Source organism: Ylistrum balloti, unplaced genomic scaffold (assembly GCF_031769215.1).
Source record: "Ylistrum balloti isolate Yb309-2 unplaced genomic scaffold, AGI_CSIRO_Ybal_v1 Utg371046, whole genome shotgun sequence".
Taxonomy (NCBI): domain Eukaryota; kingdom Metazoa; phylum Mollusca; class Bivalvia; order Pectinida; family Pectinidae; genus Ylistrum; species Ylistrum balloti.
This window is the reverse complement of record NW_026782579.1, coordinates 1-144,179: the sequence shown is the minus strand read 5'-3', so window position 1 is coordinate 144,179 and position 144,179 is coordinate 1. Positions and strand designations below refer to the sequence as shown.

The following is a 144,179-nucleotide window of genomic DNA, read 5'->3' as shown; positions in this document are numbered from 1 at the left end:
CATCCTGGTTTGAAGAGGCCTTGAGAAATTTGAGAAAAAAAAAAATATTTATATATTTGTCTTGGATAGCAAATGTGAACAAGTGAATTGATGTGTTCTCAGGACGTCGAAAATAATAGGTTTCGTAAATTATTATAAATATGACGGTTGAAATCAATTAACGTTCGCTTCGACACTCAAAAGATTGGAAACTGGGCGTACCTATCGAACAAAACCCCGTAAAAACCTTTACTTGGTGCTTGTTGTCAGACATTGTCGGAACAAATTTAGTATTCAATACTTCAACCGGCACGTTAGTCCGCGCTGTATACGTCGTCAGGTGGTATTGGAGAGAGAATCTAATTGTGTCCTTATTGGAAAGCTGTCAAAATATGAAGGTAAATACTTCATGTCGGCCAGTCATAAATTACACGGACCGTGGATCCCCAAAACAAGTCCTTGAATTTATGAAAGAGACTCCGCGGTGTTCAATACCGGTTTTGTTTGCCTGTATTCAATTAATACATAGCGGGCAAAAAAGATGCAATGTCGTTAGTCATGACAAACACATATTAGATTCAAATTAATGAAGATTTTCTCCGACCTGGTACCTGCTTATTATAGGGTACAGAGTGATAATGATTTAGTATATTCAAACTATATGGCTGATCTAACGTTTGATAACTACCACACATACTTCTTCTCTATCATTTTCATCAGAATCACCCGCTTTGTGTACACAATTATCCACCATTTTTATATGCATCACTCCATTGAAATTCATATTAATGTATTATCCTTTCTTTGATATACAACAAATGTAGGGAAACCAAGTATGAATCTACGAGGTTAGCTAAATTTCTATAGCTCATAAATTGTAGTTTCCATATTCCATAATTCATGGTCTTTCATAGGTCATAATGAGCGAAAGACATTTGATGAATTATTCCTTACCAAACAAAGCGTTTCAATGACGCTGAATTAAAAACAAACGTTAATGTGACAAGGCCTATCAATTTGATATGTTATAAATAGGTTTCTTTTCAAAAGTAAATGATGCATTTGTTTTCATCTTTTGATATTTTCTCCATTTTTGAGGACAAACGAGGTCAACAAACGAGGTCATGATTATAGTCATACATGAAGTGTTCTAATTCAGAGGAGACCCCATAAACTTAATACAATATACAATGTTACAGTAATCGAAAACACCATACTTATATTGTAAATGTGATATTTCTTGTAGTAGTCGAGGGTTTCAAATGGATCTCGAGATATTTCTAAATTTCTTCTTATCAAATACCATTTATTTATCTAAATTTTATTTTATGTCAAAGTAAAAAAAGTCTAATAGAAGGAACCATTTTAAGACATGCGGTAATCAAATATCTTTTTCATTAAGTCTCTATTGCAACGGAAATGAGTAATGAATGAAATATTTACAGATAGATAAATATCATAACGTGACAAAATAGACAGCAAAGAGAAAAAAAAAACAAAAAACTATTGTAGACAAAAACCACGAGAATGGTAACAAAGAAAGGAAAAGGACAGTGGGACCTACAGAACAATAGTTCCCCGGCAGCTGAAAAGGAAGAAATGTTATCGGCAGTAACCTCCCCCCCACCCCTCCACTGAAACACACGTTTGTGGAATACTTAAGGTTTCACAAAACGTAAAGAAGGAGTGAAAGTGTCAGCGAAGCAGAAATTAAACTAAGTCCTTTATAATGTATGCCAATCTTCAGGAATAATTTGAATTTAAGGATCAAGATTGAAGTCGAGGTATGACATGAGATGGGATGGCTGACTGCCTTCCGGATGTCAGATTTGGGTTGTATCATTAGTAAGCGGTGGTGGTTTGGGACGGTTACCATGGTGCGCTCGTGAGCTGATGGAAGAATGTCCTATAGAAAGTTATCCTAGTAAAGTTTTGTGACAGTTCTCACGAACAATGCTTGTAAACAAAGGTCTATGGTCGGAAATGAGAAATTCTGAATTCTACATGACCTGTTGAAAGTAATTCATTGTAAAGTTTATTCGAAAATGATTTGACAAGGGAATTAACCGGAAGCTTTTATATTTTAAAACCAATCTTTTTTTTTGTTTTATCTTTCTTTGTTGGAATTTTTTCAGCTTCTGTAGCATAATTAGTTCTAGACAAAATTTTCTCTGAAATAAAAACAACAAAATGATATTAAGTTTATTTGTTTTATTTCATCAGTTTTATAAAAATTCTACCATTTTAAAATCCTGTAACGTTTTGAAATTCAGGACATGTCTGATTCATTAGGACAAGTCTTTTGTTTCCCGTAGATGTAGTTACAGACAAAGGCTGTGACCTACTTTCCGTCGATCAACAGATACAACCCCAGTCACATTCTACAATGTTCTGACACGGACAATTTTAAAAACACCAATATCGATTTAAGACTAAGGTAAATAAAAGCGTCATCACGACATGCATTTTCGATCATTTCTATCGATTAACATTGACAAATCCTAGTACTGTCAGATATATACGTGTAAGTCACAACTCTCCTGTCAATAATTCCGGGGTCTGCACAGCATGTACACAACAAAGGCTCAGAGGAATGTATTAAGACTCGTTGGAACAGTCTTGGAAACAGGAACAGAAAATATTCACATATTAAATTTTTAATCGTTTTATCGAACAGATCTTGAAGAAATGAAATAAATGTCGAAGGCTCTAGTGCTTGAAAATGTGTTTGTTTTTCTTGTTTGTTTTTATTTATTTTATTTACTTATTCATTATTGTAATGTTTTATTTGAAATGTCATTTTAATTCTGTAGATGTTGACTGGTACCTTGCTGCTGTGTTATATAAGTATTACATAGACCATATAGATATGTTGGTATTTATGTTCATTTTATTTCTGTAGTCTAAATACATTTACAAACTTAATGAAATCGAATACATTCATCAAAACGTACTCTAAAAATGGACTTTTCCCCAACTTAAACCAAAACTGGAAGCAACGATAAATTTGTTTAGTGAAGTAATCAAATAAACAGCCTGTACATGAAATTCGCAAGTGGTTAGAAATGAGAATTTAACACTTACTGTTTGAAGTGAAATATAAATATTTTCCGCTTTCAAATTGGGAAATAATTTTTAATCTTATATCATATATTTTTTTTCAATACAAAGTAATTTATTATGAATTGACATTGACATGTTTCAATTAACGTTTGTTTTGTGGGTATTCAGTATTTCTAGCAATTCCTATTAACGTTTGTTTTGTGGGTATTCAGTATTTCTAGCAATTCCTATTAACGTTTGTTTTGTGGGTATTCAGTATTTCTAGCAATTCCTATTAACGTTTGTTTTGTGGGTATTCAGTATTTCTAGCAATTCATATTAACGTTTGTTTTGTGGGTATTCAGTATTTCTAGCAATTCCTATTAACGTTTGTTTTGTGGGTATTCAATATTTCTAGCAATCCCTATGAAGCTGATACATAAATTAATTAAAGTTGTAGACAATGATGTAGTAGTTAATGATTTAAACATATTTCATTATCAGTATCAGATAAACGGTGACAAGTTCTAGCTACTTATGGACTCTTCTCCATTAATTAAATTATAAATGATTAACATACTGCACGTGACACATATTTATACCATAAATATGAAGATAAGTAATTCGTAGACGTAAAATTGTAAGTTTAAATCATTTTGTCAAAAGGAGGAAAAGATCAGATGATATGATAGAAAGAAAAGAAGAGAAAATGAGATAATATAGATTCTATAACAATTCAGTGCCGACTGTAAACATTCATAATTTATATCTACAGAAGATTCACATATGATCATTTTGCCCTTTCTCTCTACTTACATTTATATGTAAATACGGGTCAAAGGTCAGGATTGGTCAATCAAATGAAATAACAAAATTACGACTTTTAAAACGGCGTGAAATAAAAAAGCCTTCCTTTTCTGATAAGGTTTCAATCCAAGTACCAATTAGGATAATAATAAAACTTGGTGACTTTCTACAGATTTGATCAGAGTCTGTATTACAACACATGTCTCCCTCGATAAACACATAATTTACATATGTATTGTATTACCTAGTTTAATTACATTGTATTTCTTTTCGAGAGCGTGCACTTTAAATCCTCTTAATGCACTTTAAACTCTTCAAATTTGTGGAAAGAATGCAAACAGAATAATGCAAAAATAAAAGGAAAGCGTGAGATATTGTAAATATGGATCTTATGTAACAAATAACACTTAGAAATCAATGTTCTTCTGCCATGATCAATAACTGAGCTGTTCATTTCAGTTTACATTATTGAAATTATTTAAAATTTATCAAGTACGTTTAAGAAACAAGAAAGTATCATTTTTTCTTTATAAGTTGATGTCAATTTTTTGTCCAACATATCTAATTTGTTACGATAAAAAATACATGATAAGATCCAGACATTAAAATATTCTTTATCGAACCAATTTAAGGAAATGAGCGTTTTATTTACCAGGCTTTTTGGAAACTTTTTTAAGCAATTTCGTTCGGAATAATTTATCATTTCTCCTCGATCCTGTATACTTTTATTTTCATATTATTAAATATTATACCATTTTATCATACATTGTATCATTTTATCATACATTTTATCGTTTTGTCATACATTTTATCGTTTTATCATACATTGTATCATTTTATCATACATTGTATCATTTTATCATACATTTTAACGGTTTATCATACATTGTATCATTTTATCATACATTGTATCATTTTATCATACATTTTAACGGTTTATCATACATTGTATCGTTTTGTCATACATTTTATCGTTTTGTCATACATTGTATCATTTTATCATACATTTTATCGTTTTGTCATACATTTTATCGTTTTGTCATACATTGTATCATTTTATCATACATTTTATCGTTTTGTCATACATTGTATCATTTCATCATACATTTTATCGTTTTGTCATACATTGTATCATTTCATCATACATTTTAACGTTTTATCATACATTGTATCATTTCATCATACATTGTATCATTTCATCATACATTTTAACGTTTTATCATACATTGTATCATTTTATTATACATTGTATCATTTTATTATACACGGAAATATGAAAGTGAAAATAAATTTTAAGCTCATCATACTACAAGGAATAAATGAAACCGCTACCGTTCGTTACGCGTTAGACACAAGCTCACCAATAGATGTACTACTTGTTGGCATTAATGATTTGTGATACATATATGATATACGTAATGTTTGTTATTAGATTAAAACCAGCAAGAATTAATTATCTAAAAATCAGCGTAAAATTAAATTGAGGTTCCTTGTGTCTATTCCTACTAAAATATCAAAACAGAATAAAGATAATAAAACATACTTTTCAGAATAGTAATAATTAATTAACGTACTGAATAAGATTTTTTTTTCATAATTTGCTTTAGCTCCATCGAACTTAATTACGAATTACGATGTATTTGACATTTTTGTATTTTTTAAGTAAACGTAATCATCATAATAAACATTGTATATAGAATTTCACAAACAGCAATTTTAAAGACATACCATTGAAGTGCAACACTATACACTATAATTTGAGGACATATTGTGAAATCACATATCATAGGTCATTTGTCACGGACTTCTAAACAAGCCTACAAGTATACAGTACAATGTGGACGTATTACCAGATTAACTGATTTGTTGATGGGATAAATTGATGGCTACAAGAACTATATATGACCAAACACATTCGAAATTCTCGTAATATCGAATCAAACATTAGAGAGTGTAAATTAACGATTTTATAAATTGTCGCTCCAGCTGCGTTAATGAGTGCCCGTCCAGAGTGGTCAGTTATAGGTCAGAGGTGATAATTACAGTTACACTCGTGTTAGTGGACGTCGCATTGTGTGGTCATTATGACCACATTAATTGACCAATGCTTGACCATTTATTGAATTACATTAGCGTTAATTTGTTTTCGTCGTCGACTTTGAAGCACGGTTGGCCTATTTGACACCGATAGCCAACACAATCTCACTACCTGCGTATCCACATGACATTCTAATATTGTTTCATACGTCACGCGTTGTTTGTTAATCAAGTGTAACAAAGAAATTAATGTCACACATGTAAACAGCTAGAATTATCACTTCTTCTTTTATTTGTATTTACATTTCATATTTCGTTTTAAAATAGTTTTAACTATCCAATATCTGCAAAATATTGTACAAGACACACAAGTGAATGGCACCTTTTAACACAAATTTAGAGTTAGATACAGTAGGGACAAAGATTTACAAGACACACAAGTAAATAGCACCTTTTAATACAGATTTAGAGTTAGATACAGCAGAGACAAAGATTGTACAAAAGACACAAGAGAAAAGCACTTTTTCATATAAATTTAGAGTTAGATACAGTAGAGACAAATATTGTACAAGACACACAATTGAATGGCACCTTTTAACACAAATCTAGAGTTAGATACAGCAGAGACAAAGATTGTACAAAAGACAAGTGAATGGTACCTTTTCATATAAATTTAGAGCTAGATACAGTAGGGACAAAGATTGTACAAAAGACACACAAGAGAATAGCACTTTTTCATATAAATTTGGAGTTAGATACAGCAGAGACAAATATTTACAAGACAGGGAAGTGAAAGCACATTTCCATATAAATTTAGAGTTAGATACAGCAGAGACAAAGATTTACAAGACAGGGAAGTGAAAGCACATTTCCATATAAATTTAGAGTTAGATACAGTAGGGACAAAGATTTACAAGACAGGGAAGTGAAAGCACATTTCCATATAATTTAGAGTTAGATACAGCAGAGACAAAGATTTACAAGACAGGGAAGTGAAAGCACATTTCCATATAAATTTAGAGTTAGATACAGCAGAGACAAACAGTGACTAAAACCTGAAGTTATCCGTCAATAAACCTTCAAATAATTTCTTGAAAGGTGCAGTGAAAGGTCACAACTTAGTCGGAATATATACATCAAACAGATTAGTCTTTCATGCATGTATTAAAATGGTATTCATCAAACGGGAACACGAAAAACAAAAAGATAAACTATATATTCATTGACAGGTAGTTTGAAAGCTCCTGTTTATAGTTGCTTACGGAAAATAATTCAGTTTCTGTATTATAGTTTTATAGAAAACATTCTAACGTAACCATGGAAACATTTGCACTTCCATAACAGTAGTTAAACCTTCAAATGTCGCAATATCTTCACCAAGAATTTACACTTGAAAAATCTCTTTTTGACATTTAATCTTAAAATATTTACATTAGGCAAATATCTTGCAAATGTCCAATTTATAATGAATAAGGTGGAAAGGGTAATTCGTAAGATGTGGACAAATGACTTGTCATTTTTCATAAAATACAATCATTTCATCTCCCCGAGTGGAAAACGCTGTACTCCGCTCTGGAGATGTTATGCATTGTTTGCAGTCCGTCCGATATTATGACGAACCTTTGCATTGTTTGCAGGCCCAGATTGGTCTGGTTTGATCCAAAATTTCAATGGACTAATTTTCGGGTTCGTCGAAACACAAAAGACACTATGAAATGAACATAGCCTAGCATGTCACTCCCTATACATCCTTGGAAGATAAATGATTGGGTCGGATTGAAATATTTCGAGTGATGTGGGATGATCCCCTACTCCTGTATTATCACGTGTTGCTATCGCTGATAACATTGTATAGTACTGGTGTTAATTAACGAGACTAACACTAATCAGGGTGACTTCAAAAGATAGCAAGTATACCGGACCACCTCAGGGTCTGATTTACATACCGGCTGGTGCTTATATCTATATTTACTATAACAAATACGGAATATATTTTAGATAATAATTTGACAAATAATTTACATCGTTAATATATTTGATAACCAGACAATATATATTACTAGAAACAATGGAAGACCTTGTCCTGGACAACGTGAACAAATACAAGCGTTAGTTATAAACACTTCTTACTTATGTTTAAGTAATAATATTTTTAATAATTTTATGAAAATCTCTTGACAACATATTTTGGCGTTAAGGTGAAAGTGGATGTTGTTGCTAACCAAAATCTGGCTTACAATATTCCGTACAACTACATAGAACATTTGATGTAAGTGCTCCGGTAAACACAGACACAGAGCCAGAGACATGACTAAATATGTCAGTACATAAAATAACATGCTAAAAATAGGTTATGTTACAATACACTTAGATATATACAACTTTTCCAAAAGTACTGCTTTATCCGACTCTAAATACGACAGACAACAACAAGAGAAAAAAAACAACAAAATTTGGGATCAGATTCCCGGGTGGATGTTACTATAATTAGCACGCATCATATCATCACAAGCTAGATCTCCAACACAATTATCTACCTAGTCATTATCAGCTCAATTCTCTATAGGATAGTATGATGGTTGTACTGATTGGTGTTAATTGAACATTGGGAAAATAATAATTGTTAGTAATTGTTGAGAATAAACGCAATAAATGGTATCTGAAAAATATTAATTAAATATTAAAATTAGATAAATAATTAAATATTATTTCTGTATTTATGAAGTACGGCACAACACAAAACAAAAAAAGCGGTACCACCACTGGAAGTAGAAGATTTTTTTCTCTCAAAAAGGAAAATTATTTTATGATTTTATTTAATTGGTTTGTTTATTAATAAATATATTTCAATCATGTGTTACATCCTTTTGATACCATGTTAAATTACTGAAATATTTAAATTGTTTAACATGTTTCAAAGGTATTATAATTTTGTGTTGATAAGCTGATAAACATATTCAAAAGAGACACACTTGGCTGGTTTAGAGTTTTATGAAATATGCCAGAAATTCAGTAATTTTAAGGTCGTTAATGATTATTTAGGCAATGACCAAATGTGATTAGGTTTATTGGTCAAAACGTATTTAAAATGACAAAATTATCAAGCTTCAAAATTGACCCCTTGAAAATGCGCACTCGACTTATTGGCCTCCCTTCAGTCCAGTGGGTGATGTATCGGTCCAATATTTCACTGACAATATGTCACATTTCAACCAAGTGTCCGGGTTTCTATCGAATTTAGGTCTTGTGTTTAAGAGGGACAATTAATTACAGTGGTCGATTTCCTCCTGACACCGTCAGAGCCCATTTTTCAAGAATGTAGAAGTGTCTTTGTGAAAAGTCAAATCGATTTCGGAAGATATTTGAATTTACTATGATGTGAAAATTTCTAAAGTTAAAATAAGGACACTATAATTATCAGCAGTGTGTGAAAAGGACGAATAGCCTGTATTATATTTATAAAAAAATCTTTTTTGTTACCAGGCCGAAAAAATAATTTTCTCTTGTAGTAATAACTATAATTAGCAGATATTTTTTAGAAATATTACAACAATATCTCTTCGATATACACAATACATATAATGTTAAATGTGATATGTAAAATATTCTTCCTCGATGTAATTGTACACTGCGGGATCTCGAGATATAAATACGATGTAATTATACACTGCGGGTTCTCGAGATATAAATACGATGTAATTATACACTACGGGATCTCGAGATATAAATACGATGTAATTAAACACTACGGGATCTCGAGATATAAATTCGATGTAATTGTACACTACGGGATCTCGAGATATAAATACGATGTAATTGTACACTGCGGGATCTCGAAATATAAATACGATGTCATTGTACACTGCGGGATCTCGAGATATAAATACGATGTAATTATACACTGCGCGTTCTCGAGATATAAATTCGATGTAATTGTACACTACGGGATCTTGAGATATAAATACGATGTAATTGTACACTACGGGATCTCGAGATATAAATACGATGTAATTATACACTGCGGGTTCTCGAGATATAAATACGATGTAATTGTACACTACGGGATCTCGAAATAAAAATACGATGTAATTATACACTACGGGATCTCGAGATATAAATACGATGTAATGGTGCACTGAGGGATATCGAGATATATATACGATGGCCAAAGAAACGAAGTCAGAAAAAAATATTTTTCGATAAATATTTTAAAATTAAAACAAAACAAAACAAAACAAAATCAAAAATGGGAAAAAAATAACATCGCAATACATGTTTGCTATTGTCTCAATGTAGTGTCATTCAAATTACAGTTTAAGTAAAATCAAAACGAAAGCCGATAAAATTTAATAATTCAAGTGACACGAGTCCCGAGACCACGACAAACCTTCCATGAAGATTAGTATCTAAATGCACAATGTGTTCTTTTGTATAGTTTGGAGACTTTCAATTCCGTCAAACCGGAAAGTGTGAAACATAACACAGCTTCCTTGTCTTTAATTATTTAAAATTCAACGGCACGTTCTTGTTAAGGTATTCAGTAAGTTAGAAACTATATCTGCAGTTCATTTTAAAATGCTGGAACGATTGTCATAAATAAACTATTGTCAGTATGTACGGAATGTATTTTCTATTGGCCCGTGTTTAACGTCGCTTCAGACACCGAACGTGGAATATTGTTACGAACACAAAACAACGGTCCCCAAAATTGTAAAACCAAACAAACTTGTATATCATGTTCAGATTAACTGATAAAATATCTTAAATTGTAAAACATTTTTCTATATCATAAACACAATTATTGTTGTGGAAAAATGTCAAAATAATATTTTTTTAACAAAACTTTACTTTTAAATTTCTTATATTTAGAAAAGATATTTACAGAACAAGTGCAAATATTTACCACAGCATATCGTTCAATCATATTTGGTGTAAATTCAGTAACAGCGACGAAATTTAACATAACCCCATTTATTTGGACACGGTATGAAATAGTATATCTTCATTTATTTAGGTACCGCACACAAGGATTAGTCTGTCTTCATTCGTTTACACAGCGAGAAGTTCAAAGAATTAAAAAAAAAACATGACACCAGGAGCAGAGACTTTTCAATTCCCTATGAATTTGTAACTTTAGGTAGTAGATTTCTAGTTTTGTAGTGCGACGTGTACATGTATGTGCGGAAATATTTACTAAAGCAATGTCTCTATTAAATAAACCGTTTCATTTGTTCAGTAGAAATATACTACAAAAACGCATGAATGTTTTAAAATAATAATTCAACAAGAACTGTGTTTTTTATTAAGAATTATTTCAGTTTCGTTAACCATACTCCTTAGAACGTATAGGATGTAAACATTATGATTAGTCCTTACAAATTTATCACTTGACTAATAATATTTTTCTTTATCTTGTAAAATCAGTGATGTACCAATCACATTGCGTTAATTCGCGACATTACAAAATAGAAGCTAATTATTTCACGTCCCCTGAACATGCTATTCTGTTTTTGATTCAAGCCCTATTCCTGTCATTTTTACAGAAGGTAACATGCCAAAGAGTCCCGTGATACAATATTATAGTTATTGAAACTGGTAGAAAATCGTACATAAATTGTTACAATGAAAATATCAAAACAACATATATCAAATCAGATTCCTTATATCGACTTGGAAAATAACTACACAGAACAAATATTTTACATACGAATCAAGAATAGAAAATGACGGTACATATATTAATCAGAACAATAGCGATTATGTTTTAAGGTTGAATATTAAAACAAAACAGCAGAAATCTTACCCTGCACTCCCGTATCCACAATGAATCGGTATTGCATAAAATACATCTATGAAAAGACATCCAAAAATTTGACATTACAGATCCAATCATCCGTATTATACCATTCTATATCAACAAGGAAATATTCTCCCAGAAATTCGACAAACATTCACTTCAAATTCTGCCAAAATCTGTTACATATACCTTAACATTGAAGCAAGACGATGTGAATGGGAAAAGCTGACAGAAGCCTACGAGTTAAGTTGAACACTAACTTAAACATGCAATAGAAAACACGATTCGATCGAAAGATCTGAAAACGGATTTAGCTTTTCATGGGCAAAGAAAGGACTATTATAGTGGCGAGACTCATCAAAAGCTGTAACCGTGTATAGTAGTGTATAAAGGCTTTTCTCTGCCATATGAATATGCCTCGTACAATTCACTTGTAATAAACATAGGAGACTACAACAAATACAGGCCACAGCTGACGGGCTAGTTCAGACTATAGCCAAATAGAATTAGATCCCCCAATCAAACTAGAGCGCATTCTCGGTTTTTGTTCACAATTAAGTCATTCAAAGAATTCATCCAGCGAGTACAAGCTTTATTCATTCATACAGAACCACGTTGAGTATCGTTAGTTGGGCGGTCTATAGCGACAAGGACGATTCAGTTCAAATAAACATACACACAGATTGGAGAAACGCGCTGCAAAAAGTCTATTTCAGATCCTGCTGAGAAGATATTGAAACAGCATCGGGGAGAAATTATCTGGCATCCTAATGTAGAGTCAGTCAAGTGTACGATCCTATCCGATACCAATCCTATATTAATCTGTGGAATTATCAGACCACATATAAAACTAGGGGTCATAAGGTATAATCCTGGATACAGGCCGTGATTAGGTCACTTTACCTGATGTTTATGCAAATCAAATATTTTACTCTACCATTTAATGTGGATGGGGGTATTAATTATGAGTACACAATATTGTGAAATTATTAATAAAGAAATGTAGTTAAAATTTTGCCTGAGAATAGGATAATTTCAGGTGTAAATCAACATGATCCACAACTGTCAACTGACCGAAATATCAAAAGCTAATTAAGTAATTGTAGCAAAATAAGATAACAGCAAGGATAAATACATACTACTTCAAAATCATAGTCTTAGTGTTTGTGAGGTTTAAGCCGAAATCTATAATTGAATTATCTAAACCGGTGATCTGCAGATGTGTATTCTTCCGCAGCAGACTTATTACTATGCCACCCAGCGAAGTATGGATGTCTTACAGTTTCCCTCTCTTGGTTCTTATTTGTATTTTTCTTCCCTGATTTGGTTTCCGCGGCTAATCTCAAATAGTACTAGATGGGTTTCCATAAAAATTCGTATAGATCAATAAAATGGTGTCTACACCTCACTTTTTTTCTTGGATCCGAATTACAAAATGGCCGCTGCGGGGCGGGGCGGGGAATTAGGTGCTAGTTAGGGTGACTTCGCTTGCTTACGATTTCAGTCCTTGTTATTATTATCAATATTTTATTTAATTTTTCAGACTCTCCGTGTCAATTTCTTTCTGATTTTTGCCCTCGTTTTATTGATGTTTTAGACTATTCGTTATACCGGAATATTGAATACACACACAGTTTTAGAATATTCGTTATTCCGGGATATCGAACACACACAGTTTTAGACTATTCGTTATACCGGGATATCGAACAGACCCACAGTTTTATACTATTCGTTATACCGGGATATCGAATACACACACAGTTTTAAACTATTCGTTATACCGGGATATCGAACAGACCCACAGTTTTAGAATATTCGTTATACCGGGATATCGAATACACACACAGTTTTAAACTATTCGTTATACCGGGATATCGAACAGACCCACAGTTTTAGAATATTCGTTATACCGGGATATCGAACACACACACAGTTTTAGACTATTCGTTATACCGGGATATCGAACAGACACACAGTTTTAGACTATTCGTTAAAACGGGATATCGAACACACACACAGTTTTAGACTATTCGTTATACCGGGATATCGAACACACACAGTTTTAGACTATTCGTTATACCGGGATATCGAACAGACACACAGTTTTAGACTATTCGTTATACCGGGATATCGAATCGTTATACCGGGATATCGAACAGACACACAGTTTTAGAATATTCGTTATACCGGGATATCGAATACACACACAGTTTTAGGCTATTCGTTCTACCGGGATATCGAACACACACTGTTTTAGACTATTCGTTATACCGGGATATCGAACACACACAGTTTTAGACTATTCGTTATACCGGGATATCGAACACACACACAGTTTTAGACTATTCGTTATACCGGGATATCGAACAGACACACAGTTTTAGACTATTCGTTATACCGGGATATCGAATACACACACAGTTTTAGACACGTTATACCGGGATATCGAACACACACAGTTTTAGACTATTCGTTATACCGGGATATCGAACAGACACACAGTTTTAGACTATTCGTTATACCGGGATATCGAATACACACACAGTTTTAGACTATTCGTTATACCGGGATATCGAACAGACACACAGTTTTAGAATATTCGTTATACCGGGATATCGAATACACACACAGTTTTAGACTATTCGTTATACCGGGATATCGAACACACACTGTTTTAGACTATTCGTTATACCGGGATATCGAACAGATACACACAGTTTTAGACTATTCGTTATACCGGGATATCGAATACACACACAGTTTTAGACTATTCGTTATACCGGGATATCGAACAGACACACAGTTTTAGAATATTCGTTATACCGGGATATCGAATACACACACAGTTTTAGACTATTCGTTATACCGGGATATCGAACACACACAGTTTTAGACTATTCGTTATACCGGGATATCGAACAGATACACACAGTTTTAGACTATTCGTTATACCGGGATATCGAATACACACACAGTTTTAGACTATTCGTTATACCGGGATATCGAATACACACACAGTTTTAGACTATTCGTTATACCGGGATATCGAACAGACACACAGTTTTAGAATATTCGATATTCCGGGATATCGAATACACACACAGTTTAAGACTATTCGTTATACCGGGATATCGAACACACACAGTTTTAGACTATTCGTTATACCGGGATATCGAACACACACTGTTTTAGACTATTCGTTATACCGGGATATCGAATACACACAGTTTTAGACTATTCGTTATACCGGAATATCGAATACACACACAGTTTTAGACTATTCGTTATACCGGGATATCGAACAGACACACAGTTTTAGAATATTCGTTATTCCGGGATATCGAATACACACACAGTTTTAGACTATTCGTTATACCGGGATATCGAACACACACAGTTTTAGACTATTCGTTATACCGGGATATCGAACATACACACAGGTTTAGACTATTCGTTATACCGGGATATCGAACATACACACAGTTTAAGACTATTCGTTATACCGGGATATCGAACACACACAGTTTTAGACTATTCGTTATACCGGGATATCGAATACACACAGTTTTAGACTATTCGTTATACCGGGATATCGAACACACACTGTTTTAGACTATTCGTTATACCGGGATATCGAACAGATACACACAGTTTTAGACTATTCGTTATACCGGGATATCGAATACACACACAGTTTTAGACTATTCGTTATACCGGGATATCGAACACACACACAGTTTTAGAATATTCGTTATTCCGGGATATCGAATACACACACAGTTTTAGACTATTCGTTATACCGGGATATCGAACAGACACACAGTTTTAGACTATTCGTTATACCGGGATATCGAACAAACACAGTTTTAGACTATTCGTTATACCGGGATATCGAACACACACAGTTTTAGACTATTCGTTATACCGGGATATCGAACATACAAACAGTTTTAGACTATTCGTTATACCGGGATATCGAACATACACACACTTTAAGACTATTCGTTATACCGGGATATCGAACACACACAGTTTTAGACTATTCGTTATACCAGGATATCGAATACACACACAGTTTTAGACTATTCGTTATAACGGGATATCGAACATACACACAGTTTTAGACTATTCGTTATACCGGGATATCGAACAGACACACACAGTTTTGGACTATTCCTTATACCGGGATATCGAACAGACACACAGTTTTAGACTATTCGTTATACCGGGATATCGAATACACAAACAGTTTTAGACTATTCGTTATACCGGGATATCGAATACACACACAGTTTTAGACTATTCGTTATACTGGGATATCGAACAGACACACACAGTTTTAGACTATTCGTTATACCGGGATATCGAACACACACAGTTTTAGACTATACGTTATACCAGGATATCGAACAGACACACAGTTTTAGACTATTTGTTATACCGGGATATCGAACACACACAGTTTTAGACTATTCGTTATACCGGGATATCGAACATACACACAGTTTTAGACTATTCGTTATACCGGGATATCGAACATACACACAGTTTTAGACTATTCGATATACCGGGATATCGAACACACACAGTTTTAGAATATTCGTTATACCGGGATATCGAATACACACACAGTTTTAGACTATTCGTTATACTGGGATATCGAACAGACACACACAGTTTTAGACTATTCGTTATACCGGGATATCGAACACACACAGTTATAGACTATTCGTTATACCAGGATATCGAACAGACACACAGTTTTAGACTATTTGTTATACCGGGATATCGAACACACACAGTTTTAGACTATTTGTTATACCGGGATATCGAACATACACACACAGTTTTAGACTATTCGTTATACCGGGATATCGAATACACACAGTTTTAGACTATTCGTTATACCGGGATATCGAACACACGCAGTTTTAGACTATTCGTTATACCGGGATATCGAACACACACAGTTTTAGACTATTCGTTATACCGGGATATCGAATACACACACAGTTTTAGACTATTCGTTATACCGGGATATCGAATACACACACAGTTTTAGACTATTCGTTATACCTGGGTGTCGAACAGACACACAGTTTTAGACTATTCGTTATACCGGGATATCGAACAGACACACAGTTTTAGACTATTCGTTATACCGGGATGTCGAACACACACACAGTTTTAGACTATTCGTTATACCGGGATGTCGAACAAACACACACAGTTTTAGACTATTCGTTATACCGAGATATCGAACACACACAGTTTTAGACTATTCGTTATACCTGGATGTCGAACAGACACACAGTTTTAGACTATTCGTTATACCGGGATATCGAACAGACACACAGTTTTAGACTATTCGTTATACCGGGATATCGAACACACACAGTTTTAGACTATTCGTTATACCGGGATGTCGAACAGACACACAGTTTTAGACTATTCGTTATACCGGGATGTCGAACAGACACACAGTTTTAGACTATTTGTTATACCGGGATATCGAACATACACACACAGTTTTAGACTATTCGTTATACCGGGATATCGAATACACACACAGTTTTAGACTATTCGTATACCGGGATGTCGAACAGACACACAGTTTTAGACTATTCGTTATACCGGGATATCGAACAGACACATAGTTTTAGACTATTCGTTATACCGGGATATCGAACACACACAGTTTTAGACTATTCGTTATACCGGGATATCGAACAGACACACAGTTTTAGACTATTCGTTATACCGGGATAACGAACAGACACACAGTTTTAGACTATTCGATATACCGGGATATCGAACACACACAGTTTTAGACTATTCGTTATACCGGGATATCGAATACACACACAGTTTTAGACTATTCGTTATACCGGGATATCGAACACACACACAATTTTAGACTATTCGTTATACCGAGATATCGAACACACACAGTTTTAAACTATTCGTTATACCGGGATATCGAACACACACAGTTTTAGACTATTGGTTATACCGGGATGTCGAACAGACACACAGTTTTAGACTATTCGTTATACCGGGATATCGAACAGACACACAGTTTTAGACTATTCGTTATACCGGGATATCGAATAGACACACAGATTTAGACTATTCGATATACCGGGATATCGAACACACACAGTTTAAGACTATTCGTTATACCGGGATATCGAATACACACACAGTTTTAGACTATTTGTTATACCGGGATATCGAACACACACAGTTTTAGACTATTCGTTACACCGGGATATCGAACATACACACACAGTTTTAGACTATTCGTTATACCGGGATATCGAACATACACACAGTTTTAGACTATTCGTTATACCGGGATATCGAACATACACACAGTTTAAGACTATTCGTTATACCGGGATATCGAACACACACAGTTTTAGACTATTCGTTATACCGGGATATCGAACAGACACACAGTTTTAGACTATTTGTTATACCGGAATATCGAACACACACAGTTTTAGACTATTCGTTATACCGGGATATCGAACAGACACACAGTTTTAGACTATTCGTTATACCGGGATATCGAATAAACACACAATTTTAGACTATTCGTTATACCGGGATATCGAATACACACACAATTTTAGACTATTCGTCATACCGGGATATCGAATACACACACAATTTTAGTCTATTCGTTATACCGGGATATCGAACATACACACAGTTTTAGACTATTCGTTATACCGAGATATCGAACACACACAGTTTTAGACTATTCGTTATACCGGGATATCGAACAGACACACAGTTTTAGACTATTTGTTATACCGGGATATCGAACACACACAGTTTTAGACTATTCGTTATACCGGGATATCGAGCATACACACAGTTTTAGACTATTCGTTATACCGGGATATCGAATACACATACAATTTTAGACTATTCGTTATACCGGGATATCCAACTTACACACAGTTTTAGACTATTCGTTATACCGGGATATCGAACAGACACACAGTTTTAGACTATTCGTTATACCGGGATATCGAACACACAGAGTTTTAGACTATTTGTTATACCGGGATATCGAATACACACACAGTTTTCGCTATTGACTAACATATTATTCCTAAGATAAAGTTTCTTTTGTTTGTCAAGTTTGATGTTAGTGATACTCTCTCATCTGTATGAATTATAGTAAATACGAGAATCTATCAGTCGTTTTCAACTTGAACGGATAATTAGACACATGCATTATTAAAATTGACAACGAAACGTACGTTGTGAAATTCCACAACAAAATATACACTGCTAATACTGATTCTTAACATCAACTAACAAAATATAGGGTATCGCAGGCAGCGAAACGAACTCTTTTTGAATACAGATAGCGAAACGACGCATTGTAAAAATTGAAAACGAAACATGCATTTTGAAAATTGAAAACGAAACATGCATTTCGAAAATTGAAAACGAAACATGCATTTTGAAAATTGAAATCGAAACATGCATTCATTCAGCATAGCATACAACGTTAAATCGTCAACGACACGAAACAGTTGTTAAAACTCAATGTAAAAACGAATCGATGTTTCTTCCAACAACACAAATATTCATTAATGATACTGACAATGAATCATTCGTTGATATTTCAGGCAAACAATAATTATTAATTTCGACAACATCTTGACGACACCAATAATCAATATCAAGTCTAACACATCCAGTAATCTTTCCTTTAGTCAACCCTTTAACCATTCGGTACACCCCCTTAGTTTACATTTGGAATACCCTCAAACATCCAGTAATCTTTCCTTTAGTAAACCCCTTAACCATTCGGTAGGCCTCCTTATTTTACCCTTGAAATACCTTCAAACACTGATAAACAGTTATTGAGTATTCAGTTTCCTTTGTACATCTTGATTAAGTTACAAGATATCTTTATAATGATATATGCGTTAACAATGTGGGTTTTAACTTTTTATTTTTTATTGTTGTTGAGATGACTCTATACTTAGAAAGAACAAAACGCCATCAAATACAAAAGTAATTGTCTAACTTGTTAATTGAAAAATATTGTATTTTAGATAGTGATTGTCATTGCCTTTGTAACTGTCATACCTCAAGATGAGATAACGATGTTACACTGAACTGTAATCGACTACCAAATTAGAATTATGTATATCAGCTGAACCGTCACCAGTGGCTTTTCGTAATGGTGACAGTAGACCTAAACACACACTTGTCAATGTATATAGGTATGGCGACAGTATACCTAAACAAGCATGTGTCAATGTATATAGGTATGGTGACAGTAGACCTAAACACGCACGTTTCGATGTATATATGTATGGTGACAGTAGACCTAAACACGCACGTGTCGATGTATTTAGGTATGGTGACAGTAGACCTAAGTACGCACGTGTCGATGTATATAGGTATGATGACAGTAGACCTAAGCACGCACGTGTAGATGTATATAGGCATGGTGACAGCTGACCTAAACACGCACGTGTAGATGTATATAGGTATGGTGACAGCAGACCTAAACATGCACGTGTCGATGTATATAGGTATGGTGACAGCAGACCTAAACACGCACTTGTAGATGTATATAGGTATGGTGACAGCAGACCTAAACACGCACGTGTCAATGTATATAGGTATGGTGACAGTAGACCTAAGTACGCACGTTTCGATGTATATAGGTATGGTGAGAACAGATATAAGCACGCACGTGTCAATGTATACAGGTATGGTGACAGCAGACCTAAACACGCACGTGTCAATGTATATAGGTATGGTGACAGTAGACCTAAGTACGCACGTGTCGATGTTTATTGGTACAGTGACAGCAGATCAAAACACGCACGTGTCGATGTATACAGGTATGGTGACAGTAGACCTAAGTACGCACGTGTCGATGTTTATTGGTACAGTGACAGCAGACCAAAACACGCACGTGTCGATGTATATAGGTAAGGTGACAGTAGACCTAAACACGCACGTTTCGATGTATATAGGTATGGTGAGAACAGATCTAAGCACGCACGTGTCAATGTATACAGGTATGGTGACAGTAGACCTAAGTACGCACGTGTCGATGTATATAGGTATGATGACAGTACAGTGACAGTGACAGCAGACCAAAACACGCACGTGTTGATGTATATAGGTAAGGTGATAGCAGACCTAAACACGCACGTGTCGATGTATATATGTAAGGTGAGAGTAGACCTAAACACGCACGTGTCGATGTATATAGGTATGGTGACAGCAGACCTAAGCACGCACGTGTCTATGTATATAGGTATGGTAACAGTAGACCAAAACACGCACGTGTCGATGTATATAGGTATGGTGACAACAGATCTTAACACACACGTGACAATGTATATAGGTATGGTGACAGCAGACTTAAACACGCACGTGTCGGTGTATAAAAGTATGGTGATAATAGACCTAAGTACGAACGTGTAGATGTATATAGGTATGATGACAGTATACCTACAATATTCTACAATACTAAACATACAGAGGACCACAAACGATCAGTACACAGTACCACAGAACCCGGCTTGACTGACTAACCACCAGTACCCGGATGATCACAGTACACGGCTGCACTGACTAACCACCAGTACCCAGATGACCACAATACACGGCTGCACTTACTAATCACCAGTACCCGGATGACCACAGTACCCGGGTGGACCACAGTACACGGCTGTACTGACTAGCCACCAGTACCCGGATGAACCACAGTTACCTGCTCTACTGACTAACCACCAGTGCCCGGATGGACCACATTACCCGGCTCTACTTACTAGCCTTCAGTACCCGGATGGACCACATTACCCGGATCTACTGACTAGCCATGAGAATCGGGATGGACCACGGTACCAGGCTCTACTGCCAAGCAACCAGTACACGGATGAACCACAGTTATCTGCTCTACTGACTAGCCACCAGTACCCGGATGGACCACGGTGCCCGGCTCTACTGACTAGCCACCAGTACCCGGATGGACCACGGTGCCCGGCTCTACTGACTAGCTACCAGTACCCGGATGGACCACGGTGCCCGGATATTCTGACTAGCCACAGGTACCCGGATGGACCACGGTACCCTGCTCTACTGACTAGCCATGAGAACCGGGATGGACCATGTTACCAGGCTCTACTGCCAAGCAACCAGTACCCGGATGAACCACAGTTATCTGCTCTACTGACTAGCCACCAGTACCCGGATTGACCACGGTGCCCGGCTCTACTGACTAGCCACAAGTACCCGGATGGACCACAGTACCCTGCTCTACTGACTAGCCACCAGTACCCGGATGGGCCACAGTACTCGGCTCCACTATCGACTTCTGTACCCGGATGGAGTGACTCATGATTACACTACCCGAATGAACTAGCCAGCGGTACCCGGATGGACCAGAGTACCCGGATCGACTATTGACTTTTGTACTTGTACGGACAGATAATTTGATAAACCAACATATCAGATGCTGAAAATTGTTCACATTAACACTATCTAGTTACACAAACACACGTTTGTCACTGATCATCGATACTGACTTAAGGGTATATGTTACCTAAAGCAGTAAGAATCCCTATAAAAACGAACATAAAATGCTGAAATTTTCCAACACATTTTTTTCGCATATGATATCAAGTTCACTGTAAAATGATACACGACTTAAAGATTAATGGAAAATACCTGTTTGCATTTTATTACATTTATCGAACTCCAAAGAGACTTTTTTATGTTAAAAGTTCCACGGAAAATAACTACCAAGTACTCTAAATTGCATTGATAATGCACGGATTGTAGCATTGGAAATTATGACAAGCCCCTGTGATATATTTATAGGACACATACCGAGTTTGTTACTGGGGATAAGTGAACTTAACATTCAACAGTTTCTTTGATTCAAATTATGGGGTTGCATATAGATGAGCATATTCAGTCATCCGTATTATGAATTATATATGTTGTCGGTGGTTTTTGTCAATACAACATTTACATTTCAATGTCAGTATTGAATATATGCATTGTATGTATGTATCTAGTCTGATATATAAGTCTTACGAGGAACAAGCAACCTACAGAAAACACTAAATGTCTGGTTTCTCATTGTCCGCCAACATTGTATACAGCTGTACTTCACGGTAATCAACAGACAGCTTGTTTTGGAAACATTTCGTTTTTATGAAAAGAATTATGCATTTCTATTTTGCATAAACTTCACTGTTGGAATACGTTTAAGAATTTTATAGACTTTCTCTAATTTCGTTGATTAAAAAATTAAAAAATGATTTCAAATTTTATGAATATATTTTCCAAGTAAGAAAGAAATATCACAATATGTTTCCACTCATAAAGTCTGGGCGACACAATCTGTCGTTCTATGATAATACATTGAGTTAATGTTGATATAAAATCAGTTCAGAGCTTGTTTGTCTTCACACCCTAACAGTAGATTCTAAAAAGACATTTGTTTGACTTTTCTAACGTTCTATAGATATTAAAATAGAAATTTACAAAAAGAACAATTTTTTTACATTTCTGATTTAATGTCTTCGAAGGATGTACGAAATTTTAATAAAATGTCTTGTTTAGTTGTCAAAAACATGCAACGTTTAGCAGAACGTGTTAACTGTTCAATCCGCTGGGTTATAACAGAAATCCTGGTGTCTGATGTATGAATTCAATGTACGTTATTTCATTTTTCAAATGAAATTAACAGCATGCAATCTAGCACTGTATTTCTATCAGAAATTCGAGCTGCATTCTTTTTAAATTAAACTATCTTACAGATATATATGATGATTACATCAACGTTGGTGATGAATGAAACATCACAGACAAGGGGTTTATATAAGGAGAGGAAATAGCGCGGAGCAATTATTTTGGCGTACGTCATCAGGCAAATTCCAGTGAACGTTATGTAAAACAAAGATCAAAAATCGAACAACGAAAAATGAAGTTTTCGTGGCCAAGTTTTCAATGAACGTTACATGATAAATAGAATACATGGTCAGTGTCTTAAAATATAAACTGCATTTCGACTCGGGACATGAAGACAAAACTAGCTCGTCAAAGCCTCGCCACTTTAGTCTTTTTTCACCCTCGCCAATATACAACTGCAAGACACCGGCCATATATTGTCTATAAATAAGTTGGAAAATTTGATATGTCATTAATATTGGGGCGATTGACGTATCAATGAATTAATTTGACTCGTGTAATAAATTCTATATGATACCGGCGCGAGTGTGTGATTCTCTTTATCATATATAACCTGTATTTCTGAAAAATAAGTGATAACTCTCTATTTGATTTCCCTGTAAGACAAACCTATTTCCACGCGGACGGTACGTTATTTACTACAATAACAATCACGTCACGTGATCAATGTTTGACTCATTTATGACGTCACGATCGTGTTATTACATATCTCACAGTATTTTTAACATAGCCGTATATAAGATACAACAGAATGAATTAGATTTAACCATTTCTACCTCAACTCTAAGTTAACTTTAAATGTTACATCTCTAGCATTATTTAAAGATCTGACTCACGGGTAAATAGAAATGTTTATTAAAAGTCCAGGAAATTGTAGGTCAGGATCAGGAACACAAACAAAACGCTATCAATAAAATTGTAACAGAAAAGAATGCTTCGTTTATCGACAATTTTACAAGGTGTGTAGATTATTGAAGCAGACGCCAGCCTCTTGTGAAACATTAATAAACAGCTACAACAAGTAAGAAAAGAATAAACAAATGTAAGTTTTCTTATATATATTTATTTGGTCGATTATTTAGAATCTAAGAAATAGGACAAACAAATAGTTTTAAAAAAACGACAGAAGGAACGAACAAACGGATGTCGTTAAAATCAATGATGTTGGCTCAATCTTTCAATTAGAGGTCGTACGTGGTTAGGAGAACCGAGAAGAAAACGTCTGTGAAAGTTTGAGTGTGTAATTAAGTCAAGGAAATGCGTCTTCTCAGCAGAATATCTTTCCCTAGGGTTATTGTTTAATTACAAAAAGTTCCTTTGTAATCTATCAGGAATGTATTGGAAATTTTGCCCGTCTCAACTCCAGGTAGCGCTAATGAGCAGCCCCCTAGAAGGCCGTTTGCTAACAAAATGATACTTTCTACCCGTGTCACAGGCATCCAGTGGAGATCTCATTCAGACATCGTTTCATCTGTTGGCGGTAGTGAGGCGGTTGCAGTGTCGGTGTCCTTGGTGATATTTGTGTGGCACGGTGGACAACGCATTTTATTTCACGTGTTCACTTGTGTGACCACGCCCATTAAACGCCAATTTAAATGTTCTTCGTGTCAAATGCAATCATCATCACACTTGTGTTCTCCGCATGGTTTCGGTTAAGTAAAGAGATGCGATTAGCTGTGTGGACAATGAATTTATAAAACACTTTCTGTAGGAAATCTTGTTACTTTTGTATGAATTTGTTCAGTTTAAAAAAAGTTATTGTAAAATAATTCCACCTTGACATTCAATCACTGATCACTAAAATTAATTTTTGTAAATAATGAAAATGTTAATGCTTACCGCTGTGATTGAGCCTCTGACCAAATTTGTTTTGTAATGAAAAACCACATTTAACACGGAAGTATATGTACTTCTATATAAGCATTATTATGTCGTTTCCTGGTATTGACGTCACAAGCCAACGATGTCCTGCTCTGTTTCATGTAAATTATCCATTCTTGACCACCTATTTCAATATTCTGTTAAGATTTTATGTCGGGTCCTTGATGTTCACGAACCTGTTGTTTTGGTCCTTTTCTTAGTTTTACTGTGATCATGATATTGAATGTTTGGGCTTTATTTAACAGCGATTTGTATATATTTCTTTCCCTACTGTTTTATTCTCTCTACTTTACAGTTCATGAGATAAAGATATCTTTTGTGTTTAAGTGTTGAACAGTTCGGAGAATAATTACATCTTTTGTGTTTAAGTGTTGAACAGTTCGGTAGATAAACACATCTTTTGTATTTAAGTGTTAAACAGTTCGGGAGATTAACATATCTTTTGTGTTTAAGTGTTGAACAGTTCGGGAGATTAACATATCTTTTGTGTTTAAGTGTTGAACAGTTCGGAAGATAAACACATCTTTATGTTTAAGTGTTGAACAGTTCGGTAGATAAACACATCTTTTGTGTTTAAGTGTTGAACAGTTCGGGAGATTAACATATCTTTTGTGTTTAAGTGTTGAACAGTTCGGGAGATAAACATATCTTTTGTGTTTAAGTGTTGAACAGTTCGGTAGATAAACACATCTTTTGTGCTTAAATATTAAGCAGTTCGGGAGATTAACATATCTTTTGTGTTTAAGTGTTGAACAGTTCGGTAGATAAACATATCTTTTGTGTTTAAGTGTTGAACAGTTCGGTAGATAAACATATCTTTTGTGTTTAAGTGTTGAACAGTTTAGTAGATAAACACATTTTTTGTGTATAAGTGTTGAACAGTTCGAGAGATGAACACATCTTTTGTGTTTTATTCTCTCTACTTTACAGTTCATGAGATAAAGATATCTTTTGTGTTTAAGTGTTGAACAGTTCGGAGAATAATTACATCTTTTGTGTTTAAGTGTTGAACAGTTCGGTAGATAAACACATCTTTTGTGTTTAAGTGGGAGATTAACATATCTTTTGTGTTTAAGTGTTGAACAGTTCGGAAGATAAACACATCTTTTGTGTTTAAGTGTTGAACAGTTCGGGAGATTAACATATCTTTTGTGTTTAAGTGTTGAACAGTTCGGGAGATAAACATATCTTTTGTGTTTAAGTGTTGAACAGTTCGGTAGATAAACACATCTTTTGTGCTTAAATATTAAGCAGTTCGGGAGATTAACATATCTTTTGTGTTTAAGTGTTGAACAGTTCGGTAGATAAACATATCTTTTGTGTTTAAGTGTTGAACAGTTTAGTAGATAAACACATTTTTTGTGTATAAGTGTTGAACAGTTCGAGAGATGAACACATCTTTTGTGTTTTAACTTTACAGTTCATGATCTTTTGTGTTTAAGTGTTGAACAGTTCGGAGAATAATTACATCTTTTGTGTTTAAGTGTTGAACAGTTTAGATAAACACATCTTTTGTATTTAAGTGTTAAACACATTTTCTTTTGTGTTTAAGTGTTGAACAGTTCGGGAGATTAACATATCTTTTGTGTTTAAGTGTTGAACAGTCTAAACACATCTTTTGTGTTTAAGTGTTGAACAGTTCGGAAGATTAACATATCTTTTGTGTTTAAGTGTTGAACAGTTCGGGAGATAAACATATCTTTTGTGTTTAAGTGTTGAACAGTTCGGTAGATAAACACATCTTTTGTGCTTAAATATTAAGCAGTTCGGGAGATTAACATATCTTTTGTGTTTAAGTGTTGAACAGTTCGGTAGATAAACATATCTTTTGTGTTTAAGTGTTGAACAGTTTAGTAGATAAACACATTTTTTGGTATAAGAGATGAACATATATTTTGTGTTTAAGTGTTGAACAGTTCGGTAGATAAACACATCTTTTGTGTTTAAGTGTTGAACAGTTCGGGATATAAATATATCTTTTGTGTTTAAGTGTTAAACAGTTCGGGAGATTAACATATCTTTTGTGTTTAAGTGTTGAACAGTTCGGTAGATAAACATATCTTTTGTGTTAAAGTGTTAAACAGTTCGGGAGATTAACATATCTTTTGTGTTTAAGTGTTGAACAGTTCGGAAGATAAACACATCTTTTGTGCTTAAGTGTTGAACAGTTCGGTAGATAAACACATCTTTTGTGTTTAAGTGTTGAACAGTTCGGAAGATAAACATATCTTTTGTGTTTAAGTGTTGAACAGTTCGGTAGATTAACACATCTTTTGTGCTTAAGTGTTGAACAGTTCGGTAGATAAACACATCTTTTGTGTTTAAGTGTTGAACAGTTCGGAAGATAAACATATCTTTTGTGTTTAAGTGTTGAACAGTTCGGTAGATTAACACATCTTTTGTGTATAAGTGTTGAACAGTTCAGTAGATAAACACATTTTTTGTGTATAAGTTTTGAACTGTTCGGTAGATAAACATATCTTTTGTCGTTGTGGATTTCCGTCTGAATTCGTTTACATTGATACTATAGTGTTAGATCACCTATATTATCAGAACGCATGAAAACTGATATATTATCATTATCAATCATCACTAGTTACGGATTCATTCTCCGTGTTTTTAATTCCGGGGACATCCTATCCTATCCTATCTACATATGAAATGTTGATATTGTCATTGTGTAGTTCACGAGGATAAAGATATGCCTTGTTCCGACGCTTTGATAAGCCAATAATGTGTTATTATAAAGTTCTATGTATATTAAATGTCCCTACTGACATGTTCTGTCCAGATTCTATTTCCGATAGAAAATCGGCTGTCTAAGTGTTACAGACTGTTGGTTACAATTAATAAATTTTTAAAAACAACACGTTATTTTTTTAATGTTGCGCACACTGATACCTTACCTATCAACCCGATATCATAGACGTATTGAATTTTATACCCTAGACACCTCAAATAAAGGTATCGTCTACCATCCAAATAGGAGTTGGTTTGCTCGGGGCTGTCCAAATACATAATTTAGTATTGAACGAATTTCCAGCAGTGATAGAGAATTTGACAGAAATACATATCAAAGTAAGTGTCCCACGTGAATACTTCAGACTAATTCAACTCAATACATATATAACATTTAAAAACCAGAAGCCAACTGCTGCCGCTTTCCGAGATAAATTTTTAAACATGGCAGAATCTGTATTTGATGCCAGAATAATATATTACTATTAAATGACATTAGATGCCTGTGGTCCCCGTCAGGACCTTCTACATCTGTGCGCAGGACGACTCCGCCAGCTGTTCCAGGGCTCGAACGTTACAGCACTGTGGGGATAGTCAGGGTCCTACTATCATCACTTTGATCTCTGCCAAGGAAATATTATGTATGCAGATGATTTTCCAGGGAGATCATGCTGTGAGGGTGATATTCACTGTGGTAACAACTTGAAAGTTTTGATTTAAAGTCAAGATTTTTGTAAGGTCCTCTTTTTTCACGAAATCAATACATCCTGTGGTGAACTTAAGAAGTTCGTTCGTTGTTTGTTTACTATTGCTTTGCGTCCTATTAACAGCCATGGTCATGTAAGAACGTCCCAGGTTCCCGGAGAAAACCTCCATCCGGCGGCCGGTACCTATCGACTGTCCCACGCAGGACTCGAACACGCGTCTCAGAGGTGCTAAGTATAAAGACGACCGGACGCCTTAACTACTCAGCCACCGCGGTCTAAAATACTGATGTAAAACTATATTTGGTTCTATTGAGAAATATCTGAATTCTTTACATCTGCTTTAACAATATGTCAAAGAAATAATAAATACTAAAAAAGTAGGCTCAGTTTCTTAAAGAAAACGCCTTCTTACTAGTTTGCATTGTAATGCACAAAATATGTATGTACGTTTCCATGCCAACGTTATCAGTTATGATTTTTTTTATTTCATCATCAATTTTTCGGGGCACTCTCAAGAGAGAGAAAATGTTTTAACTACTGCATAGGGAACACAGGATGCCTGACAAGTATATGGTTACTCGTATTCTAACGGAACACAGGATGCCTGACAAGTATATGGTAACTGGTATTCTAACGGAACACAGGATGCCTGACAAGTATATGGTTACTCGTATTCTAACGGAACACAGGATGCCTGACAAGTATATGGTTACTTGTATTCTAACGGAACACAGGATGCCTGACAAGTATATGGTTACTTGTATTCTAACGGAACACAGGATGCCTGACAAGTATATGGTTACTGGTATTCTAACGGAACACAGGATGCCTGACAAATATATGGTTACTAGTATTCTAACAGAACACAGGATGCCTGACAAGTATATGGTTACTTGTATTCTAACAGAACACAGGATGCCAGACAAGTATATGGTTACTGGTATTTTAACAGAACACCGGAAGTCTGACTATTATCACAATAATTAGTATTCTAGACGGAACACCGGAAGTCTGACAAGGATTACAATAATTAGTATTCTAGACGGAACACCGGAAGTCTGGCAACTGTTACAGTTATTAGTATTCTAGACGGAACACCGGAAGTCTGGTAACTGTTACAATTTTTAGTATTCTAGGCAGAACACCGGAAGTCTGACAATGATGACAATTATAAGTATTCTAGCCGGAACACTGGATGTCTGACGAGAATTCTGATTAAGGGTATTCTAGACGGAATACTGGAAAGCTGACTAGAATCACAATAATTAGTATTCTAGACGGAACACCGGAAGTCTGGCAACTGTTACAGTTATTAGTATTGTAGACGGAACACTGAAAGTCTGACAATGGTTACAATTATAAGTATACTAGACGGAACACCGGAAGTCTGACAAGTCTAAAATTATTAGTATTCTATCCGGAACACCGGAAGTCTGGTAACTGTTACAATTTTTAGTATTCTAGCCGGAACACCGGAAGTCTGACGAGAATTTTATTAAGGGTATTCTAGACGGAACACTGGAAGTCTGACAAGTGATACAAATTTCTATGTCTACACAATATTGATGTTTACCATTTCATTTTAAATAAATGAAATTAAAATCCAGTTTTTTTAACCATGAACGTTAATTTAACAAACCATTGTCAGTTTTAGAGATTGTTAAAGAATATAGAATGTACTGACTATGAAAACAGTATATCAAGGGAGACATAATAGATCAAATACAAGTGTTGATAGTAAAATGAAATTTCTGTGTCTAATTAACAGTCATTTTGTCAAATTCGTTCATGTTTGATAGACATTTTGTGGTGTAAATATACCTTTACTTTACATCAATAGATTATTAAAACTACCTGTTGACTTATATAGAAGTTAAACATGCAATCCAATTACCTTTAATTACAGTATAACAGGTGTTCAATACAGTCTACGGTACAAAGTATCACCTGGAATACTCACTGAAATTTGTACAACAGACACAAAAGTACATCGCACCTTTCAATACAAAGAATTAGACACGGTAGAGCCACATCAAGCTTTAAACTGCATCACACAGTTGTATCTATGTTAGACGACTGAGCCAATCGCACATAGATATAGATTAGTTAAGTTGTAATACACAATCATGATGCAGCACCTAAACACCATACGAATTCTAATCAATTCATTCCTAATATAGAATATTTCTGTGAATAACATTATATATTTAATATGTGTTTAGATAATTAAACATTAAATAAAACATTTAACAAACTCATAATCAGTTGACAATTTAATGGAAGGTGAAAAGTTGAAATCTGATATTGTCTAATTTGCAATTTTCTCCTAATTTGTTGATGAAACAGAAGTACCGGACATCAACTGTACACTGCTGTGGTGTGTAACTGGTAAGGGGAGTCTTATTTCTGAGAGATGAAAAAGGAAATTATTTACGAAGACACCAGTAAATGTTGTTATCTGTCTTTCTCTTTAAGAAAGCACCAAACAAACGTAAATATGTAAAAGTGATGAAAGGAACCGGTCACGTGTGTTAATATTAATTATAATTTTCTTTTCCCTTCTTTTTTCATTTCCACATTCGTTTGTCCTTTATTTATCAAACCGCGAATACTTCTTAAAAACGATTTAAACCATGATATTTCATCAGCCATCTTTCCCATTGATTTAAACCATGATATTTCATCAGCAATCTTTCCCATTGATTTAAACCATAATATTTCATCAGCCATCTTTCCCATTGATTTAAACCATGATATTTCATCAGCATTCTTTCCTATTGATTTAAACCATGATATTTCATTAACCATCTTTCCCATTGATTTAAACCATAATATTTCATCAGCCAACTTTCCCACAGATTTAAACCATGATATTTCATCAGCCATCTTTCCCATAGATTTAAACCATGATATTTCATCAGCCATCTTTCCCATATATTTAAACCATGATATTTCATTAGCCATCTTTCCCATAGATTTAAACCATGATATTTTATCAGCAATCTTTCCCATAGATTTAAACCATATTTCATCAGCCATCTTTCCCATTGATTTAAACCATGATATTTTATCAGCAATCTTTCCCATAGATTTAAACCATATTTCATCAGCCATCTTTCCCATTGATTTAAACCATGATATTTCATCAGCCATCTTTCCCATATATTTAAACCATGATATTTCATTAGCCATCTTTCCCATAGATTTAAACCATGATATTTTATCAACCATCTTTCCCATTGATTTAAACCATATTTCATCAGCCATCTTTCCCATAGATTTAAACCATATTTCATCAGCAATCTTTCCTATTGATTTAAACCATGATATTTCATTAACCATCTTTCCCAATTGATTTAAACCATCATATTTCATTAGCCATCCTTTCCACTTGAGTGAATTTGAATATTGTTTTATCAATCAGCTGTTATATACGTCAACGGTGACATATTCATAATGTTAATTTCACTCTGAATATAGTTTGCTATTTCAGTGACATATGATATTCAATTTTAATCTTGCATTGTCTGAATCCTTCCGCGCCGCCACATGTAGACGATTAAAACTCATATAGCAGAATTGCGATGAAAATGTAAAAACTTGGATGTGTAATTACTTTTTAATTCTCAGATGACCATCTGGTTTACCAAACTGATGATCGTCAGATTTTAATTAGTTTCTAAAGTCGTAAAAAAGGAAAAGATAAAAAATGTGGCTTAACCCATTACAATAGAGAATGGCTGGTTTGTGATTTCTTTATTATTATTGTTGTTGGAGACAGTGAGAAATTGTAGACATACCTTGAATATGACGTAAATGCTCACTTTTCTGGATATCATTGTTTAAACTTTAGTCAGCTAAAGGCAATAAAATAAATAAATTCTTGTTTCGTTGGGATTTAATCTGGATGTTTCAACAGATTAATCATTATGGTTTCGCTACCACAACATTTTCTATTGCAGAAGTGTATATCATTAGTTTTGACTTTTTAATTAAAACACATTTCAGATTTGGCGACTGTAAGCTAACAATACTGTACAAGAAGGCTTGTGTAGAAAGCGTGACCAGCGAAATTTTGACCTCGAAACTTGATGAGAATGGTAAGAGAAGACGCGATAATTACCAAGCCAATTATTCGAGTTGTCCAGGTGTGGGCTAGGCGATGATTGGCGTTAAAAAATGGACAATAATAGTTTATTTTTAAGCAGCGGTGAGGATAATTGGAAGGATGATCTGTGAAATTTTAATGACCAAATGTCATAATTATTAAAAACTTGATCGCTCATTGTGTTTACTACATAAACTGACATGACCTGTTCGTTCATATTACTAATTTGCGTGGAAAACGACGAGAATCGGGACTTTATTGAACTAGTAGGATACCACAAACACGATCCAGGATATACACTGACCCCGTACTAACTATTACAATCGTAAATTGAAGACAATTATTACTATGTACAGTTTATCATTTTCCATTTTAATTAATTTTGCTATTATCCTAACACGAAATGTTTTAAAGTGATGTTGATCAAACAGAAAACTTTTCCGTGGGTCTCCATACGTAATTACGACACATATAATGAATAAAATTGTAAAAAAAACAAAAACAAAAAAACTGTGTTTTTATAGATTCGAATGGATGAACAGCATGTTCAGGTGTAAAATGATGCAACAGTTATTTGACACGAAATCCATAGCAATGAATTCTATCAGCGGAGTTCAACCACACGATAGGAGAGCCATGAATAAGTATCCCCTTCTAATGTCACGGATATTACATTAGGGGTAGATATTATACAACACCGTTACCTTGATACAAGGAAGCCGTTCTTAAAAAACAAAAAAAAAACTATTTTCGATAACAAAGATCAATATTGTTTGTGTTATATTTTTGATATGTTGTATTTTTTCTATATATATATTTTTAAGAATGACATGCGCTAAATGAAAATTTCATAACTTTGTAGTAATTGTATACGGCGTGGACAAATCTAGTAGATATGGAACCATCACACCGTAATATTGGCCACATGGAAAATTTCTATTTTTTTACAGACAATTATTTAAAATCAAATAATTGAAATTAAAACAAAAAGTGGTATCTGTTGTACTCAGAGATGTTTATATCTAGTAGATGCATTACTGGGTATTCAAAACATTAAAAGCGATTTAGAGTTCAGTTATCTCCCTTTAAATTGACTTTATATTTATTCATAGTATATGTATATGTTTATGTGTCTGCTGAGATCGATACATTTAATGTTGTAAAGCACTGTTACAAATAAAGTGGTTTTTCTATAAGTTATGACATAATGGTGTATAATTCGTGATGTAAATGTGAAATTTGAAACATTTTGGATATTTCAGAAATTTTTCTGAACACAAAGGATCATGTTTCTTAAGGATATAAATATAAACTAAAACGACAAAAAGCATATCTGAATATGATTAAATACCTTGATTGTCAAACTATGCATAAAACAATAAAAGAAAGATGAAGATATTTGTCAATTCGTAAAAAAAATTGTTACCAGATCGAGTTCAGCAACACCTAGCGTCTATAAAATGACACACGAGACGACTAGACAATCATACAAAATGTCAAGGCTGTTCAGCAGCTTTATAATAAATATCAAGTTTCTCTAGTCAGTTACATTGAACAGTAAATTCACCCTGTCCGAAAAAGATCAATTAAATTACAATACCACTTTATATTTTCTTTTGGCCCTCAATTCCTGTGATCAAATTTCCCTCTGTTTCCATTTCTTCTCAGTTTCTACTGATTAACATTTTTGTTGTCACTTGGATCTAATTGTTGCATTTCCTTTTGTTTCGGTGTCTTTCTGTTGGTGTTTTTGTATTTCATTTCGTGTTTGGATGTCTCTCGGTTTGTGTTTTTGCCTTTTTCTTTTGTTTTGGTGTCTGTCGGTTTGTGTTTTTGCCTTTCCTTTTGTTTTGGTGTCTGTCAGTTTGTGTTTTTGCCTTTCCTTTTGTTTTGGTGTCTGTCAGTTTGTGTTTCTGCCTTTCCTTTTCTTTTGGTGTCTGTCGGATAGTGTTTTTGCCTTTCCTTTTGTTTTGGTGTCTCTCGGTTAGTGTTTTTGCCTTTCCTTTTGTTTTGGTGCGTTACTATGTGTTCACGCGCGCCATTTTGTTTTATCTTCCATCCGGCTTCCTATCAACTGTAGAATCCGTCTTGGTACAGTTTATTATTTGAATGAAATATACCTTGAATGGATTTTGTAAATTGTACACAATATCTTATATCGCTACTAAATACACTTATATCTGACTACGACACAAACAATCCTTAAACAATACATAAATAATGGTATATTACAGGATTACACAACTAAGACACTAGTTATAGAAACGCTTACGGTACAATCTGGACATCATATGTTAAGGTTGGAAAACCAACTCACAATTATACATCATTAAAAGGCACATAGATATGTACCATCGGGACACAAGTTATAAACAGAATATACAATCGGAGCTTTGTACAAGAATATGAAATCGGGACACATTATTTAAAGTTAATAGATCCTCTTCTTCGTCTACAGATGTGAAGTCAGTTTAACAGAATCAAACACAGGTAAATAAGTAAGGAATCGGTATACTGTTCAGGGAGGAGATATCATTTCCCACAGATTGGATTCGGCACTTGACTTTGAAACCAGACTAAATATAAGATACAAAAAGTGGACTCATTCACACGCACTGTGTTAAAAGGACCGAATAGAATTAAAACCAAATATTAGAGAATTGGGATCAAAATAAAAGCGGAAATCCTATAGAAATCTATTGATTACATTCAACCTGTTGGCGTTTCATTATATTTTCGATATAATGTGTTAGGTATGGACACATTTAAAAAGCTTTTCTCTACTTTGTCAACAGAACTTCTTCAATCAGAATATGTCCCTAACATTACAAAGAGGTACAGATCTATCATTAGAGAACCGAAGTTAAATATTTGTCGAGTTTTTAACGTGATGCCCGCCATTGTTCTCTCAACAGTTACAGCACTACACCAGAACGGTAAAAGCCGATGAGGTGGTTTCCCGTGGATTTGAATGAGATGAAAATTATACCGTTTACCAGTCTTTGTTAATAGTTAACGAGATGTACTGGTTCAATAGCCGAATAGACAAGGCGAGTAAACGCTGCTATTTGAACACTTCACGTGCTCTTACGTCACAAAAGGTGATCCCGTATATAATTCGAGCCTCCTTTTGAGTAAATGAGATTAAATCGTCCTGTTCTAGCTACTTATTTCGATAGGTAATCGCCTTCCTTCCTAAACAGCCTTTATTTAAATATTTGGTTTGGTGCATTCGTACATCTGTACACTAAAGATACACGAATCTTATCAAATGTTGACATTTTATTATTATCCAGACGATTTATGTATCTCAAGAAAACGAAAAAATACTTTTGTTTCAACCAATGTCACTATACACAGTAAAAAGATATTTGTTATTGGCAGATACAGACTGAGTACACCAACCTTTAACCTAATTCCGGTCGAACAGAAAATATTAGGTTTTAGATAATAATAGACATCAAAACTCTGGAATTAGATTCATTCAAGAAATGACGGCCACAAAATAAAGGAGGAAAATCCGTACACAGTAAAACTAGCATAACACCCAACCAATAGTACTTATATAGCAGAAAATCGATATCTCGGCGCAGGAAAATTAGTACATTTATAGTTTGTACTCAGGAACACACAGTAAAACTAGCATAACACCCAACAAGTAGTACTTATATAGCAGAAAATCGATATCTCGGCGCAGGAAAATTAGTACATTTATAGTTTGTACTCAGGAACACACAGGAAAATTAGTACATTTGTTGTTTGTACGCTGGAAAAATAAGTTACACACAGGAAAATTAGTACATTTGTTGTTTGTACGCTGGAAAATTAAGTTACACACAGGAAAATTAGTACATTTGTTGTTTGTACGCTGGAAAAATAAGTTACACACAGGAAAATTAGTACATTATTTGGTTGTAAGCAGGAAAACCAGTAGTTATTAGTGGAGAATAGTAGATTCGCGAAAAAATTATTCTTCGTTAACTGTCATGAAAACTTTTTAATATGTAGGTGTAAAGTGAGGTTTGAACATAGTCTTAAAATCTAAAATTCTATGCATGATTCGGATTATTTTCTACGCCCACTTTAAATAAACAATCCCAAATTCTATAGAGCTGACGCCTCCAGTCGAAAATGATATATTTTCACTTTTATTATTCAACAGAAATTTCTGCCAAGATCTACAGTTTAAATGCCAAATCTCTCCCCGTGTGTCAGCTGTGTCACTCTGGTTATTCGGATTAGACATGATAAAAATTGAGTTTGTGTACCGCTAAATTTTTTTATAGTGTAACTTTGAGAATAATTAGAATATATATTTTTTTTCCTTTTTTTCTGTTTTTAAAAACTTTTTCTTAAAAACAAAGTGCTATCATGAGAATCGATGACAGATTAATTAGTAGAAAAAAATCGAGGTAAAAATTTCAGGGAACGGCTGGAATGTGAATGTATACATACAAGTATTAAAATTCGTATCAACTGTCAGTAGTTTATGTGACCAGGTGTTCGATTCGGCAAATTTCAAGCTTCTGACAGACATAGGAGGTTATGTCAATATTTGATCGATGTAAATAAAACGCTTGTATCCTTCAGTTAGGTTGACTTTCCTTGAGCACAAATATTAACATTGCTACTACAAGAGAATCCCTCCATTAGTGATCACGGTCACTTGGTCAATATTGCAATGCTCGGGTGCGTTGTCTTGAGTTGAAATCATTCACACTTTCTATCTACCGTATTGACACAGTCGTAACCAAGAGGTGTGACAGACAGGGAAAGGTAACATCAATTTTACGAACTTAGTACATACAAAATAAAACGGAAAGATTTGTCGTCAGGAAATCGCACTTGTGAATATATTGCATTGTCTGTCTGTAGGGAACATCAATGTTACACACTTATAATCACGTAAAAAACGAAACAGAACAAAGGGATCGAGAAAGTAAACAGTTCTCCAGCGAATAAGTTCGAGGTCCTTCAGTTTCCTGTCAAACCGAATTTTCAGTCAATATGGCACCACTCTGACTATATTCGATGGTCATTGTAGGATTTTCTATATCTAGCTATTGAACGACGCGAGGCTTTACTTCCAGATAACGAAGATCTGGTTTAAAGGCGATGGGAACTCGGGGACCAATGAAACGTCTCATTTCACTCGTGCCATTGGTTATTTCCGATTATCGCCAAAAAGTCCTCACTAAGCGTACAGTGACAAGGGCTGTATTTTAAAGTCTCGTATTTGTGAGTATCCTATAGATTGCAAAAGCTATAATAGTTAAGACCTGGGCTTCCCCATTAGTTCCCTTTCCTTCTATACTCTTCTCTTTCTCCTTGCCCTTTCCTTCTCTCGCCCCCGTTTTCCTCCTAATTTATTTCAGTCCCCTTGTCTTTCCTTCTCCTTGTTCTTTCCTTCTCTTGCCAAAGTTTCCCTCCTAATTTATATCAATCCCCTTGTCTTTCCTTCTCCTTGCCCTTTCCTTCTCTTGCCCACGTTTTCCTCCTAATCTATATCAGTCCCCTTGTCTTTCCTTCTGCTTGTTCTTTCCTTCTCTCGTCCCCGTTTTCCTCCTAATTTATATCAGTCCCCTTGTCTTTCCTTCTGCTTGCCCTTTCCTTCTCTTGCCCACGTTTTCCTCCTAATTTATATCAGTCCCCTTGTCTTTCCTTCTCCTTGTTCTTTCCTTCTCTCGTCCCCGTTTTCCTCCTAATTTATATCAGTCCCCTTGTCTTTCCTTCTCCTTGCCCTTTCCTTCTCTTGCCCACGTTTTCCTCCTAATTTATATCAGTCCCCTTGTCTTTCCTTCTGCTTGTTCTTTCCTTCTCTCGTCTCCGTTTTCCTCCTAATTTATATCAGTCCCCTTGTCTTTCCTTCTGCTTGTTCTTTCCTTCTCTCGTCCCCGTTTTCCTCCTAATTTATATCAGTCCCCTTGTCTTTCCTTCTGCTTGTTCTTTCCTTATCTCGTCCCCGTTTTCCTCCTAATTTATATCAGTCCCCTTGTCTTTCCTTCTGCTTGTTCTTTCCTTCTCTCGTCCCCGTTTTCCTCCTAATTTATATCAGTCCCCTTGTCTTTCCTTCTGCTTGCCCTTTCCTTCTCTTGCCCACGTTTTCCTCCTAATTTATATCAGTCCCCTTGTCTTTCTTTCCGTTTTCCTTCCCATTATTTTCATTTCCTCTTGTCTTGCTTTCTTTCAATCCCTTTTTGTCCTCGCCATTTTATTCTCGTCGTCGTTGCCTTTTCTCCTTGTTCTCCTCTTTCCGTCCTCGTTTTCCTTCTCAGTTCTTTCATTCTCTCTTGTCTTTCCTTCTGATTTCAAGCCCTATTTTCCTTCATCTTTCCTTCCCAGCCCTCGTCTTTTCTTCTTGTTCTCTTCTTCCCTCTCTCGTCTCTCTTTCTCTTTTCTCTCCATTCTTTTCTCTTGTTTTTCTTTTTTTCCATTTCAGCCTTCCTTTCCTTCTCCTAGGTTACTTTCTTTTCTCTCTTTCCTTTCACATCTACTTTCCCTCTATCTCACCTTTTTTTATTAATTATTCCACGCTATTGTTTAATTGACAACAAAAACTAAAATAGCTTGTTATTGAATATGACTCGTGTCTGGTTAATTAAAGTATTTATTCTGTCTTTCAGACATTGATTCAAACTGAAATAAATGTGCATGTTCAATTACATATAATTGCTTTCAAAAGTTTCATAACAAGACGGAAAATGTTTGAAGCCTCAGATTTTCGTTGTAGAAATATAATTACGACCGTCACTCATATAGATTTCTGCCTTTGTACTATGTATAAGCCGTAAACTCAGAAAATATTTGTTTAGTAAATTTGACCAGTCGGGTGAGATGAAAGGACAGATACATTACTCAAAGGGCGAAGTGTATTTATTCCTTTTGCTAATGAGATTCAACTGAGCTATTGTTTGCTTAAATTAATTGTGGACTGTTTGGGCTATGTTCAATATATTTGTGTAAACTATACTTTCCAAACTGAGGTCTGGTCTAGATTAGCAATTTAACACCTTTCTCGCTGACAAAGGTAGAAATGTAAATAACACTTTTCTTTTCATGTGAAAACACCTTTCTGACTATATGTCTTGAGACGTGTTGCTGTGTAAACGATGGTGTAGTGGTCATCGAGAATTCGGACACACGGTCAAGGGTAGGAATTTGGTCTATTAATTTATGGCGAGCTTAGTTAATATCTTATTTTTTTATTGAAAGTGTTCATTGTTTTTACTAAAGTCTACATATTTTTATTCCAAAAACCATCAGCATTTAAAACGGGTTTGTTCTATTGTTAATTTAATTGTCGTTAAAGAATGGCCCCCACTGTACACCATGTCAGGTGAGAGTATGTGTAGAGTGCGCGTGTTTGTTGGAGGCTACGATATGTCGGTCAAAGTATAGTGACACAAGGTACACGTGGTTAATCAGGTGGTATATCTGACCAGAGGACAAAACCTTCCTCACGAGGACGAATGTTTAACTGTAGGTCAACAGTGAAGATTTGTCAAGGAAGACATTGAAAAACAGCTGATCAAAAAATGAAATTCGATTCCAAATTTAGCCTTCCCTTATTGCCATGGTAACGGGTATAACCCTAACTTATGTATGGTAAGTTATATTGTATATCATGAAATGTTTTTCAACAAAATCGTAGGTCAATCTCAAAATCAATAAAACGAGGGCGAGAAATCAATTAATGAAAGGTTAACACAGAAGCGTGTAACGGTCAACAGAGGATAAGACCACGTGCTCCGGAAGAGTAGGCCTGGTTTGTTTCTACATAAACCCACGTCATGTACAAACTATATCGCTGAATCTTAAGATAATGTAATTCACATTGGGTTCTCTAGTCAGACTCAAACGTGAGTTCAGTAAGTGTTCTCTAGTCAGACTCAAACTTGAGTCCAGTAAGTGTTCTCTAGTCAGACTCAAACTTGAGTCCAGTAAGTGTTCTCTAGTCAGACTCAAACTTGAGTCCAGTAAGTGTTCTCTAGTCAGACTCAAACTTGAGTCCAGTAAGTGTTCTCTAGTCAGACTCAATCTTGAGTCCAGTAAGTGTTCTCTAGTCAGACTCAATCTTGAGTCCAGTAATTGTTCTCTAGTCAGACTCAAACTTGAGTCCAGTAAGTGTTCTCTAGTCAGACTCAAACTTGAGTCCAGTAAGTGTTCTCTAGTCAGACTCAAACTTGAGTCCAGTAGGTGTTCTCTAGTCAGACTCAAACTTGAGTCCAGTAGGTGTTCTCTAGTCAGACTCAAACTTGAGTCCAGTAAGTGTTCTCTAGTCAGACTCAAACTTGAGTCCAGTAAGTGTTCTCTAGTCAGACTCAAACTTGAGTCCAGTAAGTGTTCTCTAGTCAGACTCAAACTTGAGTCCAGTAAGTGTTCTCTAGTCAGACTCAATCTTGAGTCCAGTAAGTGTTCTCTAGTCAGACTCAAACTTGAGTCCAGTAAATGTTCTCTAGTCAGACTCAACATTGAGTCCAGTAGGTGTTCTCTAGTCAGACTCAATCTTGAGTCCAGTAAGTGTTCTCTAGCCAGACTCAAACTTGAGTCCAGTAAGCGTTCTCTAGTCAGACTCAACATTGAGTCCAGTAGGTGTTCTCTAGTCAGACTCAGATGTGTGTTCACTAAGTGTTTTCTAGCCAGACTCAGATGTGTGTTCACTAAGTGTTTTCTAGCCAGACTCAGATGTGTGTTCACTAAGTGTTTTCTAGCCAGACTCAGATGTGTGTTCACTAAGTGTTTTCTAGCCAGACTCAGATGTGTGTTCACTAAGTGTTTTCTAGCCAGACTCAGATGTGTGTTCATTAAGTGTTTTCTAGCCAGACTCAGATGTGTGTTCATTAAGTGTTTTCTAGCCAGACTCAAACGCGACTCTAAGAACTACAAGAAACCCCCTTAGGCTTGTGAATATATATTATCCGGTACTGACCAATAGACAAATCATGGATACACATGTATTTACTTTTTTCTATTTTAACAGTAACCTGTATCTATTCCTATCCTTCAGGTAGTTCGAGTATTACGAATTGTGGTTTTTTTTCTGTTTTCTTACCTCATGTCTTACTTTGAAAACATCACTTTTCTCATTTTTGTTAGTGTTGGATCAGCAATAAATGCTAAATGGTGTCATCCGAGGCTGCGTGATTTCGTCTGTACAATGTCGTGTCCAGGTTGTGACATTTCAGTGTGATAACACTATAAAAGCGTTCTTGAGTGACTCTGATATCTACTGAGTATACAATTTCTGTTAATTAATGTGTGCATATGATACAATTTAACAGGACTTGAAGCACCAGACATTGTTATTATTATTCTGCTGGTAAAATCCAAGTTGTAAGTAATGTAAAATTATAACTATGTGAGAGATACATTTAATATCTCGAATCCGTTTCCATTCCATATGAGATCTATGTTTATTCTTCACTTTTTTATATGATTGGAAGATTAGAAGATGTTTTATAACCAGTGCGAAACTGAAACCAGGATAAAATTGCCTGTTTTTTTTTTAAATATCTAATTGTAACATCACTACATGAGTTATAATACCGCTCTCTTAGAAGTATCTGTTTCCCTGTGAAAATTCCTCAGTTTTTTTAACTATGTGTGTTTAAACTATTGGCGCCCTCTATATAGAAACCGATATTTTCATGCAAAACAGCTTTTTAAAGTTTGATTTTTCGATCAAATACATCACAAACTTTGCTAATAGTTATACTTAATACGAAAACATCTTTAAATTCGTATTTAATGTTTAAAAATAAATCGGATTGAAATTTGACGTATATGTACACATTAAGCTGAAGGAGTCTGAAACTGACCGATCACCCCTCGTTTTATATTCGGGTCTGCTCTCGGTCTTTGGAACTGACCTTCAGTGTTGACACGCAGGATAAAAGAAAGACGTGAAGATATTTGAAGTTCTAAACAGGAAACGCCTGGTTGAGAGTAATCTTTTCGTGCGAGTGTTAAGTCAACATTATCTTAAATGCTTTCCATTTTCGCTGATCACTTGAACAAGCAAATTAAAGGTATGATTGGATACGCTTAAATTGATGTACTTATTTACCTGAGTTAGTAAGTATTATCAGGTGCAAAACTGACAGGTAGAAAACTGCCACTGTCCGTCGTGTCGGTATTACTGAGTCGGCTATTAAACTGGAGGACAAACCAGTTTTCAATTATGAGGATTTTTTTAGTTCTTCAAGTTCAGACTTAAAAATCATTAAGAACGTCCCTAACGATATAACATGGATCACAAATCCAATTAAAACTTGTCAGTCAGTTAGCCCAGGTGTCGGGGACATCAGAAAGACTCTCATGAATTCATAAAATCCTTATTTAGCTTCTGTAAGGTTTACTATGGTACATACTAAAAACCCTAAATCATTAAAGCTAGAAGTTTTTTTTTCTCTCCTACAGGCTATCTTTGTGAGAACATTACACGTCCTTTCTATATCATCACTAAAACTGGTCTTGTTGGTGACGACAATTCGTCATCATCCTGAGTTACGTAAATCACGTGTTTTCTGAAATCTTCAGTAAAAGTGACTTCCGCTAAAACGAGTGTACATAAAAAATATTGTAGGGGGAGAGGGTACAGAGTAGAGGAAAGGGTAACGGGTAGAAAGTAGAGATATGCGGTAGAGGGTAGCAAGTAGAGATATAGGGTAGTGGGTAGAGTGTAGAAAGTAGAGATATGGGGTAGTGGGTAGAGTGTAGAAATTAGAGATATGGGGTAGCGGGTAGAGGGCAGAAAGTAGAGATATGGGGTAGCGGGTAGAGGGTAGAAAGTAGAGACATGGGGTAGCGAGTAAAGGGTATAAAGTAGAGATATGAGGTAGCGGGTAGAGGGTAGAAAGTAGAGACATGGGGTAGCGGGTAGAGGGTAGAAAGTAGAGACATGGGGTAGCGAGTAGAGGGTATAAAGTAGAAATATGGGGTAGTGGGTAGAGGATAGAAAGTAGAGATATGCGGTAGAAGGTAGAGGGTAGAGATATGAGGTAGCGGGTAGAGGGTAGAAAGGAGAGACATGGGGTAGCGAGTAGAGGGTAGAAAGTAGAGATATGGGGTAGCGGGTAGAGGGTATAAAGTAGAAATATGGGGTAGTGGATAGGGGATAGAAAGTAGAGATATGCGGTAGAGGGTAGAAAGTAGAGATATAGGGTAGTGGGTAGAGGGTAGAAAGTAGAGACATGGGGTAGCGAGTAGAGGGTAGAAAGTAGAGACATTGGGTAGCGAGTGAAGGGTAGAAAGTAGAGATATGGGGTCGCGGGTAGAGGATAGGAAGTATAGATGTGGGGTAGAGGGTAGAGGGTGGAGATATGGGGTAGTGGGTAGAAGATAGGAAGTTGAGGTATTTTGTAGAGGGTAGAGAGAAAGGAGTAGAGGCTACATCAATTTTACTTCCTCTCATCAAGACTCTTGTCTGACGGTGGTCTATATCCCACAAGATCATGTCTAAAGGGAGGCAACTGTGATTGAGATTAAATCACCGATTAAATATTTATAGATTGCCTGTTGTAACTGCCATAGCAATAGTTTTTTGTTGTAATTTATTTGTTACATGGGAAAAGTTATGCAAATTTCTAGATATATATGTCAGCGGCAACAGAGAGAGAGACCCATTGATGAAATATAAATGGGACAGGTATGACACGAGAGTAGAGTGGCGTACGTATCTGTTTCCGCTGTTAACATATCATGTTATAGCATTAATTATTTACGTCGAAGTAGAAAACGGAAAATGTTTGGATCAGCCTTGGCTCTTGAGTTACGAAAAGGTACCAATAATAGCTTTTATTTGTCTGTGATGAAAAAATCACACATACGCAAATACTCCCATAAAAAAACACACCAATACACCCCATCCCCACCCCACAATACCCCCTCAACTTCAGGAATACGGAGTATTTGATTTAATCGCGTTAGAATGCTTAGTGTGAAGTTTGGTCGAGACTGGCGAAATGCTTTGAATTATACAGTCGTCGAGATATACGAGTTCGAGATAATGAGGTTCGGATGTATTTATATTCGTTATTAGACAAAGCTAAGCATGACCTAATTCTCTGTCTGTTATTATCAGTAAAAAGCGTGGACATTCATGATTAACGGCCCACGCTCCCGATTTCAATGGGTTAAACTCTGATATATATATCTGAACATATAATAAATTTATGTCAGATATCAGAATTGTTCAAATGCTTAGTTTACATGGTCATTAATCATAAATTGACATGATAATAAATAATGACGCGATATCTATATGCCCATTACATGACATGTCTCTTTCTGATGTCAAAATCGGTTTAACGCTCTTACACATTTATATAAACATAAGACAAAAATAAGAATTATACACAGCAGTTAATTTTTTTATTTGAAACAAAAACTCCACGATACCTATATATCAATTAAATAGATTGATGTTTGGTTATTTCAACAGAAATATTCCACGCATCCATGATAAGTTTTGTATCCATATTCCTAAAATATCGTTATAGACCTGTTAATATGTCATCTAATATATCTTTCAGATAATATGTATACAAACAGTGTTGCGCGTGAGTGGGTAGAATGTCCACATGCTGGTTAGAATGCGTCACAATATGACACACAGACAATTGTTCCATTATACACCAACAACAGCTCAATCGAGAAATATTAGTTTTATTAATTTAAAGCAATTTATTAACAATACGAAAGTGATTTTGTCATGCATGGTTGAACTTGGTCTTTTTAAATTAATAATGAAATAATGAAATGCATCAATCTTCGTTAATAGCCGAACCTATTGTAGGACATAGGAATGTGATTGCCTAACACGTGCTCGGACGAAGTGGTGACATACAACGCGCCCGAATATCACCAAGAAGTCAGGGGCTCACTTCCCTGTCAGTTATTTATTTATTTATTTTTTTTTATTTGAAGAAACATGTGTATTTTCATGAATTTTCGTGCATATCATTATACCTGTAAAACAACCGCTATATACAGAAGAACTGAAAGCCTTGCCGTTTTGAATTGATACTCGACATGAGGCTCCTATACCACCGCAGATGTCGATTGTGTCGTGGATTTTGTAAGAAATATCAATGTTTGCAACCCAGACTGTCCGAGATTTGGTATCAAAATCAAACCGTAGGAAAAATTTCAGTATTCTAAAAACATTTCAAAGTATGTTTGAAACAAGCTTTTATGTATTAATGTCTTTTTAGTGAGTGACATTTCCGGAATATCGATCTAACCCCGGATGTATCTGTTTTGTTTATTAGACAGCACAACCAATATTTCCACTGTTTGGGCCCATCCCTCCGCTACTTGGTTCACGACGTATCAATTTACCGAATATACCATAAATCAAACTAAAATTGGTCTGGATCAAATTTCCTTTGTAGTTTTATTTTCGAACAAAAGGAAGTCTGGAGACACGCTGTTCTGAAATTATCTAATGTATGACAAATTTGAAATTCATTTGATTATGGATTGTTGCACCTCCCCATCTAGAATTTGTCCTAGACGAAGAAACAGCTGTATGATGTAGCATCACTGACCAGTCCAAGACAACGAAACAGCTGAATGATGTAGCATCACTGACCAGTCTTAGAAAACTGAACAGCTGTATGATGTAGCATCACTGACCAGTCCTAAACAACTAAGCAGCTGTATGATGTAGCATCACTGACCAGTCCTAGACGACGAAACAGCTGTATGATGTAGCGCCACGGACGAGTCCTAGACGACGAAACAGCTGTATGATGTGACATTACTGAAGAGTCCTAGAAGGACAAACAGCTGTATGATGTAGCGCCACGGACGAGTCCTAGACAACGAAACAGCTGTATGATGTGACATTACTGAAGAGTCCTAGAAGGACAAACAGCTGTATGATGTAGCATCACTGAAGAGACTTGACGACGAAACAGCTGTATGATGTAGCATCACTGACGAGTCCTAGAAGGAGGAAACAGCTGTATGATGTAGCGCCACGGACGAGTCCTAGACGACGAAACAGCTGTATGATGTAGCGCCACGGACGAGTCCTAGACGAAGAAACAGCTGTATGATGTAGCATCACTGACGTGTCCTAGAAGGACTAAACAGCTGCATGATGTAGCATCACTGACCAGTTCTAGAAGGACGAAACAGCTGTATGATGTAGAATCACGGACGAGTCCTAGACGATATAACATAAAGAACGACTCTCTGGATCCAGTGAGAGGGGGTCAGACCACAGCACCCTCTAATCTATATGAATTATTTAGTCCCTAAACCCGAGGGTCACACCCTCTTCTATATATAACATAATGAATGACTCCCTGGATCCAGTGGGAGGGGGATCGGACCCCCGCGCCCGCTAATCTATATACATTATTGAGTCCCTAAACCCGGGGTCATATCCCTTAATGTTTACATAACTGAGTCTCTACAGCCAATAGGTACTAGAAAACAAGACTGATTCCTTTTGGTGGGATCCATGATTGACTGGTTCAGCATTGAATGTGGTAAGAAGTGACTTGTTACGGGGCACCCCTCGCAGATCGGGGTCCTGATTAGGGACAGCGGGAACCAAACGATATATTCTGCTGTATTCCACTGAAAAATCACGGGAAGCGACAAAAAGTGGGTCCTGTGTAAGATTGGGGTGTTTCTTTCGTGTCTTCCAACAAGAGGACATTGTGGGGAGAAAACAGATCTCCTGTCCTCATCAGCAATTTGAATCTTTTTTTTTTTTTTTTTTGTAGTTTTCTCTTGACACTCACCCTGATATGGCCTTGACCTTGATTGTTCCGTAAACACAAAGCAAGTCCTTGGAAAGATCTATATAGACTTATGTCTAGTTGTCCATGATCTCCCTGTCTTCTAAAGAGTGAGCGGGGACACAACCTTCATTTGATACAAAACTTGAATCTCCATGACCCAATGATATTTCAGACTAATCAAACTGATTGCTAACCTAACGTCTTGTCCAATCTTCTGCCTTAGATTGTACTAACTACTACTAATTCCACAACGAAAACACTTCAGAAACATCCTTGGCCCAGTTGCTCAAAAGCTGTTTTAATTTAACCAGAGGTAATTAACGAGTCATAATCTGAATTACAAATGAGAACTTCTGAATCACGTTCCCATAATGTATCGGAACGATCCTACTTCACCCCTAGGACTTTGAAAATGGGCCAAGGTCATTCATTTAACAACTTTGTATTCCCTTCCGGCAGGTGAGCAAAACTAGTAACAGTGAAACTTAACTTGTTGGAGATATTTTTAAGTGTGTGGAATTTGGTCAATATACCTTACAGAATAAAGTCACTGGAGTTCTGACAGTGATTTACTAACAAGATGCACAGAGGGATTATATCTCCGTATGAACAACAAATCAGTACCTTGGGTCCTCAGGAACTTGAGTAAAAGAATAAAGTTAGGTCAAGGTCATTTGTATGAAGAAACCAAAATACCTTCCATCCCAGGTACCTACAGATGTATAAGCTTAATATCATAGTCCTATGTTATCTTGAACTTAAGGAGAGTTTTTATGCTATGTGAACCTTGTGTTCTCGAAAATAGGAAAGAAAATTTATATAAAGAAACTTGTATTGTCTTATTACAAATATCTTCTCTCCAAATATCATAAAACCTGTGTCTCCTGCAACAGAAGATTTTTTTTTAAAAAAAACATATTTGACCCATGATAACCTGAAAATAGGTCAAGGTGATTTAAATAAGATAACATTATAACTCTCCACCAGACATATTTGACCCTTGTGACCTTGAAAATAGATTGAAGTCACTCAAATGAGGCTGTACTGCAACCTATGTGCATCCTGGCCAAATCTAAGAAGATAAAAGTTGATGGACAAATAACAGATCCTTCATCAAACTGTAAGTTCATTTGCACTTTGTACCATGTGACCTAAAAATAGAAACTGACCTTGACCTTTACCATACAAACCTGAAACCAAAAATATCCTGATATGTGCAGTTTGATTAAAATCACCTAAGGAATAAGGAATAAAGCTGCTAAAGAGCTTACAAATATTGGCATTACAATATATATATGCTGAGAGGAAAATAAAAATAAACGCAAATAGCAGAAAGTTAATATTGTAAATTAAATCTTTGACGTACACCCTTGAAACTTGACAAATGTGTGCATTTGAGTTAGGTCCCTATGGTACCGTATTAAAATCACTGATGCATAACTAAATTGCGCACGCAGTTTGCACAAAAGAATAAGAGACAAAAGCACGATATCTCGAACCCAGTAGAAAGAATTGGTTCAAAATTTGTGTGTGCGAATCTTCAGACATATACGTCTTGGTTTCCCACATTTTAAGCATAAACAGTTCACCGTAAAAATGCCACGACTGTCCGAAGTTGACAGGGGTCGTGCCATTGCACTTCTTATGCAAGGTACCCCGCAAAATCAGGTCGCTAATCAATTTGGAGTCCATTCATCGAACATTTGCCGTCTTATCCAAATACTACATGCCACGAGAAGGGTTGCAGACCGTCCCCGAAGCAGTCGCCCTCATTTGACAATGCGTCGGCAGGATAGGGCAATGCGACTTTCGCACCAACGCAATCGCTTTCTGACGGCCACGGAAACAGCAAGGAACACAATTGGGCGTCACCATGTTCCAATTGATCCAAAGACAGTGCGTACTCGACTGCGCGCCTTCGTTCTAAGACCACGATGGCCATATGTTGGACCACAGCTTAATGCGCGGCGACGTGCCAGATGAATGCAATGGCTGGAGCACATTCCGTAAGACGCTTCCCAATGCACCGTTGGAGAAGGGTCCTGTTCTTAGACGAGTCCAGGTTTTCGCTTTACAGGGCAGACGGCCGACGTCGTGTCTATAGACGTGCCCACGAGCGCTATGCAGATGCTTGCGTGATAGAGAATGACCGCTTTGGAGGAGGATCGGCCATGGTATGGGGAGGGATTGCGCATGGTATCAAGACTACTCTGCTCGTTATTCAGGGAAATCTCACGGCCGTCCGCTATAGAGATCAAATCCTAGCGCCGCATGTTGTTCCTCTAGTACAGCAGCGTCAACTGACATTTCAGCAGGACAACGCCCGGCCGCATGTACCGAGGGTTTGCCGTGGCGCCCACCTAGACTGGCCCCCATACAGCCCTGACCTCTCCCCAATAGAATATTCATGGGACGAGTTGGACAGAAGGATAAGATTGAATCCTCCAATCAACCTCGCTCAGTTGGCATTGGCGCTGGATGAGGAATGGAATCGTATACCAATGTGGAGGGTTAATACCCCGATCAATTAAATGCACAAAAGAATTCGTGCAGTTACTGCAGCTCGCGGGGGCACACACGATATTGATGGGTCCAGAACGTACTTCATTTTGAGTGGAGTACTCTTGAATCAACGTCAAATTTGAAAGGTTTACTTAACGTACACGAATGAAATTCTCGTAGATGACAGAGTGGTCACATATCTTCCAGTTACACCATAATTACATTCTAAAACCCTTTTCTATTTCCAGTAGTTGACCTGGAAATTCCTAATTGCGTTTCTTTTTCCTCTCAGTAGATGTATATGTAGGACAAAATTCCTACATCCCCACGGCCAGGTTGTCAGACATTGTGCATAAATAAAAAATGGACGACAGTGATCTTTTTAGGAAAACAACATTTATTGATACATAAGCAAACAGTTTATTTTCGTGGATGTAACAAGTGGAAGTTCATGCCAAACAAAGTAATGATACTGTAAATCTATCACAAGTATTAATCAGTTTTGTGCTTCATGAAATATTGTGTTCATTGGGCCATACAGATGACCTCATCTACACCAGGCTTTGACCTTTATCACTACAATTATCTTTCCTAAAATAATCTGTTTCTAACTTTTTCTGAAAGAAATCCTCCAAACCAAGTCACAGTGTTTAAAATTAATTGGTATCAATTATCCAGAGTATATCATATTTGTTATTTGTTAGTTTACTATCAAAGGGTGTGGAAAAAACTCCAGGTCATTTGACCTACTTAACAAAATAATTTATAGTTAACTAAGCTCACACAAACATTTTTTAAGCAAGGCACATGATACTAAATCTGCAAATGTATTTGACCATGAAGGGATATACATAGCATAGCTTCAATAATGATAATACACAATACCCAAAACAAGACAATAGTTTAATAAATAATATTACTTGTTTGTACATTGCACATATCCAATCAAACCTGAAGTGTTTTTATATTATTAGGAACCCTTGTAAAAATTTTGACAATAAACAGGCACTCAAAACTATAAGAGCGAAGCAAGCCCTCCAGTATTAAAATGTGACCTAGATAATTACCCTAAATCTATATAGGTCTGGTTTGTAAAGTATTCTGAATGTAATATCATCACAGAGACACACTCATATCAGATATATATTATACAGTTTCCCACTAAAATCTTGTCAGAGGAAAGAAAGTTATTATCTAACAAACCAGAAGTATTAATTATAAACTCCAGGTAATTCTAAATACAAACTTTAAAATAAATTGAAATTGATTGTAAATAATCAACATTTTATCACTCCCAGAATTATCTCCCTTACTTATTTCATCATCACTGAACGTACTTAAATCTGACTTATTATTACACACTCTGCTTATCTCTGTTTGCCATGGGCTTATTACATTCAAACGATGTAAATTAACTGACAAAATTACATCATAACACCTAAAATGCATGTTACAGACAGCACCAAAATATATCTTCACACAACAATCAGCCTGATCAGTTCAGAAAGTGACCTACTTTTCTAATTAATACAAGATCATTTCACTTTCTACCACATTGAACTAGGCTAGTGTCTACCAATCACAGGACATGGACGGCTATCCTTGTTAAGGGGAGGTAATCAAGTCCTGTGTCACCTTGCTCTCAGTAGAATACAACATATGTATACTAGACATGGTTCATTGAAGTGTCAACGGTACAGATACAAGTATAGCTGAGCATGTGTGATATAGGAAGTTAAGGTCACAGTGCCCTTCTTTTGACAAAATATCGCAGCAACATACTAAATGTATTGTATGTATTGTACAGAGTAATAGAGGACTATCTATTCTGACCTGGCCTCACTGTGTAACTTCTGGCACCAAATCACCTACCATCACACTGGACATTACAATCATTTCAATCAATTTGCTGTAAATGAGACCATTTTTATTAATTGTTTCCACAACAAGTTGAATTCAAATATGACACGATATGTACAATGTAATCAAGCTAGCACCAACATTTACATAGAAGAAATTTTGGAGAAAATTCTGTGGCCGTACAATTACATGTTTATAGTAAATATAACAACAAAATACTCTTGGACATTTTAAATTATTTGTTGTGAAGACATCGCATCATTTTTCATGTTTGTTATAACAAAGAGACTAAATAAAAGAACAAAAAAATTGTATTTAGTTTATATAAGCTACAAATAAAACCATATATATTCTCTAACTTTCCAAACAAACATAACCTTTTGTTAGTAAGTCTAACAAGAACTGGTAAACCAAGGTATTTTGATTCTTGGACAGGTCCATTTTGACAGTCAGCATTTTAGGGGACAGAAATCTATTTTCTGAGGACAGGTAACCTCTTGGGAATACGTATGTAGCTTTTTTAAGGACAGATATCTGTTGTTTCCACCTTAAAGTGTCTAACCTCACAATACTGACAATAAAGCTGGAAATGAAAGTTTTGGCATCAAAATGGCTCTACTGGACTGATGTTTTACGACTCTCATCTGTCAGGAATAGGACTCAATCTAAACAGGGTCTTTACTAAGATGAAATATATCAGAATTATTGAAGGGTCACAAGAAATGTTATTTTTAAAAAAATTTTGCAAATGAATTAGATTTGTTAAACTGAGTTAGAGATTTCTGCTTAATGTTAAGATCTCCAAACAAGGTTTAATATATGTTTGAAAATCCAGTTGTCTCCCTTACATCATTTTTTCCCTCATTAAAATGTAAAACAGAATTGTTTTCAAATATTTATGAAGTTTTCTTTTACATTCTTTGAGTTAAACACTACCAACACGAACTTTTAGTACAAATGTATCTTGATTCTCCTCACAAGCAAATATTTATTATACTTTTATTTGAAAACATTCATCACCATTATTTTTCTTGTGTGGTGTCAAAAATGTTTTTTTTTCACCACAATCCTTCATAATGTTAAAAAGCCTTTGAATTATTTGTACAAAAACTCCTTTTACTCTGAATTGATGAAAATAGTCTGTAAAAAACACCTTTCACTCCGCATTAATGAAAACTGTCTGAAGATTTAGTCACATACTGTTAAATGTACTCCCCTCCACTCACTCAAACGTGTCACATATTTGAGATCCATGGTAATAGACCACCAAAAGATCCTCCAAGAAAAAAAATATCTGCATCTTACAACAACTGACCAAACTACAGAACAACTGACCAAAATACAGATCTAAGCCCATTTCATGTCATGAGTATATAAAATGCATAGCAACCCGATCAATATAAAACATTCTAAATAAAAATTATATCCGAAATCACATTTTCATGAGCAAGATGAAACATAAATAATAAAGTACTTAATGCAAAAAAGTCTTTTTTAAATTTGAAATAAAAAGTATGATTACCTGATAAACTTATTGAAGGTTTCTACTGTAAATCATTAATTTTTTGTGATTTAATTAATTGGTATTGCAGGTACTCTTAATCCATGAATTCATTTACCCACAAAATCATGGGTCCCAGTAATAGTGATTATTTGAAAAACCACGAAAATTAAGCCCTATGAAAATATATGATTTTAACAGTAAGTCAGACTAGATAGAACAAAACACTTAATTTGAAAATAAAGTCTTCAGATATTTCAATCCCGTGAAACGGCAGCGATGGAAACGAAGCTTAATCAACTTTGTACACTGTAAACAAATTTTCTTCTCCTAAACCTTAAGTTTTTAAAACTGAAAAATATTTCTTATTTTGACTTTCACTATGCAATAACCAATGTTTCATTTCTTTATCTTCATCCTCAACAAAACATTCCATAAAGTTTGGCCTGCCATTACGGATCATCATTAATCATCTTCCATAACCACATACTCGAGCTTTGTTGATTCAGATTTACCATCCATAGTTGTGGCATGCATCTCCTCATAATACATGACAACCCTCATCTGTCGTTTGTAGGCATCAGGCACTTTAAACATTCCTCCGTGGCCTGGTACGATATAGTCTGCTATTCTTAAAATGTTAATACGACTTTGTTCCTGAACATCAGGCTTTTCACTGTTGTCCTGCCATAAGCTAGGGTTTTCTAGGTCTTCTTTACACTCAAACAAATCACCTGTAAAAGCAACCATTAAATACAATATGTAGGAACAGAATATATCATAATATGCCATGAAACGTCATTTATGGTATTTTCTAATTATCTAATACAAAGCAGGATTTTTGTTCACCGGCTTGGGATGGGAGCATTTCAACCTCATAAAAAAATTGGCTGATTGGGATGGAAATTCTCAGGATTAAACTTCAAATTTTGGGATATCCGATTAAATACATAGCAAGTTCATTGAGAAAAGGGATACTTTATCAGTCCGAAAAAGTAAAAAAATAGCCCAAGAAATTATTTGCAGCTCTCATTTTCTTTACCTATAACTGCCAAAGTAACAATGAAGATGACAAGACTTTTGACCCCAATGTGTTCTACCTTTTATTGTAACGATTTCAAGTGTGTTTTACCTAACACTTGACAACATTGTGTTCTACCTTTTATTGTGATGATTCTCACTTTGTTTACCTGTTACTGTGACCCCCACGTGTTTTATCTGTTACTGTGACTCCTGCGTGTTTTACCTGTTAATGTGACCCTCACGTGTTTTATCTGTTACTGTGACCCCCGCGTGTTTTACCTGTTACTGTGACCCCTGCGTGTTTTACCTCTTACTGTGACCCCCGCGTGTTTTATCTGTTACTGTGACCCCCGCGTGTTTTACCTGTTACTGTGACCCTGCGTGTTTTACCTGTTACTGTGACCCTCGCGTGTTTTACCTGTTACTGTGACCCCTGTGTGTTTTACCTGTGTGTTTTACCTGTTACTGTGACCCCCGCGTGTTTTACCTGTTACTGTGACCCTCGTGTGTTTTACCTGTGTGTTTTACCTGTTACTGTGACCCCCGCGTGTTTTACCTGTTACTGTGACCCTCGCGTGTTTTACCTGTTACTGTGACCCCCGTGTGTTTTACCTGTGTGTTTTACCTGTTACTGTGACCCCCCGCGTGTTTCACCTGTTACTGTGACCCCCGCATGTTTTACCTGTTACTGTGACCCCTGTGTGTTTTACCTGTTACTGTGACCCCTGTGTGTTTTACCTGTACTGTGACCCCTGTGTGTTTTACCTGTTACTGTGACCCCTGTGTGTTTTACCTGTACTGTGACCCCTGTGTGTTTTACCTGTTACTGTGACCCCTGTATGTTTTACCTGTTACTGCAACAGTTCCGAGTTTGGTGTTGCGTACTATTACCGACACATCAGATCCTGTATGGCCTGCAGTGGGGACAACTTCTACATCATCATCAATTTCATATGGAATTCCCTGTCAATAAACAACAGTTTTACTTCATATAACATTCCCTGTCAATAAACAACACTTTTACTTAATATTACATTCCCTGTCAATAAACAACACTTTTACTTAATATTACATTCCCTGTCAATAAACAACACTTTTACTTAATATAACATTCCCTGTCAATAAACAACACTTTTACTAAATATAACATTCCCTGTCAATAAACAACACTTTTACTTAATATAACATTCCCTGTCAATAAACAACACTTTTACTAAATATAACATTCCCTGTCAAAAAAACCACTTTTACTTAATATAACATTCCCTGTCAATAAACAACACTTTTACTTAATATAACATTCCCTGTCAATAAACAACAGTTTTACTTAATATTACATTCCCTGTCAATAAACAACACTTTTACTTAATGTAACATTCCCTGTCAATAAACAACACTTTTACTTAATATAACCTTCCCTGTCAATAAACAACACTTTTACTTAATATAACATTCCCTGTCAATAAACAACACTTTTACTTAATATAACATTCCCTGTCAATAAACAACACTTTTGGTTAATATAACATTCCCTGTCAATAAACAACACTTTTTCTTAATATAACATTCCCTGTCAATAAACAACACTTTTACTTAATATAACATTCCCTGTCAATAAACAACACTTTTACTTAATATAACATTCCCTGTCAATAAACAACACTTTTACTAAATATAACATTCCCTGTCAAAAAAACACTTTTACTTAATATAACATTCCCTGTCAATAAACAACACTTTTACTTAATATAACCTTCCCTGTCAATAAACAACACTTTTACTTAATATAACATTCCCTGTCAATAAACAACACTTTTACTTAATATAACATTCCCTGTCAATAAACAACACTTTTACTTAATATAACGTTCCCTGTCAATAAACAACAGTTTCACTTAATATAACATTCCCTGTCAATAAACAACACTTTCACTTAATATAACATTCCCTGTCAATATAACATTCCCTGTCAATAAACAACACTTTTGGTTAAAATTACAAAGAATACACCTGTAAATATATATTTATTCTGTATCTTTTGTTATATACATGTACAACAATCTAATATTCTCAAACTGTTAAGTAAACACAACAGCAATAATTCCCTTTGAACTACAGATCATCCTCTCATTTACAGGTTGACATCATTTCTATTCATGGATCATATTTATATGTTCTACATAAACAGATAGCTGAAGTGCTGCCCACAATTTTTCAAAGCCAGGTTCAAGTTTACAAGTGGCTCACAATTTCTCAAAGGTTCTAGTTAACCAGTGGTTCACAATTTCTCAAAGCCAGTTTCAAGTTTACAAGTGGCTCACAATTTCTCAAAGGTTCTAGTTAACCAGTGGTTCACAATTTCTCAAAGCCAGGTTCAAGTTAGCCACTGGATCACAATTTCTCAAAGGTTCTAGTTAACTAGTGGTTCACCATTTCTCAAAGCCTGGTTCAAGTTAACTAAAGGTTCACAATTTCTCAAAGCTAGGTTCAAACTAATCAGTGGTGCACAATTTCTCAAAGCTAGGTTCAAACTAATCAGTGGTGCACAATTTCTCAAAGGTTCTTGTTAACCAGTGGTTCACAATTTCTCAAAGCCAGGTTCAAGTCAGCCACTGGCTCACAATTTCTCAAAGGTTCCAGTTAACTAGTGGTTCACCATTTCTCAAAGCCAGGTTCAAGTTACCCAGTGGTTCACAATTTCTCAAAGCTAGGTTCAAACTAATCAGTGGTTCACAATTTCTCAAAGGTTCTAGTTAACCAGTGGTTCACAATTTCTCAAAGCCAGGTTCAAGTCAGCCACTGGCTCACAATTTCTCAAAGGTTCTAGTTAACTAGTGGTTCACCATTTCTCAAAGCCAGGTTCAAGTTACCCAGTGGTTCACAATTTCTCAAAGCTAGGTTCAAACTAATCAGTGGTTCACAATTTCTCAAAGCTAATTTCAAACTAATCAGTGGTTGACTATTTCTCAAAGATAGGTTCAAGTTCACCAGTGGTTCATCATTTCTCAAAGCTAGGTCAAAATTCACCAGTGGTTCATTATTTCTCAAAGCTAGGTCAAAGTTCACCAGTGGTTCATCATTTCTCAAATTAGGTCAAAGTTCACCAGTGGTTCACCATTTCTCAAAGCTAGGTAAAAGTTCACCAGTGGTTCACCATTTCTCAAAGCTAGGTAAAAGTTCACCAGTGGTTCAACATTTCTCAAAGCTAGGTCAAAGTTCACCAGTGGTTCACAATTTCTAAAAGCTAGGTCAAAGTTTACCAGTGGTTCACAATTTCTCAAAGGTAGATTCTACATAGTTTGATAACCAATGAAAAGAGATGTATTATAATATTTTAAAAAAGAGATGTATTATAATATTTTAAAAAAGAGATGTATTATAATATTTTAAAAAAGAGATGTATTATAATATTTTAAAAAAGAGATGTATTATAATATTTTAAAAAAGAGATGTATTATAATATTTTAAAAAAGAGATGTATTATAATATTTTAAAAAAGAGATGTATTATAACATGTCAGACTAAGACTGATCAACAGATAATCAATAAGATTGCCTCTTTACTGATCTAATCTGTGTTTAAGTAAGTACACACAACACAATATTTAAAAAAAAACAGAAATTACATCACAAAATATAAACTGGACATGACAACAAGAGAAAAGGTTAGTAATTCTATTACTTCTAAATTCAGAGGTTATAAAAACTGAAAATAGTTACTACATACAATCTTGTAACTAAGATTTAATTAGTAAAAGCAAGTGAAATAATTAGTTTTTAGTTTAACTTTGAGTAGCTTGTGTGACTTTGCTTGTAAAAAATATTGTGAATATTGAAAACAAGATCCCAGAGAGATTGTGGCACTCACTACTGTAAGACCTGAATTTTTCCCTTTCCTTTCTCACCTTTCCCCTTACAATGGTCTTCATTACATTTTAATTTGAAAATAGTGCCTGTAACCTTTAATTGCCAAATCTAATTACCATCTTGTTTTGGTGATCAGGTTTTAAAATATAATATTTGCGACTAGGCTTGTAAATAAGTGGAGTCTACAACTTAAATCTGAGAATAAATCCATAAAAAACCTTCCCTGTAACAAGAGGCCCAGAGAATAAAACCATAACAAACCTTCCCTGTAACAAGAGACCCAGAGAATAACACTGTACCAAACGTTCCCTGTAACAAGAGGCCCAGAGAATAACACACCGTACAAACCTTCCCTGTAACAAGAGGCCCAGAGAATAACACACCGTAACAAACCTTCCCTGTAACAAGAGACACAGAGAATAACACACCGTAACAAACCTTCCCTGTAACAAGAGGCCCAGAGAATAACACACCGTAACAAACCTTCCCTGTAACAAGAGGCCCAGAGAATAACACACCATAACAAACCTTCCCTGTAACAAGAGACACAGAGAATAAAACCGTAACAAACCTTCCCTGTAACAAGAGGCCCAGAGAATAACACTGTACCAAACGTTCCCTGTAACAAGAGGCCCAGAGAATAACACATCGTAACAAACCTTCCCTGTAACAAGAGGCCCAGAGAATAACACACCGTAACAAACCTTCCCTGTAACAAGAGGCCCAGAGAATAAAACTAACAAACCTTCCCTGTAACAAGAGGCCCAGAGAATAAAACTAACAAACCTTCCCTGTAACAAGAGGCCCAGAGAATAACACTGTAACAAACCTTCCCTGAGTAAAAAGTGTGACAAACCTTCCCTGTAACAAGAGGCCCAGAGAATAACACACCGTAACAAACCTTCCCTGTAACAAGAGACCCAGAGAATAACACTGTAACAAACCTTCCCTGTAACAAGAGGCCCAGAGAATAACACTGTAACAAACCTTCCCTGTAACAAGAGGCCCAGAGAATAACACTGTAACAAACCTTCCCTGTAACAAGAGACCCAGAGAATAAAACTAACAAACCTTCCCTGTAACAAGAGGCCCAGAGAATAACACTGTAACAAACCTTCCCTGTAACAAGAGACCCAGAGAATAAAACTAACAAACCTTCCCTGTAACAAGAGGCCCAGAGAATAAAACCGTAACAAACCTTCCCTGTAACAAGAGACCCAGAGAATAACACACCGTAACAAACCTTCCCTGTAACAAGAGGCCCAGAGAATAACACTGTAACAAACCTTCCCTGTAACAAGAGGCCCAGAGAATAAAACTAACAAACCTTCCCTGTAACAAGAGGCCCAGAGAATAACACCGTAACAAACCTTCCCTGTAACAAGAGGCCCAGAGAATAACACTGTAACAAACCTTCCCTGTAACAAGAGGCCCAGAGAATAACACTGTAACAAACCTTCCCTGTAACAAGAGGCCCAGAGAATAACACTGTAACAAACCTTCCCTGTAACAAGAGGCCCAGAGAATAAAACCGTAACAAACCTTCCCTGTAACAAGAGGCCCAGAGAATAACACTGTAACAAACCTTCCCTGTAACAAGAGGCCCAGAGAATAAAACTAACAAACCTTCCCTGTAACAAGAGGCCCAGAGAATAAAACTGTACCAAACCTTCCCTGTAACAAGAGACCCAGAGAATAACACTGTAACAAACCTTCCCTGTAACAAGAGGCCCAGAGAATAAAACTGTAACAAACCTTCCCTGTAACAAGAGACCCAGAGAATAACACTGTAACAAACCTTCCCTGTAACAAGAGGCCCAGAGAATAACACTGTAACAAACCTTCCCTGTAACAAGAGGACCAGACAATAAAACTAACAAACCTTCCCTGTAACAAGAGGCCCAGAGAATAACACACCGTAACAAACCTTCCCTGTAACAAGAGGCCCACAGAATAACACTGTAACAAACCTTCCCTGTAACAAGAGACACAGAGAATAAAACCGTAACAAACCTTCCCTGTAACAAGAGGCCCAGAGAATAACACTGTAACAAACCTTCCCTGTAACAAGAGGCCCAGAGAATAACACACCGTAACAAACCTTCCCTGTAACAAGAGGCCCAGAGAATAAAACTAACAAACCTTCCCTGTAACAAGAGGCCCAGAGAATAAAACTGTACCAAACCTTCCCTGTAACAAGAGGCCCAGAGAATAACACACAGTAACAAACCTTCCCTGTAACAAGAGACACAGAGAATAAAACCGTAACAAACCTTCCCTGTAACAAGAGGCCCAGAGAATAACACCGTAACAAACCTTCCCTGTAACAAGAGGCCCAGAGAATAACACTGTAACAAACCTTCCCTGTAACAAGAGGCCCAGAGAATAACACTGTAACAAACCTTCCCTGTAACAAGAGGCACAGAGAATAACACACCGTAACAAACCTTCCCTGTAACAAGAGGCCCAGAGAATAACACACCGTAACAAACCTTCCCTGTAACAAGAGGCCCAGAGAATAACACTGTAACAAACCTTCCCTGTAACAAGAGACCCAGAGAATAAAACCGTAACAAACCTTCCCTGTAACAAGAGGCCCACAGAATAACACTGTAACAAACCTTCCCTGTAACAAGAGGCCCAGAGAATAACACTGTAACAAACCTTCCCTGTAACAAGAGGCACAGAGAATAACACACAGTAACAAACCTTCCCTGTAACAAGAGACACAGAGAATAAAACCGTAACAAACCTTCCCTGTAACAAGAGGCCCAGAGAATAAAACCGTAACAAACCTTCCCTGTAACAAGAGGCCCAGAGAATAACACTGTACCAAACATTCCCTGTAACAAGAGGCCCAGAGAATAACACACCGTAACAAACCTTCCCTGTAACAAGAGGCCCAGAGAATAACACACCGTAACAAACCTTCCCTGTAACAAGAGGCCCAGAGAATAACACACCGTACAAACCTTCCCTGTAACAAGAGACCCAGAGAATAACACACCGTAACAAACCTTCCCTGTAACAAGAGGCCCAGAGAATAACACACCGTAACAAACCTTCCCTGTAACAAGAGGCCCAGAGAATAACACACCGTAACAAACCTTCCCTGTAATAAGAGGACCAGAGAATAACACCGTAACAAACCTTCCCTGTAACAAGAGACCCCACGCCCTTCATCGGTCACTTGAGTCACAATACTTTTTGTAACAATGTCATAGAAATAATTTTGTTAAAAAAGGTTAAGGTAACTTTATCTGTATTTGTACATATAATACAAATGTAAATTGTGTATACTTTAACTGCTGTTCCATGCTCAGGTTTCCAATCAAGTTTGAATTAAAAGAAATTACACTCCAGATTTGAATTTTCCTTTATATAATCTTCCGCCCAAGAAAAGTTGAACATCTTTTTGGTCAATTTCATCCATTTTGTTTTTTGCCCTGCCCAACAGCCCGGTGGGGTCAGCAAGGTCAGTATGTACATCTCATTAAAATGTCATCTTAATCTAATATCTCTAACCAGGCATGAACCATTTCCAATAGAAAATAAAGAAATAATGTTCAATAAGAAGCCCACAGGCCTTAAGCTTCATCTATCAAGATCAATATATATGAAAGAGGTCAAATAGGCCTAAATAAATAGCTCACCAACATTACAGCTTACATAGAGAACATTGGTTTGTACCTATAGACATTCTGTGAACTTGAAATCATATTCTTTATACATGCACTAAACAAATGCTATCACTCTGAACATATTGCTTGTTGAGAAAGCATGCTACAGGTCCAACATCAGCAGCACGGACTTTTTGGTAATTGAGAAGCCATTTAAATATTTCAACACATTTTACTCCTGTGACCTTGAAAGTACCTCAAGGTCATTCACTTTAACAAATTTGGTAGCTTTTCATTCCAACATACAGGGTTAATATCAGCAGCCTGGGATTTTTGGTTATTGAGAAGAAGTCGAAAATGTCAATCATTTACGACAAATGATGCACTGCACATGACGCTGGACAAAAGGCGATCACAGTTTCAAGATGGCTGCAAATAAACCATTTTTAAAACAGTCCCGAAACTGACAATGCAATACAAAGGACCAAAGGTTACTCCTCAGATGTAGCATTAACAAACAGTCTTCACATGTCTATCATATTGTTTTTCTGATCATTTTCAAAAATTAATAGGGCACCACTAGAAACCAATAGAACCTATCTGTGTAATTTGAGAAAGAAGCACCCCAGACTTCTCAAGAAAAAGCCATTACATGAATTGAACAGTGCATCGTCTGATGTTTATAGGGTAAAAGAAAACCCAGATTGTGTAAAACTCCATTAAAATATATTAATCAAGAGAGAAAGACTGAAGAGGTAAAAAGATTGCTATGAAAAACCTACCAGATCAAAGTCATGGTTTATGTACTCGTCACCATGACACACGTCATGTGACAGAATGTGGGTGGCATATAAAAAGAGGTTGAGGTTACCGACATGATCAGAATGGCCGTGGGAGCACACAACATACTCAATCTTGTCTGGGGACGTACCATGCTTCTCTAGACCTGCAACACAGGGGTAATAAATGATACCTGTTATACCCTGTCAATCAGAACTCAATGCTGCACTGAAACACAACATACTCAGTCTGGTATCTGTATCAAGTAAAGGTTAATGTGTCAGTTTTCCTCACTTAAAACTATTTTTTGACATTCTAAGTAAGACTTGAGTTTATATAGCAATATATTTTAGGCATCTTTTCAGTAAAAAGTTTGACTATTGATCATTGAAATTTTGGCATCTTGTAAGTAAATAGTTTGACTAGTGATCATCAAAAAACATGCTATATAAACTTTTTTCATGGAGGAAACCATGTACACTGTGGACAGACAGGGCTCTCGATCTGCCAGATTTGGGGGCCGATATTCGGCCCCATTCCCAATGCAAAATAGTATCTTATTTTTTTAAGGGTCATCTAACTATCAAGACCTATTGAGAAGGTATTGTTAAAAGATTTTGACATATTTGATACCTTGAAAGTATGTCAAGGTCATTTATATCAACAAACTTGGTACCCCTACATCCTAGCATACTACAGGCCTAATATCAACACCCTGAAATTTGGGTTATTGCGAAGAAGTTGTTTACAGATTTTAACATATTTGACCCCTTTCACCTTGAAATTGTATCAAGGTCATACATATTAACAAACTTGGTAGCCTTTCATCCCCTCACGCTACAAGACAAAATCAGCACACTGGGCCATTTGGTTACTGAGAAGAAATTGTTTAAAGGTTTAAACATGTTTCCCTTTATACCATCATGCTACAGACTCAATGTCAGTACCTGGAGACTTCTGTATATTGAGAAGTCATATGAATGGACACTTATGCACGATGGATGGTGCACGACGACGGGCGAAACATGATGGCTATAAATACTTAAAAAATTTTGTGTTTATGTGGATACATAAATAACATTGAAATATTGATTGAAATTCAGTTCACTAATTGTGAAGCACTTATTAAGCACTGCAAAATATTAAATATTTAAGTACATGTTATCTTAAATCACCTGCAGTAGTCAATGTAATTATTTTACAAAAATATTGAATTTAATTGTGCACATGCTTAAGTATTCTTTAATATCATGCATGTTAATCATCGCCGAGGAAATAAGTTACTATCTGTAAGTATCAATTAATGCAGCATCAGGCATTTCTCACATTCATCTTTACATGTACAAGCATTGTATGGATTGGAGTAGCACAATATTTAATCACCAACAAGCTCAACATGTACTGTGGAGTCTCGTTTTACACTTTCTTTCTATGTATTGTGGAGTCTGACTCTAACTTATGTTTCTTTTTACGTGAATATATTTATCACAGCTTGGTCATGTGGAGTTTAGGGTTGTGTTCTAAGTCAATTTGTACTTTCTGCTCTCAAAAGCCATTGAACAATATCACATCAAATTATCAATTAATAGGCTGTTTTTTGTTTGTTTTTTTTGTTAATGCTATAAATTTCATTCAAGATGCCTTGTGTTGAGTAACAATCTAAAATTTGTAATCACTGGATGATGACTTCAATGTTAGAAACAAACAAACAAAGGTTTTAAAACTTCCATCAGTTTTGAAATAGTATCATTTATATTAACGTTTATGACAGACAACAGCTTTTCCTTGAACAGGAGGCAAATTAAATTCATTGTTATTATGGTATGTACAATTTTGTTACATAGTTAATTAATATCAATATGAATTTATATCAGTTGCTATCTTACATTGTTTTGTTGTTGTTATTGTTTGTTTCACAATTAAATGGAGAGAATCTTACCAATGCAATAATAATTTTAAAAATGCAGAATTTGTTGTTTTGAGTATTACATAGTGTCCCTATAACTACTGCAAACATTCTCCAATAAAAAGACAGAGATCCACATTACATGTGACCTTGACCTTTTACCTGGTGAAATGCATGGAGATAATAGTTCTCATGATGATAGATTTTGCCTGCTATGATCTGGATTGCCCCAGTGAATAGGTTCAGATTGCCCACTTTATCAGACAAGGCACTTGTGCCCACAATGAACCGAACTTCAAATGGCAGAATACCATGATCCTCAAGACCTGGTGATAAAATCAATCTTTTCAAATGTGCATCAATAATTTCCATATTTCATCTTTCCTGGCCAAACTTACACTTAACATTCAAACTCATTTAAATACAATACTCCAATAACTCAAGGTTTTCCTACAGGGAACTCTGAGATAACAAGATTCAACTGTATTCATGTTCCACTGAAATATTTTAAAGGTATTGCAATAGAAGTAAGTACAAGATAACAGAAATTCCAAAATTTACTGGATTTTCTGCCACTAATCTTTGTACTTATTACATTTCAGTAAACATTTTCTATTACACTGAATGCAAGAACCTAATAATTTCAGGAGTGACTGCCAAACTATCACTGCTTATTATAAAGTCAGTTACTGTAAAATGTCCAGTTGTATCTTAACTGAATCATACTTCGATTTCTGAAAAAGCCTTTCTGGAAAACTCCAAGAATTAATTAGTAATGATAATAAAGGGTCAACAAGGGATATTTGTTGAACAAAAATAAACAAGAGGCCCTAAGCCTTAAAGGTCATCTGACTATAAAGACTTATATATGAAAGAGGACAAATAGGCCTAAAATAAATTGCTCAACTACTCTACAGTTTATATAGAAGACATTATTGGTTCAAGACATTTTCTGCAAACTTGAAATCATGTTCTTTATACATGCACTACAGTAATGCCATTACTCTGGATGTATTACTTATTGAAACAGCATGCTACAGGCCCAATGTCATGACCCTTGGTCGTTTGGTAATTGAGAAGAAGTTGCTAACGCATTTCAAAACATTTGACCCATGTAACCTTGACAGTAGGTGAAGGTGAACAAACTTGGTTGTCTTTCATCCAATCATGCTGTTGACCCAATATCAGTACCATGGACCTTTTGAGTTATTGAGAATATGTTATTTAAAAGATTTTGACATATTTGACACCTTTGACCCTGAAAGTAGGTCAAGGTCAATAATATAAACAAACTTGGAAGCCCTTCATCCAAACATGCTACAGACCCTATATCAGCACCCTGGGCCTTTTGGTTACTAAGAAAATACTCTTTAAATATCTAAACATATTTGACCCCTGTGACCATGGCAGCATGTCAAAGTAATTTATATCAACAAAATTAGTAGCCCTAACTCCAATCATGACACAGGCCTAACATCAGCACTCTAGGCCTTTTGGTTATTAAGAAGAAGTTGTTTAAAGATTTTAACATATTGACCCATGTGACATTGACCCATGTGACATTGAAAGCAGGTCAAGGTTATATATCTTAAGAAACTTGGTAGCCTTTCATCCCATCACGGAACTGGCCCAAAATCATCATCCTGGGCCTTTTGGTTATTGACAAGAATTCATTTAAATGGAAAGTTTACGGGCATTGGAAGGTGGACGGCGCATGATGTACCGTGTAACGTGTAGAAGAAATCTAATGTCTGTCTCAGACCCTATTATTTCCAAGGATTTATCCAAGTCACCTTTAAGAATCAGGTCTTTATCCCATGGGTTCCCAGTATCAACGATGATGTTCTTTGGACCTTTCAGCAGAGTAATTGTGCCACATGCTTTTTGGTGACCTGTAAAATGAAAACCAATCTAAAATTGTACTTAAAACATGTCATGTGAATTTAACACATCTTTTTCCTTTCCTGTTGAACTTCTGATTTATTTTTAAAACAAAAAACAATTTATTTTAAGGTTGACTACAGAATATGATATACACGTGACAGAATCAATATCACAGATGAATTTTTTCTCATAAATAAAAAGTCAACTGAATATTAATTTTCCAGTACAGGTACTCAGTACCATTTATTAGTTTCTAGAATGGCTTCAGACTTACAACGTCTTAAAAATTGACAATTTAAATCACCTACTTGTGACCATAAGATGTAATACTTCATTCAGAAAAAAAACAGGATCTTACATGTAATAATGAATACATTACAAAGTTTGACCTATGTAATGTTAGTGTATCATGTATAACATGGAAAGGAGACTACAGGTTTATAACAATTCAACATACTTATTTTTCAATTTATAATTGGAACTGCTTGGTAAATAAAATTAGTGTCTGAAAATGACAAAACAAAATGAATTCAAGGACTAAAGTAATGCTGTATATATTTTACTCAACATCCTGTTACCCAATAGTAGTTATATTCATTCCAACTCTTTCAAAGAAAACAAATAAAGATAATTTATGTCTCTCTCCCCTTCGTATTTGCAGAAAGAATCTGACTAATATAAGACAACAAATACAGAGGATCAGACAACATCTGTAAAAAGAATTAAAACTGAATAATGGTTGACATGTTGACATCCTCAGAACAGAGTAACTTTTCAAAATACCGGATCGGAAAAGTTACTCTGTTCTGAGGATGGCAAACCGAGCATGCCGAAACATGTCAACTATTAAACAGTTTTAATTCTCCCTACGGATGTTGTCTGGTCCTCTATATTTGCTGTTTACACATCTTTGAACCGGACTCCTGTATTCCACTAGGAATCCATCCTAAGTAGACTGCTGATATCACTGAATCTACCAGACCGGACGTTGGACTTGTTTTCTTTGTATATTATAAGACAAGCTCACCTGGCCCCTCACTCTGGCTGTAGCCTTCCTTTAGTATGATCACCTCGTACATCGTGACCCAAGGTGTCCTGCACAATGCTAAATGCTGGTGAAGGATTCTCTACATCAAATTAGGTGTTTTCATTGCCAACTGAAAATTATATTTAAACAATTCATTACAGTTGTGACTTTAAAACTGACATCTAAGAGATTCTCAAATTTTTGTTCCACAAAAACTATATATTCGAACAAAGGAAATTTTACATGGTTATTTCTAATTAAAATTGGATAAAAATAATCTTTTCTGACGATACCCTTCTATGATGAAAACGTTGAGTATGTTAGTAGTTTCAAAACTGGAAGGTGATTATCTATTAGACCATATCAGTAAACAGTCATTTATGTGAAAACCGTGTTCTATTTGTTTTAGCCTATGGTTTATCAGTTCAAACCCTTTCAAAAATTACACTTAATAATAATTGATCTGTTAAATGAATAACTTATACACCGTTTTAAATACCATCTCTGGACACTCAGATGAATAACTTATACACAGTTTTAAATACTATCTCTGGACACTCAGCTGTCAATATTACTTTGTCACAATGACCAGTAACGATATTCAGTAGACATGGTATAACACGGGAGGGAATATTTCATGTCTATGTCTGTGTGATCGCTGCTAGCCTCTCGACAACACGATCAAACAAATCTTAAGTTTTGTCAGAGCTTACCTAAAACGTTGCCCCTGCAAGCACTGCAGTCCAACATTTTCAAAATAATTATTTTCGATTCTTTCGCATTCACTAATCATTCTATAAGACACTTTACAAACCTGTCATCAACCAAGATATCATTCACTTGATCTTCACAGACGCTGACAACACACAAGATGAAGATGCTAACAACCGTTTCCCTCTCTTTGGAAGTTCCTCAAGTTTCTGGAAATAACTGGAACAAGAAGCCTAGCGGAAAGAAATTATACTAAGGGAGATCATCCAGATAAGCAAGGCCGCTTAGTAACATAACAACCAAACACGTTCACATTCATCAGCTGAACACAACAGGAGTTTGGGTTTCATTTTTAGGTCACATGAGATACGGTATCAGAGTGAGCTTTTCCACTCCCTTCTGTTCGATGTCGTTTGTCGTGCGCAGTCGTTAAAACGGTTTTGTCTTCTTCTTGAAAATTCTTGAACCGATTACAGTAAAATTTTGCAAAAAACTTTATGGCTTAAGACGCACCAAATTGTGAATTTCATGATCTCCAACCCCGAGGGGCGGGGACAGTCAAATTGATTGAAACTTCAAAAATCTTCTTCTGAAATCTCAGGTATGATAGAATCAAGTATTCTTCATTGATGAAAAGGCTTTCAGATGATTTACCAAAATCGTAAATTGCATGACCCTAGGGTCTCGCAGAGAGGGGGTAAAGTTTACTATTGTTTATATAGGAAAACAATATTTTTTAACATTATTTTCTATTGAAAGTAGTTCAGAGCATGTTAGAATTATTAGTTTTAGATGATAGTTTTACGACTTGCACGTATTGACTATGGCTGACCCCAAGGGGCAGCTGGACGGGGCTAAAAATGGGTCAAATTGACTGAAATTAAAAAAAAATCATCTTCTCAAAATCCTAGGTCTGTACAATCGAGTACTCTTCATTGATAGAGAGGCCTTCAGGTGCTTTACCAAAATTGTAAATTTCATGACTCCAGGGATTGCATTTCGTCATGGGGAGGGGGTAAAATATGCTATAGTTTATATAGGAAAATTTCATTTTTGAACATTGTTTTCTATTAGAAGTAGTTTGGACCAGGTTAGAATTATTAGTTTAAGATAATAGTTTAACGAGATGCACATATTGACTTTGGCTGACCCCTTAGGGCTGGTCGGGGCCAAAAAAGGGTGACATTGACTGAAATTTCAAAGATGTTCTACTGTTCCTAGATGAAAGATTTTATATAGGAAAATTTTAATTTTGAGTGTAATATCTTTTAATTAAAACTTGGTTAGATGTATACACAATTTACATTTGTATTATGTGTACAATATGATTAAAAGTTATGTTGCCTTTTTTAACAAAATCATTCCTATGACATATTACAATAAGCACTGTGACTCGGATGACCGTTAAGGCCCTTGTGCCTCTTGTATTTTTTAGGAAACACTGTCACTGCCATTTATGTAGATCTAAGAGCTTTGAAAATTGTCTTCACACACGATCTGCAAATAGATAACCTCCAGAGATCCTCATAGAGGTGACAATTGACATTTTATACAATAAACCTTTATATAGTGTTAACTGACCTCTACATACAGATAAATGTTGGAAACGTCACACTCTAACCTTCTACTGGTTGTGTTACAAGAGTTTAAGGTGACCGTGTAGTCATCGAAACGTCCCACTCTAACCTTCTACTGGTTGTGTTACAAGAACTATAAGGTGACGTAGTCATGGAAACGTCACACTCAAATCTTCTACTGGCTGTGTTACAAGAACTATAAGGTGACCATGTAGTCATTGAAACGTCCCACTCTAACCTTCTACTGGTTGTGTTATAAGAACTACAAGGTGACCGTGTAGTCATCGAAACATCACACTCTAATCTTCTACTGGTTGTGTTACAAGAACTGTAAGGTGACGGTGTAGTCATCGAAACATCACACTCAAATCTTCTACTGGCTGTGTTACAAGAACTACAAGGTGACCATGTAGTCATTGAAATGCACACTCTAACCTTCTACTGGTTGTGTTACAAGAACTACAAGGTGACCGTGTAGTCATTGAAACGTCACACTCTAACCTTCTACTGGTTGTGTTATAAGAACTACAAGGTGACTGTGTAGTCATCGAAACATCACACTCTAATCTTCTGCTGGTTATATTATAAGAACTATAAGGTGACCGTGTAGTCATCGAAACGTCACACTCTAATCTACTGGTTGTGTTAAAAGAACTATAAGGTGATTGTGTAGTCATCGAAACGTCCCACTCTAATCTTCTATTGGTTGTGTTATAAGATGAAGGTGACCGTGTAGTCATCGAAACGTCACACTCTAATCTTCTACTGGTTGTGGTAAAAGAACTATAAGGTGATTGTGTAGTCATCGAAATGTCACACTCTAATCTTCTACTGGTTGTGTTAAAAGAACTATAAGGTGACCGTGTAGTCATCGAAACGTCCTTCTCTAATCTTCTACTGGTTGTGTTATAAGAACTATAAGGTGACCGTGTAGTCATCGAAACATCACACTCTAATCTTCTACTGGTTGTGTTATAAGAATTTCTATTCTATTGACATTACAAACCTGAAGAAAACGTTCCAAAATGACAGTGGTCGTTCACAGGGCAATAAACTCAGCTATTATTATCCATTATATAGATTATGTTGTTATATGCTCTAGAAATAAAAAGTTTGAAAATGGCCCAGAATCAAATTGTAAAAGGTACAAAGAGGCCCTTACTGAACATGACTTTAAAAGCTTCACCAAGGTCCTTCAAAAGTCTATAAGGCAATGTAGTGATATTCACAAGCAGAACTAAAAAAGAATGATAACAAGGAGCTGCAGAGCATTGTTCCCCACCCAGCTGTTGGACTGAACATCCAAACAAGACTTTTATAATGACATATTTTGACAAAAATTCTGTATCTTTCACTGCTGCTGTGTAAGGTATGAAGAGATTAGTTGAACTATTTATGAGGTACAACCCAGAAAAGCTTGTAACCAATAAATTTAGTATATTTTTCGTCACCGGTACAATCAGCACTATAGCCGTTATGTACAGAGTTGTGTCCAGACCTGTTGAAACGTTTGGAAGGTGTACACTGTAAAAATCTGACCAGTTTACTTTCCCATGGTAACAGAGAAAACGCCAAAATTGGAATTGTGCCAATAACAAAAAATACAAACTAGGATTTTAGCTTTTCATGGGTACAAAGTTTCATCAAGATCACTTAAATGTTTGTAAGTTACAACCCAGAAAATACAGCTAGGGTACTAGCTTTACATGGGTACAAAGTTTCATCAAGATCACTTAAATGTTTGTAAGTTATAACCTAGAAAATACAACTAGGGTACTAGCTTTACATGGGTACAAAGTTTCATCAAGATCAGTTAAATGTTTGTATGTTATAACCCAGAAAATACAACTAGGGTACTAGCTTTACATGGGTACAAAGTTTCATCAAGATCAGTTAAATGTTTGTAAATTATAACCCTGAAATGCTGTTTGGTAGGATGTACTAACAGAGGAACCCAGTTTGACAACCCCCACAGATGTGTTTCATGGAAAATGAAAAATATTGTTTATGAGGCGGACAGAAGGATCCCGGACAAAAGTGATGTGAAAAGCTCATCATCATCAAATGTAATTTATTTGAATGCCTCTGCTAGGATTCAAACCCATGACCTCTGTTCTGCTTGTCTGACTCTCAACCGATCGAGCTAAAGAGAGGTTCTCTCTAGCCGAGTGATATATTGTGGTTAGTATTTACCATGGTAACATACTTGACATCCAGGAAAGAACACGTCCTTGAGTGTTCAGAGGTTAAAGTGATCCTTATAAAAGTATCATTCCCTCCATGTGTGCCAATGTAGCATTCAGTATATATTTCAATGCTTTTGCTTGAATTAAAACCCAGGAACTCTGTGTTACTAATCAGCTGAGCTGATCAAACTAAAGGGAAGTTCTGTCTAGTCAAGCAGTATATTGTGGCTACTATTTACCAGGGTTACAGTTGGTTAAAATACAACAAAACAAAATGTTCAAATTTAATCATTTATCCATCTAAAACATTCAGGATTTGACAGGTAGTTACATAAAGTGATCTACCACTCCAGGAAACATCGGAAAGAACTTCGGGAAGCATGACTGGGAATCAATCTACAAGTAAGACAAAGTCCTATAGTACTTATGTGTGTCCTTACAAGTAAGACAAAGTCCTATAGTACTTATGTGTGTCCTTACAAGTAAGACAAAGTCCTATAGTACTTATGTGTGTCCTTACAAGTAAGACAAAGTCCTATAGTACTTATGTGTGTCCTTACAAGTAAGACAAAGTCATATGTGTGTGTCCTTACAAGTAAGACAAAGTCCTATAGTACTTATGTGTGTCCTTACAAGTAAGACAAAGTCCTATAGTACTTATGTGTGTCCTTACAAGTAAGACAAAGTCCTATGGGACTTATGTGTGTCCTTACAAGTAAGACAAAGTCCTATGGGACTTAGGTGTGTCCTTACAAGTAAGACAAAGTCCTATAGGACTTAGGTGTGTCCTTACAAGTAAGACAAAGTCCTACAGGACTTAGGTGTGTCCTTACAAGTAAGACAAAGTCCTACAGGACTTAGGTGTGTTCTTACAAGTAAGACAAAGTCCTACAGGACTTAGGTGTGTCCTTACAAGTAAGACAAAGTCCTACAGGACTTATGTGTGTCCTTAGATGTACATATCTGTACAGAGTGTAATATACTGTCATCCAATAAAAGTTAATTTGACAAAACATAAAAACCTGCACCAGGAAGACTGTAAACATTCTGTTTTCATTATGATTTTACTATAAACACCAAAATCCAATGTCTACAAAATAAAAAAAAGTAGGGAGAATTTTTTTTATTTTCTGTTAATAACAATCAAGATCATACACCAGTTAAAATTTTCCCACTATATGATTTTAATATAAATTTGTACTTTTTAATTGTATCTATACTAGTACAAAAACTGAAAAAGAATATACTAGACATATGCAGTGCCTGTTTTATACCTACGCAGGTAATAAAGTTTACCTGTACAATATTGTTTACCTGTTGGTATCATATTGTTCACCTGTACAGGTAATATTGTTTACCTGTTGATATAATGTTTACCTGTTGATATAATATTGTTTACCTGTTAATATAATATAGTTTACCTGTACAGGTAATATTGTTTACCTGTTGATATAATGTTTTTTACCTGTAGCCAATCATCAGACAATAAGAAGTTTTAAACTTGTATATAAACATAACAATAAATTCTTCACGATAATAATTACACTCCTCCTAAACAATCAACCTCATACGGTTCCACCTAAAGGACAACCTTAGGCAATACAACAGATATTATACAGTTTACATCTGCTATGCTTTATTTTTGTTTAAACAAGTCCACATTCAGGAAATGTTACAAGGAAGCTTTATTTACTTAACAAATGAAATATTTACGGTCAAGTCTTTTTTCAGATGGTGGTTCAAATTTTATGATTTCATCAAAAGCGTCATACTTTTCGCAGAAGTCAGGAAATGTATCAGTGACTTCTATATCAATTTTCATTTCCAATTTCTCTGTATTCAAGTACCTATTATTAACAGTTTTATTCTGTCCTCGAAAATAGCAAGAAAAAATAGAACACCTCAAATTCATGTTATTCTTTAACAGATCAGACAACAAACATCACCAGTAAACTGACCTCACTGAAAGCTCGAGTAATGGGATATCAATATCATAACATCAGAGAAGGATGATAATGTCAGCACTCTCTCTTGCTGAATGTAGTTCTCAAATCTCAAGGATAGCAATGGAATTCTAATAGGTATCACAATGTTTTATCAAAATTACAGCAATAAATATAGAAACATTGTGTTATCATCACATTTTTATTATAATCCTAGGGTGACATGATTGAAATGAAATACAGTACACAGATCAATACAACAAGAAAGTTACAACACTCGCTAAGTTACTGGAATGATCAGACAAGTCCTTGTGTTAACAATGATACAGTATAAATTACCTGTCCTTGTTTTAAGAATGGAGATTGTATCAATTTTCCAACTTCAGATAAATACAAGTAGAAAACAAGACAATAAATATTGCTATCATTATTTATCACACAACACCTGATTACCAACAGAACAAGATCTCTCTAAAGGACCTTCCTGCCTTAACCGTGGTTTCATTATCATTACTGTATACAGGAAACATTTAGCCATTTTGTTTCCTTAACCTCTTAAAAAATCTACTAATTTTGCCTGGTGTTAAATTCACTCTAAGCTTACATCAAATAAATATTTCAACTTAAACATATAACTCAATAGCCAACCTTTTATTTTTGTCCTAACAGCAAAATGGTGCAATGGCCCAAAATTCACCAATGACAAATGTTTCCCCGTAAATGTGAGGTTTTCTGCTCCTATCATTGAAAGATGTTCATCAATCATGTATTTTTGTGTTAACTCTGTTAGATTGACAATTTCTCTCGATTTAAGTTTGACTAGAATGATGTAGTATACAAAGGACTTTAATATCTGTCTGCCATGCTTTTCTGCTCTCAAACAACCTCAAAGGACCAAAAGGATTCATCTAAATGTTTAAAATATACTACTCCCGAAAAATCACAATAAACTTCAACCTCTAGAATTCAAGATGGCCCCAGCACAGTCTTCTATCTCACATTTTAACATCTTAAAGTATGGACCAACACAAAATATAAAATTTGATTACAATGTATTAATGCCTTTAAAAATGGCAATACATTTTATTGAATTTTAACTCAAAATTCAAGATATTAATTGTGAGTATATTCTTCTTTTTTCCAGTTTGAGAATGAGAAATTCACAACAAAAGACTTATGGAAACATTATCTGAGAAAAATTCAACTAGAACTTCTTGCGAAACTGGAAGAAAAACTCTGCTTTAAATGACAAAATTGCGGCCATGAAATGAAATAAAATGAAATAGGCATGAGTAAATACATGAGTAAATACTATAGAGAATTTCAAAACAAGAAAGATTCATTTACAGCCTACCAGAAAAATTTAACAAAAATTGACAGAAAGGTGGAAGATTAAACATCAAGGCTGTTAACCATCAACACTTTATGGTGAACTAACAATCACTTTTGAAATTGCCTGAAACAAAAGCACAACCTGCAAGGTTTCTATGAAGAAGGCCAATGCACCACAGACATGTGAAGAAGTTTTTCATATACAGAAGTGATTATCTCCCTTGCACCACTGCAATTCTGTTTTCTGTTATCAACAAAACTGACTGAACTAAAAATTTATTCAAAAACATGAATCAGTAATTGTGTAATAATTAAGCACAGATGTCACGATAAAATGCAGAATGCGAATAGGTTTTTTAATTACTTTTAATAGTTTGAAGTTTAAAACGATAGACAACCAATTTTGTTAAAGCATATTGCTATGAATTATCATGTCTTTTTAAACATTTAAACACAAAATAAGGTACCAATATGCATGGTAGGTCCTATAGTTGTATAACTCCACAGTAAATATTCAATGCTGTACATGAAAAGGTAAATTTTTCATAATAAAGAATTTTTATAAAACACTGATATACAAAAACATAATAAATATTTTATACCAAGACTTAGAAAGATGAAGTTACTGTATTGGCGATCATTATTTGGTAATAACCATCATATATATCAAAATAGTATGCAGATAGAAACAGACTACATTATATCTACAACTGACCAGTCAATCCATTTCAATAAAAATCTAACGGCTAATTTACATAAACTATAACAATGAATTCATGTGTTGAGAGTGAAGTGAATGTCTGACCGAAAAACTTCTAAAAGTCTTGATGGGGAAGTTAATGTCCAACAGAAAAACTTCTAAAAGTGTTAATGGTGATGTGAATGTCCGACAGAAAAACTTCTAAAAGTGTTGATGGTGAAGTTAATGTCCGACAGAAAAACTTCTAAAAGTGTTGATAGTGAAGTGAATGTCCGACCGAAAAACTTCTAAAAGTGTTGATGGTGAAGTTAATGTCCGACAGAAAAACTTCTAAACATGTTGATAGTGAAGTGAATGTCCGACAGAAAAACTTCTAAAAGTGTTGATAGTGAAGTGAATGTCCTACTGAAAAACTTCTAAAAGTGTTGACAGTGAAGTGAAAGCCTGACAGAAAAACTTCTAAACATGTTGATAGTGAAGTGAATGTCCGACAGAAAAACTTCTAAAAGTGTTGGTAGTGAAGAGAATGAAAAAGATCTGTGAACAAAAGTTGTTTAATAGCTATAAAGTCCTGTCAATCCAGGAAATTACACAGGGTTTAGATTGATATGTTGGTAGATTTTCCTGTTGTTTATCCACTTCCTGAATTATTGTATTGATGAAAGATGCTACATTACCTGTTATTGATAATAGAGATCAATTTAAGATCAGGCTAGCACATAGTGCTTACAACATTCATAAAATTACCAGGCATTGACTTAAACTGAATACCACTTATAACAACATGAATAGGTTTACCTCCCACTGAAAAGTCATTCTAACACGATAAATATATGGTAAATATTACCACGATAACGAAAACAAAACAATGAGTGTGGGAGTAAGGACAAACATACTGCATAGATGTTAACAATTGGTTGGCGTCCCTGTTCTGGCGATATGTCTAAGCACACAGACATATACCAGGACATCCCTGTTCTGGTGACATGTCTAAGCACACAGACATATACCAGGACGTCCCTGTTCTGGCGATATGTCTTAGCACACAGACATATACAAGGACGTCCCTGTTCTGGCATTATGTCTAAGCACACAGACGTATACCAGGACGTCCCTGTTCTGGTGATATGTCTCAGCACGCAGACATATATCAGGACGTCCCTGTTCTGGCATTATGTCTTAGCACACAGAAGTATACACGGACGTCCCTGTTCTGGGGATATGTCTTAGCACACAGATGTATACAAGGACGTCCCTGTTCTGGCGATATGTCTAAGCACACAGACATATACCAGGACGTCCCTGTTCTGGCAACATGTCTTAGCACACAGACGTATACCAGGACGTCCCTGTTCTGGCGATATGTCTCAGCAAGCAGACATATATCAGGACGTCCCTGTTCTGGCATTATGTCTTAGCACACAGACGTATACCAGGACGTCCCTGTTCTGGCAATACGTCTTAGCACACGGAAGTATACACGGACGTCCCTGTTCTGGGGATATGTCTTAGCACACAGATGTATACAAGGACGTCCCTGTTCTGGCATTATGTCTAAGCACACAGACATATACAAGGACGTCCCTGTTCTGGCGATATGGACGTCCCTGTTCTGGCGACATGTCTAAGCACACAGACATATACCAGGATGTCCCTGTTCTGGTGATATGTCTTAGCACACAGACATATACAAGGATGTCCCTGTTCTGGCGATATGTCTTAGCACACAGACGTATACAAGGACGTCCCTGTTCTGGCGATATGTCTTAGCACACAGACGTATACAAGGACGTCCCTGTTCTGGCGATATGTCTTAGCACACAGACGTATACAAGGACGTCCCTGTTCTGGCGACATGTCTAAGCACACAGACGTATACAAGGACGTCCCTGTTCTGGCGACATGTCTAAGCACACAGACGTATACCAGTAATATATCTTCGAAGATTAAGGTATAGATATTTTATGGTAACTTTATTTTGTGCTATCTATAATGACCATGAATATAACGGTATTTAATTTCCCACAAATATTACCAACTACACAGTAGGCTTAGCTTTTTGTCCCCTTCTTTAACAATATCGTTTACTAAGATGAAATCTAAAAACAAGAGATGCGTCTATAATACTTGGTCCAGTACAGTTTATATTTCCATGAATTTCATTATTTAATGAAAGTCAGGGAGATGGATTTTAGTCAGACATAATTACAAAGCTTATACACTGACTATTACCAGTGTGACTTACTGATAAAGTCTATCAGGAATACATGGATGTTCGAAAATACTCCTTTACATTTAGAATCATCGATATTTGGAATAACCTTCCTGAGTCGGTTGTTAAATCCAAAACAGTAGTAGAGATTGAAATTAGTTTAGATAATTATTGGAAAAATCGGGAGATAAACTTTAATTACTTTGCCAGTTATAAATCAGTCACCGGAGGCATAACCTAATATACTATGTATTTTATACTGCATACCAGTAATGATATGGATATAGAGGCAATTTAATGCCTGCGTCCATAAAATATCCTATGTATCCTATTGTATCTTATAATTATGAAGAACTACATTAATATAACTTCTACAATGTAACAAAATCTTTGTATTAATAGGTTTAGAAGAACACATGAATGAAATGATTAATAGTAGTATCTAGAGTTACAATGATAGGAAATCTCCTTGGATACTAAACAAGAGTTTATGTTATGTCTGAGACACAATGTAAACAGTTTGTGTAGAACAGAATGATCCATTCATACACTCTCAAGGTTGAGTCGTTTTTTTTCCAAGATTTTGTGTGATCAGGTCCGTACACTGTTGGATCCAATTAACAACAGATCACATAACAAATACATAAAACAAATAAAATGGCAGTACATTAAATAGACCCATGACAAAAAACGTTCAGCTAGTTTCATCCTCAAGATCCAAATCTAGAAAATCTTTGTCGCCTTGCCCCTGTGACGTAGCACCAACAAGAGCTGGTGATATACGGCCACGTTTTGCTGGCGGACTCTTCGTTACCGAGTCTGGACTTCCCGCATTGTTTCGATCAGTTTCTGTAGAACCTCTGCTATTTGTGCTGTCATCATCTTCTTCGTCGTCACTGTTAACAGGAGATATGGCTTGTCCTATTCTAGCACGACCTTCTTGGAGCCAACTTGTCTGGAAAAAAAATGGTGACAATTGTCATGTGTCAGTGTTTTTATCACTTCGCATGAGACGTGGAAGATACTTTCATATTTTTGTGATGAAAACTTAATCCGTATCCATTGTTACCCACCAAAGAATTCTAGCTGTTTAGAGTGGCATGGCATTAAAAACTGGCTGTGATAACAAACAAATGCTGAGTGGTATATTTTGTATAAATTAATCAAACAGGATTCCACTTCATAAGGAAAACTTTGGTAACAGGCCATCGAATATCAATGCCTTCCTTGTTACATGCTGGTTGCCATGGTGATTTAGACAAGAGATCCAATCAGGATCTTGCTTTAATTAAGTGTATTGTTGCTCCACATCATATTAGCAGCCACATGTAGGGAGTACCTGAGAGGTGGAGGGCGAGTGATAAACACAGAGGCCTGAACCATCATATTAGCAGCCACATGTAGGGAGTACCTGAGAGGTGGAGGGCAAGTGATAAACACAGAGGCCTGAACCATCATATTAGCAGCCACATGTAGCCAGTACCTGAGAGGTGGAGGGCGAGTGATAAACACAGAGGCCTGAACCATCATATTAGCAGCCACATGTAGCCAGTAACTGAGAGGTGGAGGACGAGTGATAAACACAGAGGCCTGAACCATCATATTAGCAGCCACATGTAGCCAGTACCTGAGAGGTGGAGGATGAGTGATAAAAACCTGAGCCACATGTAGGGAGTACCTGAGAGGTGGAGGGTGAGTGATAAACACAGAGGCCTGAACCATCATATTAGCAGCCACATGTAGGGAGTACCTGAGAGGTGGAGGGTGAGTGATAAACACAGAGGCCTGAACCATCATATTAGCAGCCACATGTAGGGAGTACCTGAGAGGTGGAGGGTGAGTGATAAACACAGAGGCCTGATAAACAGCCAGTAGGCCTGAACCATCACAGAGGCCTGAACCATTAGCAGCCACATGTAGCAAGTGATAAACACAGAGGCCTGTACAGCCACATGAGAGGAGAGGTGGAGGGCGAGTGATAAACAGAGGCCTGAACCATCATATTAGCAGCCACATGTAGCCAGTACCTGAGAGGTGGAGAGTGAGTGATAAACACAGAGGCCTGAACCATCATATTAGCAGCCACATGTAGCCAGTACCTGAGAGGTGGAGGGCGAGTGATAAACAGAGGCCTGAACCATCATATTAGCAGCCACATGTAGGGAGTACCTGAGAGGCGGAGGGCGAGTGACCTATTTTCTGACCAGTCCCAAAATGAAATAGGCATATCTAAGTACCAAGAAGAATCTGTATATGATATTTCAGAAGGATCCATTCAGTGATTCTCAAGAAAAATGGATAACAAAAACTGTTTACGGACAGACAGATGGACGGACGACGGACTACAGACGCAGGGTAATTTGAATAGCCCACTATCTGATTCTATTGTATTTTTTAAGAAATGAGGTAACAACCTTTAAATGTCAAAATACAATGTGGATGACTGTCTGTCATATCATGTATCGGATTAGTCTGATAATATGCATTATCAGGAGTGTCTACATAACATGAAATTTGAGAAAGATCCATGGAGTATTTTTTTGAAAAACAGCATTATTACAAGAATAATTCAAGGACATATCAACAGACGACAACCCACCCAGTGAAGATTGTGTGCTAAAAATCAGCTCTACATAATTTGTGATTATGAAATTGATTAGAGATTAAAAATTCTGAAGTTTGTCAGCACCACATAAGGGCTACACCTTTTCTTTGCCTGTTATGAAATGATGGTCAAATTCCTGTGTTCTCCCCAAAACCGGACCAAATAAGACTTGCGGCCTTGCAATTTTTGAAATCCATACTTACAATTCTGCCTTCACGTCCAAACATGTCCAGGAAGTTGGTGATGAATTCTCGAGACTTTTCCTCCCAGCGATGGATCATTTCGTTGCCTTTGTCCTTAGTGTCCTTTATTTTGTCCATCAACTCCCGACTTTTGTCTTTCATTTTGTTCAAATTTTCTTCAAACTGAATCTTTTTCTCCTGTAATACACAAAGTCTGAATTAACTAATACTGAATTGGATCTCTTCTCCAATTACACCATACATTGTCCACAAGACACAGAAGACGGCTCATCTAAACATGTAAATAACGCTCTGCAATAAACATCAATTATACGGAGGAACTACTGTGATGGACTCACTCCTTTGTACTCAAAAGACTCGTTAATATCAGAATTCACCCGAGGAATGCGAGGCTTGATCAAATGGAATAAAAACAATCACTAAACATCTAACGTTTTAAAAACTGATCTCTGTTTATTTAACTCAAGGCAGAGCTCAGGAAGGTAGAGGATGACAAGAGAGCACCATTACCTTCATAAAACTGACATTGAGTTCCTTGGCACTGTAACCACGTGTCAAATTTCTCCGTACATACATATCGTAGTCCTTAATTATCCTGGCGATGATATCCGTCGTTGATATTCCTTCTGTTCTCTGCGTCGCCAGAAACCTAGAAAATATTTAATGACCATCAGTACACTGTAAATTCAATTTGTAAGATTTTTTTACACAAGGTACATGTATATGGTAATATTTGATAAGAGATTCCAATGTGATCCTGTGCTATTCATTTTTTGGTCTTTATTTGTTCCTTAAAACAGGGTCTTTTCCTTTCTTTTCTCTTTCCTCTACTTTATTCTTTATTTAAATTATATGAAATTCTGAAAGTTTCAGTGATAATAATCTTTAACTACTAAACAAACACAAGATGGTTGCCTCTCTGCAAGTTGATTTTTCTGATCTCTCCCAAAATCAAAAGGCACAACTGGGAAGTAAAAATAACCTCCTTGTACATATTAAATTTGAGAAAGTTCATCCAATATTTCTCGAGCGATAACCTTAACCCTGAATCCAAGACAGCTGCCTTTGAGCCATTCTGCTTTTCTGATCAATGCCAGAACCAGTCAAGTACACCAGGCGACAAAGTGGAATCTAAGTATCAAAATCTGAGATAGATCCATCCAGTAATTCTTATGAAATGGCGACAACAATCATTGTTTAAAGACAATTAGATGATGGACACCAGTAAGGAACAACAGATAATCAAATTCACAGTGTCCGGAAATTTTAATTAAAACAACTTCGAACAACATGTCAAATAAAGCATTAGCACTTTTGTTACTGATCATGAAGATTCAGAAAAAAACACTAATGTTTAACACAACAAGTTGTTTACATTGTGGGGTAGGGAGTATAGAAAAACATATCTGATTATGTATGGCATATCCCTGTAAAATATTGTAAAATCAAAATTTTCTCTTGGGGATTTATTGTCAATGAATTTGTAATTATCATTAATCAACAAATTCATATGTCAATGAAATGCAAAGCAGATAATTACTGACAGAAACTTCAGTACAAGTGGGTTGAGCTGGTGATAAATATTGACATGAACTTTAGAACTTCAGTACAAGTGGGTTGAGCTGGTGATAAATATTGACATGAACTTTAGAACTTCAGTACAAGTGGGTTGAGCTGGTGATAAATATTGACATGAACTTTAGAACTTCAGTACAAGTGGGTTGAGCTGGTGATAAATATTGACATGAACTTTAGAACTTCAGTACAAGTGGGTTGAGCTGGTGATAAATATTGACATGAACTTTAGAACTTCAGTACAAGTGGGTTGAGCTGGTGATAAATATTGACATGAACTTTAGAACTTCAGTACAAGTGGGTTGAGCTGGTGATAAATATTGACATGAACTTTAGAACTTCAGTACAAGTGGGTTGAGCTGGTGATAAATATTGACATGAACTTTAGAACTTCAGTACAAGTGGGTTGAGCTGGTGATAAATATTGACATGAACTTTAGAACTTCAGTACAAGTGGGTTGAGCTGGTGATAAATATTGACATGAACTTTAGAACTTCAGTACAAGTGGGTTGAGCTGGTGATAAATATTGACATGAACTTTAGAACTTCAGTACAAGTGGGTTGAGCTGGTGATAAATATTGACATGAACTTTAGAACTTCAGTACAAGTGGGTTGAGCTGGTGATAAATATTGACATGAACTTTAGAACTTCAGTACAAGTGGGTTGAGCTGGTGATAAATATTGACATGAACTTTAGAACTTCAGTACAAGTGGGTTGAGCTGGTGATAAATATTGACATGAACTTTAGAACTTCAGTACAAGTGGGTTGAGCTGGTGATAAATATTGACATGAACTTTAGAACTTCAGTACAAGTGGGTTGAGCTGGTGATAAATATTGACATGAACTTTAGAACTTCAGTACAAGTGGGTTGAGCTGGTGGTAAATATTGACATGAACTTTAGAACTTCAGTACAAGTGGGTTGAGCTAGTGATAAATATTGACATGAACTTTAGAACTTCAGTACAAGTGGGTTGAGCTGGTGATAAATATTGACATGAACTTTAGAACTTCAGTACAAGTGGGTTGAGCTGGTGATAAATATTGACATGAACTTAAGAACTTCAGTACAAGTGGGTTGAGCTGGTGATAAATATTGACATGAACTTAAGAACTTCAGTACAAGTGGGTTGAGCTGGTGATAAATATTGACATGAACTTAAGAACTTCAGTACAAGTGGGTTGAGCTGGTGATAAATATTGACATGAACTTAAGAACTTCAGTACAAGTGGGTTGAGCTAGTGATAAATATTTTCAAAATAAAATGCCTACAAAATGCAGGTTTTGTAAAACCCAAAAATATGGGCCTCACAAAAATATACAGTATATAGTTATACACTTCACTGAAATTAATATCATCTTTAAAAGAAATATCAAAGTGCTGGACCTGTGTTAAATTTTATACTTAATCTGATGGAGAAGGTTGGACTATTTTCTTCCCTTTGATAATCTTAGGGGCAAAATTTCTATCAACACAAGAGAAAGTAATTTTCTTTATATAGGCTTGAAAAACAAGGCAAACTACTCTAACCTTATTTAAAAGAAAGACAGCATCACAGGAATGTTTGAAATACATCATACTTACATGTCTCTGTCTTTAAGATGTTTGTAAATATCGTCTGAATCACTGGATACATATGGTAAATCATCGTGGGCAACAAAGTCAATCTAAAATATCCAAAAGTGTAAATATCAATAACATGGCCAGGTTTAGTACCTAGGGCAGTAAAAGCATTGTTTAAAAGGACAAACAAGAGTATCAATGACACTGATGAAAACAGCTCTTCAGGAGACAAAATATAACTAAAGGGTAATAATTCTGTAATGAAGAAGATGCAGGCCCTTAATTTGGTACACTGCACATTCTCTTAGTATGACCAATACATACAACATGTTTCAATAACTCCTAAATTATGCAAAAGTGAGTTATGGTTCTTGTACACTGCACTTCTCCTTATCGAGATCTATCTCTATGAAGGATGGACAAACAGACGAAGAAACAGACAGACGGACAGACAAAGCAGCAAATGTATACTCTTCTTTCAGGGAAATGAAAAAAAGAATATTCATAATCAGTAAACATATTTGCATTTTACAAATAAAAATCTTGAGAATCTATTTGTTTATATATCTATATCTAAATGAAATTATAAAGTTTTATCATGTTCAGTCACTGCTTGTCTTTCTATAGAAATGTTTTTATCTTTAAATAGATATCTTGAACAACACATTTTTATCAATTATTTCTTTCCAGATTTTTAACACTCTGGTATTAACATGTAAACCTACCTTGTGTTTGACTAGGAATTCATCACTAATTGACCAGGGCGCTGCCTTGACAACTTCGTCGACATAGCGACAGTGACGTAACGCCTCATATCGCTCAGTTTCGTTCATTACGGTCCTTCCCTTCTTCTTGTGAGTGAGTTTATCACTACAAACTACAAGAAAGGTTCAGTAATGTTAAATACAACATACAACTTTTATAAAAAATTTGTCAACAACTTATCTATAACCTGTACAGCTTTGTATTAAATGTTTTAGGGAAGATATTTTCACCATTTCATGGTACATGAAAAAGGATTTTAATTCAGGAAATAATGAGATATGGGTACATTAGATGTCCTTTTGTATCTAGATTGTGAAACTTACTTGTTATCTCCGAAACTGTTGAGATTTGTAAAATTCTAGGTTACCTGAAAGATGTTGGTCTATATAATAGACTATGACATACCATGTTAAACTTTTGTGATAATATACCCATTCAAGATTTTTAGCATTTGTCTTATAACTTTTAGTTTGTTTAACGTTGTTTCCTTTTGGATTGCTGTGTGTTTTACTGATTGATGGCCCTTATAATCTTATTTGTGTTGACTGGCTGTTAAAAATGTCATAATAATAATTATTATAACATCATTCAGTTGTTTTGAAAGAAAATTATGGAATTTTTAACTGTAAAAATTACTAGTTATACAGTTCCTTCTGATTGGACATTTAAACAAACATCCCTTTGAAATGTAAATTGTTAAATGTGAGATCAAAAGTTGTACCAGAAGGTTCAAGATAAAAGCATTATGTGGAGAAAACACTTCAAAAAACTATGTCACTGATAGTTCACATGCTACTAAACCTGTGCACAAAATCGTCATGAAAAAGTGGCACTGAATATGTTACATTGTGAAAAGTGAGTTTTGATCAATGTCAGAGTCACTGAGCCAGCATTTCTGGAAAAGTGAGTCTCTGAGTGGGCATGTCTAAAAATCCAGTCATTGAGTTAGTGTGTCCAAAAAACCAGTCTGTGAGTCCTCAGTGTACCAGGAAAGTGAGTCTCTGGGTCAGTGTACCAGGAAAGTGAGTCTCTGGGTCAGTGTACCAGGAAAGTGAGTCTCTGGGTCAGTGTACCAGGAAAATGAGTCTGTGAGTCAGTGTACCAGGAAAGTGAGTCTCTGGGTCAGTGTACCAGGAAAATGAGTCTGTGAGTCAGTGTACCAGGAAAATGAGTCTGTGAGTCAGTGTATCTGGAAAGTTAGTCTGTGAGTCAGTGTACCAGGAAAGTGAGTCTGTGAGTCAGTGTACCAGGAAAGCGAGTCTGTGAGTCAGTGTACCAGGAAAGTGAGTCTGTGAGTCAGTGTACCAGGAAAGTGAGTCTGTGAGTCAGTGTACCAGGAAAGTGAGTCTGTGAGTCAGTGTACCAGGAAAGTGAGTCTGTGAGTCAGTGTACCAAGAAAGTGAGTCTGTGAGTCAGTGTACCTGGAAAAGTGAGTTTCTGAGTCAGTGTACCAGGAAAGTGAGTCTCAGAGTGGGCATGTCAAAAAAAACCAGTGGCTGAGTTACTGTGTAAAAAAAAGCAACACATTGAGTCAGTTTGTTGGTACATTTGAGTCACTGAACTGAATATGTCACGAAAAGTGAGCAACCGTGCCAATCTGTAAAAAGAAAATTGATTCCCAATGTCAGGAAATTTAGTTTTAGATTTTAGCATAATACATTTTTTCCAATCAAGTCATAATGGTAAAAAGTTTGTATACATGTGATACATATATAAAGTAAACCTTACTGTACAGGCCTCGAATTTGAGGCTTTTTACTGGCTATTTGCAAGTAGAAATCCAAGAATTGCAAGTAGAAAAATAATGACTTGCTTTTTTCAGCAAGTGGATTCATCAGATGCAAACTGTGAGTGCCTGTCTATTTCTAACAGAATCAAATTGTTTTGAGTTTTGATTTTCAAAGTGTAAATATTGGGACAAAGCAGTTCTTCTATACTGTTGATATATATTGGATGAAGCAAGGTAATACATTATTTGAACATGGAGATTTGCGATAATAGCAAGTAAAAAGTCAATTTAACAAGTACAAATTTAAGGCACTTGCTGTTTTCAGCAAGTGACAAAAAAAGTTAAATTCAAGGCCTGCTGTATTTAAAAGCATTATCCCATTACCTCCAACTATTAGATGTGTGTTGGGAAAAGCCATCTTTGCTTGCATCAGTTGCCTTGCATGCCCTGAGTGGAACATATCATATATACCATCAGCGTACACTCGGACTGTTCTAGGAGCTGTAACAAACATCAATGTTTACCATATACAAGAAATCAGAATACTGTTACCTTTATCAGGATTATCTGTTGTTACTACATTGTCCATTTCTAATACATCCCAACAAAAAGAGAAGGGTATGAAACCTTGTAAAGATACTTGAGGAGTATGAAACCTTGTAAAGATACTTGAGGGGTATAACACCTTGTAAAGATACTTGAGGGGTATGACACCTTGTAAAGATACTTGAGGAGTATGACACCTTGTAAAGATACTTGAGGGGTATGAAACCTTGTAAAGATACTTGAGGGGTATGAAACCTTGTAAAGATACTTGAGGGGTATAACACCTTGTAAAGATACTTGAGGGGTATGAAACCTTGTAAAGATACTTGAGGAGTATGAAACCTTGTAAAGATACTTGAGGAGTATGAAACCCTGTAGAGATACTTGAGGGGTATGGCACCTTGTAAAGATACTTGAGGAGTATGAAACCCTGTAAAGATACTTGAGGGGTATGAAACCTTGTAAAGATACTTGAGGAGTATGACACCTTGTAAAGATACTTGAGGGGTATGAAACCTTGTAAAGATACTTGAGGAGTATGACACCTTGTAAAGATACTTGAGGGGTATGGCACCTTGTAAAGATACTTGAGGAGTATGAAACCCTGTAAAGATACTTGAGGGGTATGAAACCTTGTAAAGATACTTGAGGGGTATGACACCTTGTAAAGATACTTGAGGGGTATGAAACCTTGTAAAGATACTTGAGGAGTATGACACCTTGTAAAGATACTTGAGGGGTATGAAACCTTGTAAAGATACTTGAGGGGTATGAAACCTTGTAAAGATACTTGAGGAGTATGAAACCTTGTAAAGATACTTGAGGGGTATGACACCTTGTAAAGATACTTGAGGGGTATGACACCTTGTAAAGATACTTGAGGGGTATGACACCTTGTAAAGATACTTGAGGAGTATGAAACCCTGTAGAGATACTTGAGGGGTATGACACCTTGTAAAGATACTTGAGGGGTATGACACCTTGTAAAGATACTTGAGGAGTATGAAACCTTGTAAAGATACTTGAGGGGTATGACACCTTGTAAAGATACTTGAGGGGTATGAAACCTTGTAAAGATACTTGAGGAGTATGACACCTTGTAAAGATACTTGAGGGGTATGAAACCTTGTAAAGATACTTGAGGGGTATGAAACCTTGTAAAGATACTTGAGGAGTATGAAACCTTGTAAAGATACTTGAGGGGTATGACACCTTGTAAAGATACTTGAGGGGTATGAAACCTTGTAAAGATACTTGAGGAGTATGAAACCCTGTAAAGATACTTGAGGGATATAACACCTTGTAAAGATACTTGAGGAGTATGAAACCTTGTAAAGATACTTGAGGGGTATGAAACCCTGTAGAGATACTTGAGGGGTATAACACCTTGTAAAGATACTTGAGAGGTATGAAACCTTGTAAAGATACTTGAGGGGTATAACACCTTGTAAAGATACTTGAGAGGTATGAAACCTTGTAAAGATACTTGAGGGGTATAACACCTTGTAAAGATACTTGAGGAGTATGAAACCTTGTAAAGATACTTGAGGAGTATGAAACCTTGTAAAGATACTTGAGGGGTATAACACCTTGTAAAGATACTTGAGGGGTATAACACCTTGTAAAGATACTTGAGGAGTATGAAACCTTGTAAAGATACTTGAGGAGTATGAAACCTTGTAAAGATACTTGAGGGGTATGACACCTTGTAAAGATACTTGAGGAGTATGAAACCTTGTAAAGATACTTGAGGAGTATGAAACCTTGTAAAGATACTTGAGGGGTATAACACCTTGTAAAGATACTTGAGGGGTATGACACCTTGTAAAGATACTTGAGGGGTATGAAACCTTGTAAAGATACTTGAGGGGTATGACACCTTGTAAAGATACTTGAGGGGTATGACACCTTGTAAAAATACTTGAGGGGTATGAAACCTTGTAAAGATACTTGAGGGGTATGAAACCTTGTAAAGATACTTGAGGAGTATGAAACCCTGTAAAGATACTTGAGGGGTATGAAACCTTGAAAAGATACTTGAGGGGTATGAAACCTTGTAAAGATACTTGAGGAGTATGAAACCCTGTAAAGATACTTGAGGGGTATGACACCTTGTAAAGATACTTGAGGGGTATGAAACTCTGTAAAGATACTTGAGGGGTATAACACCTTGTAAAGATACTTGAGGAGTATGAAACCTTGTAAAGATACTTGAGGGGTATAACACCTTGTAAAGATACTTGAGGAGTATGAAACCTTGTAAAGATACTTGAGGGGTATAACACCTTGTAAAGATACTTGAGGAGTATGAAACCTTGTAAAGATACTTGAGGGGTATGAAACCTTGTAAAGATACTTGAGGGGTATGAAACCTTGTAAAGATACTTGAGGGGTATGACACCTTGTAAAGATATTTGAGGGGTATGAAACTCAGTAAAGATACTTGAGGGGCATAACACCTTGTAAAGATACTTGAGGAGTATGAAACCTTGTAAAGATACTTGAGGGGTATGACACCTTGTAAAGATACTTGAGGAGTATGAAACCTTGTAAAGATACTTGAGGAGTATGAAACCCTGTAAAGATACTTGAGGGATATAACACCTTGTAAAGATACTTGAGGAGTATGAAACCTTGTAAAGATACTTGAGGGGTATGAAACCTTGTAAAGATACTTGAGAGGTATGACACCTTGTAAAGATACTTGAGGGGTATGACACCTTGTAAAGATACTTGAGGAGTATGAAACCTTGTAAAGATACTTGAGGAGTATGAAACCTTGTAAAGATACTTGAGGGGTATAACACCTTGTAAAGATACTTGAGGGGTATAACACCTTGTAAAGATACTTGAGGAGTATGAAACCTTGTAAAGATACTTGAGGAGTATGAAACCTTGTAAAGATACTTGAGGGGTATGACACCTTGTAAAGATACTTGAGGAGTATGAAAACTTGTAAAGATACTTGAGGAGTATGAAACCTTGTAAAGATACTTGAGGGGTATAAAACCTTGTAAAGATACTTGAGGAGTATGAAACCTTGTAAAGATACTTGAGGGGTATAACACCTTGTAAAGATACTTGAGAGGTATGGCACCTTGTAAAGATACTTGAGGAGTATGAAACCCTGTAAAGATACTTGAGGGGTATAACACCTTGTAAAGATACTTGAGGAGTATGAAACCTTGTAAAGATACTTGAGGGGAATGACACCTTGTAAAGATACTTGAGGGGTATAACACCTTGTAAAGATACTTGAGGAGTATGAAACCTTGTAAAGATACTTGAGGAGTATGAAACCCTGTAAAGATACTTGAGGGGTATAACACCTTGTAAAGATACTTGAGGAGTATGAAACCTTGTAAAGATACTTGAGGGGTATGACACCTTGTAAAGATACTTGAGGGGTATAACACCTTGTAAAGATACTTGAGGGGTATGACACTTTGTAAAGATACTTGAGGGGTATAACACCTTGTAAAAATACTTGAGGGGTATGACACCTTGTAAAGATACTTGAGGGGTATAACACCTTGTAAAGATACTTGAGGGGTATGACACCTTGTAAAGATACTTGAGGGGTATGACACCTTGTAAAGATACTTGAGGGGTATGGCACCTTGTAAAGATACTTGAGGGGTATAACACCAATGTAAAATTGTCCTGATAAACAACAATAATATAGACAAAATTATTACTTTATTTACACTAATTAGTGACATGTGATCTTGTCACGATTAACTTTACCGTTTTAAACATTATTGTTTATACAAAATATCAACATATCTTGGAGCAGCTATAAACAAGAGCCCCATGGGCCTTAAGGGTCATCTGACTATAACACAGGCCTTAAGGGTCATATGACTTTAACACAGGCCTTAAGGGTCATCTGACTATAACACAGGCCTTAAGGGTCATCTGACTATAACACGGGCCTTAAGGGTCATCTGACTATAACATGGGCCTTAAGGGTCATCTGACTATAACACAGACCTTAAGGGTCATCTGACTATACCACAGGCCTTAAGGGTCATCTGACTATAACACGGGCCTTAAGGGTCATCTGACTATAACATGGGCCTTAAGGGTCATCTGACTATAACACAGACCTTAAGGATCATATGACTATAACATGGGCCTTAAGGGTCATCTGACTATAACACAGGCCTTAAGGGTCATCTGACTATAACACAGACCTTAAGGGTCATCTGACTATAGCATGGGCCTTAAGGGTCATCTGACTATAACACAGACCTTAAGGGTCATCTGACTATAACACAGGCCTTAAGGGTCATCTGACTATAACATGGGCCTGAAGGGTCATCTGACTATAACACAGGCCTTAAGGGTCATCTGACTATAACATGGGCCTTAAGGGTCATCTGACTATAACATGGGCCTGAAGGGTCATCTGACTATAACACAGGCCTTAAGGGTCATCTGACTATAACATGGGCCTTAAGGGTCATCTGACTATAACACAGGCCTTAAGGGTCATCTGACTATAACATAGGCCTTAAGGGTCATCTGACTATAACACAGGCCTTAAGGGTCATCTGACTATAACATGGGACTTAAGGGTCATCTGACTATAACACAGGCCTTAAGGGTCATCTGACTATAACACAGGCCTTAAGGGTCATCTGACTATAACATGGGCCTTAAGGGTCATCTGACTATAACACAGGCCTTAAGGGTCATCTGACTATAACACAGGCCTTAAGGGTCATCTGACTATAACATGGGCCTTAAGGGTCATCTGACTATAACACTGGCCTTAAGGGTCATCTGACTATCAAAACCTATATATATGAAAGAGGTCAAACAGGCCGAAATAAAATGCTCACCAACATTACAGCTCACATAGAGAACACTGGTTTGTACATATAGACATTTTCTGTAAATTCAAATCATATTCTATATACAAGCACTACAGCAGTGCCATTACTCTAGACATATTGCTTGTTGAAAAAGCATGCTACAAGTCCAATATCATGACCCTTGGCTATTTGGTTGTTCAGAAGAAGTTGCTTATGCATTTCAACACATTTGACCCATATTACCTTGACAGTAGTTAAAGATGAACAAAGTGTAGCCCTTCATCAGCATGCTACAGGACCAATATCAGTACCTTGAGCATCCTGGATATTGTGAAGAAGTCATTTGAATTGAAAATTTACGCACAGTGAATGAGAAACTGTGCATGACCGCGGAAAAACAAGGACGTAATTCTGACCTAATAAAAATATTGCCTCAAAACTTTTCTTACAAATGAAAAAATTCTCAATTCTTCAAACACCCCTTTCAACATTAAGACCAAGAGATCTACTTAAGGTGCTAAATGGTAACAAGAGGCCAAATGGGCCTGCAGTACTCACCTTGTATATATATACACCACCCAAATACCATGCCTCTAGGCCTTTTAGTTCATGAGAATTTGTTTAAAGGTTTAACAAATTTGACCCCTTTGACCTTGAATATAAGTCAGGGTAATTTATTTTCCCAAACTTTGTCGAGCTTCATCCTAGGAACATACTAGCCAAATATCATGTCTCTTGGCCTTTTTTTGTTCATGATAAGAAGTTGTTTAAAGTTTTTAATAAATTAGACCCTTGTGACCTTGAACATATGTCAAGGTTATTTCTTTTTGCAAACTTTATCTGGATTCATCCCAGGGAACATACTAGCCAAACATCATGCCTTTTGGCCTTGTAGTTCATGAGATGAAGTCATAAAAATGTTATAACAAGTTTGACCCCCTATGACCTTGAATGAGTCAAGGTCGGACGACAGATGCTGCACCATGGCATAAGCTCACTTGGCCCTTCTCGTCTGGTAAGCTATAAATATATCACTAAGTTTCTCTTTTTTGAAACATATCTGACCATTGTGACCTTCGGAAGGTCAAGGTCATTTAATTAAGGGGATTTTTGGGAGATATGGTAAGATTGTGCCCACCTGTCCCTGCCTTGGCTGTCTCCAGAGGGATCTTTATACTGTAATCTGTTCGTTCATTCTCCTGTACTGCTGCTTCCATCTCAGAGAAAGGCGCTGGCCCCACAACTGAGGTCTGTTAAAATGATAAAAAATAAAAATTTATTGATCAATATCACATAATGTCAATGATGATGATGATTTCATCAGAAATCTTTAAGTCATTAGACTAATGCCAACATTTTAAGCAACATTTTCTGTCAGAGTTAGCAATTCATAATCTAGAAGAATTAACCTTGAGATCAGTTATTAAGAAAGAGTATTAAATAAAAAAAAGAACAAAAGATTGAAGACAAGATAATGTAATCCGATTAAGGGTTCTGTTTCTATGGTGATAGTCAATTTCACCTTATAAGGATATAGTCCTACAAGGCTGTATCTAAAGTGACTATGATATAGGATACACAAGAATACAAGTATATAGACAATACATGGTATCTTCAAATAAAGGCTGTATTTTGGTGAGGATGAAAGTTTGGCGAGGGTGAACGTTTGGCGAGGTGAAAGTTTGGCGAGGTGAACGTTTGGCGAGGGCGAACGTTATGCGAGAACCTTTGGCAAGTTACTTCCGTCTTTCTGTCCCAAGCCAAAATGCAGCTTATATTTTAAGACACTAAATTGATTGAAAATTAGATCATCAAAACTTCAACATCTTTGTAACCTGATGTGGATGTTACAAAGAAGTTTGCCTGATGGCGTAAGCTAAAATAATTACTATGTGCAGAATTATAGCTCCAAACTTCAACAGATATGACAGCTATTTTATGAATTTTCGTAAAAATAACTTGTTCATACAACAGTTTCCTTCACTGCCTAATGCAGCAAAAATATATGTGGCAGGTGTGTTCAGACCATGGCAGTGCCAGTTACAGGATAAAAATACACATACATAACTTGAATGACTGATATCTAACTACCGCAAACTACACTGTAGTGGAATTATGGGATTATCACTCCACCCTGTTTATATTCTTACAGAAGGTCAGAGAGTCAAGTATCAGGGTACTGATCCGAGGTGTGGCGAGTGATTAAGGTGTCTACCAATCTTTATCACTAGCCCTCCACCTCTGAGTCAGCCGTTAGAGTGCAGACATATGCGAGGCAGTTGTCAGGTACTGGCCACAGGTGGGGGTTTTTCTTCAGGAACTCTGTCTTTCCTCACCACCCAAACCTGATATATCCTGATATGACTCTGGCTGATAAAAATGACATAAAGCAACAACAAACTAAGTGAGGTGTGTAGGTTTGACCTATGACCTATGGCAGGCTTGTGTTTCTAAGAAAGCTGAGAAACGAACTGTCCTGTGCTGCAGTGGTTAGGTCATTGGGGAAAACACTACACCCAAGTTACTTTATATGGTTATGTGAAGTGGTGGGCCTCCCATATACTGTTCAGTCAGGTAGCAACCTCAGGCACTTAAACCCTGCCTAACAATGACCCTTTCTAATTATGGGGCAATAATCCAAGACAACCAGCCAAGTTTCAATTTCAATAAATATACCTGTATGTCTTCTGCATTATTTCATTTAGTTGAAAATATGTCAGAGTTGTACATTAAAAAAGGAAAGGAGACATCAGATATCTACAGATAATATAGAAATTAAATTTCATGGAGTTGAACATTCATTTTTTCACAATTTATGACATAAAACTCTAGTTTATTCCCTTCACTAATAGATGCAGGCCTATTGTCTGGTTTAGGAAAGAATTCATAGTAAAATCCATGTTAAAATGATACATTTTGATACTAATATCTCATCATAGTGTTTCAATATTGGTGTATATAAACTTATCAGTTGACATAGCTAAAAGAACATTATATACTCACATTGATACCAGGCATACTGTTGTAATTTTAAATTAATATTCCTTTTCAAATGATTAAAATCCAGAATTACAACAGCTGCTACCACTTCACTGATGAAGTATTACAGGGAACAGGTGACTGACGTAGTATTACGGGGTACAGGTGACTGACGTAGTATTACGGGGTACAGGTGTATATATATATATATATATCAGTACAAAGAGTAAAGTCCGTGACTCAATTGTACAACAAGAGTACATTAACCTGTAAGTCAATCAGTTATCATTATCTTTCAACACAAATATCTTGTTATTTGCTACGTTACTACATTATATAATCTGAACTATGATAAACTTTAGCTACAAATAAAACACTCTTATTGACAAAGCAATCTCCGTGATAAATTTTTTTTCATATTTTTGTTTTAGAGGGGCGTGTGTTGTCATACTGTTCTAAAAATTCATACACAATGTCGTTTTTCAGAGGGGCGTGTGTTGTCATACTGTTCTAAAAATTCATAAAATTTCTTTGTTTTTCAGAGGGGCGTGTGTTGTCATATTGTTCTAAAAATTCATACACAATTTTCGTTTTTCATAGGGGCGTGTGTTGTCATACTGTTCTAAAAAGTCATACACATTTTTGTTTTCAGAGGGGTGTGTGTTGTCATATTGTTCTAAAAATTCATACACAATTTCGTTTTCTCTTGTGTTGTCATATTGTTCTAAAAATTCATAAAATTTCTTTGTTTTTCATAGGGGTGTGTGTTGTCATATTGTTCTAAAAATTCATACACAATTTCATTTTCTCGTGTGTTGTCATATTGTTCTAAAAATTCATAAAATTTCTTTGTTTTTCAGAGGGGCGTGTGTTGTCATATTGTTCTAAAAATTCATAAAATTTCTTTGTTTTTCAGAGGGGCGTGTGTTGTCATATTGTTCTAAAAATTCATAAAATTTCTTTGTTTTTCAGAGGGGCGTGTGTTGTCATATTGTTCTAAAAATTCATACACAATTTCATTTTCTCGTGTGTTGTCATATTGTTCTAAAAATTCATAAAATTTCTTTGTTTTGCAGAGGGGCATGTGTTGTCATATTGTTCTAAAAATTCATAAAATTTCTTTGTTTTTCAGAGGGGCGTGTGTTGTCATATTGTTCTAAAAATTCATAAAATTTCTTTGTTTTTCAGAGGGGCGTGTGTTGTCATATTGTTCTAAAAATTCATAAAATTTCTTTGTTTTTCAGAGGGGCGTGTGTTGTCATATTGTTCTAAAAATTCATACACAATTTCGTTTTCTCGTGTGTTGTCATATTGTTCTAAAAATTCATAAAATTTCTTTGTTTTTCAGAGGGGCGTGTGTTGTCATATTGTTCTAAAAATTCATAAAATTTCTTTGTTTTTCAGAGGGGCGTGTGTTGTCATATTGTTCTAAAAATTCATAACATTTCTTTGTTTTTCAGAGGGGCGTGTGTGGTCATATTGTTCTAAAAATTCATAAAATTTCTTTTCTTTGTTTTTCAGAGGGGCGTGTGTTGTCATATTGTTCTAAAAATTCATACACAATTTCATTTTTCAGAGGGGCGTGTGTTGTCATACTGTTCTAAAAAGTCATACACATTTTTGTTTTCAGAGGGGTGTGTGTTGTCATATTGTTCTAAAAATTCATAAAATTTCTTTGTTTTCAGAGGGGTGTGTGTTGTCATATTGTTCTAAAAATTCATAAAATTTCTTTGTTTTGCAGAAGGGCATGTGTTGTCATATTGTTCTAAAAATTCATAAAATTTCTTTGTTTTTCAGAGGGGCGTGTGTTGTCATATTGTTCTAAAAATTCATAAAATTTCTTTGTTTTTCAGAGGGGCGTGTGTTGTCATATTGTTCTAAAAATTCATACACAATTTCATTTTTCAGAGGGGCATGTGTTGTCATACTGTTCTAAAAAGTCATAAAATTTCTTTGTTTTTCAGAGGGGCGTGTGTTGTCATATTGTTCTAAAAATTCATAAAATTTCTTTGTTTTTCAGAGGGGCGTGTGTTGTCATATTGTTCTAAAAATTCATACACATTTTTGTTTTCAGAGGGGCGTGTGTTGTCATATTGTTCTAAAAATTCACACACAATTTCCTTTTTTCAGAGGGTGTGTGTTGTCATATTGTTCTTAAAAGTCAAAATTTTTTTTTTGTTTTTCAGAGGGGCGTGTGTTGTCATATTGTTCTAAAAATTCATACACAATTTCGTTTTTCAGAGGGGCGTGTGTTGTCATACTGTTCTAATTCACCTGAAACAAAATTATTATTAATATCATTATTATTATTACAATCTTAACGGCCCATCATTACATAATAGGTCATTAGGGCCATCAACCGGTGAAACACACAGCGATCCAAATAGGAAATAACATCAAACAAACTAAAAGGTAAAAGATAAATGCTTAAAATCTTATCTTAAACAAAATTATTTCATACCAGCAAGTTGAAAAGATAGACTAAAAGTAAAATGAAAATGATGTCCTTTATTCAAAGAAATCATTTTTTCTTAAATTATATTTTGAATTTAGATACAAGCGTTAACACAGACCATATCTAGTCATAAAGTTTTTGTTGGTGTAAATCAACCACTTCATGTTGTATATCAAAATACATGATATTTTTCATGCTTGCAATGTTTCTTTTTAATCAAAAGTGATTAATCTTGGACAAACAGCTGCTTTTAGAACTACATAAACAAAAACCATGTACAAATTTCTCTTATGGGGAAAGAAGAGGTCCATATATGGTCGATCAAATTTCAGTCACACATTTTTGGCCCTTTGTTGTGGAATTGTTGGACTTTAAAGAGTGAAGTATCAATGGTACTGTGTAGATTTTCAGCTAGCTTAATGATAAATATTTATTCCTACTTTCATTTTCTATATAGTTACTACAGAATAGATGAAAATTGACGACCGTTATACAAAGATATATAATATTGCATACAGAAGGTGGAGCTGACATTTAACACTTTTAATCAAATATAAAGCAAGCCATTAGTAATCTAATTAAGCAGGTACAAGATACAACTTTTATCAATATAAACAAAGTCCATCACATGTGACCTCTGTAATAAAGATATCTGCGATTCAGCATAAATGTGTGATTTAAATAAAGTAGTTTTAATCATGTTTTAAATTGTTTAGGTATGTATCTATGATAAGATCTGATAATTGTTATCACTGTAAGGGTTGTTTTTTTCAATGGTTCAAATTACAGTCGATTAAACAACCACAGCTTAAAAATAAAAAGGATGTGTATTAAAGAAATCATGAAAATGATTCCTTTATTTGTAAATCTTCATTTCTAATGTAGCAATTTTCTGTGATTTTATTCTGTCAAAGGTCAAACTCATCTGCTAATTTCAGTTCCACATCCCAGTAGACTTTGTGTCAGTATGGTGAAATAAATTAAATAAAACAAAAGTAACCACCAAATAGATGGAAAGAGAACAGCTTTTTTCTTCAGTAAAAATACCATAAACCCATTAATAATCCAAGCATGTACTTTAGGTCAAAGAAAAAGTCTGCGACAAAATACAACAAGAAAATACCAACATCATAATCCAAACTCCAATTCTATAAAACTGGGGCAAAATATGAACAAAAGAAATATTTACATGCAGACCCCTGAAAAAGTACAAGGAGAATAAGAACAGGTGTCCTGGAAGAGCAAGCATCTACTGCTTCATTGACGACACTCGCCATGTAAATCTCCGTCAATCCAAGTAACTAATGTCACGTTCACGAGAACAAGGTATATGTATACAGCAACTGGGCAAACAGGCAAACTAACGATCATCAAACACGTCCAGCTTCATATCACACAACAGAACCAACAGACAAACTAACGATCATCAAACACGTCCAGCTTCATATCGTACAACGGAACCAACAGGCAAACTAACGATCATCAAACACGTCCAGCTTCATATCACACAACGGAACCAACAGACAAACTAACGAGCATCAAACACGTCCAGCTTCATATCACACAACGGAACCAACAGACAAACTAACGATCATCAAACACGTCCAGCTTCATATCACACAACGGAACCAACAGACAAACTAACGAGCATCAAACACGTCCAACTTCATATCGCACAACGGAACCAACATGCAAACTAACGATCATCAAACACGTCCAGCTTTATATCACACAATGGAACCAACAGACAAACTGACGAACTTCAAACACGACCAGCTTCATATCACACAATGGAACCAACAGACAAACTAACGAACATCAAACACGTCCAACTTCATATCACACAACGGAACCAACAGACAAACTAACGAGCATCAAACACGATAAGCTGCATATCACACAACGGAACCAACAGGCAAACTAACGATCATCAAACACGTCCAGCTTCATATCACACAACAGAACCAACAGACAAACTAACGATCATCAAACACATCCAGCTTCATATCGTACAACGGCACCAACAGGCAAACTAACGAGCATCAAACACGCCCAGCTTCATATCGTACAACGTACAACGGAACCAACAGACAAACTAACGAGCATCAAACATGCCCAGCTTCATATCACACAACGGAACCAACAGGCAAACTAACGAGCATCAAACACGCCCAGCTTTATATCACACAACAGAACCAACAGACAAACTGACGAGCATCAAACACGTCCAGCTTTATATCACACAACAGAACCAACAGCAAACTAACGAGCATCAAACACGTCCAGCTTCATATCACACAACGGAACCAACAGACAAACTAACGAGCATCAAACACGTCCAGCGTCATATCACACAACAGAACCAACAGACAAACTAACGAGCATCAAACACGTCCAGCTTCATATCACACAACCGAACCAACAGACATCCTAACGAGCATCAAACACGTCCAGCTTCATATCACACAACGGAACCAAGAGACAAACTAACGAGCATCAAACACGTCCAGCTTCATATCACACAACGGAACCAACAGGCAAACTAACGAGCATCAAACACGACCAGCTTCATATCACACAACGGAACCAACAGACAAACTAACGAGCATCAAACACGTCCAGCTTCATATCACACAACGGAACCAACAGGCAAACTAACTAGCCTCAAACACGTCCAGCTTCATATCACACAACGGAACCAACAGACAAACTAACGAGCATCAAACACGTCCAGCTTCATATCACACAACGGAACCAACAGACAAACTAACGAGCATCAAACACGTCCAGCTTCATATCACACAAAGAAATAAGAATACTTCTCAATGAGATCACTATGATGACTGTAAAACTTTCCCATCATTTTGATCTACCTGCATCTTTTCTGTTTTCACTTTGTCTGTCAGTTGACACCTTCTGGCACGAAAATCCTTATAATGTGGAAATTATTTATTGTTTGTTTTAACCAGTATTGGTACAGTGCAATAAAGACTATAAAAATAATGATTAAAACACTTCCAGTAAATATTCTGTAAGACAGCACTTTTACCTGATGGCATTAAACAACCAAATAATGATATTGTTAAAAAAACAGAAACCATTCCTGATACACTGAAAATATCAATTCTACAGCAGCGTAGTAAGGCCTTCACAAAATTTAATTCATCTCGAATTGTAAAGTAGTAGGACCACGACAAAATTTAATTCATCTCGAACATCGTAAAGTAGTAGGACCAAGACAAAATTTAATTCATCTCGAACATCATAAAGTAGTAGGACCACGACAAAATTTAATTCATCTCGAACATCGTAAAGTAGTAGGACCACGACAAAATTTAATTCATCTCGAACATCGTAAAGTAGTAGGACCACGACAAAATTTAATTCATCTCGAACATCGTAAAGTAGTAGGACCACGACAAAATTTAATTCATCTCGAACATCGTAAAGTAGTAGGACCAAGACAAAATTTAATTCATCTCGAACATCGTAAAGTAGTAGGACCACGACAAAATTTAATTCATCTCGAACATCGTAAAGTAGTAGGACCACGACAAAATTTAATTCATCTCGAACATCGTAAAGTAGTAGGACCACGACAAAATTTAATTCATCTCGAACATCGTAAAGTAGTAGGACCAAGACAAAATTTAATTCATCTCGAACATCGTAAAGTAGTAGGACCACGACAAAATTTAATTCATCTCGAACATCGTAAAGTAGTAGGACCACGACAAAATTTAATTCATCTCGAACATCGTAAAGTAGTAGGACCACGACAAAATTTAATTCATCTTGAACATCGTAAAGTAGTAGGACCACGACAAAATTTAATTCATCTCGAACATATGATTTATTAAGTTTTACGAAAAAATTTATACATACAAGATCAATTAATTTTTAAAATGATCACTGTTCTGAAACAAAATATTACTTACAGTAGTAATGTACATGCAAAGTGACCCAACATGGCAGTTGGATATTAAGGTAACCAACAGGACTAGCATGCACCTGTTTATACCTCACCTGAAAAGGTCAAAGTTCATTAGATAATGGTTTTCAGCAGTGTTTACAAGTAATAATGGTGCTCATGGCATGAAACTCAAAATAGGAACTCAATGCCCTATAACCTTGCATTTCTAACTATACATCAGGAAACGCACTGTAGCAGCGTGCTTCAAATTAACAGGTTAACTAATGCTTAACAATTTACAGACACCAGGCCAGTGAAGATAGAGTTCAGAACTTGTAGCTATTCAAAAAACCACATCAGGATCCTATCTACAATCTTGTGCTTTAAACAAAGATGTGAATTATTTCTTAGAAAATTGTTTGGTGCTTCTGAAACAAATCAAATGTAAATATTAATAATAATAAGAACTATATGAAATTTTATGGCCAACCCTATTAATCAAGGGTGAAAATTCATGCATGTTTTAAATATCTTTTGTCTGATACAGAATTAAGGTCCATCAAAGTAAGGTGACATTTACAAATGACCTTTAAATTATATTATTATTATTATATTTTTTTTTTAATCCAGACGCAGCATTGCAATGACATGCAAGCAAATAATTTGTTTTTTCAGTATTTGAAGAAAACATGCATTTTAAAAATTCAAATTTAGAAAAAAATTGAATGGAAAGGAAAAGTAAAATCAACTACGCTTGACTGAACTGAAGCTTGTCTACGAAAATCTAAGGTGAAGCCACAGCTAATCGGTTTCCTGATGTACAACTAGAATGTTTACCCAACATAAAAGCATGCGTGTTTTACCTGGTTTCTTTTGTACCGAGAACTCCTTAGTCTCTGGAGGGGCTAACGAAGGAAAACCAGGTAAATAATTACACACACATCAAAATGATACAGGAGTTTCATTTTCGTAATACAAGATTTATTATGTAAGAAATTACCCCACAACAGGAGATCCCAGAGGTATATTGGAACCCACCATTGTTTGATCTTTATTTGCTCTTTGAAAGCTGGATCTTTTTCTTTCTTTTCTCTTCTCTTCAATGTTTTTGCTCTTAATGATGAGACATTTGAACATTTCATTGCAGAAATAGTGATAATAATTGTTATCTTCCAAAACCATTTCATTTTTCTGATCAGTCTCAAAATTAAAACACAAACATATGGCGAAAGATCCATCCAGTACCTCTCAAGAAATTGTGATAACAAACATTGCTTACAGACGGACGACGGACGACGGAAAACAGACTACAGACAACGGACCACAGACCACAGACACAGGGTGATTTGAAAAGCCCACCATCTGATGATGGTGGGCTAATAAAAGCTAGAATTGGGGGAAAAATCAAAGGGCAACAACTCTGTAATTAAGGAGTCATGAGCCCTAAGATTGGTATACTGCACACTGTCTCAAATGAAATAGAAATGATGTGAAGATTTCTTGATCACATACCAATTCAATTTTCCCACACAAATGTGAATTCAAAATAGGGACATTTTGAGTTTCAGCGTTTGCTTTTTGTGACGCTTAACATTTCCTTTTAGGGATATCCGTACGCTTTTGTACAAATGATGTTGTTACCATGGAAACAACAGCTAGTTAGGAATCTACAGCCAATCACTGTTACACAGTGATGAGAAAACATACAAAGCTTCAGGTACAAAAACTGTGTCTTTGTCATACGTATGGCAGGTGGTTGTGCAAACTCACAGAAATTTCCTACTAAGGAATGTCAACAACAGCACATAAAAGCACATGCATATTTATAAAGAGTGACTTATGTGATAATGTCTTGTCAATATATATCGTAGTTACCATCTCATAAAGTATCATTGTTTTCTTCATTCCCTGTAACAACTGCCATCACGTGCGACAATCTCAAACCAAAATAAAACTTGATACATCAACATAAACTGTATCACAAGATGCCAAGGTTCACACAAACATTTATTTAACAAGGAACCACAAAGTCTGTTTTCCTTCCTTGTCATCTTCACAAGGATACAACAAAGGTCATCCAAAACTTCTGTAAGACATTTTTCTCATTAGTGTTCTTCTCCAACGCAAATTCAACAGGGATCAGTCAGTTGTAAGATCTATCAGTAAGATCAGGATTGTAACAGGGATCAGTCAGTTGTAAGATCTGGATTGTAACAGGGATCAGTCAGTTGTAAGATCTGGATTGTAACAGGGATCAGTCAGTTGTAAGATCTATCAGTAAGATCTGGATTGTAACAGGGATCAGTCAGTTGTAAGATCTGGATTGTAACAGGGATCAGTCAGTTGTAAGATCTATCAGTAAGATCAGGACTGTAACAGGGATCAGTCAGTTGTAAGATCTATCAGTAAGATCAGGACTGTAACAGGGATCAGTCAGTTGTAAGATCTATCAGTAAGATCTGGATTGTAACAGGGATCAGTCAGTTGTAAGATCTATCAGTAAGATCAGGATTGTAACAGGGATCAGTCAGTTGTAAGATCTGGATTGTAACAGGGATCAGTCAGTTGTAAGATCTATCAGTAAGATCTGGATTGTAACAGATCAGTGTAAGATCAGGGATCAGTCAGTTGTAAGATCTATCAGTAAGATCAGGATTGTAACAGGGATCAGTCAGTTGTAAGATCTATCAGTAAGATCAGGATTGTAACAGGGATCAGTCAGTTGTAAGATCTGGATTGTAACAGGGATCAGTCAGTTGTAAGATCTATCAGTAAGATCAGGATTGTAACAGGAATCAGTCAGTTGTAAGATCTATCAGTAAGATCAGGATTGTAACAGGGATCAGTCAGTTGTAAGATCTGGATTGTAACAGGGATCAGTCAGTTGTAAGATCTATCAGTAAGATCAGGATTGTAACAGGGATCAGTCAGTTGTAAGATCAGAATTGTAACAGGGATCAGTCAGTTGTAAGATCTATCAGTAAGACCAGGATTGTAACAGGGATCAGTCAGTTGTAAGATCTATCAGTAAGATCTGGATTGTAACAGGGATCAGTCAGTTGTAAGATGGATCAGTCAGTTGTAAGATCAGTCAGTTGTAAGATCTATCAGTAAGATCTGGATTGTAACAGGGATCAGTCAGTTGTAAGATCTATCAGTAAGATCAGGATTGTAACAGGGATCAGTCAGTTGTAAGATCTATCAGTAAGATCAGGATTGTAACAGGGATCAGTCAGTTGTAAGATCAGGATTGTAACAGGGATCAGTCAGTTGTAAGATCTATCAGTAAGATCAGGATTGTAACAGGGATCAGTCAGTTGTAAGATCAGGATTGTAACAGGGATCAGTCAGTTGTAAGATCTGGATTGTAACAGGGATCAGTCAGTTGTAAGATCTATCAGTAATGTAACAGGGATCAGTAAGATCTGGATTGTAACAGGGATCAGTCAGTTGTAAGATCTGGATTGTAACAGGGATCAGTCAGTTGTAAGATCTATCAGTAAGATCAGGATTGTAACAGGGATCAGTCAGTTGTAAGATCTATCAGTAAGATCAGGATTGTAACAGGGATCAGTCAGTTGTTAGATCTATCAGTAAGATCTGGATTGTAACAGGGATCAGTCAGTTGTAAGATCTATCAGTAAGATCAGGATTGTAACAGGGATCAGTCAGTTGTAAGATCTATCAGTAAGATCAGGATTGTAACAGGGATCAGTCAGTTGTAAGATCTGGATTGTAACAGGGATCAGTCAGTTGTAAGATCTATCAGTAAGATCAGGATTGTAACAGGGATCAGTCAGTTGTAAGATCTATCAGTAAGATCTGGATTGTAACAGGGATCAGTCAGTTGTAAGATCTATCAGTAAGATCAGGATTGTAACAGGGATCAGTCAGTTGTAAGATCTATCAGTAAGATCAGGACTGTAACAGGGATTGTAACAGGGATCAGTCAGTTGTAAGATCTATCAGTAAGATCTGGATTGTAACAGGGATCAGTCAGTTGTTAGATATATCAGTAAGATCAGGATTGTAACAGGGATCAGTCAGTTGTAAGATCTATCAGTAAGATCAGGATTGTAACAGGGATCAGTCAGTTGTAAGATCTATCAGTAAGATCAGGATTGTAACAGGGATCAGTCAGTTGTAAGATCTATCAGTAAGATCAGGATTGTAACAGATCAGTGTAAGATCAGGGATCAGTCAGTTGTAAGATCTATCAGTAAGATCAGGATTGTAACAGGGATCAGTCAGTTGTTAGATCTATCAGTAAGATCTGGATTGTAACAGGGATCAGTCAGTTGTAAGATCTATCAGTAAGATCTGGATTGTAACAGGGATCAGTCAGTTGTAAGATCTATCAGTAAGATCTGGATTGTAACAGGGATCAGTCAGTTGTAAGATCTATCAGTAAGATCAGGATTGTAACAGGGATCAGTCAGTTGTAAGATCTATTGTAACAGGGATCAGTCAGTTGTATCAGTAAGATCTGGATTGTAACAGGGATCAGTCAGTTGTAAGATCTATCAGTAAGATCTGGATTGTAACAGGGATCAGTCAGTTGTAAGATCTATTAGTGAGATCAGGAAAACTCAACATCGTATGTGATAGTAAATAGCATGCAGATTTTTCTTTTATGTGCCTAATCTTCAGTTCCTACGGCAGGCTAGTGATGATAACCTTTACATTGATATCTGGGAAAGCTATGTTTGACCAATCAGAACAGAGCTTGCTATCTACTTTGCACATTGAAAAGTTTTTATTTTTCTGTTCGCTAGCAAATAAATGCAGGATCAAAGGCTGAATGTATAATATAAATTTTATTTTACAACAATTATAACCACAAGCTTATATAAATCATTCTTGTTGGCCGAGATGGTAGCACACGAGGGGTCTTATGGTGGAGGAAACCTGACTACCCACAGAAATCCCACATAGTCCGGTAGGTAAACACATACCTTTTCCTGTCCATACTAGGAATCGAACCCTGGACACATAGGTGAAGGGCAGGTATATTACCACTGTGCCACCAGACCAAGGTTGAACAAATGGGTTTTCACTGTTACTACAAGTTAAACAGTGGTAATCCTCGCAGAGACCAATATCAAACAGTACTCAGTGTCCAGTCGCTATTTTATAATGGTGCTGTACATGTTTTCTTGACAATCATAACGTCATGGCTACCTGATGACTGCTGTCAATGTTCAGGTTTTCCTTTACCTCACATTTTTTTATCATTTTATACTTCTTACTTTTCTCTAAAAAAATTTACTAAAAGGAAATTTATTGATTTCATCTTGAATATCATGAATATCTCACAAGTATGACATAATTAATTGATATTTCTCATTAATTTCTTTTCATCTTTCTGTTATATGGGAAAGCATTAAACATTATTTAAATATTTTACAACTAGTTATAAACTTGCTATTGTTATTTCATGGTTACATGTGACACAGCAGGATACCCTTAATCAGTAATACATCACTGCTCAGTAAAGGCTAAACAAAGACACATAAACACTGATGTTACGACTGTCAATTAAACATACTGGTGATCAGAAGTAAAAACAGTCTACATGTACAATAGGAATCTTTGGTATCAAATCAACTGTGTATATCATTTTATGATAAACATTTGTCACATGTTTTCGTGTCATAAGACCTACTTTAAGGTGTAAATACAACATGTCATTGATTGTTGAACATCAGCTACTTTAGAACCAGGTCAATGTGACAGATTGCATACAGTATATAAACAAACCCCTATCGAACCTTTGTTCCTTGTTATAACACAGCTTTGTATCATACTGCTATTATGTATAAGTTGAGAGCACAGGTTGCCTTACTAGCCCTGCTAGTGGGAATTTCCCTTTAGTCAAGCATTAGAATGTCCGGCTAGAGACCGAGGGTCGCTAGTTCGAACCCCAGCAATGGCAGGGTGTTTTAATCAAGCAGTAATGTCCCCAGCTAGAGACCAAAAGGTCGCTAGTTCGAACCCCAGCAGTGGTAGGGTGTTTAAATCAAGCAGTAATGTCCCCAGCTAGAGACCAAAAGGTCGCTAGTTCGAACCCCAGCAGTGGTAGGGTGTTTTAATCAAGCAGTAATGTCCCCAGCTAGAGACCAAATGGTCGCTAGTTCGAACCCCAGCAGTGGTAGGGTGTTTTTAATTATTCCTTTCTACCACATTTATATTGAAATACAGTATCTGTATTATGCCTTCATGCTATACTGCTATTGTGTACTATAGCCACACTGTTCCACTTATGATTAAAATCATATCCAACATATATATTCCCAATGTGTAGGTTGTCCTCTACAAATGGATTCCTGAGAAATAAAGGATCCAGTTCAACAAAAAGGAATCAAAGATAAAGGTAGACATGACTGGACAACATCTGTCGGATGATATCAGCTAAATCTATGTTGACATGTAGGAAGGCTAAGTATACTGTCATGTCGACAAATAATTCTGTATCATACTGCTAGACCTTTATATCATACTGCTAGACCTTTATATCATACTGCTAGACCTTTATACTATACTGCTAGACCTTAATATCATACTGCTAGACCTTTATATCATACTGCTAGACCTTTATACTATACTGCTAGACCTTTATACTATACTGCTAGACCTTTATATCATACTGCCAGACCTTTATACTATACTGCTAGACCTTTATACTATATTGCTAGACCTTTATATCATACTGCTAGACCTTTATACTATACTGCTAGACCTTTATATCATACTGCTAGACCTTAATATCATACTGCTAGACCTTTATACTATACTGCTAGACCTTTATATCATACTGCTAGACCTTTATATCATACTGCTATACCTTTATATCATACTGCTAGACCTTTATACTATACTGCTAGACCTGCTAGACCTTTATATCATACTGCTAGACCTTTATATCTATACTGCTAGATATCATACTACTGCTAGACCTTTATATCATACTGCTAGACCTTTATATCATACTGCTAGACCTTTATACTACTGCTAGACCTTTATATCATACTGCTAGACCTTTATATCATACTGCTAGACCTTTATACTATACTGCTAGACCTTTATATCTATACTGCTAGACCTTTATATCATACTGCTAGACCTTTATATCATACTGCTAGACCTTTATATCTGCTAGACCTTTATATCATACTGCTAGACCTTTATACCTTTATACTATACTATACTGCTAGACCTTTATATCATACTGCTAGACCTTTATATCATACTGCCTTTATACTATACTGCTACCTTTATATCATACTGCTAGACCTTTATACTATACTGCTAGACCTTTATATCTGCTATACTGCTAGACCTTTATACTATACTGCTAGACCTTTATATCATACCTGCTAGACCTTTATATCATACTGCTAGACCTTTATACTATACTGCTAGACCTTTATATCATACTGCTAGACCTTAATATCATACTGCTAGACCTTAATATCATACTGCTAGACCTTTATACTATACTGCTAGACCTTTATACTATACTGCTAGACCTTTATATCATACTGCCAGACCTTTATACTATACTGCTAGACCTTTATATCATACTGCTAGACCTTTATATCATACTGCTAGACCTTTATACTATACTGCTAGACCTTTATATCATACTGCTAGACCTTAATATCATACTGCTAGACCTTAATATCATACCTTAGACCTTTATATCTGCTATATATGCTAGACCTTTATATCTGCTATACTGCTAGACCTTTATATCTATACTGCTAGACCTTTATATCTGCTATACTGCTAGACCTTTATATCATACTGCTAGACCTTTATATCATACTGCTAGACCTTTATAGACCTATATCATACAGCTAGACCTTTATATCATACTGCTAGACCTTTATATCATACTGCTAGACCTTAATATCATACTGCTAGACCTTTATATCATACTGCTAGACCTTAATATCATACTGCTAGACCTTTATACTATACTGCTAGACCTTAATATCATACTGCTAGACCTTTAGACTATACTGCTAGACCTTTATATCATACTGCTAGACCTTTATACTATACTGCTAGACCTTTATATCATACTGCTAGACCTTTATATCATACTGCTATTTATACTATACTGCTAGACCTTTATATCATACTGCTAGACCTTTATATACTGCTAGACCTTTATATCATACTGCTAGACCTTTATATATACTGCTATTTATATCATATCTGCTAGACCTTTATATCATACTGCTAGACCTTTATAATATACTGCTAGACCTTTATACATACTGCTAGACCTTTATATCATACTGCTAGACCTTTATATACATACTGCTATATCATACTGCTAGACCTTTATACTATACTGCTAGACCTTTATTCATACTGCTAGACCTTTATATCATACTGCTAGACCTTTATATCTATACTGCTACTGCTAGACCTTTACTGCTAGACCTTTATATCATACTGCTGCTAGACCTTTATATCATACTGCCAGACCTTTATACTATACTGCTAGACCTTTATATCATACTGCTAGACCTTAATATCATACTGCTAGACCTTTATACTATACTGCTAGGCCTTTATACTATACTGCTAGACCTTTATATCATACTGCTAGACCTTTATACTATACTGCTAGACCTTTATATCATACTGCTAGACCTTTATATCATACTGCTAGACCTTTATACTATACTGCTAGACCTTTATATCATACTGCTAGACCTTAATATCATACTGCTAGACCTTAATATCATACTGCTAGACCTTTATACTATACTGCTAGACCTTTATACTATACTGCTAGACCTTTATATCATACTGCTAGACCTTAATATCATACTGCTAGACCTTAATATCATACTGCTAGACCTTTATACTATACTACTGCTAGACCTTTATATCATACTGCTAGACCTTTATATACTGCTAGACCTATCTGCTAGACCTTTATTTATATCATACTGCTAGACCTTTATATCATACTGCTAGCTACCTTTATACTATACTGCTAGACCTTTATATCCTTAGACCTTATATCATACTGCTAGACCTTTATATCATACTGCTAGACCTTTATACTATACTATTTATACTCATACTGCTAGACCTTTATATCATACTGCTAGACCTTTATATCATACTGCTAGACCTTTATATTATACTGCTAGACCTTTATATCATACTGCTAGACCTTTATATCATACTGCTAGACCTTTAGACCTTTATATCTTGCTAGACCTTTATATACTATATACTGCTAGACCTTTATATCATACTGCTAGACCTTTATATCATACTGCTAGACCTTTATACTATACTGCTAGACCTTTATATCATACTGCTAGACCTTAATATCATACTGCTAGACCTTTATACTATACTGCTAGGCCTTTATACTATACTGCTAGACCTTTATATCATACTGCTAGACCTTTATATCATACTGCTAGACCTTTTATATCATATTTATACTATACTGCTAGACCTTTATACTTTACTGCTAGACCTTTATACTATACTGCTAGACCTTTATACTATACTGCTAGACCTTTATATCATACTGCCAGACCTTTATACTATACTGCTAGACCTTTATACTATATTGCTAGACCTTTATATCATACTGCTAGACCTTAATATCATACTGCTAGACCTTTATACTATATTGTTAGACCTTTATATCATACTGCTAGACCTTTATACTATACTGCTATACCTTTATATCATACTGCTAGACCTTTATACTATACTGCTAGACCTTTATACTATACTGCTAGACCTTTATATCATACTGCCAGACCTTAATATCATACTGCTAGACCTTTATATCATACTGCTAGACCTTAATATCATACTGCTAGACCTTAATATCATACTGCTAGACCTTTATACTATACTGCTAGACCTTTATATCATACTGCTAGACCTTTATACTATACTGCTAGACCTTTATATCATACTGCTAGACCTTTATACTATACTGCTAGACCTTTATACTATACTGCTAGACCTTTATACTATACTGCTAGACCTTTATATCATACTGCTAGACCTTTATACTATACTGCTAGACCTTTATACTATACTGCCAGACCTTTATACTATACTGCTAGACCTTAGACCTTTATACTATACTGCTAGACCTTTATATCATACTGCTAGACCTTGATATCATACTGCTAGACCTTTATACTATACTGCCAGACCTTTATACTATACTGCTAGACCTTAATATCATACTACTAGACCTTTATATCATACTGCTAGACCTTTATACTATACTGCTAGACCTTTATATCATACTGCTAGACCTTTATACTATACTGCCAGACCTTTATATCATACTGCTATACCTTAATATCATACTGCTAGACCTTTATATCATACTACTAGACCTTTATATCATACTGCTAGACCTTGATATCATACTGCTAAGCTTTCATTAATATGCGATGTTAAACTGATACTAGGTTATCATAGTATGCAGTGATACCAATGCTAAAGCAAACCTTACCTTATATGTTTCCAGTTCATTGTCATGTTATCCTGCCAACAACACATAATGGCAACAAATTTCTGATCTTGTTACTCTTTTTCAAAGTTAAATTTTTTTCATGTTGTTAACTAAGTTTTCATCTTGTTTTCTAATGCCAAATCTGGTTACACTCATGGCTGACAAAATGAGTTCCTGTCTGGTAAGGTCCATCAGAATCAAATTCAGCTCTATACTGATCAGATTCCATGACGACCATGAGATTTCAGTTTGACAATTGATCATCATTTGATGAATTTACAATAAGAAATTCATGCCAAGAGAAGAAGTGATTACAAGTTAACACTCAGAGAAAACAACATGCTTACAGTACAATAACATCTGGTCAATATTTGTTGTCCTCCACACAACATTCTTATAAACCTTCAGACAACTCAAGCCTACAGAAACATTCTAACACAATGAAACCACAACAACAGAATAGGTTAAAGATGTACAGCAAAAAATGGCTTACCGGTCTTCGCAGCGATTCTCCGTTAATAACTGGTGAGGTTGCAGTAGTGTCCCCATTTCTTGCTCTTTTCCGACTGCCTGACATCTTAGCACCACCTGTACAAAGACAATTAAATGAACTTATAATAAAAAAGACAACGAAACAGATCCAGGGAAAATCTCGGCACCGATCATTGTTTGATTTTTATTGGATCGTTCTCCTTCTCTCCTTTGTTTTTCAACTTAGTGACGTGAAATTTGAAAATTCCTGTAAGAAGTAATGATAATTATCTTTAACCATCAGTCTGAGATCAGTACCTGTCAGCTGTTTTGTTTTTTTTAATCAGATCAAAATCAATAGATTATAACTTGGGACCAAGAGGTACATACAAATATTTGAGAAGGATCAATTCTGTACTTCTGAAGACACAGTGAAAACGAAATGTCAAACCCAAGATATCTGCCAGTCTTGTGTGCTTAAACAGCGACTACGGGAAGCCTACATATGTAGTATAGGAACAATCCTTCCACTTTTTATCATTAACATCTATAACTGTCAAAAACCAAGATGACTGCTTGCCCGCCATCTTGTTTTTCTAATCAGTGTAAAAATGGGCTAAGTACAACTTGGGACCAAAGCAAAACCTACATATGGAATTCAAAAAACATATAAATCTACATATGGGATTCAAAAAACATATAAACTTACATATGGAATTCAAAAAACATATAAACCAAACATATGGAATTCAAAAAACATATAAACCTACATATGGAATTCAAAAAACATATTAACCTACATATGGAATTCAAAAAACATATAAACCTACATATGGAATTCAAAAAACATATTAACCTACATATGGAATTCAAAAAACATATAAACCTACATATGGAATTCAAAAAGCATAGAAGTGATTCTCCAGTTCTATTGATAGCACAACAATAATTGTGTAAGGTTGGGAGGACACACGACAGAAAAAGGACAATTTCACAATGAGATGATGAGCCTTAAGCTTTATACATTTGATACAAAACATTTACATTTAAACATTTATTACACAGAATTAATCCACTGGGCAACCATGACGCCAGCTGAAGGTGATTTTTTTAATTTCATACTGTTTATTAATATTATCATATGATTACTGGATGACAGGGACAATGGTCTTCTTAAGAATTTGTGGAAATTGGTCTGATAGTGTTCAAGGACATTTCAGTGATTGCAGTTTACTTCATAAATACAGTTCACCTCATTATATCAAAGTCAACAGGACAGACGGTGGAAACATTTCAAATTATCTGAGTAATTGATTTAAGTGAGTTTAACTTTAGTGTGAAATTTGGACTGACGGAACATTTCTCATTTAATGGGTCTTCCAGTTATAGGAGTTCCCGATAACCAGGTTTGACTGTAAACTATGTTGTCATCAGCAAATGACGAACAGTTCAAATATAGATTCAAGCAGCAGTGAATTAATAACAATTCTTGGTAGGAAAGCAAAGATTTCTGGTCACATTATCACTTGTACCCTTGAATATTTAACATCAAATCTCTCTAAATTTAGCTTTGAGAATTTTTCCATAAAATTATGATATACATTTACAAATGAAAGGTAACATTTTACAATCAGATAACTAGGTGTTACTACTTGGAATATTTCCACTAATCAGACAGCTAATATTGGTAGTAACAGCTTGGTCTAAAGCCTCTGACAATTGAACTGCATTACATTTATCTTAAAAATTTGTGAGACCGTTGTTACATGCTTATGGTGAATTCATGTATTAACGAGTAAACTACAGAGTGATACATTGTCAGACACACAAGAAAAGGGTGTGGCGTAACAAACGTGACATCATGATCAATAGCTACACATTCAAACCACACTTAATTAAATAAGCTGACTTCTAAACAAAAACGATACACAAAATTCCTTCATCACCTAATAGTTTGTGTAATCATGAATTGTTACCTAGCAACACTAATTAATTCCACATCACAGCGTTCAGCTGACTCTTCACATTTGGTAATTTCTGGAATTAAATCACCGACCTAAAGAGTTATGAACAGGGAGATCTGATCACTGGTTATAGTGTTAAAAAATACCTGATTTATAGGAACACCACAGAAAACCTGTAACCAGGTAACCAAAGAGATCCCAAGTTTTATATGTTAATACTGGAGTTCTAAACATGTAACCAGGTAACCAACGAGATCCCAAGTTTTATATGTTAATACTGGAGTTCTAAACATGTAACCAGGTAACCAACGAGATCCCAAGTTTTATATGTTAATACTGGAGTTCTAAACATGTAACCAGGTAACCAACGAGATCCCAAGTTTTATATGTTAATACTGGAGTTCTAAACATGTAACCAGGTAACCAACGAGATCCCAAGTTTTATATGTTAATACTGGAGTTCTAAACATGTAACCAGGTAACCAACGAGATCCCAAGTTTTATATGTTAATACTGGAGTTCTAAACATGTAACCAGGTAACCAACGAGATCCCAAGTTTTATATGTTAATACTGGAGTTCTAAACATGTAACCAGGTAACCAACGAGATCCCAAGTTTTATATGTTAATACTGGAGTTCTAAACATGTAACCAGGTAACCAACGAGATCCCAAGTTTTATATGTTAATACTGGAGTTCTAAACCTGTAACCAAGTAACCAAAGAGATCCCAAGTTTTATATGTTAATACTGGAGTTCTAAACATGTAACCAGGTAACCAACGAGATCCCAAGTTTTATATGTTAATACTGGAGTTCTAAACATGTAACCAGGTAACCAACGAGATCCCAAGTTTTATATGTTAATACTGGAGTTCTAAACATGTAACCAGGTAACCAACGAGATCCCAAGTTTTATATGTAAATACTGGAGTTCTAAACATGTAACCAGGTAACCATATTTTATATGTTAATACTGGAGTTCTAAGTTTTATATGTAACCAGGTAACCAGGTAACCAAAGAGATCCCAAGTTTTATATGTTAATACTGGAGTTCTAAACATGTAACCAGGTAACCAACGAGATCCCAAGTTTTATATGTAAATACTGGAGTTCTAAACATGTAACCAGGTAACCAACGAGATCCCAAGTTTTATATGTTAATACTGGAGTTCTAAACCTGTAACCAGGTAACCAACGAGATCCCAAGTTTTATATGTTAATACTGGAGTTCTAAACCTGTAACCAGGTAACCAAAGAGATCCCAAGTTTTATATGTTAATACTGGAGTTCTAAACCTGTAACCCACCAAACAACGAGATCCCAAGTTTTATATGTTAATACTGGAGTTCTAAACCTGTAACCCACCAAACAACGAGATCCCAAGTTTTATATGTTAATACTGGAGTTCTAAACATGTAACCAGGTAACCAACGAGATCCCAAGTTTTATATGTTAATACTGGAGTTCTAAACCTGTAACCAGGTAACCAAAGAGATCCCAAGTTTTATATGTTAATACTGGAGTTCTAAACATGTAACCCACCAAACAACGAGATCCGAAGTTTTATATGTAAATACTGGAGTTCTAAACATGTAACCAGGTAACCAACGAGATCCCAAGTTTTATATGTTAATACTGGAGTTCTAAACCTGTAACCAGGTAACCAACGAGATCCCAAGTTTTATATGTAAATACTGGAGTTCTAAACATGTAACCAGGTAACCAACGAGATCCCAAGTTTTATATGTTAATACTGGAGTTCTAAACATGTAACCAGGTAACCAACGAGATCCCAAGTTTTATATGTTAATACTGGAGTTCTAAACATGTAACCAGGTAACCAACGAGATCCCAAGTTTTATATGTTAATACTGGAGTTCTAAACATATGCTTTTGGGACTCAAATTTTGAGAACTCATAATATTTCTTAGTAATTGGACTCATCAGAATTTTGGAAATAGTGCTTTGGACTCATCAGAAAAAAAAATCTTGCAAAAATTACTAATATGGTAGATTTTCTTGGTATATAAAGGAAAGTGATATTATCTTCATCTACAATACATGTACAGTCAAACCCATTTAATTCTATCTCAGTTATATTAAAAAACTGGTTAATTTGAAATAAAAAATAATTCCCATCAAAATGTCTTCTTTGTCTTAGTATTTTCATCCTGTTTAATTTGAAATCCTGCACTATTTGGCAGGTAATACTGGCCTTAAACAGTACTAATGAAGTGTTTTCACATCACTTAATTTGAAGGCCACCTCGGCACCTGTGAGCAGTGTCATCACGCTTTGGTGCGTCTGTATTTCTATTTCAATGCCCAGGTAAAAATATGATACAAAAAATATGTTTTGAGTATTAATCAATGAAATGTGTCTATTATTTGAAAAAATGTTATGGTTAGTTTAACTTTGTATGTAGAAAAGAGCAACAGGTGTTTTACAATGGCTTCGTATAGTCTGGGTGCTAGAAAAAGCCTATACCGTTTAATTTGAAACCCTGTTAATTTGAAATATTTTTCATTCCCCAAGGATTTCAATATAACTGGGTTTGACTATATATAAATCATTTGTATCTCTAAGATTTTTCCTTAATATAAGAAATACAAATCTATATACACGTACAAAGAAAAGAAGGAGTGCAGCGATGATAGCTGTAGCTGAGGGTGAAGATGTTCATCAGTGACCCGTTTTAAAATATAAACAGACTGAGTACATGTATATCAAAGTCTACGAGGGCTGATTAATAAGTCGTGAGCATCATATTAAAGGGTTTGATTTTTGGTGGACATCTCCTCTTCAGTATCTATACACATTTGTCAGCAATGTTTAAGGGCCTCAATGTCACTTTTGAAGAAGTTCTTTTCTGGACCATTCAGAAAGCCCCCCACTGCATTATAATTATCTAACCGAAAGTAAGTACCGAAAATGGCCTTTTATAATTTCAGAAATAGATGATAGTCTGACGGAGCGAGATCAGGTGAAGAAGGCAGATACCCAATCAATTCAAAGCCACAACCCATAAAGACAACCACTGAATGCCCAGTGTGCTTCTGATCAACTGTCAGAAATCTTGGTACCCAACAAGCTTTCGTATTGCAAGATTTTCCGTAATAATGAAATATAGTCTTTCCTGTGAGATCCTAACTATACTGGTTATATCTCTCTGTAACTCCTCATCACTCTGTCATCACAAAATCATGAAATTTATTGACCATTTCTGGCGTTGCAACAGTAACAGGCCTTCCAGGATAGGCGTCATCCCCAAGGCTCTGTCTACCACTCTTAAATTCCGTCATCCACCTTTTCATTGTTGCATATGAAAAGGCATCGTTTCCTAGTGTTGCTAATATATCAGTATGGAGGTGGTAGACCTTCCTTATGCAAATATTGAATCACTCCTCTACCTACGATTTTGTCCATTTTGCAAAAAAAAGCCAATTGCCTTGTTTTCTTTAGAGTGCTACCTCTTCGACATAAACTGACCAAATAACACCAGTCTCCTTGTGCACAGCTTTAAATAGTCAGGGAATAGTAGAGCTAAAAAGGATATTCCTGCTTAACTTCTTCAATACAAGGCTCACAACTTATCAATCAACTCTTAAACAAGAATTACCTGTGCTGCGTTTGCGAGTCTTTGGTGCCATGTTTAAAAACACTGTGTATCCCTCGTTGGTTTAGTACAGTTACAGTATAATATTCCCTTAGTTATGAAAACTGCTTTAGTATTATTCACAATAAACAAAATCTGAAACGTGTACAGTGCCACATACAGGTATTTACACAGGGAAACAGTTATCTCTTGACAAGAACACTTAGCAGTAAAAGCTTTGTCAACTTCTTCTGATGTCAGGATTAACATAAATCAAGGTATTTGAATTGTACCGCATTTAACCACAATTTTCTTTTTTCTAATTTAACTATTCCAAGTTTAACACTCTCTTCTCTATCTGTTTAATTTGCATCAATTCAGATGACTTTTTGACAAGACGCTCAACAAGGTGCTCCTTTTAGCAGTACCTTGATGAAGCCCGTCTATCGTCATACATCTCTACAGGTATTTGTACCAACATGTCAACTGATTTGTACTCAAACTACAGAATGATAAAACTAGGTCAACATATAAACAAAAGAAAAATTTACACAATTAGAAAAAATAAAAGAAGAAAAAGACTAGGTGTTCTGAAAGAGTCAGTGTCTTCTGTAATATCTACAGTACTATAATATATAAATCTTGGTCAATTCAAGTAAGAAATATTGTATTCTCAATTTTAGTTTAGTTTAGTGTAACTGTACGTCCTTTTAACAGCCAGTGTCATTTAAGGGTTTGTCAGGTTTAGGTGATGGAGGACAACTGGAGTTCCTGGAGAAAACCATCGACCTGCACCCGATACCTGGCAACTTCACCATGTAGGACTCGACCCTGTGATCCTGAGTTAGAGGGCTTTTGATAATGGCAGTCAGATGCCTTAACCATTCAGCCAGTACTACCCCTTCCCTTTCTCAAATGAGAGCTAGAGTAAGAACAACAGAAAACATCAGGCATACTAACGAGCTTCAAACACTTCCAACTTCATATCATACAACAGAACCATCAGGCATACTAACGAGCTTCAAACACATCCAACTTCATATCATACAACAGAACCATCAGGCATACTACCGAGCATCAAACACATCCAACTTCATATCATACGACAGAACCATCAGGCATACTACCAAGCATCAAACACATCCAACTTCATAGGTAACATACATCCTTAAGTCTGTTTAATGTCTCATAAGGTAACATACATCCTTAAGTCTGTTTAACATGTCATAAGTTAACATACATCCTTAAGTCTGTTAAATGTGTCATAAGGTAACATACATCCTTAAGTCTGTTTAATGTGTCAAAAGGTAACATACATCCTTAAGTCTAACACATGTCACAATATATACAGTAAATTAAAGGAAAAAATTATAAATACACTGTATATGTTATTTCATGGTTTTTGAGGAAGTTTTTTTTCATACCTCATTGACAGTGTGAGTTAGCTTTAAAATGAAAAGAAATTTCTAGACCAATAAGTATTTAAGTAAGGTAGTTGATTATAACATAATATGGCCATTTAAATTCCTGTGCAGTACATTGAGAATGTGTAATGAAGAAAGAAATACATATGTTCTGAATTATTTAACAAGGTTCTCTATTACAATCTTTCCCTGCATATCTTTTAGGCCTATCTCAAATCTTACTCCATAGAGAAGACTTTTTGATCTGGTAATGTGTCAGTTCTTACCTCACCTTGTTCACTTAACCCGACAGATAGTAACAACATGCTGGTCAATATTGACAGACCTAGACTGACCCTACTACTGAGGTTAGATATAGCATGACCTTTCAGGTCACCTGACCCTACAATGAAGTCAAATGAGAGGTCAGATAGGTCACCAGTCAATGCTATGTATGTATAAAATCGTTCTAGATAGGGTTATAATCTATGTTATATATATCAATGTATAAAGAGCATCTTACATGAATTAGTTTTCTAATGAAATTTTAGAAAAGAAGCATCCATTCTTTCTATTTTACCTCTAATGAATTAATATAAAAAAAATTAAACATATTGGATAATTTTCATATAAAACAGGAAGAACTTAAGATTCTGTTTACCACATGATTTCTATTTGGAACTTAATTTCTTAGAAACCTAAATGAAGTGATTGCGAGAACTGACATATTGAAATGAGAATCCCATACATGTGATACTGACACAGCTATCATGACCGCATTTTATAAATCAAAGGCTGATGTCAATCATCTCAGTGATCTTTGAACAACGATAATTACAGTGTACAGCTGTATCTCTGTAAACAACACAATATCTACTTCACCATCCCGGTCCAACGTCCATTACACAGGCAACACTTATTGACAGCTTAACTAGCCGACCATCTTAAGTTGACCAGTAGTGGCCTTATGCTGGGTGATGTTAGCTGACTGTTCACAACACTTACAAGAGAGCGAGATTGAAGTTGGTGGAGATCTTAGTTCTAATGGACCAGTGTCCAGCCTTTTTCTAACTCATCCTTAAACACATAAAAGATGAAATTGTACCAAAGAGTAATAATCCACTCTGACCTCATTCTTTCTGATTCGTCTTAAAAACTAAAATAAAATCTTGACAGTCTTCACCTTTGTTTACAGCTGTTATATCACACTGGAATACCAAAAATTAAAAATGCAAGTTTATCACTTTCATTATCAACTTTAACCTTAACAATTTTCATTTTATATTTTAAACCATTTGTACATATTTTTAATGTAACAGTAACAAAATGACTTGCAAGCAGTACATACACTCCTCAGTCCTCAGGAAGGTGAGATTTACAAACTCCACGAAAGTGTGTTCCCTTCATCAAAATATGATCTGATATACCAGCATTTCAGAATTTCAATCCCCAATTGGACCCCATCCTTCAGATCCCATGGTGACTTAAAAGTCACCATGTGAATAAAATCAACTCTCTTCATCATAGGATGCCTCTGACCAAATTTGATCAACATACCTTCATTTCAGCTGTAGAAGAAGGATTTAAAAATGACTTATCCATTTCCTGTATATATAAGTTAGCTCATCTAACTCCAAACGAGTCAGGCCCACTGTTAATACAAAATTGAGTCCACTTCAACAAATTACACTTCAGAACAAATTGGACAAATCTAATTATTCCTCTGGAAGAAGGATTTTATAATCATTTGCTGATCTCTGTGAGGTCTTCCTTCGGGCCCCAGCTGATCAAGAACTACCATTTAACCCCTTCGTCCCAAAAGAATGATTTCAAAGTACAGAATATATGTAATACTCCTAATGATTAATGCCCCTCAGGCTATTGAGATCCATCAATTAAAGAGAACTGAGATGCCCTTTCCACCAAGGATACCAAATTTTGTCCAAATCATATAAGTTTTTTATGACTTTTGAACAGGTAGTTGCAAACTATCCCTTTTTGGGTCTCATCCCTCCACCTCCTGGGAGCTGTGAACCAATATTTACAAAAAATTTGTTCCACATCCCCGAAGGATGCTTCTGACCAAATCTGGTCAAAATATGTTCAGTCGTTCGAGACTAGTAGCAATTTTTATTAAAAAGTTGATGGATGGCATATAGATGCTAACCATGGCATTACCTCACCATTCCTTCAGACCAGGTCAGTTAAAAATAGATCAAGGTTCTTAGAAAGAAGACAACAGGGTCAGATCCTTCTGAACGTTACTGACATGTCTTAAATCTACTTACTATAGTCATGATAGACTAAAATCTCTTTTTAAAACAGCTAGACAGATTACACATTACAAATTCTACACTACGTAAAATTATTAAGTCTGTTCCATGAAATATCACTTAACAATGCCACTTTATTTCAAACTATATAAAAGCCAGCCTTTTGGTTTATGTATTTTATGTCATCAATGACCTTTACCGTGTTCATGGGACATTAAGAACAGAACAATTACTCCCTACTTGCCTTCTAACACAGAAATATAATATGTTTAAATGTGTCTGTTTGCCTCATACACAAAATGCTTACTCAATACATTCAGATTTCTGCTATATGTAAATCCTTTCAGCTTCTTCCTGTACATTTAAATCTGACTCCAGACAGGATATACTTAAGTTGAATACTGTGACATTGTAATCGCAACATCCTGGTTTTATATCCTTGAAATATAGGATCACTAGGAGAGAAGATCAAATGGAATGGTTATATTGTACATATTGGGAATATTGAAAAATCAACTAAAGATATTATGTATTGTACATATGTATGCACATTTTTCACTGACACAATATCTTAAACTGGTAAATAAATCTGTGATACTGACAAAAAACAAGAGTATCAGTGAAACTGGTGAATGTTTCCTGTAAACGACTTCATTTGACACAAAATTCTAACAAAGGGCAATGATTCTGTAATTTCTGGGTTACAGGCCCTGAATTTGGTATACTGCACTTTCTCTAAGTATGATCAAATATACACCATGTTTCATGTTCCTAGTTTAAATGCAAGCAAAGTTATATGCTACAGACAAGACATTTTAACAAAGGGCAATAACTCTGTATTTGAGGGTTGAGGACCCTGCATTCGGTACACTGCACATCCTGTTATTTTGACACACAGAGTTTCATGATACTAATACATTCCTACTTTTTCAGACTCTGTAAAGTATTGGATGCCTATAAGACTATTGTCCAAAGTTGCTGAGAATGAGCATCAACTCAAAGTTAATTGATTTTTTCTAAATTTAACAGCCATACACAGAAACAAACCAGACTACAGTGTGTTGCAGCTTGCCTGCAGAGTAGCACAATCTGATCTCTTAATTGGTATGGATTTTCAATTCTAAATTTGGTCAAAATCAATATAATCTACTATTTCAAAGAGGAAACTAAAAATGTCATTTGATATAACACATGAGAACAAAAAGAAAATTCAATTGCAATGAACTACTCAGCCACTGTCTGTCTGACGATCTGAAGTGTAGCTTGAAATATCCATTTTAAGTGAAAGAAAAGGTTATGTTTTCCCTTGGGAAAACAGAATGAAGGTTTCCCTTAAAAAAAGCACAGAGTTTGATTTTCCTATGAGAAACACCACAATTATCTTTATGTAGGTAAAATATCCTTCATAATCAGTGATGGGACAAAGTGTAATGCTCCCACTGGTAGTGAACCCTACAGTCCCGACCTTTCCAGTGGATCATAAAGGAAATTGCTGTTAAATACCAACAATAGAATAGGGCATTGTAATCCTCTTAATAATTAAAACCTACAGCGAGTGTAACAATGTTACTGGTTGACAGCTTTCATGAAATCCAATTACATTGTTTCTCCTCCTTCAGCTGTTATAAAGTTTCTGTCTAGTCGGCAATTTCTATCAATAAAAATGTACTGGCCACTAGATAATTGTCTTCTGACATATATAGTTTTACAGGTGACCTGACTGTCAACTTCTCCTACATGTTATATCAATACTTACAAGTGTGTTACTTTATCTCTGAGGTGTTTTTTTATCTCTCTTTCCTGTAATTAGTTTTAAGGATAATTAGTTCTAACAGTCTACATATACCTAGCAGCCTTGATGGTCACCTGAGATAGGCAATATTGAATATAAAGGTTCAAGGGTAAGTAGCTTGTCATGAAAAATAAATTGTGACATTGAGGATAGTAAGCCAGTGTCAATACATACATACAGTCAAGACTGTCATCCTATAGTAATAAATCTTACAAAGTTATTTCCAGTGGAAAATAAACAATGTCATGCTCAAAATGCAATTTTTTACCTCCCCAGGAAGAAATGTGAGACTCATTTGGGTAATTAAATTAAAGTGCCTTAAGATGCTTCCATCCTAGCATTTGATATGTATGTATGTGTGTGTGCGTGCGTGCGTGCGTGTGTCTGTATGTATGTATGTTTATGGTGTATTATGTTTTTGTCTGACCACCATGTTGTCTTGGGAGAAGACATATATAGGATTTAGCCTGCTGTCTAATCCTAATGATTGTTTATATCAATAAAATATTCTGATAAAGACCATACCTAGGTGTTAAGAAGAAGATTTTAAAACTGAAGTCAATTTGGCCCTGTCTAACAGCTGCTAGGGGTCAGTCAGGATCAATAAATTCATACAATCAAGCTGTCATCCCTCCCTCATAATTCTAACCAAGTTTGAAATATTTCCAATGGAAATTTAACAAATTATACTCAAAAATCCATTTTTCATGTATAACTATAGTAAACTTTACCCTCTCCCCATGGGAAAATGTGAGACCCTGGGGCCATGAAAATCACATTTTTGTCAACCACCTTAAAATGCTTTCATCCATGAACAGCATTCGATACAACCATATCTGGGGGTTGAGAAGAAGATTTTTGAAATATGAGTCAATTTTACCCCTTTTGGCCCCACTCCTCAGGGCCGCTCCTTGGGCTAATACATTACATCATATCAGTTACTTCTCATAGAAGCTTCCATTGCACAGTATTACTTCAATGACAAATGTTGAATGCCTAAAGACAAATTTACAACAAACCAAATATATATACAACTAGAGACATGTTGATTCACTGATGAACACAAAAGACAAACTTAAAGGTCACCAAAAAATTTCATTGTGATTTTTTTGTTCTTTTTATCATGCTCACGACTATTTCTTTTAGTTTCACAGTCACTACCTGGCCTTCTCACTTTGAAAACATGACATTATTTGGACATACATAAACAGATCACTGAATCCCTTCACCTTTTTCAACAGTTAATACTCTGGCTACTTCAAAGTTTACATTTTTTGGTGTATATATAAAGTAGCTTTATCACTTTGGAGTTTAAATTACATTTTTTGTCTACAATCCATACAACTCTGAACTATCTATTGTCTAATCAAACATTTAGAGCTTTGATAAAAAAAATCTGAAAATTATGGTTATCACCCGGTATTGACTTTGATAATGTGAAGACCTTTAAGATCCCTTATTTTTTTTATTATAGAGAGGATATTTTTCTTTAACATGGCGAGGTAATTTTTCATCAAAAAATGTTAGTGAAAATGAGTCTGTTTCAAATGCTGTGGAATCGCGTGTAATTTTCAACACATATGCATCCTCAGCTGCAGGCCGACTTGGATGCTAGAAAATCAATAAAACGGATAGTTCTAAAGCTGATGCATGCAAACTTGACATTTAACTGGTTAACGATTCAAAGAAAGCTACGCCATATAGATTCTGTACCTTAGAGTCATGCATTCGGTTAATATCTTTTCACGAACCAGTTGAAAGAATCGGACTAAAGGTTAATTAATTTAACCCCTTCGAATGTTATTGATCAAAGATAAGTCTGACGAAATATGTGTGGCCATAACATAATCACGTGGCTGCAGAAATAAAAACTTACCTGTGACAATTACAAATAAGAATGACGATTGCAAAAAAAAGGACTCGGTAGAATCTACATCATCTGCTTCCGGTTATCTGTGAGGTGTCGAAAATTCTTACGTGATAATTCAGTTAGCCGATGACTGCTGTTCAGAGTGTTTTCTTCAGACAAATACACGTCAAAGGATACCGTTTAATAAACAGAAAAAACTAGTCAACGAACCAATGTCAGGAAAAGATAAATCCGGATTCCGCAATAGCAGGAGGAATATGATATTCTAGCATTAATGATGTAATGATAATCGCTATAATTTTAGACGCATTATTTTATCAAGATCGCATTTTTTTCTGAATGAAAAAATGTTGGACTTCTGTGAATTTATTTATTTATTTCTTAAAGTTACTTAATACAATGGTCCTTGGTTTAACTAATTAATGCTCATAGATGTAAAAGTAATGAAATTTTCTTTAGATTATCAATTTTAGAGTGTATGGGTAGTCTATAATGAAAATTAAAAAAAATCTTATTTAAGTAATCCGGAAAATTAAGTTCATTTTGCGTTGGTAGGTAGTATATATAATATTTGTTTTGGTTCCGGTTTATGACAACTACCGCCATCTGGTGTTTCGCGCCAGATTCAACTCTTCTCGAAAATGGCGCCAGCACCAGCTTCTGATACGGAGAATAATTGCGATGATAACCAAGGTAAAATTGTAGACACGGTTATCTGATGACGATTTTCTGTAACATTTTTTTAATTAGAACATATTTTTTGTACGATCAGGGCACATTTGCCTGTAATTAAGAGCTTAACTAAGCATCACCAGAACGTTCGATTTTTGACGGCCACCGGTGTTTTGTGTGCTCTTTTTTTTTTGTTTTGTTTTTGTTTTTTTTTCTAAATCAAAGTTTAATGACTATTACGATTAGGGTACCATATGACAGGTGTGTTTTGTGTTTTAATCAATAGATTCTCTTGCTCGTGGACGATCAAAACGTCAAAAAATAGACAAAAAGGGAAAATTTGCCGCCTTGCAGAGATTGCGAGAAGCGAAAGCCGCCGGTGTGAAAAACAAATATGAGGTATGTTGTATTTAGTAATGACCCCCAATCCTTGGCCCGCCTCATCAACCAAAATAGAAACTGAGAAATACTTTTCTCTCCATCACATCGAGGCCATAAGCATCTCGCCCAAGCTGTCACTGCGGATATATAGATGTACTTTTGGGAGTGAATTAGGAAAGCTGGGAAGCTGATGGCAATGCTACGTATACAATTGTCAAATGGGCACCTCTGCTTCTTTATGCCAGAGGATGCAGTTAAGTTTGTCTAGCTATGGATTTTCAGTCAACCTTCCATTCAATGTTCATTAATATATTGTAAATTGGTCCATTTTGTTTTCAGTCCCATACTATACAGGCATACTCTATGATAGTCATAATGATTGGAATACTTTTGTTTTTGGCAGGTAAGAGGTTTTACCAAGTTTTTTTTTTTTGGGGGGGGGGGGGGGGGGGGCCTGGGAAGGGTCTGCATTCATGTGTTTCCCCCCTCCCTCCCACCATCACAAACATCTCCATGGAAACACTGAAGCCATGTTTTGACATACTACAAATTACTAGAAAATACATCTTTCATGAAGGTTGTGTACCTATGTCTGGATGCAACGCTCGTTCCAGCTTCAAGAAAAACAACAGAGAAAGATGTTGTTCATTGTATCATTCTCAACACAATTTGTATTAGTGTATATTTAATCACAACAAAATCAATCATATAACATCTTTCTAAGATTCATTCTTTATAGTTGATAAATTGGGAAACACAAAATGCAATTTTATGAAATCAAAATGCCAGTTGAGTCTTGAGGAAAATCAAACTGATTAACTTTTGCAACAAATATGTAGGCTTATTTAATACAGATCTATTTGTAATATATATAATCATTTCCATACCTATTGAAACAAACTAGACATGTTACCTTGGAATTACATAGCATACAAGTGTGCATATCATAAAAATCAATAAACGTTTTTCGTTTCAATGAGTTAACTTTTGGGACAAAATCTCTGCCACTTTTGGGACGAAATGGTTTTTAAAAAATAGAGCGTAATGAATAAATGTTGTGGAGAATGGTTTTTGGAGGGAACGTCTGTAATTCAATTATTGACTTTCGGAATTTTTTTATTGAATTTGGGAAAGCAAACTGCATGAGTTTGTTACTGAGCCAAACACACAACAAATGTACAGATCTGGAAGGACATAAGTAGTGGATCTTTTTCAAATTATTTTTTTTTAAGTCCATGTCAAAAAATGTGGTGCTCCATGCCATGTGATAGTAGATGGAGGGGTCAGTTTTAGGGACAGGGCCACTCCAGGATACAATAACAATTCAGATTTGGGGCATCTGTCAGGCAAATCATTTTGTTTACTTGTTATCTCAAAAACATTCCAACAAACTTCTTTGTTGTCAAATACAAATTGAAGTTTTTCGATCCCTGTAGAAAGGAAACTGAACCAAAGGTCAAACTTGCCTTCATTGATTCCAGTGAGGTTTCTTGCTTTTTATTATTATACTGCTGCACATATACACGATGGTATGATTCACAACATTTTATTTTTTTTGTAGGAGAAAGAGGATCAACAAGTCTATGATATTGTTGATGAAGATGAGTATTCCAAAATTGTACAGGAAAGACAAGAAGATGACTGGATTGTCGACGATGGTAAGTTTTATATCAATTAACAGTTTATAGTAACTGGATTGAGGACAATGGTAGGTTTCATATTAATTAACGGATTATAGTTACAGATAACTGGATTGTGGACGATGGTAGGTTTCATATTAATTAACGGGTTATAGTTACAGGTAATTGGATTGTGGACAATGGTAGGTTTCATATTAATTAACGGGTTATAGTTACAGGTAAACAGATTGGGGATGATGTTATGTTAAGAAGTTGCATGTAGCAATTTTTTTTTATACCTACATCTACTTCAGAGTTCTTGACATTTTTACTGTAGAGGGATTTATGTTAGGTATTACAAGATATTGAAGTGACTTCAAATGTTAGTGTTTATAATAGAAATTTCTATTCTCTATTTGTAGTTGTTCACCTGATTTAATATTGTTCTTTTACCTGTACTTGTTTTCCAGACAGATCAGGTGATGTCACCTGGTTTAATATTGTTCTTTTACCTGTACTTGTTTTCTAGACAGATCAGGTGATGTCACCTGATTTAATATTGTTCTTTTACCTGTACTTGTTTTCTAGACAGATCAGGTGATGTCACCTGATTTAATATTGTTCTTTTACCTGTACTTGTTTTCTAGACAGATCAGGTGATGTCACCTGATTTAATATTGTACTTTTACCTGTACTTGTTTTCCAGACAGATCAGGTGATGTCACCTGATTTAATATTGTACTTTTACCTGTACTTGTTTTCTAGACAGATCAGGTGATGTCACCTGATTTAATATTGTACTTTTACCTGTACTTGTTTTCCAGACAGATCAGGTGATGTCACCTGGTTTAATATTGTTCTTTTACCCGTACTTTCTTGTTTTCCAGACAGATCAGGTGATGTCACCTGGTTTAATATTGTTCTTTTACCCGTACTTTCTTGTTTTCTAGACAGATCAGGTGATGTCACCTGATTTAATATTGTTCTTTTACCTGTACTTGTTTTCCAGACAGATCAGGTGATGTCACCTGGTTTAATATTGTTCTTTTACCCGTACTTTCTTGTTTTCCAGACAGATCAGGTGATGTCACCTGGTTTAATATTGTACTTTTACCTGTACTTGTTTTCCAGACAGATCAGGTGATGTCACCTGATTTAATATTGTACTTTTACCTGTACTTGTTTTCTAGACAGATCAGGTGATGTCACCTGATTAAATATTGTACTGTTACCTGTACGTGTTTTCTAGACAGATCAGGTGATGTCACCTGATTTAATATTGTTCTTTTACCCGTACTTTCTTGTTTTCCAGACAGATCAGGTGATGTCACCTGATTTGATATTGTACTTTTACCTGTACTTGTTTTCTAGACAGATCAGGTGATGTCACCTGGTTTAATATTGTTCTTTTACCCGTTCTTTCTTGTTTTCTAGACAGATCAGGTGATGTCACCTGGTTTAATATTGTTCTTTTACCCGTACTTTCCAGATGGATCAGGTTACGTGGAGGATGGACGAGAGATATTTGATGATGATCTGGATGATTCTGCCCCTTCTGTTAACAGTGAGTTAGTCCTACAGAGTAGTTGATGTTCAATTACTTTTTCCCCCGATATTGCTGACATGCCTAATTAATTTGTGTACTATCAATAGTAACAGGGTTTTTTCTTCCTGAATTTTATAGCAGACTTTGCCTTCAGAAATTGGGGAAAAGTTTTGAAAATTGGTGAAAACATTCTTGGTTTTGTCAACATTCTTAGAAAATTTCACAATTTTCAACCTTGGGAAACTGTTATTTTTCTGCTGTATGGTCTAGTAAACTGAAAAGCTGTTTGACTTTATAAACTTCTTTAAAATTCTTGATACTAAAATGGCTGTCCAGTAAATGGAGATTAAGTAAAAACAAAAAAATGACAATAAAATAAGATTATTAGAAAAACCTATGAGTTGGATGATAACAAAGGGATGGAAAAAAACACATGCACACAAAAAACCAAAATGAAAGTCATTGCACAGAAGCTAGAGGAAATCGGAAGTAATCTACAACCATTATGTTGGAAGAATTCAGCAGGGTTTGTCACAGCTGATGAAAACTCAAAATTAAACTGTAATTAATAGGTTAAACACTGTTATAAACTGTAAATAGTTACTGATGTGTTAAAATTGATAGGTGAAACACTGTTATGATTTGTAAATAGTTTCTCTTATGTTAGGTTGACAGAATAAACACCTTCTTTTCAGAAAAGAAAGAAGACAAGAAGAAGACCAAGAACCCAAATATTGTAAGGCCAGGTACAAAACCCAAGGCCAATATCAAGTCCATGTTCATGGCACAGGCAGCCACTGGAGGAAGCAAGAAGAAACTGGAGGTAACTGTTGATAAATGTGATACCAAACAGGGACTAGGGTTAGATAATACCATTGTGTAGAGTGAGAGTGAGTAGTGTCCTTCAGTAAGGAATCCATTCTATGACCTTAAGAGCACCACAAACATTTGCTAGCATTTAGTTTTATGTATCATAATAAACATTTATAATCAAAACCTGTAAAATAAAGTGTGGATAAGTCCTTGAAAGTAGAGTTGATGATGAATAAGTCCAGTCCTTGTTCAAAGTAATTTAATCTTTTGATACATGTAAACTACTATTCACTAAATATGTAACCTGTTCGGGCTGGAGAGAGCGGATGTCCCACCAATGGCTAACTACCCTTAATCCCTCCCTCTTTCTCTATGTGTTTAGATGTTAAACGGTAAATACTGAAAAATGTGACATAACATAGTAAAGCACTGCTACATGTACCAGGAACATATCGGTCAAAAATGCCCTTAGATATATGTACATGTTATCACACATTGACCACTACACAGTAATACTAAAGGTGTTTTTGACAGAACCCGATGGCTGTGTTGTAAGCTAGTCATCAGCTATATGGCCATAGGGCCTTTACTTCTAATGTACTGATGAAGAATATGTTTACTAGTTTTATCAAATAAATCAGTTAATTAAAAAAAACTTAAGTGTCTAACACTGTGGTGCTAATTATATGTTTAAAAATATATAGTTGTGTCTCCTACTAGAAATTTGTAACATTGTGATAATGCAGGTTGTTGTTGTTGTTTACAGAAGGACGTGAGTCTGGCTGGTGATGAGTTACTGGGAGACTTAATGGAAGAACTTCACAATGGCCCCTCTGATGCTATCATACCTGTCCCAATTAAGCTCAAGAAAAGGGGTCCAGCTTCTGCTAAGTGAGTAGATCACATTCCAAAGCCATAGTGTACAACAGGTTTTCATATTCTCTACATAACAAAAAGTAATATTACATTTAATCTGTGTTACTGTCTTCATCATCATTGGAATTTTAACAAAACTCATTGGATATGGGGCCATGATATTTGGCTTTAAGATAACTGTTGAAATTGTGGCATCCAAAATGTAAATACTGCCCCGCTAATGAAGGTTGTCACAATGTTGCAGCGGGTATCCTGCCCCGATAATGAAGGTTGTCACAATGTTGCAGCGGGTATACTGCCCCGATAATGAAGGTTGTCACAATGTTGCAGCGGGTATACTGCCCCGATAATGAAGGTTGTCACAATGTTGCAGCGGGTATACTGCCCCGATAATGAAGGTTGTCACAATGTTGCAGCGGGTATACTGCCCCGATAATGAAGGTTGTCACAATGTTGCAGCGGGTATACTGCCCCGATAATGAAGGTTGTCACAATGTTGCAGCGGGTATCCTGCCCCGATAATGAAGGTTGTCACAATGTTGCAGCGGGTATACTGCCCCGATAATGAAGGTTGTCACAATGTTGCAGCGGGTATACTGCCCCGATAATGAAGGTTGTCACAATGTTGCAGCGGGTATCCTGCCCCGATAATGAAGGTTGTCACAATGTTGCAGCGGGTATACTGCCCCGATAATGAAGGTTGTCACAATGTTGCAGCGGGTATACTGCCCCGATAATGAAGGTTGTCACAATGTTGCAGCGGGTATACTGCCCCGATAATGAAGGTTGTCACAATGTTGCAGCGGGTATACTGCCCCGATAATGAAGGTTGTCACAATGTTGCAGCGGGTATACTGCCCCGATAATGAAGGTTGTCACAATGTTGCAGCGGGTATACTGCCCCGATAATGAAGGTTGTCACAATGTTGCAGCGGGTATCCTGCCCCGATAATGAAGGTTGTCACAATGTTGCAGCGGGTATACTGCCCCGATAATGAAGGTTGTCACAATGTTGCAGCGGGTATACTGCCCCGATAATGAAGGTTGTCACAATGTTGCAGCGGGTATACTGCCCCGATAATGAAGGTTGTCACAATGTTGCAGCAGGTATACTGCCCCGATAATGAAGGTTGTCACAATGTTGCAGCGGGTATACTGCCCCGATAATGAAGGTTGTCACAATGTTGCAGCGGGTATACTGCCCCGATAATGAAGGTTGTCACAATGTTGCAGCGGGTATACTGCCCCGATAATGAAGGTTGTCACAATGTTGCAGCAGGTATACTGCCCTGATAATGAAGGTTGTCACAATGTTGCAGCAGGTATACTGCCCCGCTAATGAAGGTTGTCACAATGTTGCAGCAGGTATACTGCCCCGATAATGAAGGTTGTCACAATGTTGCAGCGGGTATCCTCATGATAAATTGGGTTTTGATTGGTTGGCTATATGTAATGTTATATTTTCAGATCCCCTTACAATCCCTTCAGTACATCTGTGAAGCCAGTTGTACGTGCCAAACCCACCCCACCAGCTCCCACTCCTCTGCAAGTTAAACAGATCAAACAGGAGCCAGGCATCACACTGTCTGTCAAGCCAATGAAGAAGCCAGGCCGCCCCCTACCACTCCCAAACATCCCTGAACCCCAGGAGAACTCTGAAGATTTTGATGAAGTTGACAGTATGGATGTAGAAACAGTGCAAAACATTAATGGTAAATATTTTGGCCATATTAATCAGGTTAATGTAGATATTTTTTTTCATGTATGTGAACATAACTTTTCTACAACTTAGGCATCCATATATAAATTGTATGAACCATAAGCTTGGCATTGTCAATGACCTCTCCGTGCTATGACTGTGCCAGCCTATATTGTTGTAAACTATAAAGTTACTCCTGACTAATTCTACTTACATCATTGTGTAAGCCAAATGTTTCTTACATCAACATGTGCTGGGTAATTCATTAAGTCTGGAAGAAAAACCTATACACTTCTCCTTTCATCGATTAAAACATTTAAAATAATAATTTGATAAAAGAATAGAAGTTCTTATAACTCAACCAGTAGAAGATTAGAGTGTGACGTTCCTATGACCACATGGTCATATCAGACAAATGACCAGTGTGAAGCACTGACAATATGAGATGGTAAGGAATTGACCGACCATTTTATCTCACCATTTTCAACCTAGCATACATCAGGGGTCCGGAAAAGCACTCGTCTGATTGTCATGGACAAGAGAAAATTGTCTTGGACAATCAGGTCTATCCCAATTATATTAATGTTACAACTTAAATTTACAAAAGGCAGATTTCAATAGAAATGTAAAGAAAATTTAAAACAAAGAAACATGTTTAAGGTGCTTCGAAAACAAAAAATTCCTGTCTGCACTTAAACTTTTGATTACACCGGAACTCCCATGACGTCAAATATAGCATTCAGAATACCTTAGTCATTTTCCCACGGTCATACTGATGTCAGGTGCTCTCGGGCAGTGCCAGCATGTACCGGTCTGTATTTAGCAGCACCTCGTCAGTCGGATGTAAACAAACTCTACAGCTAGGCCTGAGTCATGCACAATGTCTGATGCAAAGCAGCCATCACTGCATAGTTTTTTTCACTAAAACTTAAAATAAAAATAGAAAAAAGTCACATGTCACATCCTTGCTGATTAAGTTGCCATTTCATAGCTGAATTTGGACAAGTAAATTTCCAATCCGGACGAGTAAATTTTTCAGCCCACTAGTCCTGTGCCTAGTGGTTTAAAATATTTTTCCAGACCCCCTGAATACATAAGATTATGGTACAGCTGGAAAGTTGATCACTTCAGTACTATCAGGTATGCAATGTCACATTTAAATCATCTACAGAACTTGTTATAAGAACTTCTACACTACTGACATTACCAACTCGAAGAAAATGTTATTTAAAAAAAAAAGATAATTTAATAGGTACATGATATAATCATATTTGTTCACTTTTAAATCTTTCTGATGTTAAATACCTGCTACTTTACATATCATTATAAACTTTTGCCAATAAGCGTTAAATTTTATCTGCAAGTCTTTATAATTTAGAGCTATATTTATTTATGAACCTTGTCACTTCCATACATATACCTCATAATATCCAAACACACTTATCTCAGATAGAGAACTTCATGTCAAATTCATGGTCATATCAATGCATGGATAAAAATTGTTCCTTCGAAAGTCATGAAACATAAATGACTGATTACTACTGTGGTGTTCTAATTATAAACCAAATGTTTAATTTTCTTATTTTAAAATGGCACGTTATTTTACGAACATTTGTAAGTGGAGAAATTAACATTATTCAGGATTTCGTACATTTGGTTGTTGATTCTTCATTTTACAGACGACTCCGGATTGGTGGAGTTAAATGACATCGACTTTGATGAAGATGTTGAGGAGAAATCCACCATAGTGAAAGTAAAGCAGGAGGCTGTTTCTCTGACCTCGGTCAAGTCCAAAGTCAAATCTGAACCTGTTGAGGTTATGTAAGTACAAACCTTGTTAATCGTTTAATATCACAGTTAATTTGGAGTCTGAGTGTGTGATCTGTCGACAAAAGCCATAAGATATTTCAGTCGGTCAGTATGGGTTATAGAAGTACACAATCTAATAACCGGTGCCAGTGTAACATAGGCTGATAATCTAAGTGATTTAACTACAATCTGGTTAGTATCCTGATATTTGTTAATTCAGATCGTTGTTATATAGCTTTGTACCTCAGAATTCTCTGCATTTCTAGAATAGAGCAGTTTCCTTTTGAAAATCTTTAGATACTTTTGATGTTAATGTCATCAAATCTGAACCAAGTTTAACTTACGTTTACAGACCATTGGAGACCTTCTCTACAAGCTGGGGTTCATATGCTGACAGTCAATCGGAGCCAATCATGTCACAGACTGACATCCAAGTGGACACATCAAAGCTACCCCTGGTTACCAACGCAGCAGGAGAGCAAGTGTTACGCTTTTACTGGTTAGATGCTTACGAAGACCCTTACAATAACCCAGGTAATAACACCATCAGCAGAATGTTGAAGTTAAAACAAATTATATTTAAATCCGTGCCAGAATTAAATGAGTGAAGTAGTTGGGCGGCAAATTAATCTTTTTGTGGATGGTTAGGACAAAACTAAAATGTATTTTATGTGTGATTGGTGTTATTACAAGTTAAATTATATTGGTGACTGGTTAAATGGAAACTCCTACAACTTTGGGGGTAAACGTGATACAGAAAATCAGATTTTGAGGGTCACACAGTTTTTAAAGAGGTGTGAAATTAAATCATCAATTTATTCTTCAGAATGCACATCAATATTTAGCGTTTTTAAGCATGAAGAAATAGGAAATAGTCAGCAATCTTTTTCATACTGTTAGGGAAAATAAATTGGCATTTTTATATCAATTATTTTGAAAATCTGACAATATTTTTACTCAGGGAAGAAACAAGTATTTGACTGTTTAAAAAAGGGCAACAGAATGAAATTTTGTGTGTTGTGTTAACATGGAAAATAAGATTCTGTTGGGGTTGCTGGAAGTAACAAGTTTAATTGTATGGATGATTTTATTGTATTTGACAAAAACTCTATGTCATACCGCTTGGGTATTGAATAGATTTTATTGTGTGGATGTTTGGTTAAAAGATAAGTGCCCACCGACTCCCCCTCACCCACCCCTCCATTTACTTCTGGAACAAGCCTTTGCCCACATCGCACTGCATCTGTGATACATTTCATTCTTAAAACTTTCATTTCTTTTTTTTTTTTTTTTTCCTTTATTTTGAGAAGTACTGAAAGGTTCATTTTCTAATTACATAGGTTCTTTCCCCTTGGTCCCTAGTTGTGACCTTTTGGTTTCCGGACTGATCAGAAAAGCAAAATAACGAAGGTTATTCTCACTGTTTGTAAGAGGAATGTTCAAACTTCAGGTAATGAAGAGGAAAAACAAAGAACAGAAGGACAAAGATCCAACTTTTTGGTGTTCACAAAGATCTCCCTTAGATCTCGTGTTCTGGTTGTTATAAAAATGATTTAATGATGATGGTTGTGTTGGTATGATTGCTTTATGAATAATTGAATGTTATAGGGACGGTTTATCTATTCGGGAAAGTTTGGATAGAATCAGCTAAAACCCATGTCAGCTGCTGTGTTACTGTGAAAAACATCGAAAGACGATTGTACCTTCTCCCACGGAAAACAGTGAGTATTCACTTACTAAAATTGTACCTAGTCCTGAAGAAAACAGTGAGTATTCATTTGATAAAATTATACCTAGTCCCGAGGAAAACAGTGAGTATTCATTTGATAAAATTATACCTAGTCCCGAGGAAAACAGTGAGTATTCATTTACTAAAATTATACCTTCTCCCGAGGAAAACAGTGAGTATTCACTTACTAAAATTATACCTAGTCCCGAGGAAAACAGTGAGTATTCACTTACTAAAATTATACCTTCTCCCGAGGAAAACAGTGAGTATTCACTTACTAAAATTATACCTAGTCCCACTTAGGAAAACAGTGAGTATTCACTTACACTTACTAAAATTATACCTAGTCCCGAGGAAAACAGTGAGTATTCACTTACTAAAATTATACCTAGTCCCGAGGAAAACAGTGAGTATTCACTTACTAAAATTATACCTTCTCCTGAGGAAAACAGTGAGTATTCACTTACTAAAATTGTACCTAGTCCCGAGGAAAACAGTGAGTATTCACTTACTAAAATTGTACCTAGTCCTGAAGAAAACAGTGAGTATTCACTTACTAAAATTATACCTAGTCCCGAGGAAAACAGTGAGTATTCATTTGATAAAATTATACCTAGTCCCGAGGAAAACAGTGAGTATTCACTTACTAAAATTATACCTTCTCCTGAGGAAAACAGTGAGTATTCACTTACTAAAATTATACCTTCTCCTGAGGAAAACAGTGAGTATTCACTTACTAAAATTATACCTTCTTCCGAGGAAAACAGTGAGTATTCATTTGATAAAATTGTACGTAGTCCCGAGGAAAACAGTATTTTGTTGCTAAAATGATACCTACTCCCAAGGGGAAAGGTTAGTGTCTGCTTAAAGATGATTCACATTTTCCATAGGTTTCACTTACAGAAGATTGTACCCTGTCTTTAGGAAAATGGTACCTGCCCAATTAAAGTTCAAGTTCTGAACATACATACTTGTGAACAGCTCATTTGTTGTGAGCTTCTTGTCTGTCATTATTTAATTTGTTCACAGATGTCTAGTAAACTTGTTCACAGACATCTAGTTAAAATTACATACTAATTTCTGACAAACTTGAAATCATCTTTATGAGATTGATAATCTAGAGCTAAAATTCTAGGACATCTCTGTTGGTGGTGAAATTGTTTCTGAAATTATGTTGATACAAATTAATTTTAATTGTTGTAGAAATATTGCCTAAAGACTGGAGAAGACACAGGCTTTGAGGTGGGACTGGTGGACGTCTACACAGAGTTCAATGAAAAGATTGTGGAGAAACACAAAATAAAGAAGTTTAAGTCCAAGGTCTGTATATAAAGCAGACAATTATTTCTATAGTCTGTTTCAAGGTCTGTTTATATAGCAGATAATTATTTCTATAGTCTGTTTCAAGGTCTGTATATAAAGCAGATAATTATTTCTATAGTCTGTTTCAAGGTCTGTTTATATAGTAGATAATTATTTCTATAGTCTGTTTCAAGGTCTGTATATATAGATAATTGTTTCTATAGTCTTGCTGTTTGTATAAAACACCATGTATCTGTATCATTATTTTGATTAAGAGCCCTGCTTACTTTAATATATGTCTAATTAAATGCTGTTGAATTGACATTACCAACCTGAAGATGATTTACAAAATAACATCTATTTACCTACATTTGCGCAGAAACATTTCTAATGTGTAAAATAAGATCAAAATTTTAAATGTCTTGGAATGATTAATTGTTCATTGTGTTTTGTATTGGTAAGTCAAGGCATTTCACTTGTATGAATAAGAGTGAGTTATCTCCCTTGTGTTGTTGATATCATAGCCACCTTAGCAAAGGACTTATACAGGTATGTTGTTCACTCGAACCTATTGAAAATGTACACATTTTCTGAATATTTCTTAGTTCTTTTATGGGTCTGTTATCGGAAGTAAACTTTGTGTTTCAGAAAGCTACAAAGCTTTATGCTTTTATGGGTCTGTTATCTGAAGTAAACTTTGTGTTTCAGAAAGCTACAAAGCTTTATGCTTTTATGGGTCTGTTATCTGAAGTAAACTTTGTGTTTCAGAAAGCTACAAAGCTTTATGCTTTTATGGGTCTGTTATCTGAAGTAAACTTTGTGTTTCAGAAAGCTACAAAGCTTTATGCTTTTATGGGTCTGTTATCTGAAGTAAACTTTGTGTTTCAGAAACTTAAAAAGCTTTATGCTTTTATGGGTCTGTTATCTGAAGTAAACTTTGTGTTTCAGAAACTTACAAAGCTTTATGCTTTTATGGGTCTGTTATCAGAAGTAAACTTTGTGTTTCAGAAAGCTATAAAGCTTGATGCTTTTATGGGTCTGTTATCTGAAGCAAACTTTGTTTTTCAGAAAGCTACAAAGCTGTATGCCTTTGAGAAGGAGGAGGTCCCTGTGGAATCCGACTATCTAGAAGTTAGATATGCAGTGAGTTTGTCATATCACACCAAAACTAACTTTCAATCAAATGTTTTAAAAATTGATAGTTTTATTTAGAATATGCGTTGCTTACATAAACAAATTGTCTATTGAACAGAGATTAGTTGTCGTTACTTATTCTTTTCCAATCAGAGAAGTATTTTAGCCTGTACAGACTTGATAAAGTCACTTATAACAAAATCTATTTTGTATAAATATGTCTATTGATATGTTTTTCTGATTAATGGATGCAGTTTAATTGTGAGTCAGAAATATATGGTTTAATTATGAACAATGATGTAATGATGTTTTATGTCTAGAAGAGAACACTTATTTTGATATATGTATTTTACAGGCAGACAACCCTGCTCTGCCATCTGATCTGAAGGGAGAAACATTTTCTCACGTATTTGGTACTAATACATCTTGGTAAGATAATATTACTGTCACTGATTGATGAAGTATGAAATTTCTGTCCAACGTCCTAATTCAAGTATCTGTCCAATGACCTATCCTAAGTGTCTGCAAATGTCTTACCAAAGTGTCTGTCCATTGTCTTTCTAAAAGTGACTGTCTGATGTCTTATGCTAAGTGTCCGTCCAATGTATTATTCTGAGTGTTTAGCTAATGTATTTCCCAAGTGTGTATGATTGCTTACCCTAAGTGTCTCCTAGTTTCTCAGTAAAACTTCCTTTAAGATATATATTCATCAGTTTTCTGGTTTTCTCCATCATAACTAAGGTTAAATTCAATAATGAAATATATCAGACTGATATGGCTGTTATTGACAAGAATTGAGCACTTTCATCAAACTATTTTTTGTTGTTCTGATCTTCTTTGCTGATTTTTATGTTCAAAACGATTTTGACATTTCTGTTACAGCTTAGAAATTTTCCTGCTGGATGCCAAAATGAAAGGTCCCTCCTGGCTTGACATCAAATGTCCTCGTAAGTCCTACATAGATTATCCTTCATTACAGATGAAATGTTTGGTCAGTGTAAAGTACAGGATGTTCAGTTTGGTACTGTCCTTTGTAGATAAAACAAAAAATCATCCACTGGGTGGTCATGTTATTTCTATCTCCAGATTGGGTTCATTTAAAATATTTTGATACATTTGACACTCTAACAAATTGAAAATCAAAAGAAAAGTTGAGTTAATAGACAATAAAATCAAGGTCTCTGTGTCTATATTAATGGCCTGTTATAAACAGAATTACTCATGTTTTATAATCTTCTTTATTTTTCAGAAATTTCCAATCCGCCAATCAGTTGGTGTAAGCTTGAGGTATGTTGTCAAATGTTGAGGTATAGTTAACTTGTCAAAGCCAAAGACTTTAAAACAAAAAACAAGACAGAGAAAAAACTCAGTTGTTTCCAAATACTTACATTTTTAGTCCACCATATGATTCAAATCGCCCTGCATCTGTGATCCGTCTGTCCGTAAACAATTTTTGTTATCGCTATTTCTTGGGAAGTACAAAAAAGATCTTTCTCAAATTGAATATGTAGGATCCCCTTGGTCCCTAGTTGTGCCAACAGTTGGCCATCTTGGACTTTTTCAATGGAGTTTTGTTATTGCTATTTCTTGAGAAATACAACATCAATCTCTCTTATATTTCATACGTAGGTTCCCATTGGTCTCTAGTTTCTAGTTGTGGGACTGATCAGAAAAAACAAAATGGCCGAAAGGTGGCCATCTTGGATTTTGACTTTGAAAGTTTGTTATCGCTATGTCTTGAGAAATACAGCATAGATTTTCCCCAAATTTCATACATATGTTCCTTTTTGGTAGCTCCTTGTGCCCATTTGATTTTGAGAATGATCAGAAGAAATAAAATGGCTTCCAGGCATCCATTTCGGATTTTACAGGTAAAAATTATCGCTATTTCTGTAAAGGAATGGTCAAATGTCTTATTAAGAGCAAAAGTAGAGAGAAAAAGGGGTCGAAATCCAACGTTCAAAGAGCAAATAAAGATAGTGGATGCCAAGATTCCTCTGGGATCTCTTGTTTAGTTGATATTTTATCAGATTTTAAAGGGTGCTATTCAAAATTAACTATGTGTAATAAGTATTTGAAGAGCTTTAAGAGTTTTTTGAATAGGAAAAGTCAATGCATTGGGGGGGGTGGGTGTTAGATTTTAAAATATTGAAAATTAATTATTGCAAAAACTAAGATTTCTTTACAATGTCATTCTTTAATTCTTTGTCCTGTTTTTGTATTTGACTATTTTATCCTAGATTTCTACTCAGTTACATAATGTTTGGTTGACAGGTGACGTTAATGCGACCGGACTATGTCAGTGTAATGACATCACTGACCTTGCCTCCACCTCCTCTTGTTGTCATGACAATGAACCTGCGTACTCTACCAAACTCAAAAACACACCAAAATGAGGTTTGTGTGAAATGGACATGAATACATAATGAAATAGCAGAATGAGATTTCAGTAAGGCAACAGGTGCACTATAGAAATTGTCATACACTCTCTGGAAATGCTGAATTGAATACTTTGTAATTTCATTGTGTATATGAATACAACTGAAGGAATCTTCAGCATCACCTGAAATTATCTCAATGTTTTGTTTAACAGGTGATTGGGTTTTCTTGCTTGGTACATAACTCCTTCCAGGTAGACAAACCAGCCCCAAAGACACAGTTTCAAGAGCACTTTTACGGTAAATTGTTTGTGATCATGTAGGGGGTGGGGGTCACTTGGCTTCTGTACAGTTCAATGGTAAATGGTTTGTGATCACGTAGAGGGATGGGGGTCACTTGGCCTCTGTACAGTTCAATGGTAAATTGTTTGTGATCATATAGGGGTGGGGGTCACTTGGCTTCAGTTAACAGATATTTGTTAGAATTTTAATGAAGATTATAAATGCACCATACATGAAAGTTACCCTTACTGATGTTTCAGCTCTCGGTAAACCAAACGACTGTATTTTTCCTTATGATCTCAAAGACAAGATACAGAAGGAGGTAAGATTACTAAACGACACTATTGGTCTTTTTTTTTTAATCACTTGAAATTCTGACTTGTATATTATTGTTATAGTCAGTGATAACAGTTATTGCAAGTATATAACAAGATATCACAACTAGATAATATTAAACTTCTCTTTTTTATTTTTGACAAACTTGTATTAGCCAGGAATGAAGACTAATGTGAATGTGTATTTATATATTTAAAAGCTGTTTTTACTATCTTATCAATGTATTTTTAAATTTTGGATCATTCTCATGCAGCAGAAAGGTAGATAACATGTATTTTTTATGCTGGGTGTGCCCTCAGTTGCTTTCTTCCTTTTGATTTCTGCTTTATTCAGAAGTTATTTAAGCATAGCAGGTTTTCTTTTTTTTTTTTATGAAAGTATTTGAGATAATTGTAGTTTGATCGCAATAATTGAACATATACTTCACAGATCCCAGTAAACTATTACAGTCCATTAATCATGTGTCTGTAAACAATCGACCAGTGAAACCCACTTAATATTGTATTCCATTTGTCAGTGGAAAATGTGATAATGAGCAGAACATGACATTAACAGTTGACACGTTTTCTTCGGGGATATCTGAACCCTGAAGTTAATTATCTGATGCTCCAAACTGACTTAACAGTAATTGTTTTAAGAGAAAAACTTATTTGATTTGCTTTTTCCATAAGAACGATGATTTCCTTGACTTTTGAAATATGTAAATTGTGAGATCATCATGAACAGTCATATGTCATATTCTTTGTTAGATTCTCATGGGTCATCAGCTGATAGCTTATAGTTTATTCATCCATCACTTTATAAGCTTCGTAATGACGGGACATCGTCGCAAAGTTGATATACATTTATTGTGTATCTCTGCAACTTTTATAAAACGTGTTGTGAAGATCACAGTTCGAGGTTTGCTGACAAAAATAACAGAGTGTGAATTTGTCATCTTTGAAAGTCATTTTTCATTGGCTGTGAAATTAGTGTTTATTTCTAATGGCCAATCAGATGTCGTGACACACTTAATAGGGAAAACCCACTTTCAGAACATTTTACTGTCACCTCACTCAATCTCCATTCCATACGAGATGTCATTTACCCTGAGAAAATGGTCTAAGAAAAATAATTACGATATCAGCAAAGACCTAAGCAGCCATGTAAAGCTTTTCGGGGCATAGGTTATAATTGTCTGTGTTCAATCAGGCCTAATCCAGACTTTATTTTGCGACTTCTGAAGTTCTAGCATCTTCAGGCATAATTCCTTAATTCCTGTCCTCACGTGTGATTGTTGCCAAAATGAGATGATAATAACCGTTGCCCAAGTGAAAATAAATGGCATCAGACGTTGGATTACATAGAATATATCAGATAAAATTGAGTGTTTCAAGCAAACATGATATTAACCAGAAAGTGACATTAACAGACCTGATATTAAGTGGGTTCCACTGTACTATGCTTTTCTGTAATATTGATTTAGAGAATGCTTTACATTATATTGTGCAATATTAAGAAATTATAATCATTTCTTCTATGAAGATGAAATCTTTTTCACATATTCAAGATCATTGAAGAAATAACGATGCAAGTTATTGCTATGGCAACATTGAGTTTTAGATATTGTTTTGTTGTAGAATTGTACTGTGACCCTGCATGTATGTTTTTTCCTAGCCGTTTTCCTCAAGTTTTCCTACTTATGCTGATAATACATCTTGTTTGATGTTAGTTAGCATTCTAGCACTTTTTTTTATGAAATATTAATGAGTTTACTCAACAAATTGAGAAGTTTCATTAAAAACTATTAAATGGTCAGAAGGTAGTTACAACGCTCTGGCCTCGAAATGACGTCAACCTAAACAGCTCCGGTAAACAAAAATGTAAAAGGTAATTCAGCGAGGTCCTGAGGTCCATAATTCAAATGGCGGGTTTTTAGACGCCTCCTTATACCACAGTGCGATAAAATGCCACATTATTGACAATTTGTAGCTATATTTTGGCCTTCATATTGAACAGTGAATACTCATGCCTGGCCCGTGCATTCTGTGGCAGCCATTGTATATGTATCCCGATGATAACATGTAGGAGTCCATATTTACCTACAGTTATCTACGCTGAACTGTTTTAGTAATATTGAAACTGCCAATTCATATGTACTTTTAGCACACATGTCTGTATCGTCTTTTCAAGGAGAAAAACGTAATCGAGTTAGTTCATCCTCCTCCTCCTCGACCGGCTCACTCACCCCCCGGGATCCTAAGAGACACAAACTAACTGAACTTTCTGAGGTGTTCACTCTACGAGATACAATGAGTCTTACTCCTGGCCAACC

General features: G+C 35.6%; 2 protein-coding genes across 3 annotated transcripts; both read right to left on the bottom strand.

Moving 5' to 3' along the window:
* Window positions 1–50,489: 50,489 nt before the first annotated feature.
* Window positions 50,490–68,500, bottom strand: LOC132560292 (metallo-beta-lactamase domain-containing protein 1-like). 2 transcript variants are annotated; one of them, XM_060224957.1, is made up of 6 exons: window positions 68,394–68,500; window positions 67,580–67,709; window positions 66,462–66,560; window positions 64,831–64,994; window positions 55,345–55,459; window positions 50,490–54,207 (listed from the first exon to the last, which is right to left on the bottom strand). In XM_060224957.1, exons 2-6 carry the CDS (start codon window positions 67,629–67,631, stop codon window positions 53,939–53,941), a joined length of 699 nt encoding a protein of 232 aa, XP_060080940.1. In that variant the 5' UTR covers window positions 67,632–67,709; window positions 68,394–68,500; the 3' UTR covers window positions 50,490–53,938. The 2 variants fall into 2 exon arrangements, with proteins under 2 accessions (XP_060080940.1, XP_060080939.1); XM_060224956.1 differs by lacking the exon at window positions 64,831–64,994 and adding an exon at window positions 62,765–62,928.
* Window positions 68,501–78,831: 10,331 nt separating this feature from the next.
* LOC132560291 (choline-phosphate cytidylyltransferase B-like) lies at window positions 78,832–125,435 on the bottom strand. The gene is made up of 9 exons (XM_060224955.1): window positions 125,296–125,435; window positions 112,414–112,508; window positions 93,190–93,301; window positions 87,070–87,186; window positions 84,918–85,069; window positions 84,214–84,296; window positions 81,559–81,697; window positions 81,049–81,225; window positions 78,832–79,195 (listed from the first exon to the last, which is right to left on the bottom strand). Exons 2-9 carry the CDS (start codon window positions 112,495–112,497, stop codon window positions 78,935–78,937), a joined length of 1,125 nt encoding a protein of 374 aa, XP_060080938.1. The 5' UTR covers window positions 112,498–112,508; window positions 125,296–125,435; the 3' UTR covers window positions 78,832–78,934.
* Window positions 125,436–144,179: the final 18,744 nt, after the last annotated feature.

Coding starts and splice junctions, on each gene's coding strand:
- LOC132560291 (XM_060224955.1), bottom strand. CDS start 112,497: ATGTCAGGCAGTCGGAAAAGAGCAAGAAATGGGGACACTACTGCAACC. Junction 87,187..93,189: donor GACAGCCAAGGCAGGGACAG/GTGGGCACAATC, acceptor TGTTTGTTACAG/CTCCTAGAACAGTCCGAGTG. Junction 81,226..81,558: donor TCAATGTCAGTTTTATGAAG/GTAATGGTGCTC, acceptor TGTGTATTACAG/GAGAAAAAGATTCAGTTTGA.
- LOC132560292 (XM_060224957.1), bottom strand. CDS start 67,631: ATGTACGAGGTGATCATACTAAAGGAAGGCTACAGCCAGAGTGAGGGG. Junction 66,561..67,579: donor CAGCCAGAGTGAGGGGCCAG/GTGAGCTTGTCT, acceptor TTCATTTTACAG/GTCACCAAAAAGCATGTGGC. Junction 54,208..55,344: donor CGGAACTGTTGCAGTAACAG/GTAAAACATACA, acceptor TTGCTTTTACAG/GTGATTTGTTTGAGTGTAAA.